Source organism: Polyodon spathula, chromosome 16 (assembly GCF_017654505.1).
Source record: "Polyodon spathula isolate WHYD16114869_AA chromosome 16, ASM1765450v1, whole genome shotgun sequence".
NCBI lineage: Eukaryota > Metazoa > Chordata > Actinopteri > Acipenseriformes > Polyodontidae > Polyodon > Polyodon spathula.
In genome coordinates this window covers 31306498-31450676 of record NC_054549.1, presented here as the reverse complement: position 1 = coordinate 31450676, position 144179 = coordinate 31306498, and the positions used below count along the sequence as shown (strand labels likewise).

The following is a 144179-nucleotide window of genomic DNA, read 5'->3' as shown; positions in this document are numbered from 1 at the left end:
GGGTTATATGTATCTGGCTGGCTACAGCACTTTGAATCTGAAAAGAAGCCTAAATCCCATTCATATATATACATTGGTCCTTCTCGACTGATCCAAACCCTTTGACTTGAATTAATACTTGATTTAAATAATAATCCCATTGAGAGCCAGCTCTGACCAGTTGGTCACATAACTGTGAACTGTCCTAATAATAAATCACTGCATGCATTGTAGGCATCAAAGACAAAAAAAAAAGAAAAATACCTCCAAAGGACTGGTGCAATAGGATCTATTGTTCTTGTCATGGCATAGTTCAAGTTTAAGCCTATATTGCACAATCCATTACATCTATTATAGCTTAGGCTGCTGTATGATTTTTGTTTTGCATGATGATCAAAGGTTTACATCAGCTTACAAACAGACTTCCATTGAAATAACATTCCCCAAGGTCTCTTGTACAAATGAGGAGCTGAAGTCTATTGTTTCCTACAGCAACAATAGACTTCAAGGAGGCAGTGTAGTCCAGTGGTTAAAGTCCAGGGCTTGTAACCAGAAGGTCACCTGTTCATATCCCACTTCTGCTACCGAGTGTGTGACCCTGAGCAAGTCACTTAACCTCCTTGTGCTCCATCCTGTGGATGAGATGTTAAATCAGTGTCCTATTATAAGTCACTCTGCATATAATGTACAGTTCACAGCCTACCTCTGTAAAGCACTTTGTGATGGTGGTCCACTATGAAAGGTTCTATATAGAAGAAGATACAGCATTATGTGTAAAGGAACAGTTTATATATAAGGGTTGCCAGCTGGCACCAAAATCTCGTCGAGTTGGCACCACATAATAACAGCTGAATTCCAATCTAGCACTAGAATCCTTTTATTCTCTGTTGTCTTGCCACAAGATATTATTTTTATTTTAGTAGGAATGTTGCCATTTAATTTTGCCTGAGGACTAACATTAAAACGAAATAAGACCAATTTGTAGAGCATCAATCTCATTAATATAGTGTGTGAATGGTCGTTGTATTGTTTCATCATTGCTTTAAAACATTCAGCAGCAATTCGCCAATCCAAAGGGACAGCTTTACTGCACTATTGATGCAGTTATTCCCATTGTTCTAGAGGGAAAAATAACTGTTGATGTTTTAGCTTTGAGTCATCCACAGTGTTTATTCCATTTAGAACAAAAGTGGCGCAGACTTTATAACTGCAGTAGCTTTTTGTAACACCTCCCATGTAAATATTTCATGTGCATGCTTATGCACATCTGTTAATGTTTCATACTTGGCTTGTGACCACAAAACTAATATAAATATAGTTGTGACATACATATATAGTCTCTTGTGAACATAGACAGAGAAGAACATTTCCAATAATTGATCGCTCTATAGCAATTGTTGCTTAGACAACCAGTGTGTTTTGAAGAAAGTCTAAAAATAGTTTTGTTAAGACAAAGAAAAATTAAATCATAACAAAGGATGGTCTTGGAATGTTTGCCTCTGTAAATAACTATTGCGTTCATCTGAAAGATCTCTGTGCCTGGAGTTAATTCAAATATGACAAAGGCTGAGTTGTAACCCTGGTAAAATGTTAGGTGGAACCAGTTATAGGTACACAAAACACATCTTGCATTTCTTCAGTCAGCAATCATTTTAAATCAGTGCATTCCACTAAGACAAGCAAAATGCATGATTCCCAAGCATTCCTGTAGAGCATGCTGTCATTCTCCTTCCAGAACAACAGTCTACAGACACATCCAGTACTGTTTCTCACAGGAGGGGTGAGTGCAGTTAATATTGTATGCTTTTCACTGAACACGATTTTATTTATTATAAGTTACTACAATGTATATAAATTGATCCTATCAATTGTGACTGCTTCTGTGTTATCTTCTCGCCTATCCAATGTGCTTCATAAGAGACAGGGTCAACTACATTTAAGGAGGCTCATCTATTCATACTGAATAGTACTGCATTTACTGGCTTGATGTCTGGGGCGTATAATAATATTATTTGGCTTCCAAAGGAGAGTGTTTTTTTTTTCAGGCTGATATGAGTAAGGTATTTTGGTTCATCCGTGTATGGGGATTTCACAGCAGCAGTGTATTTAAAATATTAGGAAAGTAAAGTCAAATAAATAGTTTAACAGCTTATCATTGTTTATAAGAACATAAGAAATTTGATGCAAGTGTGGGACGTTAGTATTCAGGAGAGGTAAAACCAAAAAACCCTAGCCTGGTTAGTAGGGGAAATGAAACCTCTGCAAATCCATGGCTAAACGCAACGCCCTTCCTCAAGGTCTTATTATGATGACAGAGAGGGTTATACAGTATTGTTCATGACAGCATCGAGTTTATTCGAGTCAATCCAATAGTCTGTTTTTCAGCAACTCTGTCTGGCAGCCTGTTCCGACGGTTCTCCACCCTTTCCGTGAAAAGGCTCCTTCTCCCCTCGGTTTTGTTCTCTGTTCTCTGTTCTCTGTTCTCTGTTCTCTGTGACCTGTGAAAAATAATTATCAGCAGTTACTTTGTTAACCCCCTTGACAATTTTAAATACCGCTATTAAGTCATGTCTGGCTCTCCTTCTTTCTAGACTATACAAATTCAGCTCTTTCAATCTATCTTCATATGACATAGCCTTCAATCCTGGAATGAATCGTGTTGCTCTCCTCTGTACTGCCTCAATGTCTTTTTTATGATATGGGGACCAGAACTGCGCACAGTTTTCTAGGTGTGGTCGTACCACTGCATTGTATAATTTTAATTTAATTTCTCTTGGCTTGTCTTGGCTATATAACCTAGCATTCTATTTGCCAATTGTATAGCTTCTCCGCACTAGCTGGCTTAAGAGATTCATCCACTAATACCCCCATCCTTTTTTGTACATAGCTTCCTCTATTTCATTACTATTCATGTTGTACTTGCCTCTAATGTTTTTAAGACCTATGTGCAAGACTTTATATTTATTCACCATAAATTTAATCTGACGTGTCAGCGCGAGCTTGAATCTTGTCTAAATCTCTGTTTTTTATTAATGTTGCTGATTGGGAGTTGGCTACCCCTCTCAGTTTTCTGTCGTCTGCAAATTTGCATAGTTTACTGATTATATCTTGGTCCAAGTCATTTATATAGATCAGGAATAGCAATGGTCCCAATACTGATCCCTGTGGTACCCCACTTGGTACGTTACTCCAGTTTGATGCCTCTAATTATAACTTTCTGCTTCCTATCTTGTAACCAGTTATGAATCCATGCTGCTACTTTACCATTTATTCCTACTGATTTAATCTTTAGATATAGCCTTGTGTGGTACTTTGTCAAATGCTTTTTGAAAATCTCAGTAGATGATGTCATGTGCACTATCCTTGTCCACACTAGCAGTCACCTCCTGAAAGAAATTTAGTAAATTGGTTAAACAAGAGCTACCCTTCCTAAAGCCATACTGGCTGTATCGTATAATGTCTATAGGTCTGTAGTTCCCAGGGTCAAACGTATCTCCTTTTTTTTTTAAATATAGGAACAACATTGCCAATTTTTCAGTCTAGTGGGATGGCTTATTTATAGGTGTGTTGAATATATAACATTTTGGTTTAAAAATGTGTTCTCTAGTTTCCCTGAGGACTACTGGATAGATTCCATCAGGGCCTGGGGTTTTATTTTAAATGCTGCTAGCTCCCTCAGTACTTCATCTCTTTTTTAACAAACTGTCAATGATGTTTGTGTACATTCTGTTAACCTTGGTATATTGTGCAAATCCTCCTTTGTAAGTAATTGTACAGAGTATTGATTAAGTGAATCTGCAATTTAGTCACTAAGTTACCACTGCCATCACATAAACTACAAATGTATTTTTATATAGCGCCTTCATGCCAAAGCATAAAGCTGTACAAAGTTAAAAACAAAATAAAACAGTTCATGTATACATACACTCCAATTATAAACAATTATTTAAAAGCACGTATAATGGTTTTAAATTTATTCTAATCGGAGGGGTCCCACAACTGAGGAGCACATCAATAAAAAAGCTCGGCTCCAGCTGTTTTAAGACGACTTTTTGGAAAGATTAAAAGTTCTGCATTTTCTGATCTCAAAGAACAACTAGGAGTATACAGAGTTAGTAGTTCTTGGAGATAGGATGGCCCTAAACCATGACGGGCCTTACACTTTATTACAGCAACTTTAAAATCAATTCGGTAGCTCACTGCTAACCAATGGAGAGACCTAAGCGCTGGAGTAATGTGTTGAGAACGACGAGGATCAGAAAGCAGTCTGGGAGGTGCATTTTAAACAAGCTGAAGCTTTCTCAGTTTGGTGGCAGATATACCAACAGACAAACAACTGCAATAATCAAGATGAGAAGTTATAAATACATGCATCAACTTCTCTGAATCCCTCACATCCAATACAGATTTCAATTTGGCAACATTTCTCAAATGATAAAAAGCTTTTAATATGAAAATCATAAGAAAGCTCAGGGTCCAGAGTAACATCCAGGTTCTTCGCTCCAGTGGAAGCTACAATGGAATTGCCATCAAAATTAATATTGATTGGATTACATTTTGTTAAATGCATTTTAGAACCAATTAAAAATACCTCAGTTTTGTCTGGGTTTATTTTTAGGCACCCATGATCGGATCTCAGCTAAACACTTTGTAAGTGTATTTATTGCCATGTCTGCCTGACCAGAAAATGATGCATAGATTTGTGTATTATCAGCATTATAATGAAAGTCAAGATTACTACTACTACCTATGGGGGTTATGTAAGAGCTTGGGTATATTTGAGAGTGTTTGAAAGGGGGCTGCTGTATCCTTGAAAATGAACTGTCGCATTTTCAATAAAAACAAGTCCATAGTTTATTCCCAACAGTATGATAACGAAAAAATTGAAACCAATTTCCAGTAAGTGGCATTTCATTTTACCCTGCACAGCCATAACAACAACTGGGACAAGAAATATTGACATTTTAGTTTCAGACCTGTAAGCTTTATAGACAGTTCATTTGATTGAAAAGCATTCTTTGATTGCATTATCATGCCACTCGTTACTGATCATTTGCATATCTTTCAGATTTTAACAATGCTGCAACAAGAATTGCAAATGGCTTTATAAGTGAGTGATAATCTATTTGTATTATGTAATACTGCTGCATCAATAAAATGGTTTCTGGACTCAAGCAGATTATGAATTAGTACGCTTTGTCATCTCCATCACCTACAATGTGCAACAGGCTTAGCATGTCACAATAGATCTGTCAGCATTCATAACAGCTTTATGAAGAAAGACTACTGAACATGGACTGATATGAGTAATTACAGAGAAGATGTAAGGGATATATTGAAAAGCTGTAACTTATTTCATTATATGCAATTAAATATAATACATAATGACTGGTACAGCATTTATAACATCAAAAGAATGTCGATTACAATTCTTTACTGAAAATTATTTGTTAATAGCTTTTGTTACATTGAGTATGTCTTAATGTCATTTGTACATTTACTGTAACAAATTTGACAACTGGCACAATGTCTGAAAGTTTTCATTAATTTTATTAATTAATATTTCAGCAACATTTAACTTCTAATAAGGTTTAGTAGCTAAGCATGTTTCTATAGTCAAAACATCCATGTTGAGAACCATATAAGAAACCTCATACAATATCTTGCAACTATTCCAAACTAGTCATCAAGTCATTTTGAATCTGAACCAATCACAAATTATAGTGTTCTTCCATTGCTTATAGGGTACACCTGGTCCTACAAAAGTCTAGTTATATAGCTGGAAGACAGAAGGCATTGTCATTTACATTAATGACAGTATGAGTTTAACACCCGTCCCATAAAAACAGGGCCGTTTCTTATTGTGCGCTCCCACTCCAGTGAAGTTTTATATAATACATGTTTCTCATTAATATATTTTACATAGTTGTTAAACATATATAAAGTATTATTAAACAATATTTGTTTAGTTGAAGACAAGCAGTTGTATACTTGAAGCTTTGAAAGGTATTTGATATATAATCTACCTGGCTGGTGCAGAAAGCCTTTGATAAACTTAACTATCAAAAGGGTGTTTAAAAGGAAAACTAACTACAAACAGAATTAGAAAGAACGTAAAATACTATGTTTTAAATCTTGTGGTTTTATTTTTTATTTATTTTTTTTTATTACAGTTTCATCCTCGGGAAGAACTTTGTTTCAGTCAGGGACTTTTTTCAAAGAGTATCACATACAAGCTTTGCATTCCTTGCTGGAACAGCTTTACACTACAGTACTTTGCCAGAAATGTGAATGAATTCTAAATGATAAAACACATTTGGATGTTTTCCAAACAGCACATCTGCTTCACGCATAATTTCCAGCATAAATACCATAATGTTTCCTCTTCTAAAGAGACAGCTTAAAAAAAAAAAACAACTATCATCACAACTATTCATAATCAACAAATGAGTAAAATGTTAATGATTCAGAAAAAAAAAGAAAAATTCAAGAGATTATATGGAATTTATGGTGGGACACCTATACAAAGAGCTCTTAAAACATTTTTCAATAGAAATTTGCATCGAGTGGTGGTAATATTTAAGATAGGGTCCCTTTTCATTTACAGGTTGGTGTATCATACAAATTTAGATTTAAACATTAATATAATAATGCATATAGAAAGATATGTTTCGTGTGATACTGGACAAGCCTTTTGGAGAACACACACCTGAACCATCTATTGAAAGCTTGTACTTCAGTTATTTAATCTGGTCCAGTAATATCATTTGACTCAGGTACTGCAGTGTTTAGCCTGAGGATATGTAAGAAAAGAGGAAGAGCACACCTGATATAAACAAACATGTTTGAAGTTGAATTATAGTAAATTCATCAGAAATGCAGCATCTTTAAAACCAAGTTTAGAGTTTGTAGACTGTAACAGAGAAAACAAAAGGCTTGTATAGTAAAGTATAAAAAGTAGAGTTACCTAATTAACCTACCCCCCCTTTTCATATATTTATATTTTTAACACAAATTTTGTTCAAAAGCTGGGTGTTGATTACCAGAGAGACAGATATTTGCTAAATACATTTATTTTTTTGTTTGTTTTTAATTTTAAATAAATGTAAAAGCTACTAAATTGAAAATAGTGGTAGAAATGGAATTGTCCAGTGGTGTTGGCACTACATTGTATTTCATCACTAATTCTACCAATTTTCAAAGAGTTAGTTATGAGCTAAGAAGACGTTTAAACAGGTAGCTCACGCTGTCGATTGTCTGGTAAAGCTGTCAGTCAGCTTAAAGCAATGAACCGGTGCTGTGTGCTACTACCACATTGAAGTATTTGTGTCCTGGCGGTGACCCACACTGTTGAAGTACATTCAGATCCAACTGCCGGTGTTGAAGAGACATCTGGTTGTTTGTAATCAGAAACAGGTTCAGCATTCCTTTAAGAAATTCTCTTGGTTAATTGTCCCATGAGCCCTTGGAACATGTTATATGATACACCTATTTTGCTGTTGACAAAGCAGCTTTTGACACAGCCTTTATCTGATAATCACGCTTTAAAGCTGTTAAATTTAAACAAATACCCTAATATCAAAAAAAACTAGATTGAAAGATTTTGTTCAACCATTTGTACATTTTCCACAGTTTTAACAGACACTTTTACAAAAAATGAAATTCAATTAATGTGGTATACATTTTATTGATATTAAAAGATTTATATTTTAAAAGCTGTAAATCATTTACTATGACACAGAAGTTCAATATTCTTTTCATTTAAAATTCAGCAATTCAATTTGAACTAATGAGTGAAAGTACAGGTACAAAACAGTCTTGCAAGTAATTTAAACAGCAGGTATTAATGTGTCAAAACAAGCAGAGTTGATTTTATGGTGCCCAGTCATAACAAAAACTACTACTGCTAATACAATCACAGCCCATCAGAAACGTCGAACATGGTATTCACAGTTTCGGGCAAGAGGAAATTTTATAGAAGATATAATTGTCAAATTATTGCCAAGGTGGGAGCAATTTCTGTGTTAATTAGATATGATATTTTGTCTATGGGTCCCCCTCTGTCCTACAGCCTAGCAACAGTCTCCAGAGGGAGAACATTGAGCTGAAGGAAGGGAGTGAAGGTGTAAGGAAACTCAAACAAATGGGTTAAGTTCCATCCTGGGGATAATATTGGTAATTGGTGCACATTTCAAGCTGTTTTAAAATGGGTTCTAGTTAATGAGAAAAGGAAAATGATCAGACAGTAGTAACATCACCAAACAGGGATACATACATTGTAAAGATGTACTGTGTAGTAGTAAAATGCTTCAAAAGCTTGGGTATCAGATTGAACTAAATAGTATTTAACAGAAATGATCAGTTAAAATGGATGCAGTGTTCACTAAAATCTATTGCCTTTTAATTATTCAGGCGGAACTGCTGAACATTATACAGTTCACATAGTTAATGAGCACAGTTCACTAAACAGGTCATATATAATTAGATGTTGATTTTAACTTTCTGCAGAGCCATTTGTTCTGGTGTAATTACATAAAGTGCTTGTGTAAAGTATAATACTAAAATTAGCATGATTAGAAACAATTGACCTAATTTATCAAATATAAAATCTGGATTTAGAAAAAAAGAAAAAAAAAACAGTTATGTGCACCGTTCCCTACCTGCAACGTATATGGGCGAAGCTTTCAGTAGCAAAAGGGAATATCCTTCTGGTGTCTGATAAAGATCTGACAGTAACAATCCTTGCTCCTGACAGCCGATGTAATATAACTGGAAGCCAGGCATGATCTATAAATTATTTAAAACACACTTTACCAGGTTTTCAGTCATCTGCTACTCTGATCCCTTTTCAAGAGGTAAATGCGAACACATAAAAAGTATTTAAAAAAAAAACAAAAAAACAACCACGTTGACAGAGGAGCACAGTGACATTTGCTACCAATTACTGTTTTTAACCTATTTTGATTTCACTATTCGATACTCTTATAGCATAATCTGTAAGAAACCTATGCTTTTTACCGATCAAAAAGTACATCATGTCCGGTGCACTCAGAAATCCAACCTAGTTCTTTCTTATTGTTTCGTCAAACCAGTTTTGAAGGTGGTTGAGCATATACTGCATGAATTATGTATATATTAAAGGTACTTGTGCATGTCAATTGCCAGTAGGATTGTGGGATTAGAAAGCAACTTGTATTTATTCATGGAAGAGAGTGAGGACTCTAAGGTGCTGTGTATATGCTTACACATCACTGAAAACAGCATGGGCTACCTAGATAGGTGAACAATCAGCATACTTGCACAAAGGAGCAGAATACAGATAAGACTATTCTAAGCTAAATGAGACTTCATATTTAAATGGATACTGTCTTTATGAAAACCATACAGCTGCTGTAAAGACCTAAGAGTACAATAAAAAGTATGTGCTTAGTTTATCCCATGGTGGTTGAATGTGGAAAATTCCAGGAAGGTATGGATTCACTCAGTGGTCTATTTCATTTTCTGGCACAAATCAGAAGAAAATATAGAACAGCTGTAAAAGAAAATATTTTCTTCTGACAAGCAGAGTGGAAGAAAAAGAAAAGCTCTTTCAGAAAGATGTACAGTTTAAATATATGCTGATCCATAAATCCTAAAGGCTTTTTGGTGATTGTTTGTCTCTGTGGTGAGTAAGCATATAACACTCAGGAGTTCAACAACAAAGACATCCTATAGCAACGTTTATAGCCACTTCAATTTTATTCTCTTAATAGAAATCTGATGTAGATCTCAATTCAGTTAATATTGAATTAAAATATGCAGAAAATGTTACACTTCCCTTTCAAATGCTGTAATTTCAATGTTTTGACAACAAGAAGATACTTTCAATGAGTACAGATTCTATGGAGCCTGCAAGTGGCTTAATATTATCTGGTGCAGAGGCTAAGAGGAGTTGAAACAGGGAAGGGAAAATTAATGCAGACCACGTGTTGCCAGCTCTGTGGTTAGATCTACCTGGCATTGGCATTGTCAAGAAAGAATCCTGCTGCATCTGCATCTCAGTCTTTTTCCCATCAATGGTAGCTGCGGAGGCAATAAGTGTGTATTTGTACAGATGAGAACACCTTGTTAGAGACAGGTGGTTCCCTAAAATACCCCATTAAAGCCAGTTGGATACAAAGACCATTGTTCAAGGTAACAAACAGTGAACCAGGGATAAGGAAATACATTGGAGGCCCATCTCCCTCCCCGTTACAGTACACAGAGTACACAGACACTGCATCCATTTTTAATACTGTATCATTCTGAGGTTTGCTGATAAGCGTAGTAAGCAGTACCCCTCCCATAGGATAACTAACATAGTACATTTCAATCACTGTGTGTGGATTTGCAGTCCATAGATTATGAAGATTACATGCAGTGTCCTTACATTTCTTTTTGTCTCAAGTCTAAACTGTTTGCCACTGACACCCAGTCATCCTGGTGTGATTTGATGAAGCATACCAATCATCTGCCTCCTCATCTGTGATACCACCCCCTGGCTCCACAAATTCAGATTGAGTCTCTGTTTCTCAGTTTGCTACTATCATCTATCTAGCTTCCTTTATCCAATTTGCTGCCAGCGTGGCTTTGAAACATTAAAAATTTCAATAAGTATTTTATTTTCAAATATAAATTAGGATTAGTAACAGTAAGGAATTACATACCTTGTAAAAAAAAAAAAAGAAAACCAAAAGATACCGGTCATAATTTTATATTTTTAATTTCTAAACCTTCAATCCACAAATCTTACTTCTGTTATGAGCGTGTTATTTTAAATCGTTGAAGAATCAGGAAAATAAGGATGTAGAGTTTGTGCATCACCATTGTGTAATAGATATTGAGAGATGACAAAATGCCTCTAGTGTTAGATATAGGCTTACTATAGAAAGCTTCTGATAAAGAATGAAAAAAAGTCCTTGGGGAGGCACTGGTATTTGAACTACAGTCCCACAGGACACTTGCCTCTCTTAAAGTAACATAAATATAGTGCATACCAGAATAGGCCTTTTTTCCTCTCACTGGGGAAATAGATTACTGAATCTGCTGCAGAATTCACTTCACTACCAACTGAGCCCCCGAGCTTTACTGAGAAATACATTTATATTCACCTAATAAACTACTAACTTAAAACAAAAACTTCACGTGTAATAAAAAACACATCATACTAGTCATCTACAGTAACGTCTTTGTTTAACTATGATGCGTTCCATTTCATTTTTCAACGGTGGTGCAGAGCACAGGCCCTGTCATTAACTGCTAAAAATATCTTTGTGTAAAGTGGAACAGTTTTTAAAGATCTCAGTTTAATGAGCTTTCACAAGGTTTCATGAAATGCCTGTTAGTATTACGTATAAATGTTTCAATATTCCACACAATAATTTATCATCATGAGACAAATATTTTTTTCTGTAATCAGTTTCAACAATTCCTAATACAGCTTGGATGTTTTCACAGTTTGTTGTGTTACAACTTGAAATCTTGATGCATTTAAATGGGATTTTTTTTCTTTGATTTACATAACCTACTCAACTCTTTGAAGAGGCAAGAGATTTGTTATTGTGAAATGTCTTGGTTAGATAAGTATTCACTCCCCTGAGTCAATACTTGGTAGAATCACCTTTTGGGGTAAGTCTCTACCAGGTTTGCACATCTGGATCGTGCAATATTCGTCCATTCTTCTTGGCAAAAATGTTCAAGCTCTGTCAAATTGGATGGGGATCATTGGTGGACAGCAATCTTCAAGTCTTGCCACAGATTCTCAATCGGATTCAAGTCCAGGCTTTGACTGGGCCAGTCTAGAACATTCCCATTCTTGTTTTTGAGCCACTCCAGTATCGTTTTGGCTGTGTGGTTGGGGTCTTTGTCCTGCTGAAAGATGACTCTTCGTCCCAGTCTTAGGTCTTTTGCAGACTGAAGCAGGTTTTCCTCAAGGATTTGCCTGTATTTAGTTCCATCCATTTTGACCTCTACTCTGACAAGCTTTCTAGTCCCTGCCAATGAAAAGCATCCCCATAGCATAATGCTGCCACCACCATGCTTCACAGCAGGAATGATGTTACCTGGGTGATGTGCTATGTTGGTTTTGCTCCAGACATAACGCTTTGCATTTAGGATAAGTAGTAACATTTTTGTTTCACTGGACCACAGAATCTTTTGCTACATCTTTTCAGAGTCTCCCACATGCCTTTTTGCAAATTCCAAGTGGGATTTTACATGGGTTTTTTTTCAGAAATGGCTTCCTTCTTGCCACTCTTCCGTACAGGCCAGATTTGTGGAGTACCTCAGCTATTGTTGACATATGGATAGTTTCTCCCATCTCAGCCATGGAACGCTGTAGGTCTTTCAGAGTTGTCACCGGCCTCTTGCTTGCTTCTCTGACCAATGCCCTTCTTACCCGGCTGCTCATTTTGGGAGTACGGCCTGCTCTAAGCAGATTCTGGGTGGTGCCGTATACCTTCCACTTCTTAATGATCGACTTGACTGTGCTCCAAGGGATATTCAATGCCTTTGAAATCTTTTTATACCCCTCCCCTGATCTGTGCATTTCCACAACCTTATCCCGGAGTTGTTTTGAAAGATCCTTGGTCTTCATGGTAGTATCTTTGCTTTGAATGCACTACCCAACTGTGGGACTTTACAGAGACAGGTGTGTTTAATCTAAAATTGTGTCAACCACTTTTATTGCACACAGATGGACTTATTGTGTGAATTCTGAAGGCAATTGGTTGAACCTGAGCTTATTCAGGAGTGTCATAGCAAAGGGGGTGAATACTTATCTACTGAAGACTTTTCAGGTTTTTATTTTTAATTGGTTTGTTTTTTCACAAACCCCCCCCCCCCCATTTTTTCACATATTGAAAGTGTTGAGTAAATTGTGTAAATAAAAGGATAACAAATCCCATTTAAATGCATCACAAACTGTGAAAACATCCAAGGGGGGTGAATAATTCCTATAGGCACTGTATACCCTCCATTCGGTTTCCATTATTTGCAAGTTTCATAGTTCCATTGAAATGTAAACAGTGTTCAAAACATAGTACTATTAACTGCAACATTCAGTCAGCCAAAAAAAGAAAAAAAAAGCTTCATTTTACATTCAAATTGTTGCCATAGTTGTGCTTATCTGTGACTCTGTGGTTTCTTTCTTGGGGATTAATGCATTATTTATCAACCCTGCACTCTTAGGTTCAAGATGGAAAAGAATGATCATGTTGTAATATAAAAGAGACCCTTCTTTTAGTATATCTGAAGATGTTATGGTTGAATGTTTTGAAGTCATGGGTAAATTCCCTTCATGTGCCCACAGATGGCTTTTGAAATGCATTTCCTCTGCTGTGTGATATAGAGTCACTTCTGAATCATGAGGGTTCCAGCTATCTAATGTGCTTGAGGCAGTGGAGGGTCAAATTATTCTTATTTTATTTTAAATTGACTTTACTTTACTTTACTGGTAGTTTAGGGGTTATAACTGGGTCCCTCGACATTTACGAGAGAGAACGTTTCCACTAAAGCTCCAATAAGATAAGTTCCATGACAACTAATTGTTACATATAAGAAAAAACAAGCAGAGCCATTGCTGTGGTAACAGTCAGAGATATTTCGTAAACTGCTCGGAGTGGATACCAATCAGTGTCTTGGTTAATTTGACAAATGCCTCATACTTTCAGAATTTAAAGATCCACAGTAATCCCGTACACCGTGCGGCTTACTCTGTTGTCAGACACAGACCCAGTCTAGAATGATTTCTCTGTGTAGCTGAAATAGCAAAATAGACATTTGCCCTTAACTTTATTGGCTCATTTGCCATTTACTTGTTACATTTCAATAAAGAAAGTGCAGTGGCCCTGTTCCTTCCTGACATCCACTGACATATTTTCATAATAGTGTACATGGTACAGTTGCATACTACACAAACCAAGAATTTGGTTTGCCAAAAATATTTACTTTATAGGGAAAAATACCCTTGATTTGTATGTTATATATGCTGCAAATGATTATTTGGAAACTTTCTGAAATATTGGCAACACCTTAGAATACAGTAAAGACATGGGCCTTCATTTTAACTTTCAACTACAGGTAGTATTTGCAATATATGTTATTTATGTGAAGGAACAGGGAACCTCTTCCAGCACTGCAAGCCTAATACTGAACCATTTAGTTGGGCTACACTATAATTAGAGTCCATTGTTTCAGTCTGAGATGAAGGCCTTGTGTATTCACAATACATACCAATTCCCAAAGCCCTTTATCACTATTCCAAGCATAGAGTCTACCAGGCAGTTAACCAGAGCAGGTGTTAACATGCTTTTGTTCACGAGCATGAGAACAGATGTATAGTAAAACCTCACAATTGAGGATCATCAAAACCACAAAATTCAAAAGCATTGCAGTCTGAAGTACTGTAAAACTCACACGTACATTATAGAAAAAAAAATGTATTCCCTCCAAAACAGTATTGAAAAAAAAATTAATAAAACAGTAATACGGATATGAACAGATATTAAATGTACCCACTTTGAATTTATAACACTTTTTTTCTCTCAACAAATGGCAATAATTCAGAATTGAAACACATATTACTTTCTGGCCTTTTTACGTATATTTCTTTCGACCAATGCAATTATTTTCCCTTAGAGGCATACAGCCCATTCCAAAACAAAGTGAGTGAGATAAATGAGGTTTATAATAAATTCAAATCCAGATGACAGACTATGCCAACAGCCTTCAACAGATGGGCTTTTTTTTTTTTTTTTTTTTTTTTTTTTTAACAGGTCAAACATCCATCACCAGAGAGAAGATGACAAACTCAAGGAGGCATTGCTGTAAAAACCATATCCCTTTTTTCTGGTAATGTCCCCAAAGTTCTCTGTTTGTTCATTTTTATGAGTTGAGACACTAGACTAAGACTAAGTTTATTTATCTCAACAAAAGGCTAAATTAAGTGGTTTATCTGTAGCACATTCAATGAAGGCTTCTATGGATATGTGAACCCTTGAAATCAAATCTTTATCAAATCTGCTGCCTGTTTTCCAATTTCAAAGCAAACGAAGTTTTGTTTTCAGGTCCATTTTCCAAATAGAAGCCTACCCACACAAGAGCACAGTGTTATATAAAACACTATATATATATATATATATATATATATATATATATATATATATATATATATATATATATATATATATATATATATATATATATATATGTGTGTGTGTGTGTGTGTGTGTGTGTGTGTGTGTCTTTACAACAGCTTATTCTCACCGTTTAAGAAAAACTCAGTTATCTGCACATTTGAATAATGTGTTCTTCTCCAGAGCACATTAGGAGAGGTTATGTATTCAATTTACTTCAAAAAGGATACCCAGTTTATAAATAGAATGCATTACTTTATTCTGCTCAATTAAACACAATGGAACTTTGATGTTGATTCTGTAAGCAAGAAATGATACTGCTAGACACAATGAGATCCATTCAGTCAGGCTTGAATGAAATTAGAATGAAGGGTCTTCATCGAGTCTTATATATCTACAGTCAAACTTAGCCCATGGCCATTGTCATGTACTATAAATAAAACATCTCTATCAATCTGCTATGAGAATCACCCATTTCTTTAATCAAGTTTGTCGACAAACTAAAGTGAAAACAATTATATTTCTCAGACAGCTTACATGCAACGATTTGTGTGTGTTCACATTCAGAGGTGTTTCTTATGTCCCTGTCTCCCATATCAGACAATCCCCAATGAACAGTCATGCTACTGCCATTGTTTTGTATTGTTTTGTTTTTTTTAATTTGGTTCCAAAATTTCAGTTTTAACAGATATCTTTAACAGCATGAAACTGAATAATAATAATAATAAGGTTTGATTTGGTATCCCTGCAGTAGTATATAACTAGAATATCATTTCCTACTGATTTCATATTGTGCCCCAGGAGCTAGAATGGTGCACCCACATAGATATCCATAAATACAGGAGAGGTGGTATAATACATTATATACATGTATTGTTTTAAGCATGAACAGCTGAACAGAGTTAAGACAAACCCAATCTGCAACATAACAAACAGAAATTAATCATAAATAGGCATGTTACATTGTGTCAATCTATTTAAGTCTATCAAACAGCGTGTCAGAATCAAACAGCATTGAGATACATCCGATATGTGGAAACCTTTCAGTTGCTAATAAAATATAATTTTACAGTTTATGTTCAATTATATTATCCCTCAATATTAGGGTTAATGGGAGTGATCAGCACATCTCATTGTTGGGAGATACTTATTCAATAAGCACAGCATTTTATACTTGCCATACATGAACATGTTGCTTTCCTACACCTAACTAACTTAAAAAAAACAAATAAAGTTAAAAACAGAGCATGTCAATTTATATAAAGATCATATGTGTCACTGGCTATTTGATATTCTCGTGTTTGATGTTCTGTTGCTCAAGGGCGGTTGTCAAATATCAATCTACAACAAAACAGACATTTCCTGTAACAGCGACTGTCAGCGATGATATGACTATTATATGAAATGAAATGCTCAATGTCTAACATTCAACCCATTTTTGAAATTTTTATTTAAAGGGTTTATTTCAACATTGACTTGATGATAGCCTACATGCATAAAGCATTACCATTTTTAACCGACTATACATGAAGCGGTTTTAAGTGTTGGAGGCAGCTGTCCTATAGCTTTCATTCACTATGTGCTGTTAGTCTTGTTAAACAAACACTTCAATCCCTAATAAAACTGTGCTTCTACTGTTTACTGTGGAGCCTTCCTTTAATCTGCCTGTCTGTCTTTCTGTCAATATTGATAGATAGAGGAGACAAGGCTACCCTTGAAAATGGGCAAAGCCTGGGCTCTTAACCTATTTCTTACTACAGTATTTATTGTTTTTTTTTTTTTCCTTTTTATATTCTAACAAATAGCTGGCAACCATTCTCTGCACTTCTGATCAGGATCTATTAACAGCACTAGCCTGTACATGTGTATATTGTGAGCTGCAGTCTAAATTCTGATGCTACAATGAAATAATTTAACATTTATATCTACAGAAGCATTAAGATCCCACACTGTCATGCTAAATGGTATGACAATGGATAGATTAATATGAAACAGGGATGGGTCGTGCCCTTTAGAAAAAAACAAACAAACCAAAAAAAAAAAACTGGAAAATCTCCATGGAAACAAAAAAAAAGCTCTTGGTATTTCTAATAATTGTATGCATTGTAGTAGGAAAGCTGGAAGGTAGAGAATACCAGTGCTGTTAAAAACAAAAACAAAAAAAAAACACATTATGAATTGTCAGTCCAACTCCAAACATCGATGGAAACCATTGCTATTACAAGAGCCTACCCCAACCAAACTGGCCACATTGAATTAGACAGTGTGAAGTATCTTGGAAAAACTTTGTAGTAAAAACACTTGCCAAGTACACAATACAGTTGTTTTTAGCAAAGGTGTGCTAGAATGGCCAATAAACTAGAATGTGTTAAGCCTCATATGGCATTGAAAGATCTTACTAGCTTTTAATGTCTACTGTTTAAAAGTGCAGAGTTCTGTTCTTGCAAATGAATCATAAGATTTGGTCACATTCAATAGTTCTACTGTGGAAATGTTCAAGCACCTCCAAGATGTTTTAAATACTAATGGCTTGCAGAAACCGATTACACGATGCAGAATTATTGGTTAAACAGGCAGGGTCTGATTGCTTTAGGTGTGGCAAATCACTCTCAAGCTTTACAAAACAGAATAAGCTTTCCTGAAATTTACAGTACTCCATTGTTACATACAAAACATGATACAGTGAGACAAGAATGCATGATGACAGGCATTGTTTTAAAAGAAAATTAAAATTGATTAATTAAAATTAATTAATCAGAAGTTCCCACTATCCCATTGATGTTCGATAAAACATCGGATACAGCCTGCTTAATGTTATTATTATGTTGAACTAGACAGCATTGACCTTCACAGAACATGACACCCTTTGCAGTTGGTGGTTGTTTATTTTATTTTTTTTAGATTTTATTGAGGGTCAATCTAGCACATATTGTAAGGAAAACCAGCAATTTGCTGTACAGTATAAAAGCTTTTTACAGAGCACCTTTATACAACGTGATTTTGTCGTTCTCCTAGTATTAAATTATATATATATATATATATATATATATATATATATATATATATATATATATATATATATATATATAAACTTCTATTGCCCATTGGTAAAAAGTGTTTCATTGAAAGCTGGCAACCATGGTTTATAATGTGCTATCCCATTGAAAATTGTCCAAAAGCACTAGTCTCCTACAGTATACTGCATTACGTGGGAAACTGAATGCTGCATTCTGTTCTCATGTGTGGATAAATACATTTAAAATAATACATGGGTGTATTTGCTGTAATCGATTGTTCGATGAGGCTTATTAGAGTCTCCAGTTATTGTCTTTGTTAACATAACAGGATTATCACTCCCGGGAGATTTAGAGAAACTGGTGTTAATGTGACACATACAGCTGACTAACTCTTCTGTAAGAACATAACGAGAAATGGAAAACAGTTACAACAGGAAATAACTGCTCACACCCACAAACCAAAACTTTAAAGGGACACCAGAACGGCTCATCGTGAAATTTCCAACTCAGTTATTGTATGTTACGTTGAACACACGTGTCATTAACACCAGTAAAAGGAATCACTACCATCACTTTATTATTTGATTTATTTATTTATTTTAAACTCTTCACTTTCATTGGTATTCCAAATCCTGTGACAGAAGGACGCGATACAGTTTAGTTAAACAGACAAATCTAGAAGATTAAAAGTGAAAGTCCAAACCTATCACATTTTAGCTAGCGGACTTGTCACGTATATTTAGAGACAAACAGCTCCCTGTCAAGCATAAAAACCTTGAGTCATATTTAAAATATATTGTCATAACACTCATATGACTCGTCACCAATACTTCCACTGTATTTCTTGTGATCTATGAAACAGAATGTTTGCAGTATCATAGTAACACGTTATGATATGTAACAGATTTTATGTTATACCAGTTTTTAAAGTGATTCTAAAAGATTATACAGCTGTTTTGTTGCCTTTAAAAGGGGTTATGAGAGCTAGTGTCCACTTCCAATAAAGCTTTTCTACAACAATTAGCTGTGCTGTGATCAGTAATTCTCTAGAATGCCAGTGGAAGTATCTATTAAGATACATTTGTTAGATAAGTGGATAAGGGAGACAGACCATTAGAAAATAATTTTACTGTTAAATTGAGCAGAACAGTCTTAAGTGTTTTCATGTTGTCAGGAACCATGCTTTCAGACATTACCGTGGCTGGTAGACTACTTGTGCTTTAAATGATCCATTACATACTATTGTGCTTCACCTCAGTTACAACCGGGTAAGACACACAGAAGATTAAGCGGCACATAGGACAACAGTTTAACTCTGATATTCCCATGGAAACCACACATGCTTGAAAGCAATACAGCAGATAGTTAGAATAAGGAAAACATTTTTAAAAAAATCTCAATAACTGAACAATTTGGAATGATTACAAAACATCATAAAAAAATTAGTTTAAAAAAAAAAATGTTTAAATGGCTTTTGTAGCTATATCTTTAAAAAAAAAACATTACAAACAGATCAGCTCATTGCTTACATTTAACATTGTTTGTGTTGTCTGGCGGGGAAAAGATAAACATACTTTTATTACCTTAGAGTGTTCCGAAATCTAACTTATCAGGCTAAAAGTTATATAAAAAAAACAAACAAAAAAACCCAACAAAAAACCAAAAAAAATAATCAAACACCTGCCATCTTCACCACGGGTTAATGTAAAAGACATCAAAGATAATGAGCTGCAGATAATAGATGATGTTGATTGGGTTTACATTAACCAGACACAGGAATACGATAGTAAAACACATTAAACGCTGGTAAGAGGTCAGTTAGGGCTGGATTTTAACTGCCTTTTTGTCATTCTGAAGTGAACTTGTGCAAGCTTTATAACAACAAAAAAAGATTCAATAAATGGCTGATTAAAGGCCCAGAGCTTTTGAGAGCAGAGCACCACTTCTCTGTAAATTGCGTCCTTCAGGATTCAGCTGCTTGGTATGAATAAAAAGGAGGGAAAATCTTTTCAGCGCATAACACAACATACTGATCAGAGGACATCACTGCTGGACTGTCACTGATTTCAGTGGTGGCACAGAATTAAATATCTAGTAATCCTTGACACGTGCAATTGAAAACCTCAGAGCCGACGAATATGGTTTTAATCTCAGCAGTCAGCCAGCTGCTAGCCTAGGATTGCCAGAAAGACGAACGGGGGAAAAGGCCTTTTCACGCAGTCAGACCTCATCATGATGACATCTCAATGTTTGATGATCATTTAACTTAATGGGTTTATAGGCTGCATAAGGAATCCCAGAAGCAACAACAGAAATATAATGTGGTTCATCTCCATTTTATATGAATTTAATTTCTGCATTAACTACTTACTTTATAAATTGCTCTGAAAGGTACAAGTCCAACTGACTATCAAAGACTGACAGTTGCTAAGGGCATGCTTTATTAAAAATACATTCTTATTGCCGGGTTTACGTGAATCCAGATAAGCACTAGATCAAGACACTGTAATACTGCTGTGTCTACTATGTGATAACAGCTAAAATGATACCATCTGGTATAATGAGCCATCATCTATAGGGCTGAGTCTGTTAAACTGAGGATAATACCTTAACTACTTCCTTTGAGTTCTGTGCTCTTGGGAATGTGTATATGTATGGCTCAAGTGTGAGTGCAATCTTTCTCGTGAGTGTCTGACTCAGTAGAGGTGATAAGAACCAACATTGTCCATTTAAATGTCTAACCCCTACTTCGGTAAATAGTGGATGCATACTGTATTTGTCACACTTACACTTGTACATACATCTGGAGAACCGTTTATCCAATTAAGATGAAACTTGGTAAGTGCTATCTGGATCATCTCTCTGCATGTATGACATGGTGAACTATTTTATGATGCCGAGTTCTGTTTCTTTTCCAGCTGTGGTTGCATGTTACTATCACACTTTTGCTTGTTTCACTCCTGTGCAACCCTTGCTTTAAGTTTTTCAAAAGAGAGGAGCAAAGCCAGTCTAGGTGTCAATTGGGTTTCCTCGACTTCTTCAGAACAATGCTTTCACATTGCAAAACACTCTGACTTTGATTTGGGCAGAGAAAGCTCTCTAGAAATTTTCAACTCTAAATTCTATAGTAAAAAGCATGTTTAGGTATCTTCCATACACACTAACATCTCAATTTCTCCAGTCATTAAATGGCTGTTAATTGAATGGCCATTCTCTTAGATGCATTTTACCAGTTTTGAAAGCTGTAATAAAGTTAATTGGTTCAAACACAGCCACTATAATGATTAACAAGAACTAAACACTTCATTTAATTGCAGACAAGATTGTATTAACAAATGGCACAGATAATTACTGTGACTTTAACATGTATAAATGAGAAAAGCAAATTGTTGATCATATTTAGCAATTAATGTTCAATTTAATATTTGTTGCCCTCCTAACAGGTAGTAATTGGATCAAATAGCATTTAAAATCAGCAACCCCCCCCCCCCCCCTGCCAGATGCTCAATTGTTTTTCTTAATCCTTGAATAAGGAGGAAATTATGATGATCAGAGATCTAGAAAAATTACACTAGACCATACAAGAATGTCTGGAAAGCGTGATTCAGTGTCAAGGTTTAACATCTAGCCAGAGCCTATTACGAAGGCTACGATTTTGGCACGGTCATTTTCTGCATATTTCACAGGTGAGTTGCGGCAAAAAAACAAATTCACAGAAAGGTCACCAAATAGTGTAGTTTTTGTTACACCGACACACACAAGAGCTTTTAAACAGTACACCAAAAGCAATAATATAAGGACTATTGCTGTTGACTACAGATGCGTTTAAATGTTACTTTAGAGAACATGCTTTAGAGCACATCATTTCTGGTTGGAGTTGAGGGTCTTTACAGAAAACAACACACTCACAATTTTATTTTTATTTTAGCGGTCCCCCATTTACATGCTTGTTCAGCCATCTCACTCACTGACCTACAACATAGCTACATGTAAAAGCTGAGTACGTACACAACCAATCAATTTACAGATACTGTATTTTCAATGCATGACATACTGCATTTTTTAAAGGAAATAAAGGAAGCGCCTAATCAGATGTGTTTTTACATCCATTTCCAAGATTTCACAGACTTTGTCAAAGGAGATGTGATACCTTTATTGGACTAACAAAACAAGAATTAATTAAGCTTTTCAAGACCTCAAAGGTCTCTTCTTCAGGTGAAAGTAGGAAAGAGATCTCTCAGCTTTTTCTCTTTCCTATTTTCACCTGAAGAAGAGACCTTTGAGGTATTGAAAGCTTGTGATCAATTATTGTTTAGTTAGTCCAATAACTATCATCTCTCGACTAATACGGCTACCATTTCATCTATCACAGACTTTATTCAAATTCACGATTTTCACTAATTCCGTGACCTCCGTGACAAAATCGTAGCCTTACCTATTATCTCTTATTAATTGATCCTTGGCTGTAAGTTGAAAGCAACAGAGAAATTACAGTATGTTCTAGTTTGGTTATATAAACAATTAAGTTAAAAGTTTCAAGAAAGCTTGTCATTTTGCAATAACTAACTGCAATAATACCCACCTAAGTGGGCTCTGAGGTTACAACCTGGTTTTTGCAATCAATATTTGGTCTTCATATTTAGTCTCTATATGGTAAAGTCCTGTATAGGAATAATACATAGTTGTCATGTGTTTAATTGTAAAATTACAGTTATGTCAGAAAATAGACGCCCTGTAGTTGGGGTAAAATGTGTAACAAAATTGCCACATTGCAAGAGGTTAATGACCATACACATGCTGCTTTCATCATACCATGCACCAAGAGTCCTCAAATATAACTACTGCCTTTGTAACGCTCTCGTTCTCACTAGGCACGTAAAAAAGTTTAAACTGCAAATCTGCTTTATCTCTGAACATGGGGAAAATAAGAATCAAAACCTCATGAATTAAATAAATTTAACCATTTTATTTGTGAAAAACTACAAGCAGAATTCATAAATAGACATTTCTATTTGAAGCAGGAGAAATTATAAAGTGGCCTCTAATAATAGTCGTGCACATGCCAGTTAACATTAATATATTAACATTTTATTTGCTAGACAAACCAGCAGGGCCCATTAAAAGTTCCCAAAAAACATTGAAAGACCTTGAAATTTAGACCAGCTCACAAAACCACCAATAACACTTTAGCATGTGGGAAAAAAAAAAAAAATTAATAAAATAAAAAGACTGTTGAGCCTACATACTTTACAGAGCAAAAACTTCCAAAGCATTGTACAAGACATTTTTCAGGTCAAATAAAAAATATAGCTTGTATAATACATTAACATAAAAAAATAAAAACAAGATTGTGCTGCCCGATTTAAAAGAAGCATTCTGTATTTGGGTCTCCAACAAACAAAGCTAAAAGAAATAATAAAATAATGTAACCATCTTTACACAGTAAATTAAGGTTACAAGTCATACACAAGAACAGAACTGCTTGCGCGTTAAAAACTGTTCAGCTCCATTGTCATACTCTAAATGTTGGCTTATGAACCATTTCAAGTTACATACAAGCAAATTATATATATATATATATATATATATATATATATATATATATATATATATATATATATATATATATATATATATATATATCCAGCAAATATTACATTTAATAATTTAAGATACAATTGATACATTTTTACAAAAAGTAGATAGACTATGGGATTTGGTAAGGCATGTGAAACGCCAGTTACTGTGGATTGTGATCTGGGCTACTTTATTTCATGTCTTGCAGTGTGAATTTAAGCAGCTGAGTCAGTGATTCCACTTGGAAACTGAGACAAATGGCCCATTATTTAAAATTAAAGTGAATGGAAAGTATTTATCTTCCTGTGTAAATCCTGTCATGGATATAGCTTATTGCCCATCACATGTGACCAAGCCTTGGCTTGTTCAACTGTTGTGATGACATAATGTTATGGACATACAGATACAAAAGAAAATCGTGTTGAATAACTATTTTGAATCCGTGCTTCTACCTATGAGCATGGTTTTAAAACTACATGACATTTATGTAATTTAAAAGATCAACTACAGAGTTAATATAGGAAAGACATTACTTCCAAACAGACATTTTGTTTGGTTAGAAATAAATGACAATTAACAAGGTTTGGAATTTAGAATAATTTGAACAATACATTTTTGCTATCTGTGCACAAATTCAGTACAAGTATTGTGTTAAAATGTGACTTGTCCCCCAAGCCTCCCTGGTTGTATTCTGCCAGTTTGGCTGTAAAGTTCTAACAGCATATGAAGGAGGCACTACTGAAATGCTGCTACAAAAGGTTCTGCATGAATGAACCGAGAGCCAACAGCCTACAAGTAGCTGGTTACTGTACAACAAAAGATCAGCACCTTTGAAAGTAATATAGTTGTTTTAATGCTTGAGGAGTCTGTTTAGTTTATATGAATCTTGACAACCAGAGTACATTTTTCACTTTATAAATTTTATTTATTTATTTTTTAATTGCTAGCTGTGCAAAATATATACAGTTAGAGTGAGATTTAGTCGGTGTTACATGTATTTTATCTTGAAGTTATCATAGTAAATATTTGTACTTTTTATTAAGTTAAGTGTTTACACCTACATTACTAAATGAACTGGACAACAACTGCATTTAGGTTTTTAATGGTTTTGATCCCATTTACATTTTAATTGGTTTTACATTCATTTGAAAACCTAGTATTTTTGTTCTGTGTTTGAGCTAAACACATATTAAATTCCTTTGGTCCTTCAATAAATAATTAAAAACATTTATGTTCATCAAAAAAAACACTTGTATTCTTGAGACAAGATGAATAAAAATGCCCCCAAAAAATGAAATAAAAAGAAAATCACGGCTTTTAAATGGCATAGTAAACTTAATAGTAGTAACTTAAAAGTAAATGTAAATGGGACCCACGCCTTAAAGGTACTTTAGATTAGGCTAATGCAATGTTACTTCTACTCAGATATTTTTGTATCCACCTTCACTTCCAGCAGAGTTCTCAATTAAGACCAAACTTAATAATCCATTCCCAAATCAGATAGTTGTCCAGTTGAAACAAAGTTATTGTTTTCCACCGCGGCAGCTTTTAAGAAATATTAGAACATAAAATGTGTGGAGTCACACAATTTTACTCCAGAGACCTGAAAAAAAACTGGCCAACACATGAACATGTAGATATATTTCAAAATTTAAAAGCAGGTATCCCAACAGCTGCCCCACATACAAGGCTATTTAAATTTCAAAACAAAATGAGATCCACACAATCTGCAAAAACTGTAGATCTCCTCCATCATTAGTTTTAAAACACTGACTCTTACTTCTGTTTTCTACAGAACATTCGAAGATTGGAAAAGTATGCCTTCAGCTTCTCCTTTGTAAATATACAATTCCAACACAGAGGAAGAGAGAAACACACAGTGGGTGGCAAGTTGCACAGGGAACATGGACCGAAAAATGCGATATCAGTGATTATCACTGATAACACCATATCAGTGTGTTCTTCGTTTGATGGATCAAACATGAAATTTGCTTCAAGAGTAAATCCCCATTGTGTTAGTCCAAATTTCTTAAAAGGGTAATGTCGTGAAGAAATTTTTTTTATCCAAACACACTTATGCATCTTCTGCAAAAAATATTGTAATTGGAGCATTCATAGTCTGTTTGTTTTTTTATGATCAAAAATTCCACTTTAAATAAATGGTGTTAAAAACTATTAGCTTCTGTTTTTTTTTTTGTTTGTAAAACGGGACAGTCCCAGACATTTAATTGTTCCAAGCTGGTTTTACTTCACAGTATAGGAAGCACCAGTGTTTTAGATGTCAGATGTAAATACCTTTGTTTTAATCAAACAAACTAACTGCAAATAAAAAAGCATAGTTGCTAGCAGAAAAAAAAAAAAAAACCTATAAAAAGAATATGTTGAAAGGTATGTAATCTGCAAAAGTAATAAATAAAGCCAATAATGAAACAAAAAGTTAAATTGTGCACAGCAGATTTTATGAAAAAAAAAAAAAAAAGTCTGTTCAGCTGCACATCCATTTCCAAATGATTGTTAGGAAAATTATATAAAACAATGAAATACATAAGTGTCAGGGTGCGAAATTCCTTTTTTGACCAGAAACCCACATAAATCTGTATTCAGCCTGAACATGTTGAGAGTGGGTTCAAAGAAATATCCGAACAGGTGCATCCAGGAAAGGATAATAGCAAGTATCCAAGAAGCAGGCAGGTGGAGGATCTGAATTTCATACCCTGATTATTTCTGACATTTCCATGTGCAATACTCAGTAGGATTCATCGTGTCCTGCAGACATGTGTCCTTTCGGCGTTGAGGAACGCGATGAGCCTTTGTCTGTACTTTCGGATCCAGAGCCACTCTGGTGCTGCCGTTCTGAGCCTGTGCTAGACGTCACTGTGGATGAAGACGTGGAAGAGGAACGTGTTTTTTCTTTAAAGTCTGTGATAATTACTGTGACGTTCCCCACGGTTACTGCAAGTTGCTGTGCAGTACTTCTGTCCACATTTTTCAGTTTGGGCCTGGCAACAAGAAAATAATTTAAATTGCGAAATTGTAATTTCCTTCTCTGTAGCTATTACATCAGACATTTACAGGCATTATAACGTATCCAACAAAGTTAAATAGTTATCCTTCTACGACTAATTTATTAAATATTTTGAACATTGTGTGTGTTTGGGTTATGAGTTTTTATTAAAAATACATTAAAAAAAATGCAAAAAATCAGTTTGTCCTAAAGTGCTCTTTCAGTCAATTAGGTTGCTGCAACAAGTGCACATGCACATTCCAAACCATTTTGACTAGAGTTTTATGACTCATTGAGTTCCCCTTCACTTTATAACATTTGAATTAATCAACGAAGCGACCCACATTAAATGCTAGATCACTGTTGAACAGAAAAACCACAGTGCACATGTACATGACAAGTGGTTGAAAGATAAAATCTTACTCAACCACACATGCTCATCCAAACAAGGGCAATTTACTGCATCTGACGTCAAATAGGATGCAAAATTGCTGTGAAATGAGATGGATGACATGTAGAGATCCCAGATTAAAAACTCATTCTATTTTAAAATGCTGTAATTAGAAGAAACAGTTAGACATTTAGCTAATGCCTTTATCATTGTTATGTTTGCCTATTTGACTTTGTTTCTTATAGTTCTACCAAGAATTATACAGAAGTAAACAAATAAATACCTTGAAATGTGGGAAATGTCTGCCTTTCTTGCAGCATTTCCAGATTGTATACTGTTGACGTCACTGGGTGGGCCTTGCAGGATGTCTGCCTTGGGTCTAAGAAATAGAAACAGTGTCATTCTGCTGTACAGTTTCATTATTACTGTACTTTCTGCAGCATGAAAAGGTAATCCTCAGTAGTTCAGATCTTCAACTATGGAACTATTCATTTATTTTGGTAAAAACAATTATAATATGATTTGATAATAGTATTTGATTGCAATTACATGAAAGCATCCCTTGCCGCAACGTTTAGTATTTTTTTCTAAATTGATCTCTAAAACATATACAAAATGAACTGCTTGTCATCTATTTGCTATCAAGCATTTGAAATAGTTTCTGGTACAGGATGTTTTTGGTATGTTAATATGTGAAAAAAAAGCATGTCCATTGGCAATACATACTTTATCTTTTTGCTGCTAGGCTTTTTGGTCACAGCTGGGCGTATTTCTTTTTCCTTGTCAGGCCTTTCCTTCTCAAGTCTTTCTTTGTCAGGCCTTTCCTTCTCAAGTCTTTCTTTGTCAGGACTTTCCTTCTCAAGTCTTTCTTTGTCAGGACTTTCCTTCTCAAGTCTTTCTTTGTCAGGCCGTTCCCTCTCTGGCCGTTCCCTCTCCGGCTGTTCCCTCTCCGGCTGTTCCCTCTCCGGCTGTTCCCTCTCCGGCCGTTCAACCTTTTCTTTTTTCTCCTTTTTAGGAGGTGGAGGAGTGGCAAATTGCTGTGCAACTTGTTGTGCCACCAGCTGCGAGTTTATTCTGGGTTTCCTGTTTAAAAAAAAAGATCCTTCATATTAACTTCACCCATAAGACCAGCAAAATCTCAATACGAATTTGGATTCTTTGCTTCACACGCTCATAGTAGCTACCCTTTTACGGTACACAACCAATTCTGTCGTCAGGTAATTGTACAAAGCTATACTGTAACCAAATGATATTTAGACTAATAAACATGACCTACAAAACATTTCCTATCAGTTTTAAAAAGAAAAAATGACTTGACTTCAGTCTTCAGTTACAGCACACATTAACACTAGAACTGCTACGGCAGTCATTTTGACGATTTAAGGTTTTCTGCAAGTTTGAAAGTTATACGGTTGTCCGTTTATGACTTTTCCTACCCTTTGCAGTCCTATGTTGGACCAGGTCCGAAATTACAATTTTCCCTTTCCAGTCCGATGTTGGACCCTTTTCGACATCATCAAAAAGACAAAGTCTCTAGTTGTTTTTTCTCCGGAAAAAGCTGAGAAAACCTTTCAATGGCCGAGTGAGACCGACAGGAGGCGAATTAACCCCCTGTCGGTCTCACTCGGCCATTTGTCGGACACAACAAAATTATTCTTAGAAGTTCTTAAAAGTAACCAGCCAAACAATTACTAAACGTATCGCTCCATAGTCAAGGCAAATACAATAAACTTTGGCCCGGAAATAACCCAGTTAAGTTTGTATTGGTTAAGTTTGCAATTGTATTTAAAAAGCCAAAATACACACAGTAACAGATTAAGCAACATTAGGCCTATGTTTACTTTATAATGCAAACCAATACAATTACAAGTGGAATAGGGTGGCAGTGGTATTTAGCAAAGTACTACTCACAGCAAGAGAATTCTCCCAGTTGCACTGGGTGAAGTGTGCTTGAGAAGTACACTATGTAGGTGAAAAGACATCAAACTCATATCAGAAGCTGTGTGGGTGGCCATTGTCAGTTTCTACTGTACCTCGCCAGTCATTCACAATACACTTGAAATACTTTACTTTCACCTGTTTTTTGACACAGAAAAACTCCACTTCTTCAGTAGGCCTGATACCTGTAGAAACTGCACCCATGTGAGTATGCAGTGATTTCACAGAATGATTGCTTAAGCATCTACTACATGGCTGATGCAATTAATACCCAACAATAACTTGCATTACAGAATTTCCCTTTTTCACTACTGTGACCCTGATGAATAGATACTTTGCACTTTCTACTTCTACACACAAACGATGAATGGATAACATTTATATGTTTTTATGTTTCATTATTATTTGTAATAACAAACAGCATTCCACAATAATACCTAATACCCCCCCCCCCCCCCCCCCCCCCCCCCCCCCCCCCCCCCCCCCCCCCCCCCCCCCACTTCCAGAGCCCACTCCTTCTCCACCTTCGCTCCGCAGTGGTGGAACGACCTACCCATGGATATCAGGACTGCTCAGTCCCTGACCACCTTCCTGTGCTTCCTTAAGACACACCTGTTTAGACAGCATCAGTAAACCACACAACTCTCGACTATACTGGAATATGGCACTGAACTGCTCCATACCTTAAGAACATAAAGAAGTTTACAAACGAAGAGGCCATTCGGCTCATCTTGCTCCTTTGGTTGTTAGCTTCAACAACATTACTGGGGAGTTGATTCCAGACCCTCAAGTATTCTACTACTGCTCTTAATTATAACTACTTCCTGTATCTTGTATTTGACTTCTGTTATAGGTATCTATATTCACTTTTTTATGCTTTTATTTGAAATCCTTCTCATCCTTATTGTACTCACTACGTGCTCATACTAGACTTTACTCGTATAAGCAAATATTGTTTATATAAGTTAACCGCTCTTAGTCGAACCCACTCTTGCATGTAACTATTTGCTGTTATTGCTACTGATTTTATTGTACTTTACAACTGATCTTATCTGTAATATGATACTCTAATGCAATATTCTGTAATGTGATACTTTATACTGTGATATTTTATAACAACAGTAAGTCACCCTGGATAAGGGCATCTGCTAATAAATAAATAAATAATAATATAAACAAAAAAAACCTTAGCTTTTAGGCAAATCTGTAATAGCCAAGATGATTTCAATTATAAAACTATTATACTGTAAATGACCAAATTATACACAGACAGGAATTAGACTTGAGCAGCTGTGTTTAGTATTACTCTGAAATCAAGTGTTTCCAATATATGATGGGATTTCAGCCTAGAAACATGAGGGAATAGATGTGTTTAGGTTTCTCTGAAAACCCTGCTCTGGAGCCGAGTGAGAATGCTCGTCACACTTGGCAGCTTTTAGACCTCCTGTCTTCGCAGCAGTGCAGTATTCAGTTGATGAGATAATTAGTGCGGTGTCCCAGTTGCTCCGATTCAGAACAGCTGGGGGACGTGTAAATAGTCAGCAGATAATACAAGTTGTTTAAAACAAGTGCTGAAATCTCCCCTGGAAATACTCAAACACTCATTTATAACAACAACAAAAAAAAAACCCCAAAACCATTGTTTAATTGAAAATATTTCATTTATTTTGTTTACTAGGGTATGGCCACATGGTACTTTGAAACACAGTAATGCCATTGCGTCACTTGAATGGCATATTTTAATAATGCTTCTTTTGTCGACGTTTTTGAATAAAATTATACATCATTTTAACGGAATGATTTAAAAGACTTAATTGTTATAACAGTAGGTAAGCATCATGTCAATTATAAATGAAATGTGCTCAATTTGAGGGTTCAGAATATTAACATTTACCAAAAAAATCTTCACAGAACAAATCATAAATTTTAAATAAAACAGTATGGTGAAAAGCTTATACTATATATGATTACAATATGTAACACAATTTTTGTTCCTGGGTAGTAAGTGTTATTTCCTAATTGCTTATGCCTCAAAAGTATAGAAAATAGCTATTATTCCCCACAAACTTTGCTTTTGTGACCAGGACAGTGATATTTCAAAATATCACTATTTCCAATGGGAAAACGGGCAAATGTGTGTCTTTTCGTTCACATAAAGTCAGAAAAAAACAACATATGAATCCAAATGAACATGTATTTATACTAAAGTAATACAAAAATGACTACAAAAGATGTGAGTGAGTAGTTTTTCGAGATTTATGATTATGCTGTAAATACAGTATAATTGTAAATCTCGAAAAACTACTCAATACAGTATAATTGTAAATCTCGAAAAACTACTCAATACAGTATAATCGTAAATCTCAAAAAACTACACTTCTAAATCTTTTGTAGTCATTTCTGTATTACTTTAGTATAAATACATGTTCATTTGGATTCATATGTTGTTTTTTTCTGACTTTATGTGAACGAAAAGACACACATTTGCCCGTTTTCCCATTGGAAATAGTGATATTTTGAAATATCACTGTCCTGGTCACAAAAGCAAAGTTTGTGGGGAATAATAGCCATTTTCTATACTTTTGAGGCATAAGCAATTAGGAAATAACACTTACTACCCAGGAACAAAAATAATAATAAAAAAAAATTGATACACAGTGTTATGTAACTTTTTTGCAGAGAATTTTAGTCAAGGCCATACACTGTATGCAAACCAGACACGGTAAAATAAAACTACACATCCTAAAAAATGCAACCACATTGAAAGTGCAGACATTGGAAATCAGCTCAGCTCTCTCACCACCTGCGGCACTCTTGAGTGCTAAAAAGGAGAAGACACTGAGAAACACTTGTTTCTGTATACAGATAATGGAGGAGCAACCTTGCTCCAGAACACATGCATAGCCATCTCCTGCAGGGGGGACTAAGCAAACAGATAATTAGATGTGGTTTCAGCAGTGCACAACAGTAGATCTTCAGCCGTAACTGTCAAGTCAGGTTACTGAAATACCTTTTCAGTTCACTGCAGTAAATATACTACAACATGACTGACACTTAATCAAAAACTCCTATAGAAAAGACTTCATACACAATGTAAAGTTAATTAAGAGTTAAGCTTTTCAACCTAATTAACAGCTGAGAAAGTGCATCTAGAGTAGTGTTTTGTCATACTGCCAATACACTCTTCCTGCAATTAATGGGAAACATCTGGCATTGGCTGGCAATGATACTGTACAGTAATGGCAGACTGGATTTCAGGAGAGTATTTAAAGTACAACACTGTACTGTACACACTGGACTAAACACTGCTGCGTGAAACAATCACGTACATCACAGTAAATCAATTAACACTTGATTACCTCATTTAAATATAGTACAAGTGCTGCAATCTATTTCTGCAAAATAATTTGTTAGTACCTTTTCATTAAAGCACTGTTTAACCTGCAATATAGGCCAACAGTATACTTTCTCCCCATATAACTTATAACCAGGGATCCTAGTAATCTGTTTGCTGCGGAACAACGCAGAAAAACTCATATTTTCTATGCTGTTGAGAATTTTTTGTTTTAAACTTGGGGCGGGGCAAAAAACATGCAAATCTTTTGTTTGTTTGTTTGTTTGATAACCAGATCAATACACTGATCATATATAAATCAACTCAGGAAATTTTGCTTTAAATTTAACAAAAATACATATTCAATAAAACTGCTTCTTTGTCAAGGTTGAACGAGATGCACTGTCAGTGTCCCATTCATGTTGAAACGTAGCTGCAGTTTACTTCAGTATCCAGTGCGTTGTTACTACTGAAGAAGCCATTTAAAGATGCTGAAAACTATTTAAAAAATCACCCTTAAAAGATCAGGTTAATTAGTTTGGCCATAACCATCCAGGCGTCAACGACTAACTCAGATCACAAGGTTGCTGTACAGTAGGGTAATCCTTCCTCGTTGCTGCATGTCGACATGTTGTATTGTATGATTGTGAAATGTCTTCCACAGAATTTATCAAAAAACAATTCTGTGCATGTAAACAGCGGATATTATTCTTTATGCATGAGCTTAGACTGATGCAGTAGATATCAAGCTGATCCTTGACTAGAGTATCCAATTAAACCACGATGCCAGTTTATCATTCCAAGCACCACCACTTAAAGTCAGTTTGTAGTCAAAAAGTTTCACATGGGTACCAAACCAGCCTCTCATTACCCAATTCACTGAATATCCACAATCCAAAGTGAACTCCTTCAGTCTCCACTGACCAGAGCATACACAGAAGACTGATGTGCAGATTACTGCGACTTCTACTGCTTTCTTTCTCCTGGCTAAATGCTGTGCACTTGGCTGTGTGCCTGACCCACAACACGTGTTGAATTACCAGACAAACGCAATGTGTCATCTGGAGTGTTTCAGGCTTAAGCAAAGCCAAAATGATTCCTGCTTAGCAACACAGCTTTAACCCTCCAAAGTTGAAGGTACTGTATAGTAGAGCTGTGCACTCTGCCCATCTGGTAAAAAAACCTTACTGTACTGTACAACTATACTGAGACCATTCAGACGGTGATTTGGATAATTCAGTTTACTGAAGTGAATTAAACAGTTATTAGAATGTGATCAAAAGGATTCACCGTGAATAGACTGGAAATAATCACATTTTTATGAGAAGGCTACAGTACTCAAGATTTCTAACAGTTTTCTACTATTAAATTCAGAATCCCATTTGGCAAAAAAATAGTTCCCCTTTGGGCAGGGTGGTAGAAAACCATAATATTTTGCCCATCCATATAATTCTCTTTAAAAGTGCAGTATGAGATTAAACGGCACTTCCATTAAAAACCTTGTTTTTTCTATATTGAAATAGGAGATACCCAAGGTGGCAGACAAAGGTAGTGGTCCAAATGTTACTTATGCATCTGTTGTGTTTAGGCTTGCTTCCATTTTTATAGCAAGCTACATTCTTGATCATCCACAGGCAACATCACTTATTTATAACTGCATTGACTGAGCTTGTATAATCAACGGCTTGTGCATTTTGCTGTCTCTGTGTGTTTAAGTGTTTGTCATTTACCCAATTAGGCTACCTGGCTGAATATCTAGGCAAAATAAATCACCTCAACTTATGCATCTGACCATATAGGCTATATTTTTTTAACAGTTACTTTCAGTTAGTACTGTATAGGTTACATGTTTTACAGTACATAAATCCTTTTAACGCTATACTGAGTGTACATTATTTGCTGCAAAACTAAAACACAGAAAAACAATTCTGGGACATTGTTTGAATCAGCCAACACGTTTCCATTTCTGAAATTGATCTTTTTGCAAATGAAAAGCCACTTTACTGTAGAAAATTACCCAGCCTTAAAATTCTTGAATGATTTAACTGCTGAAATACAATACAAAGAGTCAATACAAAATGATTACTCCATAATGAACTTCATATGGATGCCTCATCAGATGGCATATCAGTTTTTTGTTGACTCAGATTATACTAGACAGTGCTAAATGCTACACACAGAGGTTAAGACAGAACAGGCATTTACTCAGCGTGATTCAGACCATAATTATTTTAACTGAAGTAGGTTTATGTAGAAAATAAGAGAAAATGTAAGCCTTTAATTGCGTATCCCATCATGGGTGTTTTCCTCAACCACCCCCACCCCCCTCACAGCTTGCCACAATTCACTTGGTGTAATGTATGTTGCGTCTGTGAAGCATTTAAACAATGTGACTGGATGGTCAAGGTTAAATGTCAGATTTACAAGGAGAAAACCCAGAAGTGTGGAACCATACACTTGTTTACGGAATGGTGTTGAAAAACAAACAAACAAACAAAAAAAAACACACACATTTGCTTTCACAGTATACAGCCGAAATAAAACTTCAATGCAGAAAAAAAAAAAAGCTAAATGCTGCATCATGACCTTTGCTAATAAGCATCGTGTAAATGTGTAACGGGCTCAGTAGAAATTGCATAGCTCTCTTTAAAAGAGAACATGTTCTACTACTCTACAAGCTTCATGAATAATACTCAGCGATATATTTTATTGATAATGTACAGTAAACAATCAGGGAATGAAGCCTGCTTTGCTGCTCAAATCAGCAACTTCAAAACACATTCACATATGAAATCAAAACATGAACAAAAAGGCAACCAAGTTTAAAATGGTTATGGCGTACTACAGTGATAAAACAAATATGCATAATTCCGGGTAATAAAGTTTTTTCAATCAGCAGCATAAGATCAAACACTTCATTTAAGAGCAGACCACAGGAAACTCCCAATTAACTGTGCTGCTTTTTCAAGTACTGTATATTTTAGAGGACCAGCAATTACTCACTGCCAGATACACTCAATGTACAGTGCTACAGTTGGGCAGAGAAAACTCTTCAGTAGGCTTCTGTGACTGCTGCATATATTACAGCTAAACAGTCTATTAATAATAATTTCTAATTTTTTATGTTGAGCACTCAAAAATGCCTTATCTTCTAATTGTAATTAGCTCCTGCTTAATAAAAAGCGTGTGCTTTAAAAACAGCAAAATAATGTATCTTTACTGAACTAAAGTATAGTAGTGTCAGGGCAGCCCTATAGTATGTGGTGCTCTGAACTCAGAATGGACTTTTTCAAACATGTGTAACGCAAATGGCCAGACAGTGTTATCACTACAGTTAAAAGCCTTGTAAATTTTTATAAGTGCAGTTTCTCTCATTTCCATCATGCTCACTCAGGCAAGAAATTAATTCACGTCAGTTTTGATTCTGGGGCTATTGATTCCCTCAGCACACACTGTTCTAAATTCTCTTATGCAATTAGACCCACCCATCTTTATCCCAAGGAGAATTACAGAACAATCAATAACCCTTTATATCCAGTACCTAGATACTACTTTCTAGAGCTTTCTTCTGTTGCTTCCTCTAGTTTCAAAGTAAAAATTAGTATGCTAGGAGAGAAGCCAAAGCATAAACAACTACAGATGGGTTCAGTTTTAACCTGGTGGGAAAAAAAGGCTATCTGAAAACAGCTTATTTAGCTGCACTTAGCAGGATGTCTTAGGAACAATCAAAATAATTATCTTAACCTTTTAACCAAACAGACATGCTGAAAAGAAAAGGGCTTGACCCCACGAAGGTCAAATTCTCAGGCAGCTTTTAGATATCTTCTAAATCCCAGTGGACCATACATGCTGGCCAAGACCTCTAGGTTTACATGCTCCTTGGGCCTACTGTAGAAATGCCACTCATCACTTAAATGACAAATGAAAAAAAAAATGTCAACATGTACAGTATAACTCAGCTTTTATAGCAGTTAAATTATGCTGTCACCAAAATAATGGCAGATAGGAGGGAAACCTAGTGTATGAGGAACTATTGTGTTTTGGTGCTTTTATACATTAAACCATTGAAATTGGCACTGTGGCTTTGCTTAAATATGGCATATGCAATTTACCCAAAACATTATTTGCATGTTTGCTCATGACTTCCCTTGATCTGAATGTAGGCTTACATTGGCAAGCTGAACAAAACACAAAGTACCCCCCTTGTTACAGGTTATAACAAATCAGTTTGTAAAGAGTTAATTATTGGACAATACTGTACAATGGAATTGGGTCGGGTCATTCTGCAACACATAGAAGTTGTAGTGGTTTAATTTTCAACTCCAACCTCTCATGTCAGTGTTTAAACTACCAGACAATAACTACAGATAATTAGAAAGAAAACACATCTGAGTGGTGAAGGGTCTCTCAATTTCAGGCCATTTAACTGACTTAGTGGAAACCTTTATACAAGCATTCTAATGTAGCCTGTATTTTGTTTGTAAAACGATGGTTAAAAAAATTCAAATAAACATTTACAACAATATGTTTCATGTTAATGTGTCAATGCTTTTCCTGAACACTCAATGAAATCCATGCTAAATAGTTAAAAGCTGAAGCCTGGTGTAAAAATACATCTGGTTTAGGCAGATGCTATGCAAATGTTAAAACAAAGGAGTACTATATATGCTATACATTTCCTGTAGTAAATGATATAACTTACAACAAGCAAAACACACACACACACACACACACACATCTATATATATATATATATATATATATATATATATATATATATATATATATATATATACACACACACACACACACACACACACACGCAGTAGTCTCCAGCTAAGAATACACCCCTATTGAAGCAAGCAGAGTGTTCTTATAGCAGAAGTGTTCTCTAAGACGGAGTTAGCCACCACACACGATAAATTAGCTACAGCATCATATTATTAATTGAAACAAATACAAAATAGTCATAGATCTATTTTTGCTGCCCAAGATAAATGAATTAATCCTTCCCCTAATAGTCCTATCCTTGACACTGGAGCCTCTCACAGCTGCAATGACTTCTTACATATCTTTAAAAATAAAATACTAGACATCAGAAATGGGATTCCACAGACACCCTGTACTAAGGAGGACTCCAGCACAATTTTACGAACTACACCTATTAAGGCTACTATGGGAGCTTCTTCTCTGACTACCTTACAGGAACTGACTGAGCTAGTTCAACATATGAGAGCTACTGCATGCTCTCTTGATCCTATTCCTACAAAACTATTAAATATATTCTTGGTGTTATTAACACCCACATTTTAAAAGTTATATAAGGTTAACTTTCCTCATGTATAGTTCCCTATGCAATTAAGGTAGCTATTGGAAAAGCCTATGGTTAAGAAACACAATTTGGACCCTAAAGTCCTCAATAACTATAGGCCAGTCTCCAACCTACCATTCTTAGATAAGGTTATACAGAGCTGTTGCAATTCAATTAGAAGAATTTCTAACTCTTAATGGTATATTCGAGAAGTTTCAGTCTGGTTTTCGTACTGCACATAGCACCGAGATGGCCTTTGTCCAGGTTGTGAATGATCTGCTGATAAGCTCTGACTCACGCTTTCCATCAGTTTTAATTCTTCTAGATCCAAGTGCTGCCTTTGATACTGTAGATCACTCCATCCTACTGAATCGTCTTGAAAGCACAGTTGGACTGTCTGGCCTTGTCCTATCCTGGTTCAAATCTTATCTTTCTGATAGGTTTTAGCTTCTCTCTATTGTGGAGGTAAAAAAAAAAAAAAAAAAAAAAAAATCGGCATTATCGGAAGTTGTCTGTGGTGTTCCACAGGGCTCCATTCTAGCTCTTTTATTGTTTTCATTATATATGCTACCGTTGGGTGACATAATCAGCAGACACAGAGTGAACTTCCATTGCTACGCTGATAATAACCAGCTATATTTGTCCTTAAAACCATGAATTTCTTCTGCCTGGGTGTTATTAGCTACTTGCCTTACAGACATAGAGCTTTGGATGTCACAGAATATTCTAATGTTGAATTCAGATAAAACTGAGGTTATGCTAGAGGGCTCACAGAACCAACTAAAAAGAAATGTGGGATTACATGAGCTCGACCCTTGCAGTCTCAAACTTAAACTAGAAATTAAGAGATGCATGCCTTTGTTTCATCTAGAACTGATTATTGTAATGCACTTTTTTTCTGGTGTCCCAAAATGCATGGTATCCCACTTGCAGCTTATTCAGAATACCGCCACTAGAACTCTGGCTAGAAAACAGGAAAAGTGAATATATTTTGCTGTTAACTTGCAAGGCCCTGAATGGATTAGCACCTAGTTATTTGCAGGAGTTACTGACCTGTATCTTCCAAACCACACTCTGAGATCACAGGATGCAGGGCTGCTGGTTATTCCTCGAGTCAACAAGAGGAAGGGAGGAAGGGCTTTTTTCTGTAGAACTCCTAAATTATGGAATGCTGTGCCTTCACTTATCAGGCAAGATGGGTCCGTTACAGTTTCCAAGACTAAAAACGCACTTTTAGAAAATGGTTCTTATCTTAGTGGGTTTCACTGTAATTTTAAAATTGCTGCTTTTGTGTTGTGTATACAGTTTAAATCTGTATTTAAAATGGGCAGTCGTACATGTGAGACATGCTATACAAATGTACTATACAGTGCTTTGCGATACTTTTGTAAACAAAGCCTATATAAATGCAATAAATAAATAAACACACATGTATTACTTGTCATGACGCACATGCATCAACTTATGAAATGAACTAAATAAGTAAAAGCAAAGCAATATGCAAGTGTATGTTAATAAAACTAGCATAATAAAGTAACAGACAAACTAACACTAATAAAACCAAAGCAACACAATACGGTCAAAAAGATTTAAAATTACTTAGAGTTAACTTAATGTTAATAAACTGTAAAACTAAATTAACACAGCACCCCTACACACGTTACAAAATGCAGCAGCAATATACAAGACATGCACATTATTTAACAGAATGGTGAAGCAACTCTCCAGAATAGGAAACACTAAATTGCTAGGCGACTTGTATCTGATTCAGGTTTTTTTCAAGAGCTCGAACAATTTCCAACTTTGTGTAGCAACAGAAACAGCGGCGCATTTTGTAGCAATGAGGTGCACTTGTGGAAATCAGAATACAAAATTCAATGATTTGACGGTGGTTCTGGAAAGATTTAATAAACCAATGTCCCTCAAGATACTCTCGCAATGACAAGTCGCTTTTTTACAAAACAGTACTGTATCCATTGTGAACGAATCGCTAACGGTGAAAAGAAGGTGTTCTTTTAAGCAAAGTTCCCATTCCTTTAGCCGGATCATTTACAATGGGAAAAATCAGTTTCACCACAAGGGTGTTCCATTAGGCAAAATGTTTGCTTAGGAGATGTTACTATACACGGAGACTACTGTGTGTGTGCGCGTGTATGTGTGCGTGTATAATATATATGTACACACACACTTCACATTGCAATGATGTTTTCATTTTGCTTCTATGATATAATTTAGTTGACCCATATATCATTTACACACTGTGCACAAGTATGAATTACCAAATTAATCACAAGCTTCTTGTAACTGTGTAATATAGCAGTTTTCTACAGACTGTAAAACAGTACTTTTACTTCCTCTTTGTCATTATACTGTATGTTTTTGTACTATACAAGCAGCAATGGTTTGAAATACAGTACATATATTTCAAAAATCCATGAAAACTGATCATAACCATGAAGAGTCAGAATTTAACAGCAGACAAGCAACATCATAACATGCAAAATTTAGCATGGTGCCAGGCTAGCTTTTACTTTGTTCTACCCCTTAAATTCTTAAAATATATCATTTATCATCTATACTATTGACAAGATTGTACGTCACCACATGTAAAAAGCACCAGTCAATACATTAGCCTAGTTTAAAAGCAAGTTTTTTTGGTGGGTCTTTTTCTGCTATAAATTTATTTAGGTTTTAGTAGCTTTCTATGTAGAATGTATTACATTAGGCTATTTTTCCTGTGATTTTCCATCAAGGTAAAAAAACTGTAAGGACAAATTATGATTTTTTTGCACCTGCATTGGAAGGTTTCAATTTTTAAATGTATTTAAGTGATCCTTGTTGCAAAACATCCACGTCACAGAACCGCAGTAAAAGCACTACTTCACAGACCTCATCCTGTATTAGTATTTCACAGCAATACCTCCCCCTTCTTGGAGTAATGATGTGCTCCATCCTCCTATCCCCAGGAGACCACTGGCTGACTGAGTCCATCACAGCGCTGCTGTCCATCAAAACACAGCCTCTCTTCACAATTCCAGCAAGAGAATACAGCTCTTGTGTGCACTCTTACACATGCAGGAAAAAATACCATTACATAAAATGAGCAGCAAAAATGTACATCCTCTCTCTGGTTACAATTTAGAGAGTCCCGCTGGCTAAAGTATGCATACTCATCTGGACAGCATTTTAATTTATTCTCAATGCTTTTGAGGATAAACCCATTTCCTTTTTCTGCTAACAATCAAATGCCTCCATTCATCAGCAATCAGTGTTTATATAAGATCTCTTAGCCTCATAAGAATTCATTTGGAACTTTTAATATGCTGTAATACTTTAAACAAAATAATATAGTAGCATATGCTTTGTGCAGAAAAAATGTATGCTGCCCTATAAACCCAAGAAAATTTACACCAGAGAAAGTGTTCTGTTAATATAAAAACAGTAGCATGTAGATTATGTAGAAGCCAGACAGTTCTTTGACTGTAAGACTCATTTGAAACAAAACATAGGTATGCAGCTAGACCACTACTTCTGGGTGTATTAATTAGTTCAGGAACAAAACAGATGAAACAGGATTTTAAGCTCCAAGTCAGGAACTGATACACCTCCACCTCCAGCTCCAACTGTATTCAATTCCCAAGTATTGCCCATACTTGTAGAAATGTATGATACATTTACAACAGATCAATCATTATGTATCTATCAACAAAGACAGCAGGACCACAAACCATTCAGGTTTGGAAGTCTGCAGTTTGTCATGTTACGCATCTCAATAAAATTACTTCCAGCATTAAATCAGGGCTTAATAACGGTGCAGAAAAATGCAGCCTATATATAATTTACATTTTGATTTTACGTTATAATGTCAGCCGACACAAAGTAACTTATTTACTCCCCCTCTGCTCCAGTCATGGAGACGGAGCTGTCAATGGCAAAGCAAGCTGCTCCTGAAATCTATGGAGCGCTATAAGTAGTCAGCATCAAGTACAGTCTGGAAGAACAGGACTTACATGCATATCATCCTGTGCTGATTGCCTATACTAAATGCCTTCCCCCGCTGTTGTAAATTGTTTATAAGTTATAATTAAGGTTTTGGGGCTTGTGAAGTTTAATCTTCAAGCCACAGAGGTTCTCCCTTACAATACACTAAAATTATACAGAGACACTAAGTACATTAAGATTCAGAAATAAAGGCAATTTGTTACTGTAAATTCTCATATGACCTTTGCTTCCAGGTAAGAATCAATTAAACAAAACAAGTACAATATTATGAAGTGAAACTTCAGTGCAAAACTGAAAGTTAATCTGTATAATCATTAGGCCCGATTAATCAACTAATGAATTGATCGGAGATTAATTTTCACAATTTAAAATTGAGCAGAACTTTTTTTTTTTTTTAGGTTTTTCACATTATAAAATGTCACATATCCACCCTGACTGCTTACCCGCCCTGATCAGAGTTTCATTAACGTCAGTCATGTGGACAGCGCCAATGCAAAAGGCTACACAAGTGTGTTTACAATTTTATATATATATATATATATATATATATATATATATATATATATATATATATATATATATATATATATATATATATAAAAAGAGAGATGTCTCTTTTCACTGCTGGAAAGCGCATTAATAGGAATAAAATAACACATGATTTCAGAATTGGTAAGAGTGCTGCTGTGACAGACAAAGCCTGCATCGAGATAAAAAACTAAAGTTTGCATCGGACAGGTGACGACACTCTTTGGAAGTAAACATCGAAACCCTCCAACGCACTATGTTAATGTAAGTGCACAACGTAACATCTGTATTCCACTTATATTCTATTAATGTCTAGTATTTTTTAATTAATTAATTAAAGTATTACTGTGTAGGACCTGCTTTAAGACTGTTACCTTTATTTTAAAATGAGCATCGATTAATCTACCAATTAATCAACTAATGCCCATAAATTAACCGATCAAATATTTTAATTGAGTGACAGCCCTAATAATCATACCTCGTGTTTATACTTACTGGAGTGAGGTAACTGGAAGCAAGTCATTAAACTGCTAAGCCCACTTATGCCAATTCTCTGTCTGCTAATGCCTGAATTACTGTAAACAAACTTTTTTTTTTTTTTTTTTTTTTTTAATGTATCAGCTGTTTTGCTTCAGTCATTTATATAAAACAAACAAAAATAGAAAATCTCTTATAGATTATGCAAGGCGATAAGACTTTCTGATGTGTTTCCCCTCCCCACACATGTGCGTCAGCCAACAGTCATAACACAACCACACACGAAACACTTCATACATGGGAATTATTAAATTAGGCTATAAATTACTCAGAGTACCTCCCACATAGAATGATGCACTCCAATTCCCCTAATGTCGTTCATAAACGTATCACAAAATGGCCAATTGTTTATTGATGGAATATTGCGCTATACAATACCATTAGCTTAGCCAGGTGAAAATGTGTAACAGCAACCACAATACCTAAACCCAATAGTTTGGTAAGAATATTAAATATTTGGTAAGACCTTTTAAAATTATTGAACCTACAGTGATATTACAAATTCCTTACAACAGGTTCCCAAGTTAGCATTATTTATTTGAACAGTATTTGGGATACTTTTTTTTGTCTTAAATTCTGTAACTTAGGTACAGTAGAATATTGCCTACTCAAATTCTCAACTGGCCACGTTTTAATCCCCATTTGACAAATCAATATATAATATGCCACGCACTTATAACATGCAGTTGACTTGTATACTATTCAAAAGTTATTTATAAAAAAAATAATAATAATAATAAGCATTATATTAAGTTAATGTCTCAGTGAAGAACTTATGAATATGGGACTCCCTCTACAGTATGAATCAGAACCTTGTATTAGCACTCATTGAACACTGCATTACTCTAGATCTCATTTCATTATAAAAGAGGGTCTGATCTTACACATGAGACACCCAAACAATTTGTAATGAAAAATATATTATTCTTGTAATGTATGTTAATTAAAAAACAATCCTGTATATAATTTTACTTTCCCATTCATAAAATGGTACTGTGATGTTTGCTATGACCAGTAATTACTGTCCAAGGCCTTTTAAAAAAATAACATTGAAGTCATTGATCAATGTTATTAAAAGCTGAACCTGCACTGACTGGTACCCACCCCACAGATAGCCAGGAGGAACAGGTTCAAATGTCTGCAACTCAGTTGTTCCTCTTGATCATTGTGTTAGCTGTTTTTTATTTATTTATTTAATTTATTTATTTATTTATTTATTTAAGATTCAACTCTGGGATTGAATGAGATTTTAAATTCTAGTGGGGGGGGGGGGGGGGGGGGGGGACACCTTTTAAATAAATAAATAAATAAAAACCTGACTACTGATCACTGCGTAAAACAAACCTGCAACTACAAGTATGAATTCAAATTGCATTATCTAAAGTATCAACCACAGTAACAAAATATAATGTACAGTAATATCCTGGTTCTATAGAGGTGCCTGCAATCTCATAAATCAACAAGTCAAAGATCACATAGCAGACTTGATTACGTTCTATAAATATTACTTAATTACAAACGTTTATTTTGAAACCAAAGCTTACAAAGCATTTCTTGTAGTATACTGTAAAACACACACACAACAATAAAAAACATACCTAGTGGATGTGCCTTTTCTGACATCACAGATGCTGCATTTGAAGGCTTCAGCGCTGTTCCTAAAGGTGCAGACACTACAATCCCAAAATCCGTCGTCTGCCGCAGGTTTGGCTTGTCTTTTTGGCCTTGGGAATTTAACAAAATACCGGGTAAATAAAAAGCATTCCTGGACATGAAACCCAGTAACACTGGACTTTTATCAACATTAAAATGAATAAACTTGTCAAAAAATAATAAACTACATATACACATATATCTCATCCAGGTTTTCCCTTTGTCAGTTTACAACAAAAAACGTAAATCGAACCCCAAAACGACCTTCGGCGACAGTGTTTTAATTAACCTGTACTATAACCCCATTTCAGTTAACGAATACCAGGCGTATCCCTTGCAAATTTCCCTTTGTCTGAAAGTGACTAGAGAGTAGAATGAGACCAGCCGCCATAGCTGCACTATACGAGATTAGCACTGGCACAAAAAAAAAAAAAAAAAAGAAAAAAAAAAAAGAAAGGGAGAGCGGATCCTTGAGAAACCATCCGAAAATCGACACATTACCGGAATGAAATTTACTCAAAACCCGCATAAAACGACAAATGACCGTCTGAGCTAAACGGTTTGATACCTTGTTGGGCTTTTCTTGTCGCCCATGATCAGGAATTTGTCTTCCAAAAGAAGAAAAGGGCTTCGTAGTTAACAGAGTGTGTAGAGTATCCAGTTAGCGCTGCTGCTGCTGAGGCTGCCTGCCAGTCTCACATTCACTGACCGACTCGAGCAGGGCAAGGCTCCTGCGCACCGCGTGACTATTAACCGGCCAATCACCGGCCGCCTCGGTTTAAAAGTCTGGTTGGAATATGAGAAAAGGTAACCTGGATTTGCGAAAGGTGTGGGGTCGATTGCACCACGAAAAACGTATTTTCGGGGGGGTGTTTGGATGAGCAACCTAAATGAATAGCAACTACAGTGCTGCCGTGAAGAATAAAGTAGCTACAGAGGCACTGGTAGTAAATGGGTATCACTTGGCTACAGTTGGTTGGATAGGCAGTACAACGTTTGGTCCATCTCAATGTTAAACATACATATTTCTGCTTAATATTATCTCCTTATGAATGCTAACCTTCATATATTTTATTACTTCTTACAAAGAAATAGATAAATACATATACGCCTGCCCACTTTAGTTTTCATTTAAGAAACAGTTTTGATCAAGCTGATGTAACATCTCATGTTAGAGAAATAATGTTGCATTGTTTTTAGTAAGATTAGAGGCTTGTATATAATAATAATAATAATAATAATATAATAATAATAATAATAATAATAATAATAATAATAATAATAATAATACAAAAAGTTTCAATATCAACAGATGCACAAGAAGGTTAAAGTGTTTTCCAAGTTTGGTAAATCGATTTTTAGTACAGTTTCAATTTTTATCATTTGTTTTCAGAGGTATACCCAACAGTCTCACATATGTAAATATGTAACCTATATAAATGCATGGACTGTCATTTAATAAAGCTGTGTTCCGCAAACTGCATTTGCAAATATCCCTTCTGAATAGTGTGTTTGCTTTTTGGTGACTGTGTTAATGTAGTCCTCCTATAATATGCTGGAATAGAAATGCATTCATATTAAGATTAGTAATTGTTTTTAATACGCTGTAACACCAAAATCCATAATCAAAAGGTTAAGAGACAGACTAAACAGATCTGGGTGGGGTTTTCCACTCTGGCATTACAGTGGAAAGTAGAAGTGTAAGAAATAACAGGTTGATAGCATTTTTGTTGGCTAAACCTATTTATTTTTCTTTTATCCCCCCCAAAGGTCACACCTTAAAATTCGTTTTTTTGACCTCATGTGTGCTTTGTACCTGTTTAAATATATAACTATTAGCATTAGTATCATTATAAAATCCTGCTTAGCACAATTTGTATAATGTTAAGGGTAAATGTATACAGAAAGATCAAGCACTGTAATATTAATGAAGAGGTATTAAGTTGTAGAAACACATAAGAACATGTGTTATGTAGTAGATCTTTAGCATAGAGACATGATCAGTATAATGCTATACCCTGAAGTGAAAATGAATCTATTAATCCCTCTTACTGCAGACATTGAAAACTATAACTTCTATGGTGTTGCTGTAAAATGTTATTAGCATTCCTTTAAAATGCGTTTATAAAATAGCTAGTTTTGTTCCTGAGCTTAAAGATGTCATTCAACCTCTTACATCACTGCCGCAGGTAGTAACAGCAGCACCCTTATTTGGCTCATTGAGCTTACATATTAGCAAATACAAATATATTGTACTGTATATTTACTTGAGGTCATTTGGGGTAAATACAATGATGCAGTAAAATAGAATGCAGAATACAATAACACATGCAACGGAAAGAGACGTCATCTGTAATTGTATCTACTCTGATTCATCATGTTTGAAAACAGCTTGATTTATTCTTAAAAGAAACAACAAAAGAGAAAACAATATAAATGAATGACAGGCTAATACAAGGTTAGAGTTTACGTCTATCAGCTAAGATAAAGACTGGGCAGATAACAAGCCGCAAATAATAGTTCGGAACAGACAACACACAAGAGGAACCAAGAAACAGTTCAGATGAACAATTGTTTTCTGTAGAGCTAATTTACAGTAACAACAATAACTGTGATGATGTTACATTGAAAGATAATAGCACTAAAGTGTATTGATAAGAGATTTTGAAAGCTCAAAGCATCCTACCCAATGCAATACTACATACACTGTGTAGTGTAGTATAGTGTTAAATGTGTTGCCCATGGAAACGATCCACATAGTATTAAATAAACCAGGGTAAAATTTCAGCAGAAATATTATATAAAGGAATGTTCATGATATATAGAAAAAAATAGGAGAATAAAGAATTGTATTTAGAATTGGGGGAGGGGGGCAGGTATTAAAGCACTCAACATTGGACAGCATTTAAATCTTGATTAATCACAATCCTGTCTGAATCATTTGAAGTTAATTGTCTAACAGCAGTTTGTGCTCCACTGAATCATCCACCTCTGTTGGATCTAAGTGATTTTAAAAGAAGCAATTACACAGGGAACCATAATCATGAATGTTTTGTGTGTGCTTTAGCATGGGTGTGCTCTCGTATGAAGACAAGTGGGACAAAAAGATTATAGCTGTTACTGTGAGAAGTTGTTGAAAACAGGCAGCAAGTTTCAACGCATCACTTTATGAATGCACTGCAGTTTGTAAAAACAAAATGAACGATTGCTAAAATGTTTTTATGAACTTATTTTTTAAATAATTCACACTTTATATTGAAATATGTCTGTACATCCTAGCTTTACAACACCTAATCTTAGTACACTGACCATATGATATTCTTGAATCATAATAAATATGACACCTACCCTTTCAGCTAGTGCATTTCCAAAACTGGATCTTATTCTATGGAACTCCATGCAAACAAAAGCCTTTAAAGACCCATGAAAAGCAGCACAGGATGGCAAAATAAAGTTCAAGAAGACAGCACAAAAAATGAAAGTTCCTCTTTGTCCTATTGCAAAGAGTGTATATAGTCAATACAAGATGTATCTTGGTTTACAATGCCATAGCCTGATATTCTAAAAAAAAAAAAAAAAAAAAAAAAAACATTAAAATTAAAATTCTGCACTGAGAATTTGTCCCCTATTTGCAGTCACCTGCAAAAAGAATCTTGTTTGGATAACTAGAATTGTTTAAAATGTAGAATGCTTATTTGACAGAAAAAAGAGTGTTGTTAAACCTTTTATTTTTGCAAGTACTTCAAATGCAAAAAAAATACATACCTAATTAAATCTTTGAATGATGGTTATGAAAGTCTAATAACATAATGCTAGACATATTCCCACAAATCTTCATGTCTAATAACCGGTATGGTAATCAGCTTAACACTAACAAGCTGGCAAACAGAAATCACCAGGGTAGCTTGGTCTCTTTGGAGTTCCATTGACAGCTACTCGACATGAAAAATATCTGCTTCCTCAGTATTTGAGAAGAATAAATATTTTGCAAAGCATTTGAATGACACACTCACACGTCTACATTTTTTGGCAATTTGCACTAAAGAGGAAAGTTATGTTGTTAAAAACTGCATCCTAAAGCGCTAACCTCTTTTTGTACTCTAGGTGATTTTTTTGTTCAAAATAATATAATGCAATATTAAGAATACAAATTATTCATCTTTTTGTGATTTCCATAGGAAAAGAAACATTCCTATTAGCACTGGCAGTTTTTTGACCTTCTCTGCTTTAAATCCTAGAGGTTAAGTATAGGAAGTATAAATCCTGCATACGGAAGGGATGCTAGTAAACCAAAAAGGCAAAAAAAGCAGAAGCTCTTAGGTTGGTAGAAAAGTGTAAAATGCACTAATTTTGATTTTGTCACATATTAACCAATAAGACAAATTAGACTGCCTGCATATTTAATCAAAAGCATTCATGCTTTGGGACACCCTTTGGCAGTTACGATGGCTTTAATTCACCAAGACACTGTCTCCACAATAATCTGAAGGGTGGTAAACTGTAATGCAGTCCATTCTTCCATTAATGTGACATATGCAGCCTCCCATTAATCCTCAGTTTCGCAGAAAAGAATTTTAGTGTTGTATGTAGCAAAATCAGTCCAGAACAGCATTATTTCTATGGATGACTGTATCATCCCCTTGGATAAAGCCATTGTCAAACTGAACATAAATGGTGCTATACTATATACAGTATTACTTTTGTTAAATCTGGAGATAACGATCACACATTTTGATGGACCCTGATCAGCCATTGTAAGCCTGTTTGACTGTAATTCAGATATCAGATGGCTATCCAAGTTCTAGAAGAACAAGACCCCACACGATCATAGAGCTGTCATCACTACAAACTTGTGTTACATGCAGGTGGAGTCACACACTCTCTGGGGAGGGGGAAACTTGATTCATTGGACCTCATTACTCATTGTTTAGGATTCCATTATGAATGTTCCCAGCACCATAGAATAGTGAGCAATGACATCCCAATAGCCACTCACTTATTCCCATTGAATTTTCTTCCCTGTGGAAAGTTTTGGTCAAAAAGATTTGTAGACAATGCTGTCTAACTGGACTATCATTGTTTCTGCTAAAGTATGCCTGTGCTACTAATACAAGGTTTCTCCCGTCACAGAATGATAATTTCTTCTGAGCACCATTTGTCTTTGTGATGGAGTCCTCCGATTATTACACAAGAAAGGAAGACAAAACAGCTGGGATGTGCCTGTCATTCTGTCTGCTCTGCTACCAGAACACTTGCAAGCTGCAATCTCACTATCATTAAGTTTTCCTCTTGGACATTCAACACTTGTACTTGGATGTTGTGTGGCTTTTTTGCAAGCCACATGTCACCTGACCAAGTCGCTTGATGTTCCTCAGCCTTCACAGTCAGAGTGTGGTGTCCTAACTTAATGTCCAGTGACTCTGTAATTAATAAGATTGAACTGACATTGTTGCATGTCTTCCATAATCCCAGCAGGGTTTTAGACACAAAACTGTTTTTGAATAACTCCTACACCATTATTTTCTAAAGCTCAGATGTGATGAACATTATTTAAGTTTCCTTAAATATAAATATCACCTTTGCCAGAGAAGAGCTTTAAAAACAGATTTTAAGTAGTTAAGGGAAACAAGAACCATATGTGTGTGTGTGTGTGTGTGTGAGTGTGTGTGTTTTACCATTCAAATTTGTTTTCTTTTTTTTTTTTTTTAAAGACTGTAATGGATAATTATAGTTGCGGTGTTGAGTGGCTATGGTTTTGACCAACTCACATAATAAAACAGACCATAATTTGGTCCCTTCGTGATAAAACACAAATCCTCTGCATTTTTTTACTTGGTAATTCTGACAACATTATCAAACCTTCCATAGTATAATACAGCCTTACCCATACTCTCTTAATAATTAGGCCTCTGTTTTAAGCTTCCAAAGAGACTTGCTTAAAGAGGTTCTAACCGTAACATGTTTTATTCTACATTATTCAGAGATGTTAATGTATTTTACCTCCAAGTAAATGACTGACAGCCTCTTTGGGATTATATTCTACTTGAACTATAATGGCTGGTTTCACAGACCCCAATTAACACTAATCCTGGACCACTTTACCTAGGGTAGCACTAGGTAGTCCAAGACTAGTGCTAATCGGAGTCTGTGGAACCAGCTTTAAGATTTTAGACTTTAGTCTGTATCTATGATTTCATTTTATTTATAATTTGATCTTCTTATTAGTTTGTTTACAGTATTTCAAACAAGATGTTAGTTGAGTACAAATCATGCATATCCAGCAAAAAAAGTATAAAAAGAATAACAAGATGAATAGGTAGGTTGGTAGTTAAATAATTTGAAATCTGAAGAAACTAATCAGTACAGTAAATGTGCCTTTCATTTTAGTTCTTTCCCTTTTCTGATCTTGTTAAAAGTTTGCAACCGTTATCCATTCCTGTTTATTAATAACCATATATAAAATATTTAAAAATCAGACTTTAACTTTGTTTTACACTAAATTGTCTGTCCCACTACAAAGATATACACTTAGATCTTGCATTTTTGCAATTCTCGAGGGATACTAGTCATATTCCCGGCAGGTTTAATCATTTATTGAGTTTCCCTTTCACTTTCTAGGAAACCAATATTGATACCTTGCATTGATTGTGTGTCTCTTTATTGCATTTGTTGTCTTAAAAAATGTTTTGACTTTCAGTGTCTTCAATTAAACTATGCACAGCAGTTTGCAGTCTTCCTTTTAAAGCAGGTACTTGTGTGTATTTGTGCCTCAAATAAAGCAGAATGCAACTAGTTCTGATGAGTGCAGCATGGGAAGACAATTTTCAGGTTGTTTACACATCACCATTAACCCCCCCTTCCCCAACACACGCACACCTCCAGGCGACAGGGTTAAGACAGCCTGGCTTTCTATTTTGCATAACGAAGCTTGTATCCTTGTAAACTGAGTAAGGACAGACCCTTTTTCGTGGGTTTAACATAGGTCAGGTCCCCTGGGAATCACGTGGCAAGGGAGCATAGTCTGAATAGCCTCAAACTGAGCACAAGCATGCAGATTTGTCAGCCAGTTAGCTTTCTCCTCCTGCATGCTTCACTTGCTGACCATTGAAAAACCAGGGCCAAAAAAAAACTGGCAGGAAACCAGAAACATCTTAAAAACTGATTATAGGGGACAGATAAGGAGGAGCACCAAAAATCTTGCCAAGACTTCGGGAGCTGAGATTACTCCTCAAGGATTTGGCAGAGTTTCAGGCAGCATAAGACATTTGCAGTCAGCTTGACCAGTCGTTTACTCAACAGTGGGGTGCTTCTGTAACAACAGAGCAGAGATTTACTGCATGTATGTTAGAAACCACAAGCATAATCCTTAAGGTTGCTGTGAAAGCACAAAACTGGAATTTGAAAGGATGGGAGACCTTTTAAAACAAGAGTCAGGCAGAGTGATTAGTCAGGTGAGGACCTGGAGAGGAATTTCAATATTCTGTCAAAAGAAACAAAGCTGTAGTTACATGAAGTAGGTGAATAGAATATATTTACAGAGAGAGACAGATAACAGTTTTGAGTTTATATACAGTATAAATGTTTTTTTATTCTTGTGTATGAGGTTTTAAGCTGTTTTGCTAAGTACTGTCTCTCTGTCTAATGGGAGTTCATTTGCGTTTTAAGAGCCAGCAGAGATGTTACACTGCTGTCCCGTGCTCTGTGTTTTTATGTTGCGGCAGAGCAGCTGTTCTTACAACAAATAAAGATTTCTTAAGACCTGAAATGCAATCTGTGATAAATGGTATATTCTGTGTAGGATAAACTGCCAAGGCAATGGCTATCTCTTAAAGTTGAATAATGCTGTTTCTTATATTTAGTAAAAGATTGCATTTGTTCTCAAACAATTCACATTTAATCCTGAATACCTACAGCTTTGATCCAGAATCTGAGCAGCAAGGTTTGTTTGTTAGTCTGCAGAGCATTGACAATCCGGTTTGCTTAGGTAATAGAATAAATAGGTCAGGGGTGTTCAGTTTATTGAATGGGACCTACAAAGCAATTGCTGTGTGTCTAGGCTCAGTGTCCTATAAATTACTGCCTCAAGGGATTCCTTTTCAATCTGGAAAAGATCACGCTTACAGAGTGTTGTCTTGTACCGCATGTTACCTTCCAGTACAGTACCACTATCAGAAATTTCACAGCCATTTACATCCAGATAACTTTGTATAAACCACCGACTGTACTACATAACTTTAAAAGAACATCCCATCTACTGCTAAAAACTAAAATGCCACCAATAGACTCACAGCAGTAATCTAGACCCATACCAGAATTCAAAGGGGGATGCCTGTGAAAATGAGTAATCAAATATAAAACACCAAAGTCCAAACACAACAGAGATCACTCAGCAACTTGCACGTACAAAAGTAGACCGAGCAGACTTAAGTAAAAAGAAGGCAGAACATTACAGAACACAAATTCCTTCAAGTTTAGGAAGGGTAGAGATACTGACCTTAGAAAGCTTTCTTGCTGCTATTTCAAACCCCCGTGGATTGTGTTAAGAAAGTTTTAAAAAGCCAAGGGTACAACACTTTCATGTCTCTGTCAGCTGGTGCAACTTGAAAGGACGTGACTCGAAATTAAGCGGGACACAGGATCTCAGTGGATGGGATGCTGAATCAGGGGGTCGTCCTAAATCTGCATTGTGAGGCACAAACAGGAAGCTGTGGTAGGGAGAGTCGCTTTGTTCGGGATCACTCAAATGTGCTGTAAAATGACGCAAGGAATGTTTTTTTCCTAATTGATATGCCTTACATTGGCATGATTTACAGTACAGTAATTGATGTAACATAGCCCACAAGTTTTGTTTACAAACAAGAAAGGTTGTAATTTATTGCTGTAGGTATTTTTTAATTCAAGTTTTGCAGACATGTAACTTGAAAAAGGCTTGAGAGAGTTAAACAGCTTCAGAACCAGAAGTTAATTAAGATCAGCAAGCAGTTATTAAGGTTGTTTAGAGTTATTTCAGAGTACAGGAAAGCAGTTGGCACTGAATCCCTGCTTGTAGATTACATACTGTACATAACCTTTTACTGTTGTTGTGTTAGGACTAGAATGTAAACAGTATTCTTTTAGTTCATTCGATTTATAACTATAAATATATATATATATATATATATATATATATATATATATATATATATATATATATATATATATATATATATATAAACAAACAATACAGATGATAATATAACACACAAAACCAGCTTTAGTATTGAAATCTACATTGTTGACAGGATTTTCATTGGATGGATTTTCCTTGATTGGCTTCTAGAACAGAGGAAATAACAGCTGTTTTGCAGCACATACTGCACATATGTTGTTTGTTCAGGTGGTTAACCATCAATGCAATCATTTCTGAGGAATTACAAGACTACCACTACTGTTTACAGGTTTCAATATAACTAAAACTGAGCATCCAATTAATTAAGCAATTAACAACTTGATTTGAACAAGGCCTGGAGGAAACTCCAGTTCAATAATAAAGGACATAAGAACGAGGCCCTGGACTGGAATTAACTAAAAGTGCCATAGGCGAGTACCACTGATCTAGACATAAACATATCTGACGCTTTCACATTCTTGGGTTGTATAGCACGACCAAAAGAAGGTTTTATAAAACAACAATTCAGTGTTCTAAATGTTTCTTAAAGAGAAGATTTAATCCAGACTTGAACAGTGCTTACCTCAGTCCTTCTTGGTTATAGGAGAGTTCTTTATCGACATCCACCAACTCATTTTGCAGTCAGCACAGGATTGCGTATAACTCTGAGAGCAGGTGCTAAAAAGGTCAGGCAGATTGCATCGTTTCAAATGATCAAACCATACATTGTACATTCACTTGTAAATGCACCGTAATTAAAGGCAGCTTTTAGTGAATTTGCCCTTGTATCAAAAGGCTATTAGTACAAATCCCAGGTAGCATCTCAGCAAGCACAATAATTATATTATTATTAACTATAAACTGGTTGATCATTTGCCTCTTGGGATAGGGGCATTTATTCACATGAAAACAGGAAGACAAATAAGCAATTTGCTTATGTATTGTACAAAGACCATATTAATTGCATGTGCCTACCTACCAGGCTATAGGTTTTCTATCTGACACTTGGATGATTTCAAAGCGTACCGGTATTGAACTAGTTTCCCATCCCCCCATCCCATCATCAGCTGCTTAACAAAATCAAACCAGATTGAACTGGAATTCCGTCAACCCCAGCTAAGAATGTGGGTGTAAAGGAATTGATAACAAGACCCAATCCACAGTAGCTTTTCTTTTTTGATAGTGACCGCTGCAAACAGATACGTATAGAAAAAAACATTCTAATCTTAAGTGACCCGGTCACTTAAGAATCAAAGATATCAGCAAAGGGAATACTGTAGAACCTGCCAGCATATACTGTAGGTAAAGTATGAGTTATATTTACCAGTAGTCCTTTTATTTGTAAGATTCTTTTTTTTTTTTTTAACTGAACCTAATTTCAAAGATGCAACTCCTAACGTTTCCAGAAATTAACAGTGTTTTGGTTTTCTTTTTCTCACTATAGCTAGGCTGTTACTACTAATAAGGGAACATTTATTTATTGTATCCAATTCAACTTAATGAACCTTTAAAAACTGTCCATTAAAATACCACTTCTGGAGTGCTTTAATGATCACTGTTACTTTGGAATGGGTAGTGAACAAGTTAACTAATTTACCTTGACAAAAAAAAAAGGCAACATTTTTAACAGCTCTTCACTGCATGTGTTCAGTTCAAAAGCTGTTCTAGAATCCCAAGAGAGGTCCAGCAGTTTCTGTTATCTCATCTTGTGTTATACAAGTACAAACATCAGAGAGATGTGTGCTTCATCTGTGGAGCACATCTATGCATTTCTTTCACATTTCCCAGCTGTGCAAGGGCTCAGTAGAACTGTTATGCTGCGTTTCAAAGAGGTTCATCTGCTCTGCCTGTCTCGCCTCCTGCAAGATCAATCCGGCTGTGTAGTGAACAGGCATGAGGGCCTGAGAAAAAAATATGACTAGGAAACTTTTAATATAGATATTTAGAAACTTAGTAGGAGAAGATCCTGATCTGCTACAGTTCCTTTAAGGATGGCCCATTATAATTTTGATTGAATTCGATCAATGACGTAATTGCATACAACATGGTAACAAGAGGGTTTTTTTTTTTTTCTTAAATTATATATATTATAAGGTTGAATCCAGCCAGACACACGTCCATCCTAAAGACCTAGTCTTTACTTCCATTTGAGTAGCTTCTACAGCAGGATGGGCTACAGGCTCGAAAGGCACAGAACAAATATCTACAACACATGTGCAAAAGCCCTATAGCAAATTTGACAAAACCTAGAGTAGATTTATTGTCCAGGTGTCTGCATGTATAAAGGGTCAAAATGAGTATGGACCAGGTTTACTATACTTTTATTCCAGACAGTAAAATTGTACTTAGATAAAACAAAATGGAAATGCTCCTCATGGAGTTTTTTATTTATTTATTTATTTATTTATTTATTTTTTATAGTTAGTCACTGTAATGACCATTATATACAGTATAAAAATTATATTACAGATAAAAGAAAAATGCTGTAGACTACTAATTTTGAGTGTTTATAAACTGAAATATGAGCTACTTGCTGTCAAACTTCTGTTAAAATCAAATGCTAACAAAGCTTTCAGTTTTTTTTACATGATTTATAATAACACACAATTTTTCTTTGAAAGATAAAGCTGGGGTGGTATTGGCAGTGCATAAGAAGAGGCTTCTCTGTGTGCAGTGATTATGAAGAAAGCACTACATCCTAAGTGGGTGTGAAAGGACATGCCTTTTATAATACCTCAAAGGACTGTGGATTATAGAGCCGTTGTGCTCTGCGCTGTTGTGGGTGAAAGAAATAGGAGGAGGGAACAATTAACAGCTCGATAAGAGGGTGAGCAAGCAAAACGTGTAGCCATTGTGAGAAACATGACTTGGAATTACTACTACGGAAACAGCATCCCGTTCACTATATCATGGTTTCAGTCCACGTAGACATTAAGGAGAGTAAACAATACAGTAGATTCCCTTTCAATTTGAAGATAACCACCAACAACATTACTTATGGGATATGCCTGCCTATTGGTAGGTATTTTCTGAGCTCTCTATACCAGAGCTGCCGATAGGCCCCTTCCTAGGATGACGCCCTCTGTCCCGCCTACCGACTGATTAAAACCGCCATTCCACGGAAGCCATTTCTTTTTTTGCCTCTCAAGACAGTAAGGTAAGACCTTCTGTGTTGGTAACTGAGCGTTTCTTTTTTTAAAAAAGAGCTTGCGTCTATTGCATTTCCCTTGCCTTTCAGCTGAAAGCTGGCTTGCCACTTTCACAGAATCAGTGACTACTGATTCAGCCTTTTTCCTTTTGTTGCAGGCTGCTGCTTTCTATCTGTGGTATGTGAGTCGACTGCCTGTGCAGTATTGATTTAAAGGAGTGAGTTTTGTTGTTTCTTCAAGCCTTCACTCGTGTGGAAGCACGCCAATGGGACTAGGCTTTACCTTACCCCCATTGTTGAGTGGCTCTGCTGGCTGCTGTTAGCAGTTAAATATAATAAAATATATATTGTTGTTGACAAAATACTTTGCTGGCACATCTGCAGTGCACACGTGGTACTCCCACTTGCCTGTACAAAAAACAAAAGCAACAGCAGGCCTTGTCCTCCACGGGGCTGTATTTTTACTATTCTCGCAGTGCATGGTGCTTTAGGTATGTATAGCGCCCAGCAAGTACAGTACCCGGTGCTTAGTTCACTCTGTAAACATGTTGCTCAGTCCACTCAGTGCGCACAGAGCTCGATGCACTTGGTGCACATAGCGCTTCGGTGCAAGTGTACTCTGTACAGTGTGGTGCAATTAGTGTGCACAGTGCTTGGTGCACTATGTGTGTTACAGCCATGACGAGCATCTTGCAAGGCGAACATGCCACTCAATGATAGGCACTCAATGATAGGCAATGATAGTGGAGCTGTCAGCAGATTGAATTTCCTCTGCCCGGTGCGGGCATTGAGGTGTTACGTGGATAAGACAAGAGCTCTGCATCATACTGACCAGCTCTTTGTCTGTCACAGTATACGGACCCTAGGACAGCCCCTCTCGAAGCAGAGACTGTCGCATTGGATTACGGATAGTCTCTGTGGCGTAGGACAGTGCTGGCTTCCCCCCACCTGGGAGAGTAGATTCAGAGGGGCCTCACTGTCCGATATATGTGCGACGGCTAGCTGGGCTACACCGCATACATTCTCCATGTTCAACTGCTTGAATGTGGCAGATCTTCTTTGCCTCCAATAGGCAAAAGGGTTCTTGAGGTTGCACGCTCGTACCACTAACCTATCGTTAAGCGGTTCTGGCGCGTCCCTCATATGCTGCTGTTCCTTCTCCCTCGCAACAGCTCTGGTATACATTTCCCATACATAATGTTTTGGTGGTCGTCTTTCAATTGAAAGGGAACGTTAGGTTACTTACCGTAACCCTGGTTCCGTGACAGAGAAGACGACCACCAACTGCAAGGTCGCATCGGTCGCCCTCATGGGTTTGATGCAAAAAGAGAAATGGTTGCCTTGGAATGACGGTTTTAATCCCTCGGTAGGCGGGACCAAGGGCGTCATCCCAGGAAGGGACCTATCGGCAGCTCTGGTACATAGAGCTCAGAAAATACCTACCAATAGGCAAGCATGTCCCATATGTAATGTTTTGGTGGTCGTCTTCTCTTTCAGGGAACCACTGTTACGGTAAGTAACTTAAAGTCACAACGGGCTGATCCAGATAAGCACTATGCAATTTTTTTTGGTGCTAATTACAGTATTTTAATTGTTTGGGTCAGCCCTGTCACTGCCCAAATCTTAGTGCATCATTCAGATGTAACTGCAACATGTCGTAGTCATTTAATTTGAAGCTGTCGGTTACCTACCTAATACATACCTAATAAAATAACTGCACCAAAGTTTGATAAATTCTATTAATTAGCAACTATTAGTCATTTACAAAAAAAAAAAAAAAAAATGCAGTTTATGTAAAAAAAAAACTGTACATTACGTATATCTGTGTAAGACTTGTTCTTTATGAAAAGTTATATTCTAATATTTATTTGTGTTAATTAACAGGCTAATGCTGTACTTCAATTGCAATTTATGATCCCTGTAGTCCCTCAATTTCCATGCTCTTGCCATGATGTACGTGAGAGATGCTGACAAACTGCTGCCAATCACAGTGATAAAGATCGTGTGCTTAACAGTAGCAGGACACGACACACATGTCAGATCTATCAGCTGGGTCTCCAAGAAGGTTACAGTTTTGAACCTGAGAAATGCTGCAGGTTTCACATCTAAAGAGCTCTCAGGAGTAATGATAAGGATGGCAGATGGTGCTTATTGAAAGAATAACCGTCTCAGACTCTCCACAACCTTCTCACTCTGTTGTGGACACGTTGCCTTCCCTGAGTCCTGACACATGAATAGAAGATGCAGCGCTCTCAGTCAGCCAGGCTGTGCATCATTCTCTGACAAGTTTAGCACTGTTCTCCTTCTCACTGAGCAGTAAAACATTAAGAATTACAGCAGAAGTATGAACATTGAATTCTGATGAGCAAAAATATAACGGATAGCGAAAGAATAGAAGAAAACAGCCTTTGCAGTGGTTATTTCAACACGTACTGGAAACTTGCAAACCCTACCTAGCCAGTGGTGTAGTGGAACGCGCACTGACGTCATCGTTCTGCCACTGACACACAGACGCATAAAGTAATGCATTCTGAAAAGAAGGAAAAAGAAACTTTGTGGAAATACTTGTAGAAATTAGATGAAGGCATTACCTATTATGCATGTTTCTAGAAGTTCAGTATACAAATAAAATGTGAATTTGTATAATTAATTTTTGTTTAGGAAAATCTGTATTTTAGTGCTGTTCTGGTACCTTCAGATTTACCACTATATCTGGTCTATAATGAATGTTTGCAAAATCTTATCAACGCCTTCTGGGAATTCAGCCACACCCTCTGTGGTAGTTATGGCTTGAATGAGTGCTAAGATTATAAGGTATCTCCTTTAATTAGTACCTTCAACCTTACATTCATGACCACAGGGGGTTTGACTTGATTTGATGGGTTAAACGTTAAGCAAATGATGTATAAAGGACAATAAAGGAAAAAGAGATGGCCATGCTGTATTTTTCTTTTCCTGAGAAAAGGCTGGAATCTTATTGATGAATTCCCTATTAAAAACAAACAGTGTATGAAAGATATTTTCAATCTACTTTTTCAAAATCAAATCGACGGCAACTGCAGAGTATTCATGAATTTCTGGGAGGAATTCGAAATTGTAATGAAATGCATGATGTGCTGTGCTTGTAATCACAGTGTACAGGGCTATAATAAATAAATAAATAAATAAATAAAACAAAAATTATATTATTTACTTTCTTGTGGCATTTAAATGTTGTCAGTCCCAATAAAAATCTCAGTGCTCTGTAGCAGTTGCACTTGATATTTTTAATTGTTATCATGATTTATACAATGCATATTTTGCATATTTTTTAAAAATATTTTTATTTTAAACTATTTGCATACTGTGCAACATGTAAAGTGGCTTGTTTGCATTTTGTAATTCTACATTGTTAAGGGATGCTTTGCATGGAGCTGCAGTGTTGAATGTAAGAATGTCTGCATTGGTTCTCTATGAGAAATGCTATTTTTATCCTTTCAGTTCAGAGGAGTATAGAATTTCTCTATAGATGATCAGCTGACCTGGTAGTCTCCCAAACTACCGCAAAGTGATGCAGGTCTTACAGACTGCATTGAGACATTTATTTCCATGAGCAAGACTCACAACTGAATTACATGGGTAGGATATTATATAACCCTGGTGTCATGCTTCTGCATTACATTTGTAATGAGCTTTCATTAATATCTCAAATACTTTTAATGATTTAGATATTTATTGAAATACAAATACTGTACCACACACACACACACAATGAACACACACACACATATATATATATATATATATATATATATATATATATATATATATATATATATATATATCATATAATACATATATACATATATAATATATTAATCTGTTGCCTGTCAAGGTTACTAATGCTGTGACTGCGTGTTATTGCAAGTGTTATTAATGTTGTATTAATTTGCACATGCTAACCTCCTGAATTGATATCTCTTCATGACATATCCCATGATGCTTATTTAAAGCTGACTCTTAATCAACATGAATTCATCTTGAACAGATGTTTCTGTTCATATAGCAAGAACATTCTGTGTTGCGTTGCATAGGACAGCAGTCCTTAATAAGTTAAAATGAATGACAAAAATGAGCATTATATACCAACTCCTGTTTTCAGTAATCCTCATTATGCAGACTCTAAAGTGGAGTGTTAGGTGCTACTCTAGAAGGAAACAATGCAGTGTTAGTAACACCTTCATCTCATTTCAATATGAAATGTGTATTCCTGTGAGACAGGCCTTATTTTCATTAGTCATGAGTTTCCTGAATGCCATGACAAATACTGCTATTGCACATAATCCTGGTAATGAGCTGGTTCTAAAATTACCTGCCTCGATTTCATTCTTTTGGATAGTTCCTGCCTAATGAAGATGTATTCCTAACCCGGGTTGTTTAATTTGTTGTTTTCGGATCTTATCCTCATTCGTATTTTGCACCAGGCTATTCAGAATGAAGGAATAATTCCCTCCTTCACTAACACTAATATGCTTGCATTAACTATTTTTTAAAAAGTAAATATTTTCTTTGGAGACATGTAAAACAGTTTCACCGCAGCTTGAAACCTGTCTCCTTTATTTCATATGCTGCAAAATTGAAATGTGTGCCTGGGGCTGTAACACCATGATGTGAAATGCATTGATCCATGTAACTACTAAAAAAATATCCCATATGACCAGCCCTTCATAGCTTGTTTCATGTACATACCTGAAAGTGAAACTCCCAAGTGGGGAATCAAATTCCCAATCCAACTTGTATTCTCCAAGCAGGACCTGGATAGCTAGCTATGGTTAATATCAGCATGGCTCCTTCTGTTAATCAAATAATTAGTAGTCAGAGTACAATTTATTGTACAGTGGCTGCCAAAGGCATAAAGACACCTGCTGAAATGCCAAATATACAGCATTATCCATCCAATCATTTGCTCCATTACAGCCTAAAGTGAAGGCTTAACACAATCCAATGTTTACCTTTCCTTGGAGAAAAATATGTGTTCACGTAACTAGACAATAGTGGTACATAACTAGACTGGACAACAGATCTGTCTAGCAGCTTAGGATGAAACACATGCAATTTACAATGGGGCTTGGCTGCTGATTATAATAGTATACAGACATTAGCTAGCGTACCCTTAAATTCAGGTTGTAGCCAGTTTACTGGCTAGTCTGGAGTGTCCACCTGATTGATTACAGGCTTGTATTTCACATGCTGGCATCAGATGGGACTGGTTTGATAGCTGTGTTTACCAGTGACCATGTATGGGATAGGCTGACCAGCAGATCATTTCTAATACATTTTGCAGGCATAATGCTTTTTGAAGGATTTTCCCCAGTTAAGAGATACATTTAAAAAAAAAAAATGTATAGAATAAGCCGGCATACATGTGTTTCATTTCCTTTAATTTATCCACGGCCTGCAATAGTCAAAACATGTCCCTCCCTCCACCACCGTCCCATGATTCTGCATGAGTTCACACAGCCAGTATGGAGGGAACTACGTTTCAACAGCACCCAGGGTGCACCTCTTCCTCTCAGGCTCAGGTCAAGTTTTGTCAAGTGGCTTGGGAGCAATGTGGGCATGAAGACCTGTGCTCAGTGGTTGTTTAAATACACTCTTAATGCAATCTGAGGGTACTTGAAAGTGCAGCATAAAAGCAGCACAATAGGCTCTGCATTCCTAATTGCATACCGATGTGGTTGGAAGGGTAATTCCCTTTGTAGCACTCTATAGCTTACACAGTTTGTCAAAATCTGACGAGGAATATGTGGTCTGTAAGTGGGGAAAGTACCGTGCTGAGACCATGTAACCAAAGATTATCCGGGCAAGGTATGTATGCAAGCAAGAAAAGTGAGCAATCAACATCTGATTGCTCAGAAACTCAAGAAAATGTTACTAGGATGAGTTTTTACACCGTTTTCTGTTGATGGTACAAAGAAGTAAGAAAATACTCACAATTCACAATGAATTAATGTTAGAGTAAGTGTTTATATGTGAGGAATATATCACAACCTGTTAACTTAAATATAATTCAAAATAATAACTTATATTAGTTCAAGTGTAATTAAATTTTAATTACCAACACTTATTACAAATAATTACCCAGATTGTTTTTGTACAAAGTGCAAAATGTTAAATAAAAGAGAGGTATAAACATACTAGTATTCTACACCCAGTAAAATATCAACTATTTTTGATGATGTTATAATAAACACTTTGAAAGGACAGACCTCTTTTGCTGGTATATTCAAGTCAGATACTTAAAAAAAAAAAAAAAAAATTGAAAACAGGCTCATGTCCAAATGACTTTCATGAATTTTATAATTCAGCCAAGTCTTGCTGTGCAAACACTTACCAGGGATTGATCTGAGATATATTAGATCTGTTTTAAATCCAGGAATGCTGGTGAAGGGATATTATAGCCTATGGAGATCAGCCAACATGACAGATAAATGGAAAGTGAATTCAAAGAATCCCTGTGCATGACCCTGTAGATAAATAATTATCAGAGCGGGGAGGGCATTTTTAAATTTGAAGAATGGTTTAGAAAAGCATAACACATTTTCACTCTGAAGATACAACATTACAGAAATGTTCTTTGATAGAAAGCATGTGCTCAATTATTTTTTAGAATTTGTAAAAAAAAAAAATTACATTAAAATAGTTTTTCTAGAAGCACATTGTAAGACATATGGTAAAACCATTGAAACATCTTAGCCCAGACAAATGTCCATCTCACCTGCGTATTTCTCAGTGAGGTAGGTAAGGAAAATAATGAATTCAGCACAAGAGCTCTGCAGCTTAAGGAGACAGATATCTGTATCCTGCAAGAATTCAAGGTCTGCCATGCCACGCGCTCTTAACAATGGCAGACATCCCAGAAGACAATGAGTGATTATCTACCCAAGCATCTGAAAAGCATCAATCAATACATACAATAACCCTGACACCGAGGGCAGGGAGTGAGCAAGCTGTATTGACTGAACAGTGTGCGAGGAGTTACCTAGAGTGTGTGGGAAATTTATTAGGAACCCCGAGAAATGGGGATCTACCCAATATACGTTCAACATGACTAATTTTTAAATCATAAAAGGTTAGTGTAAGGGTTTATTTTAATGCCAGTGAAGTACAGTACATCCAATAGATGTATGCTGACATTATCTTAGATTAAACAGAGCTTCTGTGTTTCCTTAAACTAAGTTTGCACACAATAAAAACAAATGAGTGATAATTCCTGGCATCAGAGACTAGCTGATGTTTGTAATTGAATATGCTGGGGTTAACTAATGATGTAATGAACAAGGAGTGAATCTGTAAAGAAAGACATTCAGATAATGTGTGACATATAACCAGAGGTACAACATCTTCTAATCCACAGTGCACGAGTAAAGCATACGGTACTGTAAGTTTCAGGCAACCTGACATGGTGAATACATTGGACAAGGTGGGGAGATTCTACTTGGAAAAGCACAGTAGCAAGCCAAAACATGGCTTAACGACCACAAACCCAAACAAGCCAGCAACATTGCGTTATAGTTTTATTAAGTGATGAACCAAAAATTTTATTGTAAACATGACCAAGAAACCCCCCAAAAAAACCTGCTGTATAGTTATGCTTCTACTAATGCATGTTAAAGTTTTTCTTGTGTGCAAGAACTTCCTAATTACAGTGCTCACCCCTTTTATAAGACAACCCTTTAAACTGCAGAACAGGTTATAAAACGGTACGGTCATGACTCCCATTTGCCCCATAATGCCATTACACTTCCATCTTAGGAACATATGTAAATAATTCTATACTGAGATCAACTGCTACAGTACGCTATAGTCTTACAATGGGGTGGGCAGACATATATGAATAAACAAAGCAATTTCAAAATGTATCAGCGTTTTCAATTATGCAGGTATTGTTTGTATTTGAGGGTTGCTTTAGCCAGATTTACATTATATGACCAAAAAATCAATAGACCTGAAAGGCTATTAATAATCCTTGGCTTCTAGTATGAAAAAAGAAAGCTCACTATGATTTCTCATGATCAGTCATCATGTGAGCTCCATTAAACAAACAAGGTGTAATGTGTAATGGGGTTTGAAAATCATGTGCCCACGTCACTATGTCATTAGACAGTTTCTCCCTAATGCTTCATGTAAACAGGCCAGGCCAGCTGCTTTAAACAAAAGATCTCCATTCTTTAGCATGTTCTCATAGGCCTGTGCTTAATCTACATAGTAATTGCGTCTTGTTGTTGAATGTTCTTCTACCTTTACTGTTTGCCATTTTCTTGCTTGCTTCACATTACATCGTGTTTACATATGTTTTTCAAAATGGACGGAGCGATACTTAATGATCAGGCAGACAAAGTCAAAAGCAGTTATGCTTAAAAATGGTTTGAGTCATATTTAGAAAAGTATTTTATTAAACTACATGTTGGTTAGAAGGCTGAAAAATATGAGAGTAAATAATAGTACTGTAATTACAGAAGGCAAAATAAATTGTATATATAGAATTTCTACAATGGAAACTTGCAGTAGGTATGTTTTATGTTTTAACATATATTGTAGATTTTGGTCCAAGATGTTGTAAATCTGTACATGCCTAATTATATGTCAAAAACAATTCTAAATACCCTCCATGTCTGGAATTAGTCAAGATTAAGGACTGAATGGACAAAAAAGCAAAGCATAATAAAAACTAAGAGGGATCTATGATTATGTTGTTCATACAAATAAGAACTAAGAACACTAATTTAGTCATCACTTCTTAAGTGGAATTAATTACACTTGTGTTATGTAATTGTGTTGTTGTAGCCTGTGCTAATGACACCATGAAAGAATAAACTGGTAACTTCATGCTTAATTTTCAGTCAGGCTATTTTTGAAATAGCTCTGCTCCTGGCAGCTTTAAGACACTGATGATATGCAGTAAATAACAAGGAGATGATGGGATTCTTAGATTATGCAGAGCAGCAAAGCATGAGATCAACCTCGTCAGTTATTCAGGGGACATTGTATGAATGATCTTAAATGTCAAAAACTGAAATGAATATGTTTCAGGGAAATGTAATTAATACCAAATTTGAAAATCTACAACACTGTACACATACTAATAGCATTCCAAAGAATAGGATCCATTATTTTGCATATTATGGTATTTATGAAAAAAATAAAATAAAATAAAATAAACTGTTTCAACATTGTGGACTTATATACCAAACAACTTGCCTTATAGTTCAGCTCCTTCACATCATATGTCTTCTTAATATTTTCTAATAGATCTGTATTAATCAAGGTGATTGTAAAACTGCCCAGGTCTACTAAATAGATGTTCTTGTTGCAATTGAGCCAGCATGTAACTGTTTAACAGATAAAAGGTGATACATCATCTAGAAAGGCCCAGGGACAGATTAACCATCACTTGCATTCTTAGAACAAAGCATGTATTTAGTACCTTTCTAACATAACCCAAATCCATACCCACAGGACACATTAGCATAACCCTTCTGTGTTTTACCATGACAATGAGAGAAGAGTTGCTTGCGATACACAGCAAAACCAATACGTATGCATATAATAAAGTAAAATGTCGGTTAGCTTTCTGCCCCTGATTCAGTACTTCAAGAAGATACACCACATACATCCTCTTTAGTGATGTGTATATATGAGATCTGCCTATTCTATACAGTCAACTAATCATTATGTCATCATCTGCCTCCTAAATGTGAACTCAACATGGGGTTTAGCTGTAGCGTAGGCATAGAATACAAAGAGCTGCTGTATTGTGCAAAGTAGGACTCCTGGGTTAGGCTTTCTGTTTGAAAACAGATGGTCAAGCCTATGGTTATACTGGCTTCTCAAAAAGGAAATCAAATTGAGCATTGCCTGAAAGGGGCAGCTTTAATGAAACGGTATCTTTTTAGGACCTGAATTGGATGGATTACCTTCCTACCTGAGCTTAGCTTGATCTAAATGGTTTTAAAGACTTTCATGAAATAAAACAAACATCTGAATCTTAGTACAGATAATTTCACTCTTCACAGGCGTGATTAAGTAAATGCCGCAGTGCGCCAGGTAGCTGACATAAGTTCTTAAGCTCAACCTGTACAATGATCTGTTTTTAGTAATCGGCTGCCAATGAAACCAGAAAATGTAGCATTGTTCGTAGCTGATTGACTCTGAATGACACAATATCATCCAAATAATGAGCAAGCTCCCCTACAGCTACAAATAGGAGACAGCACTCCTCCAAAACATGTCATAGAAGACACATTCCGTTCTTCTACCCCAGTTTTCAGTACCCGGAGGCCAACTGAGAATAAAAACAAAATGCTCTCCCGAAGCTTTTAAGAAGCGGATTGCTCTTTATGCAGTAAATGGTGATATATTAAAACGTGTTAAATGTTGTAGATAGCCCTGACTGTGGGCACTGTAAAGCTCTCTGGCAGTACTAATTAGCCATTTTCATTCAGCCACACACACAGCACGCAAAATATATAGGAGTGTCCAATATGGAACATATTGAAATGGTAAGCTTCCCTATTAAGAGCTATGACAGATTGTAGAGAATGACTATGGAGTGATTGAGGGCTTGTACTAATCACGCCAATTAATAAAAATTACTATGACAGCCATGGCATGATGCAATCTGAAGGATTTAAACTTGATTAGCTCTAAATGAGTAAAAAGGGCGTTTGCTGCAGCAGCATCGTTTAGCACTTTTACCAACTAGTTCCACTTGATGAAGAATAGAATAAAAGTGCAATTCGAATCGTAATGCTAAGGACTTTAATATTGTGGTAGTTATACAGAATGAGCTTTTGCATAATTTGACAAATATCATATTACCCTGATCTGCAATATTTGTTAATTGTTGTAAAACTCGATACTCTGTAAAATCTGACAGTAGTGTTTTGAGTATAGTTCTTCCAAATATACAATAAATTGAAATGATATTTAATAATAGTAGTTATAGAAAAAGCAGCCAAAAACTGAAAACAACATTAAAAATATAAAAACTGAAACAGATTTGTCCGAGGTATGGTTGTGATTGTGCTCTAAGAAAATAATTAATTGTCGCCATTTGTCAACAAGCGATTATTGTTGATAATTATTCACACAAGGGAATAGTGAGAGAAAAGCTCAATGAAAATGAAGCCCCAACAAAAAATGACATTCCAAACTGGGTTTCAGTGCTCCAAAATCAGTAACATTTGAGCATGGCATTTCCTTAACTGTAAATACTGCTAAATAAAATGGGAAACACATTAACAGCATTTGCTGTAAACCTCTGTTACTTTTTTATAAATCAGCTGTCTCGCCAGTATGAACATTTTAAGAAATATGAACAAATATGAACATTAAGAAGAAAAATGGAAGTATATTAAGGTTCTGTTTTAAAAACAAAAACACCCCAAGGTAACTAATGAAAGCAAGATCTAATATTAAATTAAAATTTAAGCTCATTATTTTTTTACAGGAACTTTACCTATCATAAGTCAGGGTAGTATTGTATGATTTGAATGCATAAATCCCTTATATTATGTGGGAGGAAAACAATGTCATAGACTGCCTGTTTTTTTTTCTACTATAAGGAATAAAACACTTGCAGGAGAAATAACTTTGTAAAAGAAAAGCAAAATATTTTCTCTTTCCAACCAAATATAAAACTAGGGATATTTTAATATTAAAACCTCTAGTTTTATTGTTTTTTCTATGTTGGCTATCCAGCATTATGGATACTATTTTGCAACAATTGCATCAGTTTGGTGTGTATTCCCAATACTGATTAATTCCTTCTCTGGGGGCCATCAATCTTTTCTCGGATCATTTAACCTCCAAGGAATAAGACTGAAACTGCAAGATTTACCTAGACCTGGGCAAAAATAGTATGTCTTATTGCAATCACAGATTTTTGTCTTGCAAAATATATTGCCAAAATTTAGCTCAGCATTTCCCAACTGTGTATCACCCGACTGTATAATCTTAATATTTAATGTCTATTGTTGTTCATTAAGTTTGGGAACCTTTTAGAATACTGCTTTATTAAAGCTAAAACAATCATGCTTATCAATAGATATAGCAGTACTCAAAAAACAGAATCTATCATTTGTATGGTGGGAACAAAGAAGAGTGCTGTAAAGCTGAATGCATTCTGCTTTTATCATATTCTTTCTAGACTGGACATGAGATTGCTGGTCTTTGATGGATGTTCCTGGTGTGAAAGTTTAAATAGACATTTTCTGCATGCTCAGAATGACGGTGCATACCAACCTTATCACAGCTCCAACACTGCTATTCAGAGGTAATACTGAAAATGCAGCTGCAGGGAAAGCAATCTTGCATAGGGCGGACCTCCATCACAGTGCAAGCAATTTATGTGCCGTTACAATATGGCAAGAATAATCACTACAGACACAGCTTTCACCGTGCTGGTGCTCAAAGGAGATGGCCTCAAAACAGTTTTCAATGACTGAAACTGAAGTCCACTGCAATATAAAACAACACCAGTTAAAATAATACATTAAAATATTAACCCCGGATCTGATTTTGGATCTATAAGCCCTGTTTTGAAGGAGGTGAAAGCAAAATAAAATAACATTAAATGGGACCTACTCAAGCACAATACCTTAACTGTTCGTTCTTGCAATGCCATTTGCTAGTTTTAACTTTTAAAACTGTCAAAATAAGATTTTGGGGAATAGTTTATGCAAGTTAATGCTTTTGTAGAAATCAAAAAGGCAGCAAGTTGGTTTTACATTCAACATGTTCCCACACCTTCTTTAAGAGTCCTATGCTTTCATGGAGTGTTACTCTGTGCCATTACTGGCTGTAGATTAATGCTGAGCTTTAGATAAAGCCTAACGAGACGAAGTAACTCAATCTCCAAATGGCCAATTCTATTGCATGTAGAAAAAGACCCATGCAGCAATTCAAACTCAATAGCAAAATAATACAGAAACAGGGGTTAAAGAGGCATTACAACTAACTATTGCTTGCAGTTTAATAATTATGCTTAAAGTGCTCCATTGCAACTTTAAATCAGTTCATCATCATTTATATTTATACGCCATTGCATTGACCATTGTGTACAGGCATGTCTCAATAAAGAAACCTGGATTACAGCCATTTTTTCCTATATACATAAAAAGAAACATGCTAAAGACAGGAGCCTTTACTAATATTCTGAGTTACCATGCAATTGTGATGGTAATAGATAAAAGCAGGAAGCTGTTGTTTTAAACTTAAACATTTCCTATTTGATAATAGATTTTATTATAGATTGGCTCATGGGTAAAACCCCTCCCTTTTTAGGATACATGTTGATACCCGGAGGTGGATTATTGCTTGCTAACTCATCATTTTCAGACTGCTGTCCCCACTCTACAGTTCTAACTCTAAGTTTTATTTTTTTGATACGACTGCTTACCACACGCCATGAATAATTTACCTTGTTTCTGCAGATCCCACAATCCGTCAGCACACATCCAAACTGAAATGATTGCTTCTGCTTCTGCCTGTGGGATGGCTGCTGAGCTCTGTAGCAGGTTGGTAGCATGATGGGAAATATGGAAATGCAGGGACCACTTTGGGATGAAAAACTGTGTGTGAAGCACATCTCACTTTATCACTATGATATAACTGATCATTGCAATTCCCATACACTCCAAGCAGATGTAACCTCTATCAAGACAGCCATTCTCCAAGACAAAAATTTAAAACTATATTATGCTACAGGGCAGAATGGGGATCATTAGTCTCCAGACAAAAAAAGGTTACGTTCACCATTGAGGGAATAGAAAATGCTTCTTGGGTGGTTTCTATGCATTGTTCCTCCCTTGAGCAGACTATGTCACAAATCAGCCAAAGCTGAGACTCCTTTAAATAAAGTACTACATAAATCCAAGGGATAGAAAAGTTCAGTACATTAGCTGTACAAAGACAAAAGTGATTGCTGAGGTATATGAAGCACATTTTTGATCTATGCATCTCATCATTTTGTTGGGAGGAAGGTTTCTTTGTAGGACACTATAACCTACTGCACAGTATTGTTTGAACACAAAGTGTTCTAGTGTGCTAGTACCCATTTCAAAACAGTTTTTACTTTCACTGATTATCTAACAGCAGGAATGAACAAATTATAGACAGTAATGAGCCCCCCCCCCCCCATTTTTGGTATTCATTAAAGGATAGAACAGCGATGTAAACCATTTCATCAAAAACAGCCTCTCACCATGGAGCTTGGCATATTCCTCTTGAAGGTCAGCCACACAGTAACTAAATGTATGAGCAATCATACTTATCACAACTGGGTGGAAGGAATGCTGTGCAGCATGCTTCAGCCTAAACTGTGTTATGCATGAATAATGAGGGTGCAGATACAATGAACAGACACGCTTGGAATTCAGAACTTGAAACTGAGGCTGCAGCTTGCATTAAATCAGATTATTAGATAAGCATACGCATGTATGCTGGAGCTTCTCAAATTCAAATAGAAACTTGTATGGATGAACTTGAAGCTGAATGCTGAAGCATTTTGATGGCTACTTTATTTGAAATGATCTTGCAAAACTGAGATGATTGTGATAATAAAAGAACCAGGAGAAAGTTATAAAAAGATTTTTGATTCCACATAATAGATATAAACGATAACTCAGGATCAATTTAATACATTTATTTATAAATATCTATTTACTTTCAGATATATAAATATATGTTACAAGAAATCCAAATACCGGATGCACTAGTTCATTAGTGGAAATTCAATTTTGTAAAGGTTTGAAAGAAAGAGCAAAGTGAAAAATATTTGCGTCAGGAAATTAAAAACTTACTCGCTACTTTATTTTTAACTTCAACAGAAGTGGCAAAATCTTTGAGATTATTGTTTTTATTGTTGAGATTATATAAAATTATATAACATGGAACTATTAAAAAAAATAAAAATAAAAAAATATATATATATATATCTAAATATATATTTTTTTCATACCATGCAAATATATATATATATATATATTTTTTTTTCTGAATACTATCTATTAACGTACAAATTTATTTTCCAGTGCCTGGTTCATTCTGTTCTAGTTCCCTGATCCTATCTTGTTACTGGTTTAGAGACCTTCTCTTACCTTTGAGACAAATGGCTCCTACAGAGCTCAAAACAGCAAAGTCATTTATCTGTCTGACATGTGCTTCCTTGTTTGTTTTCTCCAGCCTTGAGACACCAATGAAAGCTCTGACGGTATTGAGCTGTGTCAACTGTGCTTCTCCTTTCACAGCCCATGAATAAATCACTCCCACATGCCACTTGCACCGTTTAACACAACATTTCCAACAATGTAATCAATGGTCATCTTTGTGAGATTGTAACAGCTCTTTTGACTGCATCAGGTGGAAATCTCAGAAGTTCAGGGTACAAGAGGTTACTGGATGAGGATCCACAAGGCCAATAGGCAGCCTTACTAGGTGCCTACAAGGACAGTCAATTGACTAGACATAATGGGGGTTATGCATAAAAATAGGCAGCATGTCCAGATTGTCTCGTCAATACACTGATAATTTATTTTTTTATTTTTTTAAATCCGATTCATAAAACCACCAATTCATATAGTGACCATCCTGTTTTACAATCCTGTTTTTGTTGATGGAAGATTACTGACAGGTTTCCACAATCAAACTGTCTGATTCCTGTAATTGCATCACAGCTGACTAGAAAGTATACGTTGTGGCAGTGGAAATCAAACCAGTCTGAGAGGATGGCAAAGAAACTTAATAGTCTTAGAGAAGAGGTTGTGGCAAACACAGAGAAATTACCTGGAGAAAAAAATAAAACAAAGAACACAAATTTGAGGTCACAGAACACACAATGTTGACTGGATTGTCAAAAGAGATGGCAGAACAAAGAAAAGCAGCACATCTCCACAGAGAAGCTGTTGGCACCAGTAGTGGCAATTCCGCTGGTGTTATGTGTGTATATAGCTATTACCCATAATATATATAATACACTTCCGCCTAAAACAATTACTGGATTAGGTCATGACACCTCTGCCAAATCCATGCAACATCATGGCACATGCAAGTGCTTTGGTCATTTTTACAAGAACATGCGCTGCAGAATTACACAAGGTTTGTCTCTTAAATTCCCTCTCCAGTTCCTGACAAAGATTTAAAATGGTTTGTCTAATAAGCCAGAAACCTTCTGCTCATCTCATCTTCAGACTCTAAAATTGTCATCAGAGTTCAAAAGATATGAGGCAGGTGAACATCTTCTAATAAACCCCACTTCTTCCGGTCCTGGTACGTTTTATGCATAACCCCCGACATCAGGTAATGGTACTGGAACAATGTGGACCCACAATTACTAAAATGGAGCAATTCGTGAAGTGTACTAACAGAGATGTGTAAGATTCCAAAAGGATTTAATGAATCATGTTCTGCTGGACTTTCCTTGCTGTCAGTGTGTTGGTGAGAATCTACACGCCCTCAGGAATGCCTGTAACCTTGCAGTGATATTTTGCAGCAACATCCAAACACCAGCTAAATGAATACAGTACTCTAAATCTAAAATTAACATCTTGCACTGAACAGGGTGGGGGAAGAATTTGTATTTTATGTAGTAACTGAAATCTGGTTCCTTAAGGACACAGAAAGGTGTTAGCCTGATACCTTTGATGTCGCTATTAATTTTAAGCACTGAACGACTTGTCCCTAAGGAACACTCGCTGCAGAAATAAATGTGGTAATTTAACCCTAACGGCACCAGACAGCAGTGCAGACAGGAAAGGGATTTGTTTGTATTTACATTAAACACATGATCTGTGATCATAAACTCCTGATGGCAAATAAAGATGAAAAGACAAAAGGGACACATTTCTAACAGTAAATCCATCTGGTTGTCAAATCATTGCCTGGATTACGTTACAGAAGTCTGGGCATTATAATACGTTTTGCGGCTCACAGAAATAGGCATTTCCTTTTAAAGTGGCTGGGTTAAAATCTCATTACAAAAAGTTATTCCTTGAAAAAAATTAACATAATACATTATCTTTTTTTTCTCTCTCATGGAGTATATATTTAAAAAAAAATGACAATTGAATGCTCTCATGCTTCAGTGGGTTCTAAAATGCTGGTTCCCAAAGGACTGACACTGCCAATAAGTATGGGTGGAAGTTAATATAATTATGCATCAAGTTAATCCTGCTAATTAGTTGGTCATGCTTTGCAAGTAAGCAGTAGAAAGGGGTTAAGACTTCCTGGCACCACTCTTGAAGTCTCTTATCTCTCTCCGATTTCATGTCACGCTCTAAGAATCTTCTACATCCTCATGGCAGTTTGCTATAATTAGCAAGGGGTTTCTCTTAGGACACACCTCTAAGAAATGCCCCTGTTGAGCCACTGCTGCTGCTGGTCCCGGCACTGTGTGCTCTGTGCTTTCTACAGGAGGCTTTACTTGCTCATCCTGCAGCATGTTACAGCTTTCAGAAGCAGCCCCTTCAGACCACTCTGAGATCTTCACTACTGAGTGCACTTGCTCGCTGAGTTCCTCTATCAGTTTTCTGGTTATCGACAAAGAGGCACTTTTAACCTTTTTAACAGCGGAATCTGAAATAGCTGCATTTTCATCAGCTGGCAGTTCTGTTGCACAGTCTAATTGCTAAGCTCTACGATTTTCCACAGGGATGATCGTTGCTCCTGGGGGACCAGCCTTTTGCTCCAGAATACTTGGTTGTTTGATTTGTACGTCTTTAGCTCTGCCTGGAGAATCTCCCTCCTCTGAATCGGACTCGTCTGTCCTGCTTGAAGAACAGCTGCTTGAGTCCCCAGTCTCCTCCTCGCTTTCCAAGGCTGGAGAGCTCTGCCTTTGCCTGGAGACTTGACAAGTTTCTGATAGTCTGTTTTCTTCTTCTTGCACTAACAGAGCTGCTGCTTCCAGCTCCTCCAATTCAAAACCCAGGTCTGCCTTTCGGAGCTTTGTTTTCAGTAGGACCTCAGCGAGAGCAACCACCTTTTTGGATCTGTGTATAAAAAAATAACATTAAGACTTCCAAAGCATTGAAAGGTAGAAGATACTTTTGTTTCTTTGGCTGTTTAAACTCATCCTAACCCATATCATCATTAAGATAGTGATTGTACAGTGAGATGATAATGAACTCAGTCAGATTAGGGACTACTACACACACACAGAGACAGCAAGCATCATCAGATTACACAGACTTAACCCCTGAAGTATGGTATGAATGAGTCTGGCTTTCACATTTTTAGTCACACCATAAAACCAGATGGTGGACAACGTATCTTCTTATTTAAACTTAAAGGCATCTGATATTAGGTTTCAGTGGTTACCATTGCAAAGATGTCTTTTTTTGGAAAGCAGAACAATTTGGAAATGGTAAAGAGAGCATTTCCATTTGAGTTCTATATAACTGAATATTGGTCAAGTCTTGGCAGTCAGATGGATAAAATGTGGGTTACCCCTGCACTTATGGGTCATTTTCCTCTGGAAGATGTGACAATTATCTACCGTAAAACTTCAATTAAATGCTTCCGGCGTTTATTTACAATATTTGCCAGCAGACCCTGCGCTTATTGGTGACAGGCGATTATGAGAGACCCGGCAATTATTAGACGTTTTACGGTATTCAAGGAATACATGATCTTCAGAATGCAATCTTTCTCAATACTTTCTCAATACTTGTTGAAGGACAGTGGCACAAAGTCCTCTCCCCACCCCCCATTACACACTGAAAGGAAAAATGTAAACGACCTTCCTTGCAGAGTCCACATTCTATGTCTTTAAACAGCCAATTTAGAAGCATTGTTCTGAAGTGGCCCCTAGCGCCTTTTTTCTATTCACTTGTCTGCTGCTCCACAGATCCCTGACAGTCATCAAGGTCACAGCTGAAGACACTCTTTCTGTTGCCTGCTGCATGATTGCTTCAATCTACTAAAGCTATCAATTGCTGGGAGTGAAGACTGGACTTGTTCACAATAGCAGGTTATACTATTATACTATAATGAGACAAGCATACCCGGCCATGCTGTTCCTGCTGCCATCTCGAATTCAGCTATTCAAAAGAGATTTTAATTCTGCAGGAGCTTTTTTATTTTATTTATTTATTTATTTATTTATTTATTCATTTATTTAAAATGATTTTCACCTAATCTGTTTGAAAATCCCTCATTTTATTTAAAGTTGTCTCTTACATTTGCAGTGTGCAGAGCGTTTGAGAGACGGGGGCAACAAAGCACAACATTACAATTTTTTTTTCTGTTTAGAATTTGAAAAAGACACATGATTTTGCAGCTTGTATTTTGCAGCGAGCTGCTCTCCAGAGCTCCAGCATACGTCTCCAACCATTCTCTTCCTCTGGGCCCTAATTATTCTCTGCGTCTTGGAAGAAGACCAACCAACAGCCGTGCCTCCTGAACTCAAGCCCTGCAGTCAGTGCCCCAGATGCACCAAGCTTTATATTGTGTGCATGAAAGCAGATACTCTTACTGGGAATCACTCCCAGAAGAGGTTGTGAAGTAAACATGAAAAATGCAAATTTAGAATTATGATTAAATTGCATGGATAGTCTAAGCCAATATGTTTCCCTGTACAGCCATCATCTCAGTAATACAGGCCTTACTTTCAAGTAGCCTGACGTGAGTCAGTAGAAAACGCATTTAAAAAATGTGCTTGTATGGACACCCCTACAGCGGCAATGACCTGCCTGAATGTGGCGCAATAGCTGATTATCTGACTCTCCTGGTGTGCCAGGCAAACTTTATTAAATAATAACCCATTCTAACAATCTTCCCTGACTGCCTTCCCTGTCTTTAATGATCCTTCTTTACACTACAATCACTTCCTGTGTGTGAAGTGGGGATTGTGCAGCTAAAAATATGTTAAGGTGAAAAGGGGAGCTATTGTTTTCACTTCCTACAAAGATGTAACACCATTGATCCCAAAGTAACCCCCCCCCCCCTCAACCTCAGTATAAAAATCTGAATAAGCATACCTTAAAACATCCAATATTCACGTAGCAACTGTACAATCAATTGTGAACCTGCTTAAGATGTCCACTTCCACTTGCAGATAAATCATTAAATCGTCATCTCTACAAAGCTAAAGCAAAATTTCTAACTTACTATGCAGCTAAACATAGTGTAACAGAATTCCTCGCAGTGTTGAATAGAAAGACATTTCTGTATCCTATGTCGGCCATATCACAGGTACAGATTTTTAAACAGAAAATTACTGGTTAAAAAAAAAAAAAAAAGTGTTTTGTAAAGCTTTAACAGAGACTGCTTAATGACGGATTTAATTAAATTTGGTTTTACAGATGTAATTTTTGGTTTAATTCCAAACACTTCTGCTCAGCTCTTTTGTGAAAATATAATACCTTATTTTTTCTGGCATTACCATTTCTTGTTTACTTGACATCTGGTATCAGTTGACTAAAACAGTGATAAGAAACACGCCAAAATATTCTGCAGTAACGTTTTTGGCAGTGCAGTACTATTCTGTACTATGTACTACTACTGTACTCCTATTCAGTACTATCTTCCTATTTAACTGATGGAAACTGTCTTGCACGGCACAACATGATGATCTACGCCACTGGTGGGGAATGCAGATTTGAAAAATATGATATGCAAATTTCTGTTCTTAAAAATAGTATATTTTTACACAGAAGCCTGGTGTGATTTTTTTCAGGAGATGGTAAACATTTCATAAAAGACTGCAAAATATAATTTTACATCACCTTGATAGATTGTCTTCGCCTGTGTGTAACTGACAGGAGTGTTTTTTTTTTTATGGATTTGTGTGTGTAGGCTCGAAGTACAATATGTGATAAACTGACTTTTAACCCTCATAGGAGGCAGCTTAATGCAAATATTCACAGCAGAGAATAGATATACTATCTATCTTTATTGAGTGTGATGTTGATGTAGTCCTCCAATTGTTTATCACCAGTAGTACCCAATAATATTTCTTCAAATCTCCAATCTGCTTTGCATTTCAATGTCTTGTTAAATTATCCGATACATTTTTATGGCAATAGAATACAATTAGATTGACAAAGATTGTCAAGTGGATTTACACTTTCTTTCTAAATATAGTATATGCATACACAGTATACAATGTACGATTAGCATGTGCAATTCTGATTTAGTTAAGGAGATACTATTGTAGATTTACTAACATCCAAAATGCAAAGGGCCAACATAACAGTTTCCATATTTAACAATAAAACACATCCTTCACAGTATACACATGCAGTAATAAATCAAAGCATCTTGGATCCATGCAAACTCTCCAAGCTGAATATAACTGGATTCAACAGATAACTTTAGCCTTGAAAGAAACCAAGTTTTTAAAATAAGCAAGATGTATTATTCATATATTTAATGTATTTTCAGGCAATAATTGAAATCTCTCCAATTCACCTCTAGTACAATGGCTAGGCAGCATGCAGATTTCCCTTCATTAATAGCTGGCCTCTGTGTGCTGCTACACAGCAGTATCCATGCCAGCCTAATTTATCATGAATAAAGAGGTGAGATTGCATTTGATCAGACAACAATACAGCATTTAAATGGGCAACTACTTTTTCTAACCTATGGGCATTAAAATCAAAGATCACTTCTTGATAGACTTCAATTGAAAGGTGTTTCCAGCACAATTCACAATGCCTACATTTTTTTTTTTTAAATCTATTTAAAAAAAAACAAAGGCACATCAATAACCTACATAATTAATCTAATTGGGTTTTTGTCCATCAGGTAATACTGAAGAAGCTGGATGTAACTCATAGCATACACATTGGTACTCCAGAGGGATGCAATATTTGAAATTGATTACATATTTTATTTAATGAAACCTGTCCTTAACTTAACTCTTAACTTAGAGTTTGAGGCTGGTGATGAATAAAAATCAGGTACCTGACAACAAATACTAAAGTCCATAATAAGTCCATAAATAAAGAGGGTAAGAGTCCTATTGTATCTTAGTTTCAGACTTTCTAGATTGTAGTTAAAGGATAATCAGCTTAAAAGAAAACTTTATTACTAGTGCTGGGGCAAACACTGGGTTTTCATGTTCGGATAGTCGCTATAGTGTTCGTTTGTTTTCAAAAAGTAATACAAGCCATTGTATTGCTCAGAACACAGGCATAGCCAGCATAGCAGCAGGGGCAGGGGGGCTGGTCCCTGTGTGTGTGCCTTTATTTTACAGCAAGATGTTACAATATGTAACACAATGTAGAAAAATATCCCAGGAGTAAGGAATATGTTGTGCAGGCCTTACTTTACCACAGTGAATTTACTACAAAACAAAGGATACCAAATAGCAGTTCAAGTTAAACGTTGTTTTGTTGATTCCCGAAATAAATAGTACATCAAGTTGACACCACATTTGATTTGATTTTTTTTCATCCCGTTTCTTCACAGTAAACAGTGGTCATCGACACGTTTTCATAACATGAGGTTTACTTGTGCCTTTTTGTAGCTGAACAAGCAAACGAAAACTGAAATTGAACTTTAAACACTTCAAACAAAACAAAACATGGAAATAGTGTTTATTACATTCCACAGAACAGAAAGTCGGAACAAAAAATTAACAGATAAAATCTATCTAAAAATCAGTACAACACATTCCCAGCAAGTTGGGCACTGTTTAAGCAAAGCATTTCAGAAGGACATGCTTTTGTTTTTTCTGTCCCATGAGATTCTGGCTCGTTCAAAAGCAGCACAACATTTTTTTTGACCCAGATGGCCTTCCATAGAGAAGGACTTTAAAATAATAATAATAATAATAATAATAATAATAAATAATAATAATAATAATAATAATAATAATAATAATAATAATAATAAAGCAAACTTGAATAAGATGAATGCAGTAATTTTATCAATGAAATATGCAATTAAAACCAAGACTAACATTTTTTTTAATCACTTGACAGCCCTAATATATATTTTATATATTAACTGTAACTGCAGTGTTTCATTTCCTTTGCCAGATTCCACTGACTTGCGAGGCATGACATGGCGACACTAGGGCAGGAAGCTGATAATGTAGTACATGACTCCTGGAGACTGCCAGGATCAACTCAAAGCGTTCCATCTATCAGTGTTGTGACTTGAAAAGACCGATGTCCCATAGGGAAGTTATTTAGCTAACATTTCAAAAGCATGCTGTTTCTAGGGTCCTGAAGAACCTCCCATTACATAATGAGACAAACATATCTGAACGTTTGTACAAAACTCTCATCAACATCCCCAAAACAGAAGGATTTGCTTCAATACTGGAAAGAAAACAATTTAGTTCACATCTATATTCCATAAAGGGCTTCTGGCTGTGTAGTAAATCTTCCTCATGGCATGCCAACAACGAAAGAATAAGATTTGGTTTTTGAAGACAGATACAACCAAGAATACAAAATAACCGCAGACAAATCCTGACTTCAGTTTTCAATCTTTTCTCCTTTTAATTAACACACCAAATACATTGCCTCATTCTCTTTCGCTGTGCCCCTTATTTTACTCACTTAAACAAAAACAATTGAAAACCTATGAATGCATTTACTCACAATACACATAATATACCATACACATGTTTAAATATATATATATATATATATATATATATACATATATTATATATATATATATATATTATATATATAATATATATATATATCTGCTGCTATGGCAAGCAATTGTTTTTGTATTGCTGAATAATTTTGATGTATTCTAGGCCTCTTCAAAAGATCAAAGCATTAGTACTATTTTTTTTTTTTTTTTTTGCAAATAAAAGCATTAGTATTTTGGAGAATGGATTTGTATGACACGTAGGCTACAGTAATCACACCTAACATTGTATGGCACCTGTCAGCTATCCATAATTATAGATATCTTAATCTCACAATGCAAGGCCCTTAAATTGACAGATTTGTATATTGACTTTATTCTGCTTTCCTGGATATCAATGTTCACAAAGCCCAGAATTTTCAAGAACCTGCAACAGTATTTCAAGTACTGTGTACAACAAGACAATCAAATTTAAATCCACCACACCGCAAAAAACTAAATGAGTGTTTTTTCCATTGACAGATCTTATCTGCATTGTTTTTTGTGCTCTTCAGTTTCAAGTCTCAATGCCTTACTTTGAAGTGCAAAGACACAGGCACATTTTGTGATAGGAATAAAACAATTGTTAGAGCTATGAAAAAAAGGAAAAAAAGAAATAAAGAAACAATCTGCCAGAGACAGCAATGTCATTCTTGCTAGTTTTCTTAAAATTAGTTTATCCATTTCTTGAAAATCTGCTTTTGCACATGCTTTTTCTATTTCCAATCCAGCTCACTGCATTTTGTGAGAGTATGAGTAATTGCATTATAAATTCTCTTTCACACCTCTTTTTCTACTGAGCAAACCATCTGCAAAACTATATATATATATATATATATATATATATATATATATATATATATATATATATATATATATATATAAAATCAGTGATTGGAAATCCTGGCCTGTGATTGGTTAAAACCTCATCATAGCAGGAAAAATGCCCTCACATCCTTACACCACCAGTCAGCAGTCTCCATGTGACTGGTTCACATCAATGTCAGTCCTGCCTCTTTTTCAAAGGAGTGCCTTTCTCCCCAGCACGCTTCACAAGAGAAAATAGCTAAACACCAATTCTGCGAGTCAAACAGAAAATGAATTACAAAACATACTACAAAAGAAAGATGCTCCAAACACTAAAATGGTGATTAAAACTTCACATGTCACTGTTTTCTGACTTTCTGAAATGCAACTCAACGAAAACAAATATGACAAGCAGGACATAAACTGGATCATGCAGCAGTCAGCAAACCTGACTGAGACGAAGAAAAACTTTGCTAACTATGCGGTATGAACTTCAAAAACACTGTCATTATTTAAACCAAAATATGTTAATATTTATTTATGTATGTGGTATCAGCTAAATTTAAAGAAAATATATAAAAGGAGTACTGTGGCAGAGCAAAGCTCTGCCCTTTTAAATTGGCAGGGATGGGGTTAACTTCCCCTGCCTGCCTGGGTTTATTATGTTCAGGTGGCTGGGGTTGATTAGTTGATTAGGTTGATTAACGATCAATCAGCGCCCAGCCACCTGATATAAAAGGAGGCCTCAGCTTCTCATTTGGGAGAAGGGAGCTGAGGAAGCAGGTTGGTGTTTGTTTTGTGGTTTTTGAATTTTCTAAATCCAGTGAAGGCATTGCCCAGCCTGGAAACTTTATTTTTGTGAGTTTTGTTTTTGCTTTATTTGTGTTTGAGTATTTGTTATTTTGCCCGTGTGCACTTTATTTTTTGTTTATTTATAATAAAATTGTTATTTTTTTGAACTGCAGACTGTCTCTGGGCCTCTATCCACTCGCCAGCCTGCCACAAGTACTTATTATCCAACCTTGCCTCACTTATTTTCTTGACTGATTAATATATTAAACATGTACTGCAGACTCAGCCATAGTGGAAAGTTAAGTACCCCTCGGGAAGATGCTTCGGGCAATACAGCCCCGTCTGTAACAACAGCCTTCCATCAGGTCAATAATTGTATATTATAGCCCTCGTCTCCAGTCAGTGTGTGTGTGTGTGTGTGTGTGTCTTATATATATATATATATATATATATATATATATATATATATAAAATGCAAGTTTCACACTCCATCAGGTTCCTCAAACACAATTGCCTATTGGCACCACCTGCTGGGAGGGTCAGTAACAAATAACTGCAGTATTCACTCAGTTAATCAGCGCAAGATACAAAGAGTGGAAACTGAGTGGAAACTGTCTTCAAAACCAAGAAAATAACACAATGCATTAATGGTTGCGTGTGTTCAGTGCTCTGTGGAGCATTTTGTTATCTGTCGCCCAAGACAGTGTTTTGCAGGTAAAACAGCCGTTAACAGGTGAGTACAGTTTGATTTAAGATATAAGATGATGCTCGTAAACAGATTTGTCAGTTACATATAGTGCTATATTAACATCCCTGATTGTATAATGTTGATTGTGATATATAATGTGCATGTGGGTGTGAAAGAGAGAAATGTTATCGTGTTCAAATCTTTGTTTTAGTGACTCCACCCACCCCCAATTTGTGGTTACTGTATGCGCGTAGCTTTAAATAAAGTACTCTGCCAAAATCTGTCCTTCTTAAAACTCTCTCTCTCTCTCTCTCTCTCTCTCTCTAAAATATATAAATATATATAAAATATAAAAATCTGTCCTTCTTAAAACTCTCTCTCTCTCTCTCTCTAAAATATATAAATATATATAAAATATAAAAATCTACAGAATTGTAGTTTTTTATATTAACACCCCACAAGTCTCAGAATCCACTAGCCTGTTACTGCATAACACTCAGAGATCGTTATGTTTTGTGAGCTTCTTTAAAAGTAAGTGTATGAAATAGAGCTTGAGGGACTTGCTTCCTGAAACACAATTATGTACATGTACATAATCCATACTGCAGTTTTATTTACCACAAAGAAAAAAAAAAGAAAAATTATTTTTAAAAGATACATGATTAATGGTCCATCACTTGTTCAAAGTCAAACTGGGCACTGGTATCCACTATTGCATGGTATAAAATCCTTTTCAGCAGTAATAACCTAATGGTAAGCAAGCGGAAGGGAGAGGGAGGTGGCAGGGCAGGGTCAGTGGTTTCATGTATAAGATAAATCATGCTGTGACCAAATCAGTAAAAGTGACCTGTGTTAACACCCACGGTGATTTTACTCTTCTCTGATCAGCAGGGCACCTGGATACATGAATATGTGAAATTGACCTTGCAGCCACAGTGCAAAGCTGACACCCTTCTCAATGCAGATTGCACAGTGCTTCAGGCTATTCTGAGCTTTCCTCTTGACGAGATGCACAATAATACTGTCGACATGGATTATTCAAGAAGAGCATCCCTGCCCGATTGTTCTTTTCAATCACGCAGAACACAGTCAGCTGTGAATCAGTCTCCTTATTTTGACTTGGCATTTTAATGTTTAAGATTATTTGAGGCTTGCCCTGATAGATATCCAACAGTTGACATATGTTGTATCAGTTCAATATCTCTATGTCTTCTTAATACATTAAAACTATGCAAACTAACAAGAAACTACTCAGAAAAAGATAGAACATCTTCCTGCAAGTAACTTGTGTCTTGACAGTTTGAGAATGTTATTCCACTCAGTATAATCTCCCTTTGCACTTGCTTCAAAGCTGAAATAACTGTATTTACTTTACTGAAATAACTATTTAGTTTACTGTTTTTGAGAGGATACTGATTCTTACTTCTACTAGCATAACAGCTTTCAATTGGGTATCTTGTTCTGTGTAATTACATGTAGAGAGAATACTGCACGGGTGGTGGTAGATTAAGGAGCTGTATCTAACCCTTAACCCTAATGCTCAGTGAAGCACTTGAAAGGAAGCCATAAAGCTTATGGGGGGTGGGTGTCCTCCCAGAAGATTTGGAGATACACTATCTAAGCAGTGCTGACTAACCTTGCTGTCTGCACATGAATAATAATAAGGCAGTGCAAATCCATCTACTGGCAATATATCTCAATTAAAGAATAGCTGGAAGGTCTAACCAGTCTGATGTCTTATGAGCTATGTATGTCCAGTACAAGGTGAACAGATATTCAATCAGGGGCAGAAAAAAAGAAAAGAAAAAGTTATTTATATACATATTAACAGATGTCAGGACTGAAATACAGCACAAACAATATGTGAAGGAGAGTAATTCCTATCCAGCCAGCATCTGTGCTACCAAACAGACCAGTGAGGTGGGACTGGAGGTAGTTTGGCACAATCTCTCTCTTCTGGGTAGTTATCGTTATGGCATGTGTATGACAGGATAAAGAGCAGCTGAGAAAGACTCAGGAGAGGAAGTTGAGCAAAAAAGGAGAGTTGGCTATTTTATGAGTAACAGCAGATCTTTGGGGTAAGTTCAGCATGCATCACATGATTAACTTATTCTGCTTTTAAGGATTTAGAACTTTCAATTGCTGTGGAAACCCTAAGTTTGTACTTGCTTGAGGGTCATGCAGTAATATGTGCTTTGGTATCATTACAATGTGAAAACACTACTTGAATAACTCATTGCTGTGAGAAAATTATTAGTTTTGGTTCTGTACCTAACAAACCAAGCATGAACAAGTTTATGACTGCTGAAACTTTGTTGGTGTACAGTAAGTAATGCAAGTGCAAAAGTACCTGGTAAAGACCCACATGTTCTTGTACATGCTTGTTTGGTGCCACATCTCTGAAACTGACCTTAAAAAATGGTCAAACAAATTCCATCAACACATTTAGGACTTCATTTTGCGGTGAAGGCCTATATTATGTTAACAACAACAACTTAAATAAAAATAAAATACACTGCCTTTTTTGTTCAATGAAACAACAAAACAATTAAAGGCTACTGCAATACCCTTGTATCCAAATGGTACACCTTAGTAACTACAGCATCCACACCTATCACCACCAGTGATCAGAGAATGCATGAGAGATAAACATAACAGCCACAACATAACAGGAATCTAAGAGTTGTTTTAAGCATATTGTATTTCATTTAACAGCACATCTTCATTTTAGGAACAAGCGTTGATATTTTCTGTTACCAATGCTTCCTGACATTAAAAGGTAGCTATTTACTATGTCTGCTTCCTGTAGAATGAATGGTGGCAACTGTTTATGAAACTAGAAGTTTACACGCTGATTACTATCTTTCTCATCTCAAGACTGCTGCTAAGGTATATTGTTTTTCATGTTGATGGGTGTTATTCTTAAAACTAAAAAAAACAACAGTCACTGTATGATGATACATCAACTTTGTTAACACATTTTAGCTGGCCAAACCTAGAACTAAAGTCACTGATGGATATTCTGGAAAAGCAGAACCTATACTCATATAAAACATTGTTATTAATCAAGTCACACTGTTTCGCAATTCTGTTTTATTCATTTAGAATCAGATATAAACCTGTAGCAATTACTTACACAACAAGGCCATGAATAACTTTGACTTGGTACCACCAACTACTTTAAAATCTCCACACATAGGACCTCAAAAAGTATAAATCTGCTTTGGTTAATTAGATACACATCAGTTGCCTTTTACCACCTTTGCATTAAGAATAAAATCAATCCCCAATATATCTATGTAACAAATTAATGCACTTACTCACCACACGTGATTTCCATCTCCATCTCCAGTTTTCTGATACAATGTATCCGTCACAGCTTGCGTTTTTTTTTTTTTTTTTAATCTCTCCTATGCCAAATCAGTCTGTATTTATTGTACAGTTATGCAGCGCTTCCTCCGGTTTCACCTGTCAAAAATGAAGCCAAAACAAAGCGAACGAGACAAGCTAGGGTAACGTAACAGTTAATCATTAAACAATTTTAGATACTGTGATTTTTTTTTATCTGTGATCTTTAGTTGTTTTTGTGCATTTTTTCATTTGCAAGTGAATTGTGATGTTAGGGCCTTATCAAGCACATATTCTGCAATTTTGAATACTGACTTTGGTAACTGTTTTAATTCTGGAAACTGTGTTGTTGTTTATTTTTTTTAAATCTTTTGGTTTTACTAAACTGAATTGCCTTTTACGTTTAACACAGTCCTGTGCATGGATAACATTTAGATTCACTGTTAGATCTTATGGGAAAATTTTACATATCACTACGTACCGGATTTAAAAGTATGCACTGTATTAGTTAATGTATCGTCTCTAGTTTTGGCAAGTGATATTTTCAGAATCATATTGTTCTGAATTAAAATACTACTTCTGTTTAATATAGTACTGTACCAACAAAACCAATACAGTACATCTAAACGGAAGCCAACTTATTTTAAAACACAGTCCTTTCAGATATGTATTTTTGATATTGTCCATTTTTCAGGGAACACAAAAAAGATACAAGGGTTGGAACGGGCCAAAATGAAATAATCAGATATGCGTCACATGCGGTTATCTGTCACTGAAGTCAACATTTTATATGGTCGTATATGTGAGTGCTGACTGTATTTTAAGAAGCATGCTTTGATGCATGTATCTTTAGAACATACATATTTATAACATGTATAGTACTGAAACACCAATGGGCTAACAGGAACATGAGCTGGGTACTGACACAATAAAATGGACACCGCTGGATGCTTACCATACTTACTAGTTTGATTTTTGCAGGCAGTTCAATGCATCAATCTGGCCAAGGTTTAATTGTGTTATCTTAGCAAGGTTTTCCTGTTACATTTCCTTGCCTTCAGGGAAACCAATCTTCTCAAAAAGTACAATGAAATACCTCATGGTGACAGATATCATTTGATTTAAAAAAAAAAAAAAAAAGGCTTTAGGTATGGTCCACACACAGCACAGCACAATGCTTCAGCTTAATGAATGCACTGGTTTGATTCGCAACAGCTTTTATTCACCACCTTAGGTTGTTCCTGGCAATTAGTCTAGAGGGTTCAGCTGATTTGTTAACATGGCAAGTGAAGCTCAATCATGTAATTCACTCTCTGTACACATTGAAGTGTTACTGCAGTACAGAAAAGGTAGCACAATAGAAACAGAATGATGCAATGCTTTTGCAAATGTCTATCTGCCACTTCTCCCTACTTTTATGAGTGGAACTATGGCTGTTTTTCAATTACTCTGAAGTATTTATTGTGTTGTAAATTAGTGAAGGTATTCTTGGCATACAAGAACTCTGAACCAGCATAAATGCCTCTAGGACACGGTGGTAGATCATTAGATAAGGTACAGTATATCTTTTCTGACATGAATGCCTATTATGTCAAATGGTAAGAAAGAGATATCAGAGAATGTATATTAAAGACTACAACTAACGTTATTGTTGCATCAATCAAAAATAGCTTATTAATTATTAAATTTGTCAAATAATCTATCAGTTATAATGGCAGAAGATTAAAAGATAATCAGTTTAATTTATGTTAAAATTGCATTAAATTGCATTTTTTTAAAACAAATTATTTACAATACTTAAATAATTAATCAGGTCTATTCATTGAATCTCAGGCAAAACTTCCTTTAGACAAAATAGTCCTATGGGGCTGTAAAAAACAATGACTGTAATTAGAGTCTGAGTCAGGTGTACGAAGCAGAAAGTAAGAGTTGCAACTCAGTATGAGTTTGTTCAATTAAAGGAGAGAAACACACTTCTTATCTCATTCAGTGCAGGGTGAAGATCTCAGAACACGATTATCCTGCCATGATAATGCCATGACTATTAGTCTATATTTGTGTTGTTTGAGATTCAATGCTACATGAATAAAGGCTAACAGTTAAAGCATTTTTTTCTTTTTTCTCTAAACAATGGGGGGGTGCACATGATGTCACACTGAATCGTCTTCTTAACAGCAGCAATTACTTCAAGCAGCAGGAAGCTCGCACAGGCGATGAAGTCGAGTAATAATCAAATCAGTCACTGGTAGTGAAGGTAGTGGTACTGAAGTTTTAGTCAGTCATTTCAGTATTTTAAAATAATTTAATAAAATAATCATGTGCCAGCAAATATGCAGTGAACTGGTTAAGATTAACTGCTTTCCCTATATAGCTGCCTGGATCTCTTTCAACAGGTAACAGTATACAGTAACTGAAATGAGCCTCTGTTTTCATTTGTGACTCACCCAACACCACATGCGGTAAAATGCTTTTTGCCTGCGCTTTCGGGTTTGCACTACTGAATAAAAAAAGAAAATATACGCCTGTTGTTGGAATATAAAAAAAAGTAAATAAAATGGACAATCCTTTACTAACAGTAAACAACTCATGTAAGATACATTTAAAAAACAAATCTACGCCCGTGTCTATATCTTCACTACAATACTGTAAATACACTTACCGAAGACATACCCAGAAGGTAAATAAAATCTTTGCACCGAGATTTACATTGCAATGCTAGCTGTATGGGCTCATGCAAAATCGATTTCACAACGCCGTTTTAGGTTTTATAAATGTTTTAAGATTTATTATCTCTATACCGTGTCAGATGCAGTACTAAATTATAAGCCAGGGCAGTCAAGTAGTAGACTGCAGGGCTCAAGTGAAAGCTGTAAATTATACACAATGTTCAACTAACTGTTTTAGACTGCATCAGCTTGCACTGCTGAGTGAGAAATGCAGAGATCTGCATAAGTGCTTTTAAGATTGTTGATTGCCAAGAACAGGTCGTATTGCTCTTTCACATAAAATAAAGATCATGTTTAATTAATAAATGCATTATTAATGCCACATTTCTTTCAAGGCAAAAGTGCAGTATTTTACTGTGACTGTCAGATCTAGAGCTGTTTATTTCAAATTAAAATGTTTAAATGTAAGATCCTATTTTATTATGAAATAACTATTTTAATCTACTACTGTAATCATACTTATAAGCAATCAAATGCAACACAGTGCACTACCCATATTCACAAAAAAACTAAAGTATCTCTAGTGCACTACACTTTTACATGGGCAATTCCAACAACAGATAGAAAATGCATAATATATTGTGGGACTAATAATAAGACATGTCTTATTTATGTTTACTTTTACACAAAATGTTGTTTTATTTAAAACATACATGACTCCTAAATTGACTTTATAGTCATTTTGTTACTGTACAAATATTTAAATGTATGGCTATGCCATGATATACATTGTTTTATAAATTAGGGCTTTCATATAACAGAAGTTGGTGTATAAAGATAAACAAAAAAAAAAAGCCATACACATTGTATACACTGTATTCACAACTGCATATACAGCTGGCAGCACGTGGAGCTTCAGCAATCTCACTTAGCAGAAGGGCCCACTGAAGAGATGAAATATTAAGAAGACCTCTGGGTTAAAGATGCAGTTTTCCATCTGGCTTGCCTGCATATTAAAAGCCAAGTGTAAACAAGGTCTGCCGTGCTCACTCCAGGTTCCTCTTCAGTGTAGCACTTATGTTTATTAGAATATCTTAAGGGTGTTTTGAACTGTTTATCATGTGTGTTGATAAGCTCTAAATGCCTAATTAAGTAGTGAAATCCAGAACACAACATTATTAATAGGTTAAGGAATGTATCCCATTCATGCATGTCACGTTTACTCGCTTTGCTTCAAACACATGAGCAGACGCCATAACGAAAGGTGGAAACACACTAAACAGCCATAATTAAAGGGATATGTTACGCAGAACGAGCGTGAACCTGTTCTTGATTTTATACAATAAAACAGGCTTTTAGAGCAGGAAGGGATGCTGGTACGGTACTTAGTAAGAAAATCAGTATTTTAGAGATACAAAACTGCTTTTTACCCGACCCTACCCAGGTCGCTTTTTACTAACCGGGTATCGATTTATTAATTTGAGAATTTAATGATAAAGTAGAAAATATGACAATACAGATGTAAGTGCAGGTCTCTGGCTGACACAATAAAGACAAGCTTTTGCATTAAGCTTTTTCTTAACTGACATAATATCAATATTTTACAGAAAACAATAACACACAGAGAGCGGCAAGTACACCTCAATAATAATAACTGTAATGACTATTCTTCTCAGGAACTAAATAGGAAAGAAAACAACATAACAGTGATAACTCTGTGAACCATTAATAATAACCGTGTGGCTTTCAATACAGAAGGCTTTATCTATAGTTATTACGCAGATATAGTTTCCTACCAAAAAGATACAATAAGCAGCCTTTATTGATAAATAAATAAGCAACTAAATACAATTAAAATAAAACAATACAGAGCACATTAAGTAAGTGTGCTTCCTTTATTTATTGGTAAATAAATTCTACATGCTTTGCTTGGATGCCATTGTTATGTATTCACAAGACAGAATGGAGTGATCAGGAACGGCACTTTATTGTTACAACCAAACAGACGCACATGTCACACTAACTCTTTTGCGACTTCCTTCAAAACCCAGCTGGCTCAATTTATGGTAGCTATTGAGACAGTCCATAACGTAATAGCGTTTCTGTACAGGTTTTAGAATTGAACATAACAGACAACCACAAAAACAACCACAACGGAATATGGCCAATATATGTTGCAAAGAATTCCGCAGCATAACTGTATTTAAATGATTATTATTATTATTATTATTATTATTATTATTATTATTATTATTATTATTATTATTATTATTATTATTTCAATGTTTCCAGTACTGAAAAAGGTTACACAAGTCTACAGATCCCAAGGGATTAAATGTATGTGTACTGTATAGTACTTAAATGTGTATTAAGCTCTTAAAACATTAATATATGTGATTTTTTGTTTTTTTTTATCATTACCCGAAAAAGATCCAGGTACCCTGGTATTTTTCTTGGTGGGTACCCGGTTCCGGATTTTCTACCCATGCCGACCTCTAATACTAATACACTTTGGAGCTAGTCTGTGCAGTAGCACAATATGTTCTACTGATTAGTAACTGAATTGTCAAGATGTATCCATCTATGACGATGTGGCATTCTCAATGTTGTTTCACTGCATCCTCCTCAGCTCCTGTTCATTCTACATAGATTAGTCAGTCAGTGTTATAAATGGTTTATGACTTACTTGGCCTTTTGAATCCAGACACAATAGTCTGAAATGTAAAGATCATTGAGGATGTAGGCAGGGTCATTCTCTCGGAAAATCTTGTGAATAGCCAACAAGCACTTCAGGACGCAGGCTTTTCCTGGATAAAAAGAAAATATATCACTTAACAAAAATGGTTGTAGTGCCAACATAGCAGGAAATTAGTATATCAGCTAACTGTATTAGCAGGTTCACTGCCCACATGAGTTTATGCAATATACTAAAAAAAAAAAAAACAACAATAAAACCCCCCCATAAAATTTATACTTTAACTAATGCAAGGATGGTTATTTGGTTACGGTACGATATTGCTGACAATCCCGCTTTAAAGGTTATTACATCTATTTCAACATACTTATTCATTGAGAACTGCAGCAGATTAGACATTTTCACAGCGTTAACTGTCACATTAAAAGCTGACACCCAATAGGCATGTAACAAACAAGTTTATTCTATGGACAGTGCTGGAAAAGCTTGCACAAAATATTATACAAAGTAGGGGTCACTTGCTTTCGTTCCAAGTTTTACCAGACTAATGCAGACACATACCTAGTGACCTCACTCAACGAATCACACATTTTTAAATCTTGTTCAGGAAACAAAGGTAAATAAAAGTGGTGCAGCAGCACATTCAAATGTTTAGTGTATCAGTAACTTGTCAAGTGCAGGTACATGTTCTAACACATGCTCAGGTATCAGTTTAGCTTTGTTCAAGGTCCTTTGATCCAGCAGCCACAGATAGCAGGATCAGATCACATTAGATCCTTATCACAAGGTTGACTAAGGTGTCTTTGGCAGCAGGACCGTTTCAGGCATTTTGCATTTCAGACTGTTGCAAGCACTAAGCAGGATGTTGGTTACACGGCAGATCTACTGCTGATACTTTCATCACCAGTGCAATGGTGTTCTGCCAGTCTGCAGTGCTAACTGGGGGGCTGACAGAGTCCCAATTTTAACTGGTTTGATCTTGATTTGCTACTAATGGAAACAAACAGGATCGATTTAAAATCGCTTTCAATCGGTCCCAGTGGCAGATGGAAACATGGCTTCAAAATCTCCATCAAGTTGAGGTTTAATCAGCAGTATCTGTAGGCTAGTTGTTAACACACGTGAACAATCAAAGATAATCCGTATTAACTTGCAAATGACTGAACAACAATACATACTTTGTGTGTTTTCTTGCAACAACATTAAATTATCTTGATCTGTAGTCAATTTCTGCATGGCATATCAACACCCACCAGCATGAATAGAAACTCTCTTTCATCAAACAATGTTCCGCCCTCAACCTGACACTGATACTGCACACAGCTTGATACATTTAGCCTTGGAAGAGAAACATTCTTTGCCACACCACCTTTAGCGTAAACACTGAAATACATTGCCAACCTCCAGAACACTGCACTGTGAATTGCATTATCCAATGTAGTGTATATATACATATGAAAATTAAATATTGTAATAGTCTAAGCTTGAACTTTCCCATGAGTATTACCAAGTTATACTACTAAAAACGTACACGTCAACAACATTTAACAGTACCTCTTATTTTTTAAAAACCCATCGTTTTGTGAAAAAAGCCAGGATGCCATCTAAAAATAAAGGTCTCCAATAAATGTCCATAGCGGCATCTCAAAGGACGGCATTAGGCAACTTAACTGGACAATTTGGTTCCTAGTCATCCCGATAATTACAGGACTCCCATTGCATAGCAGTTTGAGTCATTCCATTTACCTATACACTGTGGCTAATAATATACGCAGTAAAACCTGTAATGGAAAATGTAAAAACAGCTATGCAATAGGACCCTAAAAAAAAAAAAAAAAGTAGTACAGTACAGATAATAGATATAGGCAAATACTCTCTTGATTGTTGAAAAGAGGTTAGGCGTTTACCAACCATGTCCTTTTTTATTAAAGAACTTTTGATGACACTGTAAAAATTAAAATAAATAAATAAATAAATAAATGATCAAGTGCAGGCAATGGTCTTTTCTGCAATAGTGGCTGATTTTAACCAGTTACAAAAGCTACACCATCAACACCAAACAAACAAACACTATAACACACAACACTTTGCATTCTGCTCTTCCTTCACTCGCCTGCTGTGATCAACCTCCTGCTCTCCTTCTCCCCCTAATCAGACCCCGTTGGCATTACCCAGTGACATTCCAGTTTATACAAAAACACACTGTGTAAACTCCAGGAAAACCTTACACAAACATTTGGTTTTCATTTAAACAAGGACCTTCGAGTGAGCACCATTAAGTTGGCCAAAATCCTGAAAGCTTGCATCACAGTTTCAAAGTAATCCGACCCTGTTTTCCTCTCCCTTAAGGACTTCTGAATGCAATAAATGCCTGGTTTTGTTTCATCATTGGCCCAGAGTACCAAGCTGTTAGCAAGGCTATGATTTCTACAGTCATCTGTTTTTTACTTTGATGACAGGCTGAGTTAGTTGATCTTATGTGCGTGTGTGTGCAAGCCCTAGGGAAGAACCACAGAAAAGTAAGGCAGACAGAACAAAGAAGACTTGGCTAGAGCCAGTGCCAGGGTACGCAGATTGGGACACATTTGCAGTATCAGATCAGGATATCAACTGCATGCTTTAAGGTTTTCATTTGCATTGGTGCTCGAGATGTATAGGCTGTTCCTGGTTTTTGTATTGTTAGCACCTGTGGAAATGAGAACATAATGCAAATGTTTATATAAATACATGTACAAGCATCTAGGCTACAATCTTTTTAGTCCTAACATCACAACATCACATTGTGAAATGCAAAATGTGTATTGTGTCGTTTTTTTTTAGTTTTTTTTTACCCAATATCAAGAATGCGTTCTACAGAATAGCTGTGTCCTTACTATCGCTATCTAAAGGAACCTACAAGATTATTGTTATAAACAGACCAAGCATCATAAAACCACTTCATAGTTGAATATGATCTCATATTCTCACAGACTCTGTCTATGTGGAATTCAGTTCAGGGAATCGTGGCTCTACTTGGTTCTCACAAATGACAAGTTGGAGTCAATGTGATAAATAGCTTTAAAAGGCTAATGGGCCTCCCATGGTAGTTCAGTGTATAACCTGAGGAGACAAGGCTTAACAGTAGATAAAGAGGATTAGTACTCCAGCAACTTTACCCAGCTATGGGAAAATTCACTGGTCACTTTTACTCACTGCACAGATGCCTTAGGACTACACAGGGATGACTACACTATATATATATATATATTATATATATATAGATTATATATATATAAATATATATATATATATATATATATATAGAACTGTTCTTACCAGTAAACGGCATATGAGCTTTTAATCTTGATGCTTCAAAAAAGCTTCTAGATAACATTAAATCAAAGTAAAAATAATGTATCTTTTGGCTGTTCACAGACTCCTCATGGACTACTGTAAGATAAGGGTTTTAAGTGGAGAGATATATCAGAAATTACAAGCAGGAACAAAGTGGGCAGCAGAAAAAAAAAACAAAAAAACAACAATTCCAGCAGTAAATAGAGTACAGGTGACACCTGCAAGCAACAGTAGACCAGCTGATTGAGATCAGAGGGTTTTATTTCTTTTCTTGCCCAGTTACTTGGTAATACATTCACCATGCCTGATTAGTTATAGGCATTCAACAGCCACTTACAAATACTTGACACCCTGCCAACCGACTTCAAATATTTATGCATATAAAACATTTCCTAGAAGGTTTTAACCTCTTGCTTTTCTATAGTTTACTTTCACTTGTGTTTAAAAAGAAAGCTAGTACTTGTAGGTCAGCAAATAAATGTATAAATTAGCAATACCTCAAAGGGATGTTTAACTTTACAATATATTAAAAAAAAATAAACCATTGTTCCAGTAAGAATATGTAGTTCACTCTTCAGCGTTGTATTAGTCTTTACAAGCTTACATCGCATATTACTTCTTGCTTGGTATTTAGTTTGACTGCAACTGCATTTAATGATCAATTCTCTGTGTGTTACGAGTATTGAGATCCAGGAGGTATCACAGCCCACCCTGAAGCAGCATAGTCTACAGCTGATTGACTGTTGCTCTAGGGTTGCTGACTTCATCTTGCCCATCCGAGAACTCAAGCAGGGTCTTACATTGTTTCATGGAGTTCTTTTCTAACAGCTTCTTTGACCATTAGAGTAGAGTGTTTTCACAGTCCAACTAGAGTTCTGGGATGTTTATGGACATTTACACTACAACAGTAGGATGCACACAGACACACCCACATAGTCTACAACAAAATAACACTAGAGTGTCTTTCAGAAAACTGTCGACTCAAAGTGCTCAGCAAAAACTGGAGAATGAAATTACATTTGTACAATTGGTGCAAGGAAGAAAAAAAAAAAAAACATGATAGCCCATACATATTTGCTGTTGGGGTATTAGGTTCACATCTGCAGCTCAGTTTTTCCCAAACCTAATTGACCACAGCTTCAAAAGCACTCTGTTCAACTGTATAAAGTAAACCTCAGTGAAGTAGAAAGATGTTTCAAATAGTGCCATCAGTGCACCGACTCAAACCGGATGTGATGGTTTTAATGTATCAGTTAGGATAGGCTAGCTGTAAGCAAGACCCATCGACGGACTTAGTCTGTAATAGGTGGGTGATTAGGAACAGGCTTAAAACAAAGCACAGTGTGTAGCCATCAAGTTACATCCGCTAGTTCAATGTTAATTCTTGGGCTTTGTGTTCAAGAGACATACCACAGTCTTAAAGGTATCAACAGAGCCCTATGGTCAGGAAGCAAATTAGCAAGGTTACATCAGTTTCCTGATGTACACAACACACAAGACACACAAAGATAAAAAGGGGAAGTAAAGATTGCATTACAAAATTGTTAAACTTTACCACACACAAGATGTCTGTATGTAACAAGTGAGGTAGATAACTTGTGACCCGCACATAAATGCTAAACCAGCACAGTATTTAATTTGCTAAGGCTTTCACACTTGTTAAACTGACAAAAACTGCTAAATAAACCCTAAATGTATTTCCACAGTAAAACGTACTGCTTGGTTCATAGTGTCCTGCTGAATCAAAGACAATATCAATATATTTCAGGTCTAAATGGTTTAAGGTTTAGAAAAAAAAAAAATTATCAACTTTACAACTATTGAGGTTTTTGATATTCATGGTGGACCGTGGAAAAGGTACAATTAAGTTATTGCACAGCATGCTTAAGATAATAGAAACAGTGATTAATGTGGATTAAAGCATTAGGGAGAATTTTTTCATTATTTAAAAAAAAAGCAATTATTTACTGCTGTTGCAATGTAGATTTTTTTAAATAAAAATGCAAGAAAGCTGTTCCCGAGTGGCGCATCCAGTAAAGGCAATACGTGTGGAGTGCAGGGATGTGCCTCATCGCCTGGATACTGCTTGTTTGAATCCAGTTTATGCCATCGCTGATCGTGGTCGGGAGCTCCCAGGGTGGCACCGCCCGGGTGGGGAGGGTTCAGGTCAGCAGGGTAATCCTCGGTTCACAGCGCACCAGCGACTCCTGTGGCCGACAGGGCACCTGCGGTCTGCTGTAAAAGCCACTCAGATCTGTGTTGTCCTCCGGCACTATGGGTCTGGTGGCTTTGTTGTAGACGTGCAGCACAAAAAAAGACAGCTTGGCAGGACAAGTTTCAGAGGACACATGTGTCTGCCGCTGTTTCCCGAATAGGCGCGGGAGTTGCAGAGATGAACCAGGATTAAAATAATGACTGGCCATTCCAAATTGGGATAAAAACCATTGGCAACAACTAATTATATATATATATATATATTATATATATATATATATATATATATATATATATATATATATATATATATATATATATATATTTACAATGTTATATATATATATATATATATATATATATATATATATATATATATATATATATATATATATATATATAAAAATCACATTTATATAAATATCTTACCTAGCTGTAATATCACACTGGTGTCATGTACTGCCGCCACTATAAGTTTGAAGTGTCTGTACCGAGGATAACACAGCACTCTTCTTCCACACAACTCCAAGACGGTTTGAATTGAGTTGTATGACTGGAAGATAAAACAAAGGATCAACATTGCAGTGAAATGCTGCTAAGACAGTCCGATCTAATCACAATATGGAGATTGACAATCAGCACCAGTTTGTAGCTTTTGGGGTTCAGAGTGCAATGTATTGTAGGGAATGCCGTCTTGTCTTGTCTTCTGTCTTGCAGATGAAATATGAATGTATTAACTGTGGAAAAGGAATGGTCCATTTGAAAACTATTTGTGTGGTTCTAGATGCATCTCATATACAGTACATGGGCAATACCTGACATCAGATAATAGAAACCAAGAATGGAATCCTTCAAACGTAAATTAGAACAGGTTTATTTTTTATAAATAATAATAATAATAATAATAATAATAATAATAATAATAATAATAATAATAATAATAATAATAATCTTTTTTATTTTTTTATAGTGCCTTTCATAGTGGACCATCATCACAAAGTGCTTTACAAGATACGAGACTAGGGTGTGTGAACTATGCATCAGCTGCAAAGTCACTTACAACAACGTCTCACCCGAAAGATGGTGAAATTAACAGTAAAAATTGTGTAGCACCGCGTCCCTGAGATTTTCAACAAAATACTAATATTTCAATTAAGGTAGTAATTAGTCTGATTCAGCATTTATCATTTTAACTTCTATTATAACAACACCTCTGATTCACTGGCAGTTAGAGTAATGAAAGGATTACCAAAAAACAGGGTAACTCAGAACTAATTGCAGCAGTTTATACACTAATTACTCCTAATGACTTCCTTTTAGAGAAAGTAAATACTTGTGGAGACCTTAAAGACTCCAGTAAAGCCTGTATTTTAATGGTCAGAAAAATTTAATCTGCTCAATTTTTTCAGGAGATGGGTTATCTGCCTTAATGCAGTGAAAAAACCAAAAAAAAAAAGGTTCTATAAAAGACGTCATTGCAAAATAGATTTCTTAATCATTGCAACCATGCTCTGACTGCGTTTTGAGAGTGGTACAGTCATTATTATGTTTGGAGGCAGAGTTTTCTAAAGTATAGTATACGTGGTTATGAGATCATTCAACTTGTATGATGTCATACAGAACTGAATAAGAACTACCTTAGTATTATCTGCATGATCAATATGGCATTAAACAAAATTCTTTAAAGACCGGAATCTCTGTCTGCTTGCATTACAACATAACATTGCTAAATAAATGAAATGCAAGGATCGTAGAGCTTTGTCTGTTTCACTTGTCAAGGTTACAAAGCTGGCAAAAGCAGAAATGAAATGACACACAGTGGAAGCAATGTAACCTAACTCTACCCATCTACTATGAAAATGAATTGGCAATACATCAGTGTTAATTTATTGCATCAGGAAACTCTGATATGAAACTGAGGAGAAGCAATAAATTGAACTCCTTTTAAAAATGAATTCACAATAAAAGAAGGCCTCCTCCTGACATGTCGGATAATTTATCTTGGTTCTGCTGAAGGCTGCTGGTGTAGGAGGTAGCAGGCCCCAGGATGCTTGATGTCTCATTTATCAGATGAAATGTGAATAATGCATCAGGCCTGGCTCCAGCCCAAACAGCTGGGATACTTCTTACCATCCTTGGACAAACTTTATTTTTTTTTTTAATTTAAACAAAAGGTCTATCTTTCTGTTTACAACAAACTGTCTTGATGTTAAGTTGCTGTGTTTTTGTCACTCCGCATTCTCTACAGCAGTCCAAATACTACCCTTTCAAAATCACTTCACACACCCATCAAGATACCAGCGCTCATTTTTCTTCTTAAAGTTGAAGTAGTATAATAATAATTAGTTTTATTGTGTCTTACCTCCAGCCAGCTGAGCGTTCCACTCAACTTCCTTATAGTCCACGCTGATTCAACCTGGAATTTCACAGCATCATTAGTAGTGTAAACACATAACCTACAAAAAAAAATGATCTATTATTTATGAACAAAGAAAGTTTTATTTCAAAGATGCTCAATAATGTACAAGATATCATTCAGACAGATGTTACAAGACCTTGAATGCAGTCGATTAACTTTTCTCTTTAGGCAGCATCTAGATCTAAAACTGAGCCAAATGGAGATGTTAAAAAAAAAACTCTAAAATTAAGAGAGAAGCATTGTACGCAAAAACAAATCAGTAAAATCTGCAGTAAAACAGCAATAGCTCAGAGTTCAATGACAGAAATAAAAAAGGAAGCTAAAATACTGGCTACAGCAATAATTTCAATCACTTTAACACAGATTGTCGTTAGAGTACAAAATGATCTAATACAGCAGGTGAGTCTGAACTCTGATTTCAAGGAAATAAAAAGTATAAAACTATTGTGTACAACACAGAGTTTCTATTCACAATATTCAGAGAACTTTTCTGCTGTCCAACATTTATCTTTTAATTGCACTAAAATGATAAAGTAGGAGTTGTTTTACATATTTAATTTTCCAGTAAAAATGCATTGATAAATAATATAAGCATAGTATGTAACTTTCCTTTAATAGAATAATCACATCGTACAGAATAATTACATTAGATGTAATACAAAACTGATCACATAGGCATTGAGGCACTTGTTGCGCTAAAACACCAAAGTAATCTAGTAGTTATGAGATGCCTTATTGGGCTGGGAATCATGTATAGAAACACTAAAAGCAATGCTTTGGATGAAGAAAGGACCCCGAGTTTGTCATGCAAGTGAAACTGATCTGAAAATAATCACTTACGTTTGTTTCTCCTTCAGTGGCGCGGACTTCATAGGCATAGGCCAGAATTATATCAACTAGGCTGGTCCATACTTGATGAGAGGCTTTTTTTATCTAACAGGTAGGATTTGTTGATGGATTTTCCCAGCTGCTCCTTTTCTTCTTCTGAAAACGTCACTAAAGCAAAAACAGAATCCAATCATAGATGTTACGAGACCCAATGCTTTCTGAATAGCATATATTATTTCTTTGCTACAGTACAGGCATACCAGTCTCTTCTGATACTTACAGCCTTTCTATTGAATTTCCAGCATGATTCACTGCTTATAATGGTATTTTGTTCAATCTATACAGTAAACACCTTTTATGGGCAGGTCTCTGTGGTTGTACTGAAGATTATTGCATCACTTCACAAACAACATGTGCACAGAGAACTCTTCCAGCAGCTACATCTCTTATAGCCTGAAGCAGGCAGCGTCACCCTGTGTGGCACAGACGGATTAGCACAGAAATACAGTCTGACTGCAGGCCCTTGGCAGTAAGAATACAAGGTGAGATAATTATCTGCTTTCTAATGCAATCAATCCAAGAACAGCATTTTTTTTTTTCTTGCAACTAGCAAAAATAAAATTGTGCACAAATCATTCAAGGTTACCTTTAACTGTAGTATACTGTTCTGAATGATTGTTCAGTGCACAGCAGTGCCACAGAACTATCAGTGAAGCACTGTCAAGATTACACTGTACAATGATCACAATACAAAGCATCCAGAAGTGCATGAGCCCCACAAACTGCACTTCTTTCCATTTACATATCAGAGCTTAATAGACGAATCTCATACACACGTTTAAATAACATATTCAGCTATGATTTCTTCATTTGGAATTTTAACTTGCTACACAATACCACCAAATGGTAAAATATTGTAACTGTGGCACAGCAGTTGTACTGGCCCCAAATTATTTTAATATATTGATACAGTATAGCTGACAGATTGCACAGCTGGTATTTTGTGCATGCATATTTTTCACAACTGCTTCTTTTCTTTGACTAGTGCATGCACATTTCATGAATGCACATGCGTAATGCAGACTGCAGTCTGTAAAACATGGGTAATAAAAAGGATTCCTAAAGATGTGGAAAGTCATAAATGAATCTGAACGACTCCATCTGTATATAAAGTTATATATTACACTCCTGAAAGCACATTCCACTTCTGGAGGTAAGAAACTGTCCAACCTGACTAACAGGAAAACATACTCAACAACACTCCAGCCTCTTTGGTGAGCTTTGCACGCTTTGTAAACCACAAACCCTCACCACAACTGCTTACGATTATATTCTTGGTACAACCCCCTGCCTTCTGAGAGAACAACATTCTCCCTGTATGATGAAATAATCATTATCACAAAAGGCAACCTCCAGAGAGATGTTTCAGGCTTCTGAGAATACCTGAATTCCTCCTGAACAGAGCTGCTGCAATTTATTATGAACTTCTTCTGCACTGTAAATAAAAAGAAAAGGCATCTCACTGAGAGCAGGAGAGAAAGCTGTCTCTAGAAAACAAGAGAAGAAAACCCTGTATGGAGTTCTAGTCAGTACTATTCTGCATGTGCCTATATTTCTTTCTCTTGTGCATCATAATTCCCTTTTGGTTTTTTTTTTTTTTTTTTTTTCCCCCTTAGCTATCCTGCCAGCACAACACAACTCCCCCATGGCCTGCTTCTGTCAGGCGGTGCAGCTGAGGTTACAATCACCTGACAGCAGCAGTGTGGCTAGGTTTAGACAGCACCTACTAAGGCATTTCTACCTATATTACTCCCTTAAGTAAGGTTACCTAAAGTGATTGAGCACAATTATGCATATGCCTGTCAGCGCATTCAAGCATGTAAATGAAAACTTGTGTCTGATGTGGCAGGCTGGCGAGTGGATAGAGGCCCAGAGACAGACTGCAGTTCAAAAAAATAACTATTTTATTATAAATAAACAAAAATAAAGTGCACACGGGCAAAATAACAAATACTCAAACACAAATAAAGCAAAAACAAAACTCACAAAAATAAAGTTTCCAGGCTGGGCAATGCCTTCACTGGATTCAAGTTTTCCAAACAACCAAAAAAAAAACCAACCTGCTTCCTCAGCTCCCTCCTCCAAATGAGAAGCTGAGGCCTCCTTTTATATCAGGTGGCTGGGCGCTGATTGATCGTTAATCAACCTAATCAACTAATCAACCCCAGCCACCTGAACATAATAAACCCAGGCAGGCAGGGGAAGTTAACCCCATCCCTGCCAATTTAAAAGGGCAGAGCTTTGCTCTGCCACACACCTCCCCCCATGTACAACGTACACCGGCCGCAATCGGCCAACTCCCCCCCCCCCCCCCCCCCCCCCCCCCCCCCCCCCCAAGAGTCCAATTATGTCCCTTGGGTGGGCTGTTATGGTGGGTGGTGGTGGGCGGGGTTGATGTCGGAGCCCCCAAGCCTTCTTTGGTTGAGGGGGCCCCGAATGTCCAAGGTAGCATGGCGACGGCGGCCCGGCTCCCTCTGGTGGCGGAGGCGGCGGCGGCGACGGCGGCCCGGCTCCCTCTGGTGGCGGAGGCGGCGACGGCGGCCCGGCTCCCTCTGGTGGCGGAGGCGGCGACGGCGGCCCGGCTCCCTCTGGTGGCGGAGGCGGCGACGGCGGCCCGGCTCCCTCTGGTGGCGGAGGCGGCGACGGCGGCCCGGCTCCCTCTGGTGGCGGAGGCGGCGGCGGCGGCCCGGCTCCCTCTGGTGGCGGAGGCGGCGGCGGCGGCCCGGCTCCCTCTGGTGGCGGAGGCGGCGGCGGCGGCCCGGCTCCCTCTGGTGGCGGAGGCGGCGGCGGCGGCGGCTCCCTCTGGTGCCGGAGGCGGCGGCGGCGGCCCGGCTCCCTCTGGTGGCGGAGGCGGCGACGGCAGATCCTCCTCCCTCTCTGGCTCTGGGAGCGACGGAGGCTCCTCACCCCTCTCTGGCTCTGGGAGCGACGGCGGCTCCTCACTCCTCTCTGGCTCTGGGAGTGACGGAGGCTCCTCCTCCCTCTCTGGCTCTGGGAGCGACAGCAGCTCCTCACCCCTCTCTGGCTCTGGGAGCGACGGCAGCTCCTCACTCCTCTCTGGCTCTGGGAGTGACGGAGGCTCCTCCTCCCTCTCTGGCTCTGGGAGCGACAGCAGATCCTCCTCCCTCTCTGGCTCTGGGAGCGACGGCAGCTCCTCACTCCCTCTCTGGCTCTGGGAGTGACGGAGGCTCCTCCCCCCCTCTCTGGCTCTGGGAGCGACAGCAGATCCTCCTCCCTCTCTGGCTCTGGGAGAGACAGCAGCTCCTCACCCCTCTCTGGCTCTGGGAGCGACAGCAGCTCCTCACCCCTCTCTGGCTCTGGGGACGACGGCAGCTCCTCACCCCTCTCTGGCTCTGGGGACGACGGCAGCTCCTCACCCCTCTCTGGCTCTGGGGACGACGGCGGCTCCTCACCCCTCTCTGGCTCTGGGAGCGACGGCAGCTCCTCACCCCTCTCTGGCTCTGGGAGCGACGGCAGCTCCTCGCCCCTCTCTGGCTCCCGGGAAGGCGGCTCACCCCTCTCTGGCTCTCGGGAAGGCGGCTCACCTCTCTTTATTGGAGTGACCGGTGGATCTCCCATGTCTACCGCCAGGTAATTAACCACCATGAGGGCAATCTCTGGGAAGGAGGCCGGGTGGTGCTGTTCCTCCCACTGTTCCCACCTCTCCCCATCTCGACGCCACAGCGTGTTGATAACTATGGGGAGATCGTGGACGAGGTCTGCCTCAGGGTGCATCAACCAGTCCCAGATCTCCTGGGACGGTGGTGAAGGTGGTGGTGCTAGAGGTAGTGGGGTGGCCCCTGATGCCCGGGGTGAACAAGGCACCTCTTCCTGGGCCTGGTTGTAGGGGCATCCTGCCCAGTTGTGGCCGTCCTCCTCACACCGGCCACACCAGTTTGCCGGTGGCACGTCTGGGCAGGACCGCCAACGATGGTCCTCCTTCCCGCACCAGGAACACCAGGGGAAGAGGCTGGCCGGGTCCTCCAGCGGTGGCTGCAGCAGCTTACATTTCTTCAGCTGCTTTTCCTGCCTTTGCCGCTGTCTGCTCTTCTTTCCCATTTTTTTTTTTTTCCAAAAAAAAATAAATAAATAAATAAATAAATACTGCTCTGAGCCTCTAGGTGGCGCTATCCCACTTCTGACACCAAATGTGGCAGGCTGGCGAGTGGATAGAGGCCCAGAGACAGACTGCAGTTCAAAAAAATAACTATTTTATTATAAATAAACAAAAATAAAAAGTGCACAAGGGCAAAATAACAGATACTCAAACACAAATAAAGCAAAAACAAAACTCACAAAAATAACAGTTTCCAGGCTGGGCAATGCCTTCACTGGATTCAAGTTTTCCAAACAACCAAAAAAAACCAACCTGCTTCCTCAGCTCCCTCCTCCAAATGAGAAGCTGAGGCCTCCTTTTATATCAGGTGGCTGGGCGCTGATTGATCGTTAATCAACCTAATCAACTAATCAACCCCAGCCACCTGAACATAATAAACCCAGGCAGGCAGGGGAAGTTAACCCCATCCCTGCCAATTTAAAAGGGCAGAGCTTTGCTCTGCCACAGATGTACATACAGGATAAACACAACCGTGGAAACATTTACAAATTCTTGTTAAATACTATGGGATTCTTCAGTTAAATATGTAACAGCTCTGTACTCTTATGATTTAAAATGTTAATAGTCTATATACATTGTTTAAAAGTAGGGTTAACCATACATGTTTCTAATGGTGTATCATTTAAAGCTCTTCTAGTTCATCGGCGATGATTGCTCTTCAAAGGAAAATGTGTGCAGAAGACAGTTGCATTGCTATGGGAATTCAGGTAACAGGCTACTGGAGATTTCAATTTGAAGCTCACTTTAACCAAGGCACCCTTACAGAGATAATGCTATCTTTTTAAATCTAAATCCTGCTTTACCCATATGACATCCAATAGTAACATAAGCTCTGACTGTAAGCCATTCATTCATGTAAGCTCAGCAGTATTAACATACTGTTATCTACAGACTGTGCACAATTGAACAGCTCCTTTGTGAACCCCTTATCGCTTTCATCTCGGAAAAAAGCAAACTAATGTGACAGGTTAAAGTCAATATGCCATGTATAGCACTACTCAACCAGTGATTTCATGAGGTGTTTGCTTCTACGTGTTGTCTTACAATACACTGGTCAACCTTTTCATAATTGAAGCTCAAAGTTTAAATTGGTCACTCACACTCTAAATGGCTACTATGGATTCTTTCATTTTGATCAGATTTTCTAGGAATATGTGTCGATCTTGTTTTGCAATTAACAGGATCCTTTCCGTTTTACATATAAAAATATATTATTTAAGTTAAAAAAAACAAAAAAAAAAACAAACAAAAAGTTGGTTTGTTTTTGTAAGTGGAGTCAGGATCGTGTGCACAAAATAAATATTCCGTAAAGAATCTTCAGAAAAGTTTCAAATTTGGACGGTAATTCTACGCGAATATCATGTCCTATTTACTTATTTACTTTTGTAAATAGTGAAGCTAGTCTTTGTTCAGTTGACCTAACTGGATAATTTTTAAATATATATATATATATATATATATATATATATATATATATATATATATATATATATATATATATAGACACGGTACCATGTTAATCGTAAAACTTTGATCCCATATAAAGGTATATAGGTAGATCTGATAATTCCTGACACTGGGGCATATATATATATATATATATAAAAACATAAACATAATTTAGATATTTATCATGTAATTAAAAAAAACTACAAAAGGATATCGCAAAAGTCTACCACAAGCCATAACAGTCAAAGAGGTCAGGGAATTGTGGCTGGGACAAACACCTTTATTTCTTGAAATCCACTCGCTATCCAGATGTAATGTCCAAATTAGAATGTGAAAATCTAAAGAGCAACATTTTCTCCCAAGCTTAGCAATTTGCTCAGAGTTGTGTTACTGGAAAAATTAATCAGCCCAGTGGGCCCTGCTAATAAGGAGACTTGGACCCTCAATTTTGTAGTAACTATAGTAGTTCATGCATCATCCCAATTTACTTTTAAAGCTTTTCTTTGGCTTCTAAGCTCTAACTCAACTCCCTGGATATCGGCATTAGTTACCTGTACTGCTAAAAAAATAAAATATCTCCCCTTTCTCATGGATGTTGGTTAAATTCTAGATCCAAAAATGCTTTTTAAAACTGGCTCCTAACATCGTGGTTCTATCAATCCACTCCTGGCAAGCCAACACCAACAGTATATCCCTGGAGTCCATGTCTCATTGGCTCTGTCTAGACGTTTCCAAGTTGTTAAAGCTTCCCATTGTAAAAGCTGCAATAGTTACACCTGTAGTCAGTGAGGTTTCTACCGTTTGTGTTTTTGCTCAAACCACTGATTGTGTTTCTCTGTCCTGTATTTGTGTTGTTTGTTCTGGAAACTTGGCCGTGATCCTTGTTTCCTTCATCACACTGTAAAATTGCTGACTTTAATAAATACAACCCAGCAAACTCTGTATAACAAGCAAATGAGTCACCTGTTGCTTCCTCTGTATGCCGTTCAAGACATGTCTGTAGCTTTTTCTCTCTTTCATTTTTAGCTTCAATCCACCATGGCTGGTATTTCAAAATGTGTTGGATGTAATCATCTTCAAACAAGTCTGCACTGGAAAATGAACAACAATAACACGCCTAATGTAATACCAATAGCATGTTATTCATTTTGACAACAAGCTCTAAACACTGTTGCTATAGATTTAAATTACAAATAATCCAGATTCGTCCATTTTATTTTGCAGCATATCAGCTGCATTTTATATCAAAAGCTATATAAAAATATACCAAAGGTTAACACATTTATTTATTTTTGTCAATTAGATCACATTGGCAGATGTTAAAATGTCTTTACCTCTTTAATGTATCTGTCTATTTTTTGAAGTATTACACCCAACAAAACTCACCCTTTCATAAGCATGCCTCATGCAAGTATTATAGATACTGTACCTTAGATATCAGATGTCTTTAATTTAGAAGAAAATGCACATATTACAGTATATATATATATATATGACAGTCAACTTTCTTAAACTTATTTTTTGGCTTTTCAACTAAAGCTTGCTCTCACTATGGAAATCATGTTTGATCAGCGAGTGAGAGGGCTGCATATTTGCATTCAAGAGTCAAAGTGATCATGCAGCGGGAAGCATATCCTCTCCAGACTGAAGGGCTGTCATTTATTTCTCCCTTTAACAGTACACAAACTTTGCATCTATCTACTACATATGCTTGACAAATGGATAAAGAAAACACAGTTTAATCACACTGCAAAACGATGCAGTGAACACCATCATGTTTTTGTAGGTGCTGTGTCATGCTTTATGAGCTGCGTCAATAAAGCAGATAAATACACTGTCTATTTCATTAGTGCTTTAGACAGTTCAAAAAACATTAAAAGGGTTAAAAAAACATGAATCTAATTATGAATATAGGAAATAGTTTTTTTGGTTACATTTCTATTTGTTTTTTTTTTTTTTATTATAAACAGGGACTGGACAAAAAAAAACCCCAAAAAAACAGTAACTTGCAGATTGTATTTCTAAATGTACATTATAGACTTATGTAAACAGAATAGCAAGTGATGCAAAAGCTGTGTCTTCATGAGGTGTAATAAGAAAGGAGGAACTACTTACAGGTAATGGTCAGGATCGAACTTAGCCTGTTCAGCAGCCAGAACTGTCTGTTCTGTCTTCACTCAGCTGCTGTGGTGTTGTCTGGACTCTTCACATCAATGACATCGCCGAGTTCACCTTAATAGAAACACAGCTCTGCTTTAACAGATCAAAGTACTTGTCAGGCTGGTGTTCCAAAATTAAACCATGTCATGCTAAACACTGTTTAAAGTATTTGCATATAAAAGGTCTTATTACCAACTTCTGTAGGTCATATACCAGTCTGTTTAATTGTTAATTTCGACTTCACATTTCTAGTCGTTTTCAGTTAAAATCTGCAATAATCTTCAAATAAACTACTCACATCTCCCAATTTGTTAACGTTTGCCGGGTCACTAAATGAAGAAAAATATTTATTTTGAAATTCTATGTAACACGATAGCCGCCAGTACAATTCCACCCTAGTGTTACATTCCTATCAGATAACCTAAATATGCAAGATTGCAGCTCCACCACACAGCATGGAAGCTACATTTTTACATGTTAATTAATATTTTATTCTAGCTCATATCTTGTGCAAACACTTTTCCCTCTAGTGACATGAATCAGTTTCCCATCCCAAAGAAAACCTACTCTAAAACAAGATTTGCACTGGACCAATTTTACTAGGGTCAAATAAGATGTGCCAGTTGTTCAAATGGGAGGAGTGGGTTCACAGCTTCACACTGGAACTCATTTTTATGACCAGTAACAGCAGTTAGTTTCCATTCACACTTGGAAGAATGCCCCGCTGTGCTTTCCTTCTACTAGCTCAGTTTCTCCCTATAAAACAATTATATTATAAAAACAGTCATAAAATACAATATGTTTTCTTAGTATTCACTACAAGCTTCTACTGAGACAGTTCATAAGGATAAACCTTCTTCAGCAAAATAAAAATGACACGGGAATAATGCAGCAATAGGCTTCATACTGTGAAGGCCAGGTCTTTATTTGCATGTACTGTACAATTTATTTCATAAGCTAAAATAGAATAAAAGGTAAATTAACATGTAACAATGTGACACCCAAAAAGTATTTTTTTCAATATGTTTGTACAGTACACCACCTCTACTTGTTTCCTAAGCAGGTGAAGAAGTGTTCCAATGCAAGACAAAGCAAAACAGTATCAACCACATACAATATCGAAAATACAGCATAGTTGCACAACCAACTAAAACAAAAAGGACTTTTCCCCCATTTATGTTTCTACATCACAAGGACATATTCTTAAAAGATTCCCTTTGAATTTGCTTTCCTTCAGTATCCAGTTGAAAGATATACCTGAAATCGGGTGAAGACGGCTGCTCTTTGATTTCCGAAGCCATACCTACACAGAGAGTTCAATTCCTCCTCTGTGGCCACGACGTGCGGGGTCTGATCAATCTGCCAGTCAAATTCCTCCTCCTCCTCTCCCTCAATCACAGCAGATCCTTCTAGAATAAGATGTTATCTTTTAGAGTGTGCTGAAGTAAAGGGCATCTTGTAATTCATATTATAAAAAAAAGGAAATTAGGCTTTTGCAGTTTCACTTTGGGCTTAGCACAGCTTTGTTATTAAAATAGATATAAATTACTGTAAAAAGGTACAAAGAGAGTTCTGAACATATTGTATCCTATTAATAACACGTTTAGAGCAAACAATGCATTACAACAGTCAAGTCGGGAGGAGACAAAGGCATGCACGAGTCTCTCTGCATCAGGCAGAGAGAGAAGAGGTCTTAAGCGGGCTATGTTACGTGAGATGGAAAATAGACACCTTTGTAACATTTTGAGCATGAGCTTCGAACGTTAGGCGATTTCTCATTTCGGAACTCGCTCTAATTGTTAATAACACTTGATTAAACATATCCATCTCCTCCACCAACGGTTTAGCAGATCGGGATCCTTTTGGTGAAAGAAGAGCAATCAGCATATCCAGCCCTTCAAAATGCTGACCTGGGGTCTCTTTAGGAATCCTGCAAAGAGAAATAATGACCAAATGAACAGAAAGAACCAGAACCTTACATAACACAGACAATGCACTGCTTATTTTTATATAAGAGGTGTCAGTTTTTAAAAATGCAATCCCCTCACTCATCATTCTAAAAGCGTGAATAAAAATGAAAGAAAAAAGAATCATGAGTTTTTAAATCTGTTAACCATAACACTCAATTTCACAGCTCAACGACAGCAATTAGGCATTAGAAATGTGCCTATACAACTTTCATTATTACAACATAGCATTTACCTTAAAAAACTTGTATCATATAATTGATTGCTCTGGCAGCATGCTAATAAAGAGATCTCAGCAGTCCAGGAGAAATACCTAAATGGTTTCTAATTACACATGCAAAGAGCAGTGTCCAATAAAGTAATTTTATAACCAGCTGCTGTTGAGCCACTTATGAATTACAACTGCGAGTTAAGGAAAAAAGGCATATGGAAATGAAAGCACACAAATGAAACACCTTTAAATCTTTACAATTAAAATCTTTCTAATCAAAACGCTTGTTTCAATCTACGAAACTGCACAGGTGCAGGGTTGGATTTTACAATAACACAGTGTACTTTACAATCCCAAATGCGCATATATATATATATATTTATATATATTTATTGATTTATAAAGGCTAGGACAACATGGACTGATTGGAAACATTCTTAAAATAGTGTAATTTCCCTATCCTATAGTAAATCGCTATTTCATTAGTCCAGGCATTCAGCATGCTCACCATGATACACGTTTGTGGTAATTAAAATGCATGCCTGTATATATGTACTGTCTCTCTTTAATATACAGTTAAATTAAATTGAGTGTCTTCCGTTAAAAGCAAGATACTGCTTTGTAACTGTAATGTGAGCACTGGTAACTTAAATTCAACAAGCACTTGTAGATAACGGTATAAGGGGGAAATCGATTAATGTCTCACTCTGGCAGCAGATAGTGGTTTAATCAATTCTTCACTGTGCAGCTCAGTTTCACTGGATGTATTCTTCACATCCAGCAGATAAAAATCCACCTTCTTGGCATGGGCCTTGTTTTGCAGAGGCTGCATAGATCATGTATGAATCAATGCATATGCAACAAACAAAATGGTTACTACACCGACCACTATATCTGTAGCGAGGGAGGAATATTTAGATGTAAATCTCTCTCATTCAATTCAATCAGCAGAGAGCAAAAATTAAAGCTGGAGTAGTACTTTGCCAGCCTCGATATCTCCAATGGTCTTTATTAACGGTATTCAACACTAACGATAATTATTCAACTGCACTGCTCACTTTCATCTGATATGTATGGTATACAATGAAGATTGACAGAGCACCTTAATCTTGCTCCAATTAAGTATTTACTTATCAACCTATCATAGATATTCCAAAAGTAAATGAAAACATTGATTTCCATCAGTTTAGTTCACTTGATCAATAACAATTTCTAACTGAATGAGACAAACCAATAAACCACCTCTCTATGCTCTTATCAAAACAGAAGAACAGTGTACAGTAAAACTGTTCACACCCTGGATGTTAAGCATGTTTTATATGGAAATCACTACCTTTATTGACATCAAAAGAGGCCTTTTCTCTTCCATCCTCCACAATCCTGCCTGGGAGGGTCAATCTGTGATTAGAAATGTACATTAAAGACGAGATGTTATTCGCTTGGCATTCTGTGATGCGGTTCACTGCATACCCTCATTGACAAAATAGCTTTGTTATTAGAAAAGATCAGAGGGCATAATAAAAATGAACGAGAGCAATGAAACGCTTCAAAAGATCTAAACGTGTTACTTGCCTCAGGAAATATGGTTTGGCGTACAATTTAAAATCCTCTCCGTCGATGTATAGGTCAAACTCTGACGCTCTTGCGTAGGGAACGTGGATCGGTATGGTGAGGAAATGCTGCTCTTGACTCCGTTCAAATGCCGTAGTGATCATGATTCAGCAGCCCTTCAGTTCAAAAGCAGATCATACACTTTAGTAAATGGAAACATTTTGCTTAATATACATGTCGCTGTCACTAAACAAGGTTGGTTTAAACCAGATCAAGTCAGGTGTTCTTGGAAAGTGGTTGATTTGACATGAAAGAAAGTAAAATGAGCATATTTTAATTCTAAAATGTGTACAATAATGTAAACTTGTTTACAGTTTGCACTGACTTAGTTCACTGACATTTAACAGTCTTTAATTAACAATGTAATTAAAATTAACTTCCCAGTTTTAATTCACTCAATTTTAGGTTCAAACACTGCAGAGAATCGTTTCAGCACACATTTTTACAGCTCCTGAGAGTTGAATGAACGTAGCAAAATGTTTGAGAATTTAAAATTAGAATCCACAATGAAGCTCCAGGTAATGTATCATCAAGCATGAATGCTTGATCAAGTGCACTAGTTGTACTAAAGAAAAGCTGCAGCTTCATTATGAATGCGTGTAAAAGGCTTTTGAACTGAAATGAGATCAAACAGATAGTACTCCCAAGCCAGGGCGGGCAACTACTTCCCTCCTCCCTGCTTGCAGTCTTGAGGGGAATTCACCAGATAAGCATCAAGGTAACAACATCTACACCTGAATACAAAGGTCTAATGTTATCAATCTTACTTCAATTAAAAACAGGAGCCTTGACAAGCAGTACACTACAGGAGGAATAATAAATCTTGATTACAAAAGTCTTCACAGAATTTAATTTCAGACAAAAGCATTAGACCCACATCTGGACTGTGGCTCAGAAACTACACTGGTTAAAGGAAATAAGAGCTTGGCATCACAGTCAGACACTGTATAATCCCCACAGCAGGGAAATCCTGAACAAAATTCAAGAAAAAACATCAAGATCAACATGGGACCCAGAGGGCAACATGAACTCCATCCTGAGAGACATAATGCAACCCAAAGACAGGGATCTAGGCTGTGGAATACTGAAGCTCTCATCCTTATCTAGCGACCCAGGCACTCCACAGCGATCCCATGTGTCAACAGCCACAAAGGTCCATTAAGATTAAAACAAAAAGAGAAATGTTGTCGGAGTTAAGCAGGTGAACTGTATTTACAAATAGTATTATAGATATACAAATAAGTTGTACTGCTATCAATATTGCATGTGCAGCATCTTATCTAAACAAACATTTGATTTTCCCTCTTCACCTTATGCAGTACGAAAAACATGATGATGGTGTGTCTGCAACACATTTAGAAGGGAGAACTTGCGTGTGCAGCAGTACAAGTGTATAATGTAGACTAAAACAAAAGAGTCTGATGTTTATTCTTTTACTGTGACTGGGGAAAAATAAATTTAAAAAAAGACAGATTTTGTTTAACACCCAAAACAAATGTATCCAAAGGCAACCATCCAAGGAAATAAGGAAATAAAACAGCACACTACTGCAATATACAATTCCTGAGTGAGTTCTGTAACCCCTCCTACTCAGAGTACATGTTTATTTTAACCCCATAACTTCACACTCCATTGCAGTTATTCTTTAGTGACAAATGGCTGAACCTCCCCCAAGTTAAACCCTTCATGCAAGTATCCCTCTGTTTGATCTTCATGCAAAAAGTAATTAGTAACATTACAGCAATACGGCATTTCTTATTTGGTTAAATGATTGTGGATACATTTTGTCAGGAAGGAAAGCGTATGTTTTCATAACCCTTCCACTTTTCATTTTTATATCAACATGCGGTTGTCTGCTCCGCACCATCTAAGGCTTAATAACAGGACAGCCTGCTCTCTTTCAACAGGATCATGATAAAGATGTCAAGAATTATTTGTTTCAAAGTAAGCATGTTTCTCCACTCACTCAGGCTTGCTTGCCCAGAGCCAAAACTCTTCATCAAAAGTGACAGCAATTAGATACCAGCCCACCTCTCTGGGGACCTGCACCAATCAGCTTGGATAACGCCTCCCTGGGGAATTCATTTACATGGTTATAAAGTAATCATATTCACACTTTTGTTTAGTCATGTGTCAAAACTTGGGATTGTTAAACTTCAAAGCTCTTTTTTTTTATTTAACTTTCACTGTTGATTTATTGATTTGTTTCAACAATACTTACACACACTAGCCTATTTCCCTGAGTTTTAAGGTCACTGCATTGGCTTCCAGTGAAGCTGGGCATTGATTTCCTTCACTAATAAGGTTGCTCATGATTCTGCCCCTGCCTATTTGTGCGCATTACTTATTCCTTATAAACCAACTCGTCCATTCAGATCTGCAAATCATGGTCCATTGTTAATTCCAAATACTCAACTAAAACCCTATGGGGCGAGGGCTTTTAGTTCTTGAGCTCCCTCACTTTGGAACGCATTACCAAATTTTATCCAGAATGCGACTATGTGAGTATTTTTTAATCTAAGCTTAAAACATATTTCTTTGATTATGCCATTTACTAGCAAGCACTTTGGAACTCTCTTGGCTTGCTGTATATTTTGTAAATCGCCCTGGTATGGTAGATCATATAAATGAAACTGGTATAGTATGATTTATAATAATAAAAGAAGTCCTTGTATAATAATGCCACAGTATTAGTGCGTGGAGGGAATATCAGTATTTCCAGTTTGGTCCTTACTGTTAGCACTATTGGTTTTTAATGGCACGAAACAAAGTAATATGAGATTCCCCACAAAGCCAGGATATGCAAAGGCACTTTGTTTTGTGGTTTTATGATGTTGTGTACTGTTACTAAGGAAACCACAAGCATAATCTAAACCCAAGCTTCCAGTCATGAAATGGCTATTACATACTGTAATAGATATTATTTGTTTTCAGTAGATTATTTGTAAGGTTTAAAAAACAGCTTGCCAAATATTACCTGTAAACACAAATGAGGAACAACAGACATTATTAAAAGTAGCATATATTTTTGCATTATAGAAATTACAAGGAACACAAACATCTACAACAAAATTAGCCAACACATATCAACTACCCCATCTTGTGGCAGAGTTCAGTATGACAATGATCTCTAATAAATGTTACAGTAATTACTTTTAATTCATTCAAGTAAAAAAAAAAAAAAAAAAAAAAAAAAAAGCTTATAAACAAAAGGAAGGATTACAATAAACATATTTTACTTTGCTAATTCAAATTTAAGATTGTCATTATAAGATACCAATATGTAAAGCAAAATGAAATCAACCTGCAGCAGTATGTTATAATCTCTGTACTGGAGTTGTCACAGTACCAGTAAATGGTTATTTACAGGAAACTCTGACAGGTTTTCATTACAGTGAAAAAAAGTTTCAAGTTTCAAGTTTTACTGGAAGTCTTTTTTTAAATCCTTAATTAGCTGCAACATATAATTTAAAACAATGCTAATTACTGCAGTGAAGCTGACGAGGCTGTGGGCACAGTGAACCATCAAAAAGCTTGATACTTTTCTTTCAGGTCAGCTGGTTTTAAAATGAAAGTTATCTTGAAAACAAGGAACAGAAGGACATATTGGTAGCAGCCATCATCATCTATAAGAATTATTGTATATTAACATGCAAGTATCCTTTGTCTACTATTGGTTCACTTCAGACGCCACTGCTTTCAAATTCATTTTTCAGTATTGTGTTTTATTATATTCTACAGTACCCCTTGTTCTAAAAGTCAAAACAAGAATCGCCTTATCCAAAGCACAGACCAACCTATGTCCCATCTCCAAGTTCACAGATTTGTTTAATCAATTCATACCGTGCGTGCATTTCTGATTCACTCTTGTTGTGGGTGTAGTCATTAATAAGGCCTGCTCAAGTAAGGTTTGTGTGATTCAGCTAAATATACAGCAAACACTGGGATGTCCAAGTAAAAATGTGATTTAGACCCCATTCACACTTTAGGGCCACCTCAGCGCTACCTTTCTTCATATGTGAATGCTCCAAAAAAAGAAAAGGCAGTCCAGGGCCGGCCCAGATTTAGGCCGCCATTTCGATGTGGCCCAGGGCCTGCAATCCGGGACCAGGGCCGGCCTTTACATATATATGAACACAAAGCAGACTTTGGGCTGCCTTTTCATACCACTTTACCAATCTGATTGCGTATCTTGCTAGCAGGGATCTTAGGAATCCGTTTGCTGCGGAATAACAAGGAAAAACCCCGATTTTCTATGATGTCGGAGATTTTTTTGTTTTACATTTGGGGAGGGGCAAAAAACATTCAAGGCTTTTTTTGTTGTTTAATAATAAGCAAATCCACACACATACCATATATAAACATTAGCACAGGAAACTTTGCTTTAAATTTACGTAAACATAATAAAACTGCTTCCGGTATTCAAGCTCAGTGTTGAATGAGGTTTCAGTTTACTTCAGTCAGTATCCAGAGCAGTTCAAAGATGCTGAAAATAATAAGAATCACCTCTAAAGATCGGATCAACGAGTTTGGCAAGGATGAACTTCACGTTGATGGTAATGAGCCGTTTTGTACTTCATGAAACAAGGCTCTAGATTACACTCGTAGACAGACCACTGTAGAACACATGGGAAGCGCTAAACATAAACTGAATGAAAGGAAACGTAAACAGCAAACTTGGGATTCTTTTCTGTGCTCAACGCCAGTGTCTCATGACAATCTGGCTGAAGAATGCTGCAGCTCTATTTTACAACAGCCATCCGGATGATGAAGACTAACTAACGTGAATATTATTTATTTATTTATTTATTTATTTTTCACAATAGTGAACTATTTGTAATACTTAATAGCATTGGTAAGCTTGTAACTTGCTTAGAATTTGAAGGTGTATCAATTTGTATTTTCACTGTAATATTTAAATGCCTGTTACTGTGATTATATTGTCACTACTATTCTACTGGCGATAGAGCAATAGTTTATTATGTATCATGCACATGTTGTTCAGCAAAGTTTATTTGATATATGATGGTGTATTGCTGTACTTAGATTAGGGTGCTTCCCTTAGTAAAGTTGCCGTAGCTACATGTGAACAAGGGTTTTGTTATAACCATATGTTTGGTAATCTTTTAAGAGAATGGGTAATGCTGATGATCAATCAGTCTTAACTGATAATGGTTAGGGACTAGAGAATAATAATGACAATGATAATAATAAGTAAACAACAGAATAGTTAAACGATTGTGTTTGTAAACAAAGGCAATATTCATGCATGCTAAACACGTACAAATGAAAAGAAACACAGTGCAGTGTAAATTATATGAATGTTTACTGTAAATGGAATGAACGTTAAATACCGTGATAGTTTTTTTCTGTATAAAATGATTCCAGGGGTGTGTTCAATACGTAGAGCGCTCCAGAGTGTTACTTGGCTCTTTCTATTGAACGAGCTGAACGCAGAGAGCGCTTCGTATTGTTAGCTAACATTCTCAATAGCTTTCTTAGTGGGTGTTTCAAAATGGCGGAGGTACAATACCAGTGTGGTGACTGTGGTGTAATTTCCCCACATACTGGACTTATTCACCAACATATCTGTGTGCATTCTTTTTTGTCAAAAAAAAATAATGATAAAATAAAAAATTAACAATTAACAGCGTAATTATTTGACTATTTTTCCTTTTAAACAAAGTGAATCTGCAGCAGCACATGCAACAGTCGAAACACTCAGCTTGTTATTTGTTCAGTCAACCTTGTATTAAGGAATATTTTCTTAACTGCATTTAAAAAGAAAAAAAGCCTGCTCTTTTGCACAGCGGTGTCGGCGCTATGCTTAGTGGAAGAGGTCCTGGGTTTGCACCCGCCCTCTGTCTGTGTGTGGATTGCCTCCTCCTGTGTGATGCGCCTGCCTGCGTTAACCGAGATTGCTACAATATATTTTCTTTTTTTTTGTTATATATATATATATATATATATATATATATATATATATATATATATAATATATATGGTATTTTCCTAATGACGGGTGTAAATCCGGACGAAAAGTCAGTGTATACACTTTGTACATTTCTACGGATTTGGCGTTTACACTTGCCCAACGTCTGGATTTATACACCGCCAGGACCCTGTCGGGTCATCACAGTTACCCCCAGAATCAATGTAACATTTTTTTTTATATATATATATATATATATATATATTTGTCCTTACAGAGGGGGGGGGGGGGGTTTGTGATTTAGTAACTCAAACCAAAGTCCTTGGTTTCAGGGTAACTATTTATTTGTGTGCTGTTTTTTTTTTTTTTATTATCCTTTTAAACTTGGTTGTTTTTGTGGAAGGAAAATCTGCCCCCAACCAAAACGTCATCAGCAAGCACTTAAAAGCTCTGTGTGGTATTCTTTCTTGTCGCTTCTTTTAATTTCGGCTGCTCAGTCAAGCGCTGGGAGGCCGAAATGGGAGTTGACCGCTTAGAGCCTGGAGGAAGGGCTGGCCTCAGCCACAGATTTCCGGAGGTTTCCCCCTAAAAAATTAAAACATTTTGAGTAGTGGTTTTTTCCTTACCCGAGTGCTGAGCGGTTCGTATTTAGTTCTGCGGGGTGTGTGGTTAGGTTGGAGAGGCCGGCTCTCTCTTCCGGCACAGTCATGCTCTGGGGGACGGGCCGTGTCTCAGCTGCTGATTTTCATTAAATTCAGTATTTGGGGGTTAGGTGGCAGAGTGCCACTGTGAAGCTCATCGATTATTTATTATTATTCATTCGTGGTTTGGCGGCCTCGTCTTTTTGGTGGGGGAGGTGGCCACAGCCACTTTCTATCTGCGGCACTGGGATGCATGTAACTGTTCACGTTTTTACAGCCGGCTTCATGCAGGTAGCTGTCGGGCACCCACGGACGAGGCCTCTGGCCAATTTTATCTTTCACTCGGGCCCCGAGTGCCCTCCACAGTCATCAGGCCCTGAGCGCCCTTCATAGTTCATAAATCACCTGCAATTGCAATCACCATCACTCATTCATTGCCACTCATTCATAGCGGATTCTGCATGCTGAATTGTGCAATTCACAATAAAATAAAATGATTGGGCAGGGTTTCCTGTCGGCCAAATAAATATTGGCTTCTATAACTTTTGACCCCTTGACCTAATTGGGCTGCAAAGTTTTTAAATGTTGCGTGAACAGCCCAAAGTAAAGTATTTGGTGTAAATCTGAAGCTATATGGTTATACACACTACTTTTTGGATGTTTTTTCATGGAATGACCTCAGTGGACATTTACACACACACAAATAAAATAATAAATAAATGCTACATCCCACGGGTTCTAATTTTTCTTTTGTATACTGTATTCAACTCCTATCTCCCTCTAGTGGTTTATCGATTCTTTTTCTGCTTTGCACATTCAATTTCGATAGACCGTGTGGCGCTTACACCAATAAGCAAGTCTTAAATACGGTTTATATGAAGAAAAAAAACAACACAAATAATACCCTTTAAAGCCTAGTTATCGCAAAATATGGTAATACTATTAGAACCAATACAATGTGTAATAGGTATGTTGATATCAAATGCAAATACAACAGTTTTTTATAACAATTTAAATACGAAAAGCAGCTCTCCCCTATGAGCTCACACAACGTGCAAGAAAAAGTCACTTAACATTTTGTGTATTACTAATTCTAGACTGCAGGGGGAGTTAAAGACCATGCAACACATGCGAAATAAAGATAAACTACAGCAGAGAGAAGGAAGATGCACGATCGCCAGGGTCTACGCATTTAGTGAAATTAGCTTTTTTTTTTTCTTGATATAGTAAGCTTTATCCCAGGAGACAACATTACAACTGGAGTTAATGCTATAGCGTCTAATTTATCGACTGTTTCCCTGCGGCCAGTTCAGGGATAACATTAGCATTAAGTACGTAGTAGTAACACAATGAAGACCAAAGTATTACTACTGCGCTACAGAACATGTTTTACATAATAAAACATACAAAATAAACGTACTGAGCACAAACTATTACTCTACATGTATTACGTTTTGCTTAAACTTTATGAATATATTGAATGTGCGAAATCACTGCATTTGCAACCAAAAGTAACGAAGCCACGGTGTTTGCTTTTAATACCTACTAGGTCATAAACAAAATATATGTAGAAAATAGCATTTAATTGCGTTACATAGCTACTTCAATAAATAACACAGCCCAAAGTCGTAACAAAATACTCAGGGAAGGTATACTTTTAGCAAAAACATACCTTTACAAGCAAAACTCGTAGACTATAAGCAGGCACCATGCGTGTACCGTATTTATTAGAATATAACATCATTTTAACACTTTATTGTCATATCTGAGATGTGTGTATAGAAAGCGTTTGTTGCTGTTGTTTTTGTTATTGCTGTTGAAGTAAACCTCTTAACAGAGTAAAAGATATATAACTTTAAGGCGAATACGGTAGATGTATTGATAAACGTATTAGTGTGATAATTTGTAAATAAACATGAACTAGCATTACCATTTTAATAATTCTGTAAACCACAAAACTAAATAGGTTGTCAGTACCAGTGCTTTTTTGAGCTATTATTATTATTATTATTATTATTATTATTATTATTATCGGCTTTTAAATGTTACATAATGCATAACTGACAGCTAGCAGAAGTCACAGCGTACCGTGATTATTTTAGGGTCGCGTGGGGACGTTTCTGATGTGCTAATAATATTTAATTGTGGTACTCGGTTGGAGAGTGCGGTTAGGTAGAGTTTGACCAGTACCATGTATCAGAAAGTTGTTGAAGTTATTGAAAGTAACCAAAGCTAAATATTGTTAAACACGATTAAGAACGTTTTTTTTTTTTTTTATTACGCGCCTTTTATAGATATTAGGATACAGTGCAGAGCCCTCCTCCTCTGAGTAATGGTTTTTTCAGGCGTCTGTGCTGTGGCGCTCTGCTCAGTGTTAGCCTGCACAATGCAACGGGAGATAAAATACTCATAAATGTGAAGTCTGTGTTTAATTTCCAACCCACAGCCATGAAGGAAGACTCTGACGTACTTCCACGGGACCGGAGCCGTTTTTCAAGATGAGAATTCACTGCAAGATTGTAGCGATCATTCTCTGTTTTGGAGTTTTGCTACTTTTGTATCATTTTGTAAGGAATGCTGCGGGTGAGCCGCCTTTGAAACAAGTTGCAAAGGGAAAGTATTTGCAAACTTCCTCTGGTTTGGGAAACGTTGTTTCTGTTGAGTTGGCACAAAACCCCCGTCCAGTGGCTCAGGTTTCACAAAAACAGCCACGTCTGAACAGAAAATCAAGTAAACTACCAAAGAGAAGAGGGAGTAATCATGCAAACCCAAGGTATGATCTAAAGTTGTCGCCTGTTGTTAATGTTGAAAACTTTATAGTTAAGTCTGCATTGGCTGTAGTTAACTCAGCCATGATGTGCTGGATTAAAACATGATGTACTGCATTTTACTGTACGAACAAATACAAAATAAATAAATAAATAAATAAACAAATAAACAAACCGCCATGCGCATTACTCAAATAATTAGTGCGGCGAGTACATCCTGACAAGGTTTTAAGGCATAATTCTTTAAAAGTTTACTACATGCTGTTTTAATCTTGCCACTAGTTACGTATAAGATCCTGTATCTTTTACTTACTGTTCTTGAGTTGTTGTTTTTTTTTGTTTGTTTTTTTTTTTTTTCCAGTAAAGAATAACACCAGTAAAGGTGTATTTGTTTATTCATTCTGGAATTGTACTAGTCTTTTAAGATATGCATCTCGTTTTCAAGGATGTCTTTGACTGCCGCAGAATTACAATCGCCCATTAGAAAGAGGGTCCAGTACCCATAGAGAGCAAACGTCCAAAACAACCAAAAAAAAAAACAAAAAACCACCTACGGTCCAAATCATCTAAAATAGCATTGCAGTACTGTTTCACAACTGCCAATCAAACACCAAATAAAGAAACGTGGTTATTATATATGATGGAGATTCAGCATGATATTTTAATTTGCACCAAAGACTGTCACAGGAAGGTACTAACGACATTAAAACCACCATCGTGGAGGACTGCTTAAAGTGTTATTATTACATTTTTATTTATATGTAATTTTTTTTTCTTTCTCAGACGCAATACCATAGTGTAGAATTTTCTTATACAAGTAAAAGTACCGGTAAGTTATTAAGAAATAGCCTACATCCTGTGCAGATATGTAAACGGATGCGTTGTTAAGATCTTGGCATGCTGGCTTCGGACGGTTCGGTGTAGAGCCAAATTCTACAAACCTTCTCTCTATCAAAAGAAAACAATGCCAATTTAATGTCACCTTGAGCTGGATTTGTAGTTGGTTAAATCCGTTATTCATGTTGTAGACCATGTGATCTACAAAATAAATCCCTATAAAAACTAATGGCACAATTCAGATTAATCAATCAAGAGATTACTGCTTCTATCAAGTTTAATGATTAGCACATCAAAAGGAATATGGGCACCATGAGAACATAAGAAAGTTTACAAAGGAGAGGAGGCCATTTGGCCCATATTGCTGGTTTGGTTGTTAGTAGCTTACTGATCCCAGACTCTCATCAATCAGCTTCTTGAAGGATCCCAGGGTGTTCCAGAGGTTATCATGACATATATTACAAGCAAGTAGAATAGCATATCATAACAAATTGTCATGCATAGTTTAGTAATAACTGCATAGTCAGTCCCCAGGATTGAGTATTCAGTAGACATATGTGCATGTAAAAATTGGGTATCTGTATGATGAAGTTTGACAGTATTGTAGGTAAACAAATATTCATGAAAAGTCTCAAGGCCCAGACTACCGTTTCTGTCTGAATGATCAGCCATGACAGCACAACTTTTATAATACAGTTTCAGAATACTCTAATGTCTTTTGGTTTTACATTGCAGAGTAAACTTTTTTTTTTTTTTTTTAATAAAGAGAATAGAATGATCTTTGTTTCCAAGGGAATTATGTTTCCTTTTGAAGACTACAGAGATAAATCGTGTTACTGCTGCCAAAAATGATGTAAGGCTAATACACTTAGGATGTTTTTTTGCCCTTTCACTGCCACGTGTCTGCAAACATAATAATGTTCTGCATCTGTTGTAATATTAATAGAATAGAACAGGGGCATATAGCCATTGTTTAAGTTCACCTTCTGGCCCTTTTTAATGCTTCCCATTAAATACAATGACTTAACCCTTTGCATTAAGTATCACTTACAATGTGATTGTTTTGGTATTATGTACTTGATTAATTATATGAAAACTTCTTACTTCTGAAGGGAACAAAAATGTGTCTAACTATGCAGGCCCTCTGACAGACTATCACTGACTTGTAACTAAACAGTGTTATCTGAGATACTGCTCTGTTCTTGGTGTCTTCCCTTTTTATCTGTGAAAATTCGACTGCCAACAAAATATGAGGTCAGTATTACACACAGTTGTATTTTAAGGATTTAAGAAAATAATAAAAGCTAGTTAGATTCCTTGTAGCTGATAGACTTTGTAACCCTTTCCATACTCTCAACCTCTGAACAAATTTTTTTAGAAGTGGGGAGGGAGAAGTGGGGTTTGAATTTTAGTCCAATAGTTAACAGTTCATAGCTGGGTTTATCAAGTGCATGCAGCCACAAAGTAGGCTTCGACTTCAGACTTGTACAGTTGTATAGTATTTTTGGGATTCCTCTGCAGTATGTATATTGACTGACTGGATGTATTGGTCTCTGATCCCCTATGGAATAAATTGGATAATCTAATCTGGAAAACAAATCTAAGTGAAAATAATGTTTTGTTTTTTTTCTAGAAGTGTGAATTTCCCCCATCATTCTCCAAATCACACATCAAAGCAATACATCTTCTCTGTTATACTTTTTAGGAGACCCATTAAACCAAAGCCTCCCCGTAAGCCAGTTTCTGAGGAATGGATGCATCTGGCCGTGGTGGCCTGTGGGGATCGTGTGGACGAGACATTGACCATGCTGAAATCAGCTCTTCTCTTCAGCATCAAGAAGATCAAATTTCACATATTTGCTGAGGATTCCCTAAAGCCACAGTTTGAAAAGGGGGTAGGTAGGCTGTGTGCAAAAACTAGTAATTGTAGAGGAATATTTATAACAAATCTTACATCTACAGAGACAAAATATGTAGGGAACTTGTAATGGGGGACTATGGACTGTTCATTTTTTTTTAAACATTATTATTTTAACCATTTATAATTTAAACCATGTTTTATAATTTTACTGTGTATTTGCATAGTACCCAAAGCCAGGGGAAATAAATTACTAAGATGCTAGTCTTTATGTTACTGTTACCTGACTCTGTCTTGCTACTTGCACAAACAGTAAATGTCTGAAGTTGTCATTGATACTTTGGCCTACGTTTATTATATTTTTTCAAAGTGGGCATTTTTGCTATATTTTGGGTCAAGCTCAGGGGCTTCTCTTATACTGGTAGTAATGTTGCATGTAGAATTGTTGATGCCTATGTCGCATTTAGCCTGGCATATTGAGTGTATTAATGGTCTAACCAATGGTTATCTCTCAGCAGTGATTGGCTGAGCACCATCATGCCATTGGACCCCTAGAGTCGTGTAACCCAGCTACACCACAACATAAGTGTGTTAAGTTTGAATGTATTTAATGTTAATGTTCCACCACATTTCTTTTTTGTTTTGTTCCAGCTGAACAAGTGGCCTCATCCATTTACGTTAAAGTTTCAGTACAGCATCTACTCAATCACGTTTTCAGTGGGGAATGCCCAGGAATGGAAAAAATTATTCAAACCTTGTGCAGCACAACGGCTTTTTCTTCCGGTAGGACACTTTTCTCACTGTGAAAATCCTATCTTTAACTTTTTCTGTCAATTTCTGTGTTGCACGACTAGCTTAGTTCCGCCCTTGCTGGGGATCACTATTGTCCAAAAGTAGGCAGGACCTTATATCTAATGCAAAAGGCTCTTTCTCTAAGGGAACAGTGTCACTGAAAACATCTGATTCCAACAGAGATCAGACTCCACCTTGGAACCACTCTTTGATTACCTGTATTGAAGACATTTACATGTACTTGCTGACAAGTCATCCAGAAGGTGCAATGCATCTCTTTTTGTCACTTTGACTGGCAGGTGATCCTGAAGGAGGTGGATTCTCTGCTGTATGTGGACACTGACGTTCTCTTCCTGAGACCAATGGACGACATTTGGAGCTTTCTCAAAGAGTTCAATACAACTCAGCTAGCAGCAATGGCACCCGAACATGAAATACCGAAGATTGGTTGGTATAGTCGATTCGCACGTCACCCTTTTTATGGAAAGACTGGGGTGAATTCGGGGGTGATGCTGATGAATCTCACTCGGATAAGAAACACCCTGTTTAAGGTAGGCAGTAAAAATATAAGTAGGCATGATTTCAGATCCTCTCAATAAACTTCCATTGCAAATGTTATCCAGTAAAAATAAACTGTTTTACTCCTGTATGGTTTTTACCTTTGCTGCTCTTTCACATACTTACAAACCATTTTATCAGATACGCAGTTCTCTTTGCCCAGTAAGATAAAGTGTAAACTGATAATGTTACTTTTTTATGTTTTACCCTGCAGAATAGCATGATCCCGAGTGGGCTGGCCTGGGAGGATCTCCTGCACCCTCTGTATCAAAAATACAAGAATCATATCACCTGGGGAGACCAGGACTTGTTGAATATCATATTCCATTATAATCCAGGTACATGTATGGGTATCTTGTTGGAAGGTTAGCAGGTTGACTTAAAGTCATAATTGATGTTAACAGGTTCAAAGGACTGAGAAACATTATGTACCATACTTACAGTATAAGAGCACTAGAAACCTAGATATTTAATGTCCAAATATCCATATAAAACACTGTCACAGATTATAAGGTATGTTTTTTATTAAGTACGTTTGGCAGCATGAACAGTGTTTAATCTTGTTTTTCCAACTAAGAGGTGTATTCATGACAGATTTACACAGACCCCCACACTGCAAATGTGTGACTGTGATAATCGCAGGTGGTGATTAATAGGCAGTGTTATCAAACCTTTAGCGCCAGGCTGTTTTTTGGCAGCCGTTACCTTGCCTGGGGTTGATATGTTGGAATTTAATTAAGACACTTATTTCAAGTTCAGATAACAGTGAGTGACAATGAATGATAACCAGAAGAGCAACTCATTCTAATGAAAAAAAAAAAAAACAATTTATATTCTGCACTGGATGTGTAGTTGATATAATTTCCACCGTGTGAAATGTCAAATTTCTCTTGCTGAATAAATTATTTTTTTTATGCAGCTGGTTGCATAAAAAAGAATTACTGGGAGGTGTTGAGGATCCTCTTTCTAGTTCTTTTTTTAGCCCTTCTGCTTTTTTTTCTTTTTTTTAAATGTATATCAATCTTTACCCCGTGTTTGTTCTGTTCATATGTTATAGTGGTATTTATTTACTTTAATGTTAATATAACTACTGTAAGTAGTGTTTCTGATTGTTTTTAGTTTTCATTTGCTTAATAGCGATTTGTATTCTTATCATTATATTGTTCTTTATTTGACTCCCCAGAGTGCCTTTATTCATTCCCCTGTCAGTGGAACTACAGACCAGACCACTGTATGTACGGCAGTAACTGCGCTGGGGCAGAGGAAGAAGGAGTGTCCATCCTCCATGGAAACCGTGGGGTTTACCATGACGACAAACAGCCAGCCTTCAAAGCTGTGTATGAGGCAATACATGATGTGAGTAAACATACTGAATACTGACAGTCAAACTACCAGAACAGCAGGGCTCTTAAATTAACCAATTGACATGTATTCAAATGTTTTTTTTTTTTTTTTTTTTTAAATGAAAAAGTGGTGGCAGGGTTATAAATTATTTGAGGAAATGGCCCCATGTCTCTGAGTTTAAACCCTTAACCTCAAATTATTTTTGACATAGTAGTACACTGTTTAAGATATAACAATAAGCTGTGATTTGCGAAGCTTCCTACACCACGTCATATAAGGATTAGTAATGGTATGAAAATTATTTTTGCCCAATTGTACAGTATTAGTAATAGAAGACTATTGATGAAAGGGGCCTAACAGGATTTTTTTAAAAAGTGGATGTATTCTAAAGTTAAACAGGTTATAATAAAGTGAGAAATGTTCATTGGAGCTACTTCCAGACTTAAAGTGCAATGCTACATAATAAATAAATAAATATATATATATTGTATATATATCTATATATAGACTAATGTGTTATTTTGAACTTTACGATGATATGGTGCAAATTAAATTAACCTATTTATTAATGGCACAGTCAGTTTGTTATATCAATAGTCTAACTGTCTTACTAATTCCAGGCCTACACCACAGAATAAGGTACAAGACATTAATAACCAAACAGTCTTTTAAATCTTAATTTTCATTTTCTTTGTGTTTTTAGTATCCTTTTGAAGATAATTTGTTCCAGTCGATGTTCTATCCTCTCCAAACAAAGTTTCTAGAAACTGTGAATACGTTGTGTGGTCGGATTCCACAGGTGTTTCTGAAACAGGTTGAGAAGACAATGAGGAAAGTTTATGAGCAACGTGTAATTGTCCACCTGAAACACCCTCAGAACTGAAGGAAACTTTCCAGACTTTTCTACACAAACTGCAAGCAATTGCAAAGGCATGTTGTTTTTAAAGCCTGCAAATGACAATGCCTGCTTGAAGCTCAGAATGGAACCACTTAGTCCTCACTTTCCCAGAGAGGAACTCAAATTGAGTGCAATATGAAGAAGCCGAAAAACTGATTTTGTCAGCCCTTTAGCACAAAATCAGTATTATCTTTTTTTTTTTTTTTTTTTTTTTTTTTTTCCCTGATATGGCGTAAATTGTATGCAAGTCGTACAACAAATTGGTTTTATTTTCAGAGAGATGTGCCAAGGCAAGGTAATATAAGCAATCAGCATTTTGTAGACCTGAAAATGTATTTAAAAGCAGTCCATCTTAATAGCACTGTACGGGCCTTAAGAGCTTTACCACAGATGTACAGAGAATGGTGCAAGCAACATAGTTAGTTCATAAGACTGACAAACAAGTGTTTTATTAAATAAATACATTGATTATTCTTTGCAATTGAGCTACACTGCCAGATTTGGTAATAGAGCACAATAGTGTAACTGTAGAGTGTAAACAGCCGACATCTGCTAATAACTCAACAGGTTAACTATCTCTGCTGTACACTTGAATTCATCTCATTACATAATCTTTAAAAATGGCAGCTTTTTGTATTCCATTGCTGGTAAAATTGATGGGTCTTGCTTTGCTGATGCATGTATTTCATGAAAGAACAAGGAATACCTCAGGAAATTGTGTTTGGAATTTGATGTAATTTTAATTACATAGTGAAGCTGCCACCCGTTGCATGAAACTATTGAGGCTCTGTCCTCAAAACACCAAAAAAACCTAAAATACAATCACATACAAGAAGCCCACTGTATACAATTGTAACATAAGAAGTTTAGATCTGCTTTAACTGGTGCTAATTAAGTGATAGAGAAGATGCATAATTCATACCTAATACATATGGTGCCACTACTAGAGTATACACTTTTTTTTAGCGTGTGGGGTAAAAATGGCAACATTCTGCAGCTACTTTAAAACTAGCTGTGTGCAATTTAAAAATGTTTATGAAATACTATGCTTAGGAATCAGACAGAAAATCATATTTAACCTAATGGTAGCTACTGTGTTCAAATAGCTTACTTTTAGTCTTTGCGAAATGTGTGCAAAGACTGCAGTTTAATGAACAAATTTGCAGAATAATTTGAAATATTCTACTTAGGCAAGGATACATGGTCAGATCCAGTGGAAAACCAATAATAATAATAAACGCCTATTTTCCCACTACACTGTGGCATTTTCACTCTCTCAAAACCATGCCACAAATATGTGCTATGGTAGTATTGTGCATTGCATGGCTGATGCTGTCACAGTGGAGTGAGAACACAAAGCCATCAGTGTTGTGGAAACAAAGACATTTCAAAACAAGGCCCAAGTGTTCCAGCTGAAACTTTGTACAATGCAGACTCTTTTAAAAGTGTTATATCTTTTAAGCTGCTTTGGTAAAAATATCTTAACAAAGCTTCCCTGATTTGAAATTGATATTTTAATAGCACATGTAAATATTGTGTGATATTTGTTTACATGGACTTAGGAGTGGTCTTATTTGTTGTTGATAAACAACCACAATTGGTGTTGTTCAGAGAGATCATTGTCCTGGACAAACTAAAATACTGCAGACTGTTTCTTGTCCGTCTCAGCCAATCAATTTGCAAAATTTACAAACATTTCAGTCTTTGAAAACCATTGACTGACACCGGTATATCTATGTTCAAATTATGCATACTAAGCAGCTGGAACCTTTGTTATTGCTACTTTGATCATGCATCATTAAACATTTTTGTCAAATGGTCTGTGGGGCATGACAAAGACATTTTTGCTATACAATTAGTGGCAGCAGCATTGCAGTCTTATCAAAGGAAAACTTCTATTCTGTAAAAATACAGTTGCTTTCCTGACTGTGTCATACAGCTTTAAACCAGATTCAGACATTAGTTCCTTTATATTTGTGCAGTAAAATCACTGATCTTAAACAATTTTAGGACATTGGTGATCACAATTATTGGTAGGTGTTATGAATAGGGATATAGGGGTATGCATAGTTGCAGCAGCTTGCATATTAGTAAGCAGCTAATAACACCTACAGTCTTTTTTTCTGGATTGTTTCTTTAATGCTGGTCTATGATGTGTTTGCAAAATATATATTAATTTTTAATGTATTACTTAATATTATGATTTATTTCCAGTGAACGTCGCATACAGGATTATCTTAAACACACATGTTGAAAATATCATCTCAAAGTGATTTCTGTAAAATGTGTAACTGAACAAAAAAAAGACTGATTAGCTGTAACAGAGTTTGAAGACGTTGCTTTTCATGGTAAGTTGTCCCCACAGCTAAAGCTACGTTGTTAAAATGTAAACAAACTGGACTGTCAGCAGCTTGACTTTCTAGTAGACGCTGGGCATAATAAAATACAGGGGGAATTAGAACACATCTCTGAATATCACTTAATGTTTGGAGCAGTGTTCGTAACAATTTAGTAATAGTTGAAAGAATATGAACATCTCTAATGGACATCAAAATATGCCAATAAATAGTTCTTGTGTATTTAAAAAAAAAAAAAAAAACTATTGAAGGATTAATGTAAAATAAATCTATATAAAATGTATGAAATAGCCTGAAGCACAGTGTTAAGAATGTAGAATAACTAGTACTATGTAGTTCGCTTGTTCTGCTGCCTAAAAGGAGTGCATGTATGCTGCCGTAAGCTATTGTGTTCTGATTTTTGATATGTACATTCTCATAATGTTGTGATTTAAATGTAGCATTGCTTGTCTAACTGGAAATGTACACAATCTCAAAAAGGCTAGGTTTTATATTATTGTGTATTTTGTACTTTTTTTTTTTTTTTTAAATGTCAAATGTGCAAAAAACATTTACATCTCCAAAGGAGAACAAATTTAAGATTATTGTCAGTTTTACTTTTGTTAAAACTTTTTTTTTTGTAAAAACTGCTTTTGTAATAAATATGCATGTCAAGTGTTTTAAATACAGCTGTGATTTCATTGTGTTGCTATGATTCTTGCTACATATAGTCAAAACCCAATTAATGTATATTGCTGTTGTGCTTCTCTAAGCTCTGTTGTATTTTCACCTACCGTTATACTAGTTCACTTTAACATGATCCCATTTGCATACTTGTAATGCTGATGCAGTATCAATGCTCAATACTGTATTCAAAAGGACATGCTACTACATTGGTAATTATTTATTCAGTGTGTATACTGTAACTAATTAATGCACAAAAATCTAATATATAAAAAATGTATTTTTCCATAGATGTCATCCTCCTAAGCAAGACATTCCTAGAAACAGACAGGTGTCTAAGTGTCAACAAGAAACATAAATGGCTCAACTCTACACTGCCATAGGCAAAGTTACTACTAATGACACTACAATAGATTTTACATTTCACAGATTCGAAATGATCAAAAGCCCAAGCTACTATCATGTAGAGGAACATTTAGATAGACAAGCTACAAAATACAGTTAAATGCATATATTTTGAGCAGATCGTTACAGAAACTTATATGCTGTATATAGTGGGTATCTCTTCTATATGTAACTAACCTTTTGCAGTCTGCAAAGCAGTTTTGAAAAATGCACTCACCACAGTATCACTGAAAAGAAAGGGTGGGTTATGACTGAAGTTAATCTCTTATTATTCAGTTTATCAGACCCAGATTAATACTTATCTCAGACTATTATACCTAAGGAAGGATTAGAAATTCCAAAATTAGTGCAAATCAGGGTCTATGGAACCTGAAGTAAATGTTCCACATTTGAATTCAAGAGTGTCTTGGTGACATAAGTGTCAGGTTATGAATACCTAAAAGGTACGTGTCACACTACATACAATACGTGACAAAGCAGATCAACAATGCCCTAAAAAATGTACCTATTTTATTAAAGCTGACAATGGATTACTTTCTGTCCTTGGCTAAACTAGCTGCACCTATTGATATGTGCTATGTTTATGAGCGTTAGTGTAAAACAGTAGCTACCCTAGCGCAACATGTACAGTCATAAAACATGCTACGCAATTATGAACTTCAGCATACCACCCAGCTGTTAATTGTTGGAATAGCTGGATTACCGTACTACATTATTATTTTATCAAAACAAATAAATAAAAAATTCTAGCAGACACTGATTTGTATTAACTGGGGATAATGCTACATAACCAGTATATGGTATTTCTGATACTATAGTACTGCACAACAATCGCAGTTTATGAAGCCCTGACTTACTCTTACCAGCTGCTTGCCATGCGTTTAACCCGTGTAGTAGGAGGACCTTATGTGTACATTATGCTGTTTTGATATGGCTCAGCATAGTTGTTATTCCCTGGAGTGACCGGACGCACATTACAGACTCTGTGAGTTTGAAGGGAGCCGCCAGTGACGTCACGGGCGCCATATTGAAGTGCTGTTTTTTGTCTCGGTCGCTCTTGCCTTCTGTCTGTTTCCTGTTGGAATCAGGGGGAGGTAGAAAGAAAAAAATAGTCTCTGCATTTCACACCATAATCATGGAAATCGACACACTTCTAGAGGCTCTGAAAGGTGAATACATGTTTTATAATTCTACCTTTGCCTTACTAAGAAAGAGTTATTGTAGCGGGAAGTAAGCGAAAAGTGTTGTAATGTGTTCAGTGTGCCTGTATGCTGTGTGTTCATTTTTCTAACATAATTTGCAAACAAAATGGTTATTACATTGCCATTTTAAACTTCTGATAACGAAAGAAGTATGCGAGAATAGTTTTGGGTTGGTTTAATGCGTTACGTGTGTTACGTTAATGGTTACTGTTTAGCGACTGTAAACCTACATTGTATTGTACGTAAGGCCTCAATAATAATGTATTTCTTTATCGGGAAAGTTTAGTTTTTTAGGAAACATGTATGTAATTTATATATTGTTTTATCATTTCCCTTGTGTACTGCTGGTAACTTTTGAAGCATTATAATACTAAAGGCTAATTGTAAGACTGCTTTCAATGCTTTGTTAATTTTACTACAGTTATTTTTCTGCTGTTTTAATTTTTTCACTCTAGATTTCGAAAAGGAAGGGAAGAAGGAAGCGTGTCCAGTTTTGGACCAGTTTCTTTGTCATGTCGCAAAAACTGGAGAGACAATGTGAGTCAATCAACGAAGAGGCCTATTATGTATTATGGGTAGAATGTGAGAGATATCTCAGAGACTGTCTGGCTCCACTGGGGACTGTGGGAACTGCAGTTAGTTTTAAACATGTTATATAGCTTGTACAGTGAGTAAGTATAAAAGTATTGTAACGTGTTAAATCAAATGTTTATTATTGTAGAGTGCACAAAGTATAACTTCTAGCAAAACCATTAATTTCTATATTTAAATAAATAATAATAAAAAAAAAAACAATACACTTTAAGGACCACAATTTTTCCATTAGTTTTTCCATGCACCAGTACCACTTTTATGACAGATTTGTATCGGAGTTGTGTTTTTCCAGTATTCTGGCCATAAGTCTGTGACCCTATATAGTACTGATAAATGCTGTTGTGGCTAGAAAAAAAAAATAAAATAGAGGTGTCAGAAAACAACTTATGCCTAAAAGAAAGATTTGACAATATAGGGTTAACCCAAAGCATTTCTTTGTAAAGGTAGATTAACAATAGAAATGTTAGTACTGTTTGGTCCAAATAAGAAGGGACTGTGATGCTCAGAATTTCTGTAATTGAACTAGCAGTATTACAAAAGTGATGGAGACTGGGAGCTGTAGATGCATTTGCTCTGCAGATGTCAAGTTAGAATTGCAGGTTTAAATATCCACACAGCCAGCTTTTTGACTTGTTGGTTGATCTACCAGTGGTCAAAGTCTGACCTCATGCTAGTTACCCTGGTACTGTAAACCAAAAATGTTCAAGTAAAATAAAGAATACAAGTGGATTATATAGGCTGCATGTAATGTATCTCATATTGAAATGTAAAAACAGCTGTGCAAACAATAATTCCATAATTTGCATGAAGGCACAATAAACTGACTTTTAGTGAACTGCAAATTGGGTACTAAGCATGATCCTTTTCTAATACTAGAAAACTACATCTTATTTGAATGTTCTAATATTATATTACCCTGGGCATATCTTATCTGCCCCAGATTTTACCTTTGAGCAAATGCCCATCTAATTTATTTACTGTGGCGTGGGCATTTTTTCCCCCCATAACAATTATTCCCCTTTTGATTACTTAGGCACTTTCTCGTAGCTCCTTCGTTCTGCTCCTGTGTTCAATGAAAATAAACAACGTCATTTGGGAGTGGGGAAAAAAAGAAGGAATGTGTATACACTACAGTGGTTTCATCCAGCTAAGTGGGTTAAACTAACCCGGTTTCATTATGGCAATCTGGATGCTCTAACACTGTTGGGCTAGGGCTCAGGTAAATTGGTTTTGAACTTGGTTGTCGATTTTTTTGCTCTAATGTGGGCAGGGTCTTAGAAGACTGCCTCAGTGACTGCTGCTTTTTAAACTTGTGCTCTTTGACAACATAATTGTGACTGCTTTCGTCCCTTTAAGATCTCCAATAATGTAGTTTGTCCTTAAGTGAAACTGACGATCATTTAGCGCTGGTCATGATGATACTGCATAAATTACAGTAATAGAGAGCAAGGTCAAGTTCAAACAGCAATAAGTAGGCCTACGAGTACTCAATATGTGCAACACAGACACAGTGTGCCATTGCGGTACGTGCGTAATAACAGGAAGTAAGCACCATCAGAGTATGTACTAAAAGGAGTTTTTAGACAGGATTTAATACGATTTTATTAGGTTCCATGATACTGGTTCTTTACATCAGTGTGTACGTTATATCCCAGGTACGTTGTAAACGGGTTTGACTGTATATCTGCCCCTAGGGACGATGCGATTTGATATACAGTCCTCCCTCACTGTAAGACTTTCGATTTATAACGTGCGTCGGATATAATGCTCCTACAGCATGCCCCCAGTTCCCTATACTAGTGATTCATGCAATGTTTCTACAGTAAATATAGTACCGGTGTTCAAATTGTTAACAACTTCTCAGACTAACTTCCCTCAGTCTCTCCCTTTTGATATACTGTAGTATCTGAACTGAAGAAAAGCTGCGCTGGCACTTTATAACACAAACATCTTATTCAGCATTCATTTTATAATTAAATAATTATTAGGCCCATTATGTGGTTATCTTTCCTCCGGCATCCGAACTTGGGTGAACCCATTCCCTCATCCCTTTGCCCAAGCTTCTCTCTTTCTCGCACTTGGTTTGCTTGTCTGTTGCTTTGAACAGAACTCCCGACCCGTTTAGCCAGGCTATTTATGAGTTTAAAAACTGCTAATTAAAATGCTCCATGAGTGGGAATGTTACTTTTTTTTTTTTTTTATGTAAAAAATATATCGTTGATTACATGGTGCTTTATGCATGGTTAATTCACAGAAAGTTACATTTTTCTTTCACAATATGTGCATTAGAGAGGGAATTATTTTATTTAGTATTTTAGTCAGATGTGTGTTTTATATTGTGTGTTTATATGTTTAAAACGCTTATATCGTGTGTCCAGCGAGACTCGTGTTGTAGTGAGGGAGCGCTGTGATAAGCTTGCATCAAAAGTATTCAAGTTTTATTTTTGAAAGCTCAATGGATACTTTGCCAAACTTCCTGACTAACAAAAATCTAGTAAATTTATGAATCCTACTGTGTTTATCTTTTCTCATATTGCAATAATTAAATAATTTATTTTCTGTTTTGTGTAAACCGCTGAATGTTTTCAATGCATATAGATTACGATATCGGTTTTAGTTTTTTGTTAAGTACCTACACCATTTCTATTTTTCCATATTCAGTTGCTCTCGCACAGATGAAGAACGAGGAACTTGTCCTGAACAAGCTTGGTAACTAAATATTTTACCCTAAGAATGTTTTAGTTTTAGATGTGTGTGTGTGTGTATATGTATATATATATGTGTGTGTGTGTTTTGTAGTTCCACAGCATATTTGTTGAATGTCTACAGCTTCTATTTCATTATATTGTAAAAAGTTAATTTTAAGTTGCAGATTTAGTGGTTGGATTTAAATGCTGCATGTGTAACACAAAAGCTTGTGCAGATATGATGCAAATTAGTGAACAAAGCATACACCCTATTGCACTATTTAAAAACTGTACTTTTGCCTGGGCTTGTAATAGATGCTGCTGAATGTTAACATCCTGAACATTTTTAACTGAATGCTCAAGCAAGTACAAGTAGAAAAAAACAAACAAAAAGCACACCTGAAGTTGTTGCAGTGCCAACATTTTTTAAAAGCACTACATGGAAAGGGAGGGTGAGTATATCATAAACTTTAAATACTACTGATTGTAAAAAAAAAAAAAAAAAAAAAAAAAAAAAAATCCAAATCGGATAGGCCTAATGTACAGTGACCATTTTAATCAATTTTATGACTTGTAAAACCTTACATTTTTGTAAATCTGTAACTTCAGAATGATTGAGTCACACTATAGGTCTGTTTTACACACATTCTGGAATGAGCTGCCAAATGTATTGTGGAAGATTTTGCTAGTGTAAACACAACAGAACTCGTCCTCTTATCCTCTCATTAGATTCTGGCACAGCTTAAATATTTGCTGGTGTAACCACGCTGAGGACATGTTCCGGAGCAATTTGAGAATTCCCATCAGGCACTGCACACAAGCCAGCTACGTCCTCACCTTTCTGCCTTCCCGTAATTAACTAGGTGGTAGCATTAAATACTGTGATTTTATATATTCACTGTGTTATACAAGTAAAATAAGATTAAATATATGCTGTTTACGTTTCCAAAAGCTTTTCTAATCATCTTCAATGTCCACAGCAAGCACTTCATATGATGTCGTTTGATGATGTTGTTATTACACCATAGTGTCAGATGTGTTCACCTTGCATAGTGCGCCTGCTCATTCTATTCTGAGAAGTATTCCCTGCTGTTTCATACAAGTGTAAATACAGCCTCCCAGAACAATTTTCTAAACTATAAGTTTAAGCAGTAAGACTGGAAGGGTTGAAATGTACCTTGCCATACCACGATTGGCATCTGAAACCTTTTGTAATTTGATTTTGGGTTATTTAGCGCAATGGATTGTTGTCTGATTGGTTTGGCTTTCAAATTGACTATACAGCGCTATCATTGTTTGTTTCTGTCCTAACGATTGCATCCTAATAGAGGTCTGTCCTTTAAGGATATTAATCAACAGTCCACACACTCGGACATCTCCCAATTCTTTCTCTAATCAGTGCTGAATATAACACCTGACGTTAAAAGCAGTTTTGTATTTGGTTGTTGGAACAGTAGATCATTGAAATTAATTTATGTTTTTGTGAAAATTAAACTGTCAGTTTAATAAAGACTACAAATTCCTGTTAAATATCCCATAATTTTCTTTTTCTCTATTCATTTCTCACACCAATGAAGAAAAGTGAATTTGTTCTGAACAAGCGTGATAATTAAATATTATACCTAGGTTTTGATGTTTTGTACCCATGAAATACTGTAGTTGGCTACAGTTTTCTGTTTGAATTGCATTGAATTCCTAGCTAGTCACTTTAACAGGGAAGATTGAAGACTCTACTTGGTAAATTACATGAATTGGAATGGATTGCTTTTTTTTGGTTGGAAAATGTTCATAAATGATGAATTTAAGAATGCACAGAGGTTTAAAGATCAAAATGAGATTGTGTTCACACTGATTTTTAGAAATATAGGTTTTGACACACATTGTAATACTTTTTTTTTATGAATTGTTTATTTATTTATTTACTTTTCCATCAGATGGGCAACTTGTTAAGTCTAGCTGCATTTGTCAAACCTTCATAATTTTAAACACATCTAGGACTAATTGTGAGGTACTGAGAAATACTGGTAGTCAGTTAGCATTTTTGTGACCCCCCCCCCCCCCCCCCCCCAAAAAAAAAAAACTTTGAAAGATTAAATTAGAAAACTACTTATTCTGGTTTTGAAGTATTGATTTATTATTTGTACTAGATTACTTTGAGTCTTAATTACTCTTCCTTGAATGTGTTTTTACTGTATATAATTTTATGTTTTTTATGTTGGCAAGTGTCACTGGCTTCTAATGTCTGACAAAACAAGTCTGGTAATTCCACTGCTGGTTGAAATGTGTGACAGAAATCCACGTGGAAGCACCACTGGCACAAGTAGTGTGGGAAGCTGTATGCTACACTGGTGTGGCACAGACAGCTGAGTGAAGGATCAGTCCCTTACAGAATTAGAATTTTGGGGAGGCAGCCACAGGAACGATTCTTTCTTGCGGTGCCTTGCACAATTTGAGGTTGAAGATGGGTGGTTGAATAGCCTTTTCTGGACTGATTTCTTACCCATTTTATACTACACAGACATGGTGAGAAACGCTGTGAATTTGTGCTGCAGCCTGTGCATGGTAGTCACAGTGTAGTGTACTGATGTTGGGATGCATTTCTGTTTAAATTTCATAAATGTCCTGTAGGACCATCAGGGAGGTCAAGGAGCAGTATACTTTAGAGGTGCCAGCTACAACCTGGAATTGGGAAATTATGTATGTTGAACATTGGAAGCAGTCGCTTTGAGATGAGGACCACTGTACCAAGAACAAAAATGGCTCGTTTGTTATTTATTGTATTCTTTTAAATTTTTTTAATACAAAGACTGCTTTCATTTTGTTACCGGTTGCTGTATTCCTCTTTTAACTATACTATTGCCATTTGCGGCAACTCCATTGCTGATGGCCTGTCATATTTTTATAGCTGAAAATAGTGGATATGAATGTGAAGGTTGCATTTTTTTCAAGAGCAGCAATGTACTGAAGAATTTTAATTTTTTTAAATATCAGCTTAACCCTGCCTTTGGAGGAGAGAAGACGGACAAGCTGAATCCGGCTCTAGTTTGCAAACTCCTTTGTAATCCGTAAAAGTACTGATTTATGGGTTAAGTACCACAAACATGGCGCTTGCATGTGTTTGGGTTTGGAGGTATGTCAAAGCAATGCATCGTTTTTTATTGTATTTTAACAAAGGGTTAAATGCATTCCCAATAAAAATCACAGAACAAAGATTTACTGTTTGACTCTTAAGTCGTCTCTCTGTCTGCTGATGACTATAAAGTGAACATAATGTATCCCTTGCTGGTGTGGAATGTAGTGGAGGCATCCATGTGTATGTCACAGGGACTTTTTTGATTCTCTCATTTTTTTACAGCTGTGGTGGGGGATGTGTGTAGTAAAATACTTCTTTCATGTTCAACTGAAATCTTGGACTTTTGTAGCTGTAATTTCACACACATTTCCTAATTTTAGATATTTAAGTTACTGAGTGTTCATTTTGTAGATATGTATTCATCAGATTTAAGTCTATATATTTCTGATTGTAACGCTGTGGTAAATATATACAGTTCTGTACGTTTAGTGACTGTTTGTTTTTCTCTTTCATTCTTTCTCCAGGATTCAGTGGTCGCAGTTCAAAAGCTACTTCCTGTTTAAACTTGAGAAGGTGATGGATGATTTTAGAGCCTCAGCCCCTGAACAACGAGGACCTGCTAACCCCAATGTGGAATACATTCCCTTTGAGAAAATGAAGGAACGGATACTTAAAATTGTAGATGGATATAATGGGTATGTTTTATAGGACCAGTTTCACCTTTATTCTCATCCAAGTAAAATGTAGAGCCCAGTGTTTTTGCCACAACTCATTCGAGTTTAGATGCCATAATTTATGTGTATTTAGGTGACAGTTATCTCAAGCTTGAGGTATAACCTACACTATTTAGACTTGGATCCGTCGTTTATGGATAACTGGCATTAGATAGGATTTCCTAACTAATGTTAGGATACGATGAGACACTGAGGAAATTGTAGACACTAATGCCTTCGTGAAAAATCCTATCCTAGCCGTGAAAGATAAGATAGGAAAGCAAGTTAGGAAATTTTTCTGTAATACGGAATGTTTACATTTATTAATGTGTTATCTGTTTTAGAATCTTTGATGCATTAAAGTTGACACTTTCATAAAATGAATTATCTGTAATGTAAATTCATCATATGGTAAAATAGTGCCATCTGCTGTAGTTAATAAAGTATTTGAGTTATGGGCCTATCCACTTATAGTAGTAAAACCCCAAGTTTACTGTTAGTGAGTGTTTAATTTTGTATATACTGTCAGGAAGAATAATCAAGGATTGTTGTTTTTTTTTTTATTTGGATGGAAAGATCTCTGAAGACTAATATGTACAGTTGACATACTTTGTCCACTGCCATTTAATATGCTAGTTATTTAATATACCCAAAACCCTAGTTATTTCATTCAAGTCTAATGTCCCCTTTTTTAATTATTAGAAATGCATTTCCTGAGAATTAATTATATTGAATCTGTTGCAATGTGTATCTGTAAATAAAGCATTTTTCTCTTCTGTCAATTTCAGCATTCCCTTTACCATTCAGCGACTCTGTGAATTACTAACTGATCCTAAGAGGAATTATGCAGGGACAGACAAATTTCTCAGAGGGGTAGAAAAGGTAATAACGATTAAATCATTGTTGTGAAAGTGGTGCTTTTTGAAGAATCAAGATCCAACACTTGCATTTATGGATACATTTCTCATAGATTTAAAAGGAACTACACAACTGGAGCACATTGTTGAATTTAATCCGCTCTTGCTTTGGCCGCTTTTAAATAGCCTAATACTTGATATAATATTTGTTGTCAGTATTAATTTTAGGCAAAAGCATACAAAAGAAAAGGTATCCTCAGTATCTTAACATTGTTGTTTTTTTTTTTTCTTAGAATGTCATGGTTGTCAGCTGTGTTTATCCAATATCAGAGTAAGTAAATAAATAAATAATAACAAATAAGATTAAATGTTTAGCAATTTTAGAAAAAATCACATTTTATACTTTTGTTCATGTTCTATGCCATACAATAATACTAAAGATGAGATCCTAAAAGCATGATTACATGTACTCTTAGCTTAGATACATCTTTACTCTGTGCAAAATACTCACCACTGTTGCAGTAATATACATTTTAAAATCTTCATTATGCAAATCTATGCGTTTGAAAGGGAGGGATGGTTACCTCCTGTTGATTTTGCGCAATGTGTAAAAATCTTTGTTGACTAAAGGGCATGAATTAACTGCAGAAGGTTGTGTGCGGTTCACAGCTGGAGCTTTTCTTGGCAGTGTTATTTTCTGCATCTTCTGTAGCTGGACATTTCAGATGGTACAGTCATTTAATTATCGTGAGTATCATTTGAGTATCGTGAAATAACAATTCAGTTGATTTTTGTAATTCTCTTCCATTTTAGGAAAAATGGTTCTAGTAGTTTGAACAGAATGAATGGAGTTATGTTTCCTGGTAATTCTCCTGGTTATTCAGACAGGTAAGACTCCCTCAAATTCTTATGATTTGATAAAGTGTGGCAAAAGTGAAGATCTTTTGTCTGTGTTAACTCTGGAGTTTGCGTAATTATTATATTTATGCTGATATATATTCTGTAGTGACTTATGGTAATTGTTTTTCAGAACCAATGTAAATGGGCCTGGAACACCAAGGCCGATGATTAGACCAAAGCTTTCGCTGTCAAGTCCTTTAGCAACAAATGGTTTACCTGACAGTACGGAATATAAAGAACCTACAGTAGAGCAGACAGAGGAAAAGACTCACAGGTAAAGATTTAATAAGAAAATAAATAAATAAATAAATAACTGCTTAAATCTTTTCATTAAAATATGCTGCGCCTTAAAGCTTTTGTCGTACTGACATTACACTTTCTTTATTTAATTGTTGTATGCCACAATGGTTTAGCATATCTGATAAAAGCATACCTTTTCTAACCGCAACTTTTCAAGACTGCTAACCAAATAAAAATGCTTTTCTTTTCAAAGTGAATCTTCAACAGAAGGGGAAGGTGCTCTGGGTAGCCCAGTTAAAAATAAACACCTTGAGGAAGAGGACCATATGGAGGCTGAGGGTCATGAGGTAAAAAGGCTGAAGTTTGACAAAGAGGAAGAAGAGCAGGAAACTCCCCAAGCTGCACCCAGTGAAAGCTCTTCTGAAATGCCAGAGGAAGCAGAAACCTCTTTAGCTGATCAAGAGGGTGAGAAGGAGAGCAGTCAGTATGCAGACCAACAAGGGTTAGAAGAGGAAGGTAATGTATTAATTTTAAGAGTTTATACTGTTGAAAAGATTTCCATAATTATACAAAAGTGTGGTTTTTACTCAGGTGGGGGGGGGGGTGCAATTTGAAAATGCTAACTTCATAGTGTACACTGTAAGCACATGTGGACCGTGTATTGTTGTAAAAGTAGTCACATGTGAGACTGGCCTAATTATTTTATATTTGCTAACAGTTTGATTATAAACCAAGCAATGTGAACAGTTACTGTTGCAACATAACTTATTAATCTTGGCTTTTTATTTTCAGAGCCTTCAAGCACACAGACTGAAATCCCAGATGGAGCAGCCAGTGAAGAGAAGGTTCAGAGTGAAGTCTCTGCTGGTACTGAAGATTCTACTGAGGAAAGCAATCAAATGGACCAGTCAGAGGAGCAAACTCAACCAGAGAAAGATTTGAGCACTGAAGCCAGGGAAACCAATGAGAATACTGCCCTTGTCAGTAGCACCAGTGAAGAATGCAGTGGGAGTGAAGAACCTGGGACAACCTCATCCGCTGAAACACCAGAAATTCCATCGGAGAATGCAATGGAAAATGGAACAGAAGCTACAGATACTGCAGAAGAACCTATGGAACAAGACTAATTCTAGAATATTTTTGGTGCAGTATTTTCCATGAGGCTCTGATTTTACACTAAAAAAAAAAAAAAAAAAAAAAAAAAAAAAAAAAAATGTAATGTGGACATTTAGCTTTTCAAGAAGGTTCTCCATGACTTCTCTAAAGAGTTAAAATCTGAAAGAGCTGCTCATCTTAAGTACTGTGAATACCAGCTCCTTCAGATCAGGCTTAACGCTGACATTCTTGTTTTGGTCAAATCAGTGGTTTGTGTATAGACTTTTATTTAGAATAAAGTTTTTAAACTGGAAGGTTATAATTATAATTGACAACTTTTTTGGATCTCATTACATTTAGTTATACAAGCTTTTGTCTGGTTTTCTGACTTTTGTGGCAGGTTTTTCATACTTCAACGTTCTTTCAACATTTAAACACATTTTTAGGGTTTCATTTTAGAATTCCAGAATTTATTTTTAATACTCTTAACATTGTTAGAATGGTGCAGTTCATACACTCTTTTGTTTTTTTTCTCCAAGAGGTACTTTTCGTAAACTGTAAGCCAAGCTTTCAATAGCTCCGTCTCATAAAAGCTAACCTACGTGAAATCCTAAAATCAACAATGTGTTGAATTACCAGGTTTAAAACACATTCCAAGAAAGCAAGTCAAACTGTTCACCACTGTCATATACATTGAGGTGCCTGTATCAGTGGGTTTCAATTAGCTACAGAAGAGTGTGGTTAATGCAAGGGACTGAGCTAATTACAAGCTGTTTTGACTAAAGAATGAATGCCTTTTCTAGCAAATATAATTGCATCGATTAGAAAAAAAAAAGTTATTAACTCACATTTTTCAAATGGTGGGACTGTAAGTCAGTTATTCTAAAATGGATGTATGTGGAGGTCATTTCTTATACATACCAAGGACTATATTGGAAGAGCAATCTAGCATGTTAACATTGTTGTATATATATATTAAAAAAAGAAAAAGCCTAATACAAAAAATATAATTTTAGGGGTGCATTGAACCACCGTAATTTATATACAATTTTGAACTGATTGACCTATTTTTGAACATACTACTTTGACAGCCAGAGGTTGTTTCATATTTGAAGACCAGCTCAAAGCACAAATATTGCTTCAGTCTCCAGATATTTTCAGCGTACAACTACCTTTGTATATTCCACGCCCTGTCAGCTACAACACTTGTTACAATTACTGGCTGTCAAGTTTGTACCTGTTTCTGCAACTGTACTTTTTGATATTTAGAATTTTTAAATTTCTGTAAAGTAGATTTTGTAGATTGTAATAAGTGTTCACAGCCTTTGTGAAACAGTATATAATTGTATAATTTCTGTGTGTAATCTGAATGCTTGGGCTTACAATACAGTATTCATATAAAGCAATAAATGTTAAAATTATAAGTGTGGGTATGCTTTATTTGTATCGATGACACAACTATTTTACTTTTGGCAGCAATAAAAGCTTTTAAATAATTTGTTCTGTGTCTCACCTAACCCTAGCATGTTAATGTCATTTGTTTTGTTTTTGTTTTAAATGTAACAAGTATTTCGGTTTGTAAAATTTAACTTTAAAGTATGTTATGGTCTATACAGTAACTGCTGCTCTGCTGTGAAAACACCAGCTATGGAAACCAACAAATGCCATTTGTACAAGTTAAATTACTAAATAATGCTGTAGTCTTCCAGATATAGCATGCACATAACTGAGCTGCTTTGGGTTAAAGTGAATTGCTTGTACAATATATTACTTTAGCAAAAACATTAATATGCTATATTGCATTATTTATCCTTATAGAACATGCAATCTCTATGTAGCATGGATAACAGGATGATGGAAGCAAATGATTACTTAAACTAATTACTTTAAAATCAATTTTAATATACAATTATGCTCTCTGCACTAATTCAAAAGAAGTTACTTTGGATTATCTATGATGTTTGCATTTAACTCTTTTCTGCTAATGGAAAATTAAGTTTACACCCATAGAACATAAACAGTACTCTGAAAGTGAACCTTTTCAGTGTTT

General features: G+C 36.3%; 3 protein-coding genes and 1 pseudogene across 4 annotated transcripts; 2 read left to right on the top strand and 2 right to left on the bottom strand.

Moving 5' to 3' along the window:
• Positions 1 to 23797: 23797 nt before the first annotated feature.
• On the bottom strand, positions 23798 to 45116 carry LOC121328308 (RING1 and YY1-binding protein B-like). Its single transcript, XM_041272922.1, has 5 exons — positions 44992 to 45116; positions 44369 to 44494; positions 27847 to 28203; positions 27404 to 27499; positions 23798 to 26724 (listed from the first exon to the last, which is right to left on the bottom strand). Exons 1-5 carry the CDS (start codon positions 45015 to 45017, stop codon positions 26472 to 26474), a joined length of 858 nt encoding a protein of 285 aa, XP_041128856.1. The 5' UTR covers positions 45018 to 45116; the 3' UTR covers positions 23798 to 26471.
• Positions 45117 to 71802: 26686 nt separating this feature from the next.
• LOC121329004 lies at positions 71803 to 111823 on the bottom strand (annotated as a pseudogene).
• Positions 111824 to 120656: 8833 nt separating this feature from the next.
• LOC121328352 (glucoside xylosyltransferase 2-like) lies at positions 120657 to 130364 on the top strand. Its single transcript, XM_041272969.1, has 7 exons — positions 120657 to 121061; positions 123599 to 123788; positions 124403 to 124534; positions 124843 to 125094; positions 125316 to 125439; positions 126285 to 126457; positions 127149 to 130364. Exons 1-7 carry the CDS (start codon positions 120787 to 120789, stop codon positions 127326 to 127328), a joined length of 1326 nt encoding a protein of 441 aa, XP_041128903.1. The 5' UTR covers positions 120657 to 120786; the 3' UTR covers positions 127329 to 130364.
• A 1443-nt stretch (positions 130365 to 131807) lies between these two features.
• LOC121328809 (serine/threonine-protein phosphatase 4 regulatory subunit 2-like) lies at positions 131808 to 143553 on the top strand. Of its 2 annotated transcripts, XM_041273882.1 has the most exons (10): positions 131808 to 131937; positions 132426 to 132507; positions 135226 to 135273; positions 138849 to 139019; positions 139826 to 139919; positions 140188 to 140225; positions 140708 to 140782; positions 140925 to 141068; positions 141288 to 141550; positions 141827 to 143553. In XM_041273882.1, the coding sequence occupies exons 1-10, from the start codon at positions 131904 to 131906 to the stop codon at positions 142159 to 142161; spliced, it is 1284 nt and encodes a 427-aa protein (XP_041129816.1). In that variant the 5' UTR covers positions 131808 to 131903; the 3' UTR covers positions 142162 to 143553. The 2 variants fall into 2 exon arrangements, with proteins under 2 accessions (XP_041129816.1, XP_041129817.1); XM_041273883.1 differs by lacking the exon at positions 135226 to 135273.
• The last annotated feature ends 626 nt before the right edge of the window (positions 143554 to 144179 follow it).

Coding starts and splice junctions, on each gene's coding strand:
- LOC121328809 (XM_041273882.1), top strand. CDS start 131,904: ATGGAAATCGACACACTTCTAGAGGCTCTGAAAG. Junction 139,920..140,187: donor TTCTCAGAGGGGTAGAAAAG/GTAATAACGATT, acceptor TTTTTTTCTTAG/AATGTCATGGTTGTCAGCTG. Junction 140,226..140,707: donor TGTGTTTATCCAATATCAGA/GTAAGTAAATAA, acceptor CTTCCATTTTAG/GAAAAATGGTTCTAGTAGTT.
- LOC121328352 (XM_041272969.1), top strand. CDS start 120,787: ATGAGAATTCACTGCAAGATTGTAGCGATCATTCTCTGTTTTGGAGTT. Junction 121,062..123,598: donor AGTAATCATGCAAACCCAAG/GTATGATCTAAA, acceptor TATACTTTTTAG/GAGACCCATTAAACCAAAGC. Junction 126,458..127,148: donor TGTATGAGGCAATACATGAT/GTGAGTAAACAT, acceptor TTGTGTTTTTAG/TATCCTTTTGAAGATAATTT.
- LOC121328308 (XM_041272922.1), bottom strand. CDS start 45,017: ATGGGCGACAAGAAAAGCCCAACAAG. Junction 28,204..44,368: donor AGAAAAGGCACATCCACTAG/GTATGTTTTTTA, acceptor TTTTTTAAACAG/GAAACCCAGAATAAACTCGC. Junction 27,500..27,846: donor CCTAGCAGCAAAAAGATAAA/GTATGTATTGCC, acceptor TCTATTTCTTAG/ACCCAAGGCAGACATCCTGC.